Genomic DNA, 133243 nt, shown 5'->3' on the forward strand with positions numbered 1-133243 from the left:
CCGAGATATTTAATGAAAATGGGGTCTTGGTCAAATGAGTTAACCTAACACTACAATAATCGTGTTATCAGCCCCAATAGAGTCCTTTCAAATGTCGGTTTTGGCCATGGTGTAAATAGGTTTTAAAGAGAGGACGGTTATTTTTTTGTTGTTATTTCGTCGTTAAAGAATTTTCATTTTTTCGTAAAAATAGATACAAAATATATCTGTTATATTCTAGAATCTGGTTTTGAGATGCTTCCTTCTTGGCAATGCACCATACAAATCCGTACCAACCATCAGCAATGCATCATCTGGTTGCTGGCTTAGTTAGTTAGGGCATTTTTTTTAGAGGCAATTGGTTTGATGTGATGTGTTATACTGTGGATGTAGTTCTCAAGCCCTTATTTGTCGCCGGACTGAACGTGGCAGTCATTTGAAGGGTAAAAAATAATAGTACTGCTAAGGGTAATTCTTGCTAAAAAAGTACGAAATGTGTACGGAAACCAAAACACCGACTTAGCTACGCGAAATATAAAAGAAAGGGCATATATCCACCTAGTTGTATAAAAATTCTTAAATATGAAAACGGGTGATCTTCGCCATATAACTTCTACTTAACTAAAATAATTACGATATAATTAAAACAAATAACATATTTTTTTACAATGATGCAAAGAACGGCCATGGACAACAGAGTACTTATAACCCAAAATAAATAACATTTATCTTTGGTGCTTAATTCGAAGTCGCCTGTTACTTGTTATTGAAGCTTAAGTCTTAGTTTAGGGTATGTAAATGGCATCAAAACAGAAAAGAAACACAAAGTTTTCATCCGCTAGTGATATCTTCTGTGTGTCATTTTTGATGATGTAATGTTTTTGCCGGGCTTTGTATGTATGCATGGTACCATTTTTGAACAATATGAGCTTTGTTTTTATAAGAAACTACGGAAGCCGATAGGTACAAAAAATCTTTTTCGAAATTGTGTGAAAATGTTTTTCGAAATAGAAAAAATGTTATTTGAAATGGTGAAAATGTTATTCGAAATGGTGAAAATGTTTGCCGAGAGATGGTGAAAATGATTCTCTAAATAGAACTGGGACGAGTAAGGTCTGGTGCTGAGTATAATGGCGGTACCCTCAAGTTCCCTTTTTTAGCGGGAAAAGTAAAGTAAAGAGAATGAAATGGACAGTCCAGGGAATAGTCCGTGGACATTCATCATGTTTTGCTCTGAGTGTGGATTGCAGTTGACTGAAAAATTTTGTGGTCTTACTTCAACTACTTGATTGATTTTCTGGGAATGTCGCCACCTGAGAACTTCCACTCAGCCAAGCATTTGTATACCGTCATGTTATCACATGCGGAAAGATAAAGATGAACTTCTCTTTGTGTTACTTCTTTTTTAGAGTTAAATAATTGCATATTCGCCCATGTTGAATCCCTATTGACACTTTCTCCAGTAATAACTACTAGGAAGGTTAAAGGAGCGAGAAATCGTTTTTCCGTTAAAGTCTGTTTTCCAATAGGTAGCGAAGCGGTTGTTTATTTTGAAATTCTGTATTCTGATTCATTGCGGCGCAAAAGTAAAAACTTGTTCCAACAATAGTTCGCCTTGGTGGGGCTGTTTGCACTGGGTAAAAAGGGGCAAGTCTAACTCTGTAATTTTGCTAAAATAGCTAATTTCTTATTAATTCAGCTACCAAATACCAATTTGGTTATATTTTCTGGAGATTAAAAGAGATGAGATCTTGAACCTCGTTACCAAGCCTTTTTACGCCTTGCGGTCAGCCTTCCGCTGTGTTCTTGTGGTCGATACAAAATATAAAATACCCTGGAAATGAGGTTAGGGTCATGTATTTTGAGAATTATTTTCTCATTTTTCGGGAAACATTTTTACCATTTCGAAAAAGATTTTCACCATTTCGAAAAAGATTTTCACCATTTTAAAAAAGATTTTCACCATTTTGAAAAAGATTTTCACCATTTTGAAAGAAATTTTCATTTATTGCACCTATCGGCTTCCGTAAGAAACAGTAAAATATCACATAAAGTTATCTACTCTTCAACCTTTTTTTAGAAGCAGCCGCGTTACTAAGGGCTGAAAAAACCTGAAAAATCTGAAAATGCATTCAAATTTTAATTTCTTTTGCCACACTTTTCTTTAAACGTGAAGGGTTTTTTTCACATTGAAATAACGAAAAATCTTTAGCCCTTAGAGAACGTATACTTTTGTCATGCGGTCGACTGTAACTGCCAGGTTAACAGTTTCAATGGCCGCCTGTAGCTGTTATTTGGGCAATGAAGTTTAGAGATTTATGTTTTTAAATTGAACCTACTATAAACTGTCGTAGAACGGCTTTAGCGATCCCCTCTGAAACAACCGGGGTAAAATCAAAATCAGTTACGTCAAAAAGATAGAAATATATAGCTAAATTATGTACAACATATTGATGAGTAATGTCCACAAAATCTTTAACAATAAGCCTTGCAAATTAGTTTTATAACGAAACACGACAATGTCGTGATTCGCTTCCGGCTTCGTATCGGAGTTTTGTTGTGACGTTTAAAAAAAAAAAAGAAAAAAAATCCCTCACGTTTATATAATACGTTGTAAACATTATCAAGTTCTTCGTATATAACAAAGAAAGGTAGATCATGCGCATGCGCACATGCGTTTCCAAAATTATACGCTTTCATGTGACAAAAGTATCCAAGAATGATCGTTTGACAATTAAGAGGATGTTGTTGCTTCGAAAGATCATCTTTGAAAGATATATTTAATCCATCCGACATTTTCTGATTCCAGTGTATACCCTAAAAAAGATGCAGAAGCTGTTGTACAGCCATTGTATAATCATTACACATTTCTGTTAGGCAACTCTTAGCCTGGCAGCCTAGAAAATTATCTTAAATGTTTAAGCACACCTAATAATTTTTTTAGTAGCGCGTTTTCTATTATGTTACATATTACGCACAAAAAAAACATATAAATATAAAACTTTCTTCAAACATCTATTTGTCTCTGATTGATCAATACCGCGATAAAATGCCGAACACAATATTTAACACTCCGCCATCAAATATTTACGGGGCTAAATATTTAAATATTTAGAAACTTCCAAAAAAATAGTAAAATAAAAAATATACACAATGTTTAAGTAGCAAACGTCTTACGTAGTTCTCCTAATCCAGCGGCTTTCCTTCTAAGATGCGAGTTTGTCTTCTCGAGGTTGTCATTTATTGTCACATTTTAACGTACTCGATTGGAAACGATTTTGGACTTGTCTTCTTAAAATCGGGTTCGTACCACGGCTTCTCTTACTGGATTATCACGTCCCCTATAGAGAGCTCGGTTAAAACCCCCATTCTTTCCAAAATCATCTTGGCAACTTTTCTCCATGGTTAGGAACGACATTATTAAGGTGTACGGTCTGCTGAGAAGAGTTTTTTGAAAATGATCCATGACTTTTTTGTTAATTTACTACATATTCTTTCAGCCGTAGCTTTCAAAAGTACTCGATCAAAGTGTTAACTTTAGTACTGTATAATGTGATATCAAAAGATTCGTGCGACAACTGAGTGGCGTTGTTGGACATACGGTCTACTAAATAATAAATTAGTTGGCGTTCATGTGGTTGAGATAAACGTAAGTTAAAGATTGATTACTTAAAATCATTTCCGATTCAAACAATATGGTTTGCTGTTCTTCGTAAGACAATTTAGCGTTTTCTAAATCCTATTTAGTAACAAGTGCTAAAAATGAGGCGTTCAAAAAAAACCCGTGCATTAAATACCACTGTACTTGCAAGTTTGAGAAAAACAAAATCGGCACCATTGAACTTGGTATTGGGTCAAGTAGTACTGCTCTACTGGCTGCACATGGGTATAACGTAACCCAGAATTTATGCATAACCTTACGGTTGTCTTTAATGAAAACTTTACAAATAAAAACTGGACCAAAATTGTCTACGCTTATCGCGTAAAACAGGCGACTGCCATTAAACCGTATTTTAGTTAAGGGCGGTGATTGATTTGGATACTTACAGCTCTTTCCTTTATAGTATCGACAAACGATACCTTTGTGTAGCAAAGATCGAATAAAACTCCTTTCACTTCTTACACAAAATCTTTGCCTAAATTCCGTTAGAGTCTGTTCTGAGAGGCATGCTTCAAGCGCTTGTGTACATCGATGACAATCAGAGATGTAAGCGGATGCGATTGGCCAAGAAGAATCGGTTTCTTTGTTTCAGTCGGTAAGGTTGGGCCTGTCCACCAAAATTTGGTATGTCGTAAATTGAGTTTCGTTATTCCCATTCTGGTAATTAAATCAGCTGGATTTAGATTTGTTTCCATGTAATACCAACAATTTAGAATCTAATTTCTCTTACCCAGTTTTCAATCAAACAATGACATTCCTTATCTCTTTACCTATGAAAGTGGAATCATCGAATCACTCCGCAACATAACCCTATCAAAATGTACTACACCTTTTAAAGCAGATTGAACTGTTTTACAAATAAATACTGTGGAATTTCCACCTATCTGGCTTGATGTGGACCATGAAAAATAATTGTTAAAGGACTGTATTAGACACTAAGTAAAAAAAGAAAAATGTGCCGTAAATATATATAAAATCACGTGACTTTAAGAGTCCGCGATAAAATGCCAAACATAATTTTTTAGTTTATTATCATTCAACGAAAATTTTAAGTACTATCAAAAATTTGAATATGGAAAAATGTCTCCACTTCAACATGGATTGAGCCAGTCCAAACTGGAACATCATTGATATGGTAAACGAGCATCAAGCTGCAAACGAGTTTGTTAAAACTATGAGCATTGGATCATGTTCCTTGCATATTCTTCATGATATTTCCCAAATTAGTGTCATCAAATTTGGCTGGAACACAAGTTCTTAAGGGGTTTTATAAAATATTTGATGAATCACCCGCTTATCGTGATTTATAACCATGTGAAGGGTCGTCAAGAAAGTTCTCAAAAAAGTTTTGGACAATACTTTGGATTGAAGACAAAACATTTGCAGAACGAGTTTTGGAACTATGGCCCTCTGTAGTGTCTACTGTAGAAGCAGATTTATACTACGTTATCGTTAGGTTGATGATACTATCAATCTTAGAAATGTGATAAACAAAGAATTTCTAACAAATCCAAGTAATCACTTTGGAGAACGTAAAAAAAGGACAGAGAGGATAAAAAAATTAGCTGACAATCCCTATTCCTTGAAGTTCATTTATTTGTTGCTAATAATACGGAGTTCCATTATAAACAAGTTTTGCTGAACCAGGAAAAAACTGTCAACTTAAATTATAAAACTTATTACATGAACTCGTTTTTACATGTATTTGTTGGAACCAAAAAAATTATTCATATTTATGAAAAGTGATGAAATTGATTTTTATTGAAACTCATGGAAAGAACTTTACTAAGCGATGATTCGTATCAATAGGCTCACGTCAGATGAAAATATGGAAGGCGTCTGCAGCAGTTTATGCCAATGCTGGTAGCTCTCCTATTACAAATGAAATCACACAAATTTTTCTTTGTGAGGAGGCCATTGCGTTAGCCAAGAAAGATGTACGAGATCACGCCATTAAGGTTGTATCTTTTGCGAAGTCGCCTAGAGATAAAGAGGAGGAGTACAGTGAAACCTCAAAAGTGATGATGCAGTTAGGTTTTGAAACGATGGATTATTCGAAGACACAAGAAAACTTGCTTTCTGTTGCAAGATATTGACATGTGGAAGATTATTTTACCCATGAAATTTTATTCTTTAATTGTTTACCGACCTTTTATGCCGCTTTTTTACCAATAACAACTTCGTACTATTTCTTACAAGCTCGCGATAGGATCTGAACAATGTTCCATGTCTTTCATACATAACACAATTATTAAACGCTGTACGATAGTTTGTCTGTCCGTATTTTTCTTCTTTCTTTAATAATAGCTAGCTGATCTTCACAAAACCTTTGGTTGAATTCTCTTCCTTATGTCTTTCTTGCCATTTATATAAACAAATTCTTTACTACAAAACGCAATAAGAATGACTGTCTTCGACACTGTCCTAAAAAGTAATGTCTGAAAACTAGACACAACCCCTTTTATAGTAGTCTGTCTCCGGAAACATAAAAATAGCCATTTTGTTCCTGTTTACAAAAAGAAAGAAATTTTACGTCATAAAAGTAATCCGTATTATTGTAAAGAAATAGTTATTTCTGTACAGTAAGCTATCGTCTTTTAATTAATCAACTTCTTGTGTTTGTTTTAAAGATGGACAGACAAAATTTTGAGAAAAAGTAAGTTGGTATTTCTATTTCTAACCCTAATGTAGTTTTCAAACTCGAGAATAAGGGTTTGTTTCCAAACATTTCTTTTTTATAAAGTTTGAAACATCGTGTATCTTTGTTGCTTAAGGGGAATTCTTACTTCAGAATTTTTGTCACGTTGTTTGGCATAAAAGTTATTCCTTTCGAGAGTTTTCTTTTGCTTTTTCAAATTTGATATATTTGCGCTTTTCCTTATATCAAAAAGCCAGAAACAGTATCAGGACTTTGTAATTTATCGATTACCTGTCCGAATACCTGTATATAGTGAGACGTAGCATTTTAACCTATGGTTCATTATCTTTGCGATCATTCATTGTAAGCTAAACAAACATATTATTAAGGACTAGACAGGCCGGAGATCATCTCAACTCAGGATGTTTTTGTAATACATGCTCTTCTCCGCAAGTGTTTTCATGGTTATGTCATTGCATTCTTTTTTTCCAAAAACGTGTCCGCTTTTGGAGCAATAACAAACGAAATATGGTGTTGCTTGTGGCGGCCATTAACCACATCTGAGATAAGCAAGAAGGTTATTTGAACTAATAAATAAAGAATAACTTAGTTCCAGAATTGTTGGCATTTGTTCTATGAAGGGAGCGCTTATTAGAAAAGGGCACTTATATAAAAGTTTAGCAAATTTTAGTTCGTGACAAAGAAACAGCGTTCATACGGTCAATAGCAAAGTTTTTTCCTACCAAAGAAACATTACATTATCACATCTAGTAGAACTTCATGAAAATCACCTTCGCCGATAATACCGGATGGGTTTTCGGACTATCTGTTGGCTGTTTTAGATGTTCCAGACCTGGGGTAAGTGTCGCGACGTTTAATGATGATATGGTCAAAGGAAGCAAGGGTATATATCCAAAATAAATTTAGCTATTTCATATAATTTTAAAAAGGGCGCTTATTAGACAAAGGGCGCTTATTAGAGAAATATAGTAGTTAAAACTAAAGCACGAAGGTTGGGTAACACATTTAAATAAGCCGAATTGAAACGTATAACAAAACATTTGGTTTTTCTAGTTCGAAGAAATGGTCTACAAGAATCGTAATTTTTGAATTGATTTTCCTTTTTTTTTAGAAAATCCCCATTTTAAGCCTTGAATAAATCTTAAAATTAAATATTTGTTAAAAATCCCTATACTACTTTAATTAGTAAAACTTTTAATATGATGAAAGTTATTTTTTGGGAGATTAAAAAAAAAATCGCCTATAACATTTGAGGCGGTACGTGAGACTATCATAAGCGTAAAAAAGCCCTGTGAACGAGGTTGCTCTATCTTCCTCAACTTCGCTATTGCAAACGTAGATTTGCGGACATAAATTACTTGATGGAACATATTAGAAAAGAAAATTTATGAATTTTCAGAAAAGTCAGTATGCTGTTTGTTTCTTTTTTTTCGAAAACCTATTTTATTCGTGGAGCGTCTTCAACCTTGTGTCTCAATCATTTTCTATGTTTTTATTTTCTACATTTTGTTCCATTTATCCTTTTTTTATTCAAATTTCCAAACAAGTCACTTTTGTAAATAAAAAATTTTATTTGACATGTTTTATCCTGTATAAATTCTGATAAATAAATAAATTAATTAATTCATGACTGAATAAATCAAGAAACGACTAATTAATATCTAACCAATCTTTGACACTTCTTCAAACACACGAGCTTTTACAGTAATATTACTTTAACGTCTACAAATTATTCGTCGAAACATTATTATTCTTATTAAAAAAAATTCTTACAAAATAAAGTGTGTTTACCAACAAATGGAATGTACGGTTACCTCGTCTTCACGTTATTTAAAACCATACAATAACAAAATTTCCAATATTTCTAAAACGATACAAAAGACAACACACGAAAGACCTTTGTGGCACACCCTCCTTATCAACAATGTGTACAAAATAAATAAATGATTTCAGTTTCAACAAAAATCGAGACTAAAGATCTCGCCTACTCGAAAAGTGGTTTTTTAAACCTGTGTAGTAGCGAACGTTATTTCTTCGCCTCGTTGGCAGGAAAACTTACTTTTCTGTAGAGGCTTTAAAACTCACCACTCAAAATTAAAAAAATACTTCACTCGAGGTTTTCTCTCATAATTTCAAAATCTCTTCAACATTTGCGTTTTGTTGTAAATTTAGTTCACATAAGGGAGCCTCTTAGCTTAAGTTTTTGTCATATTAGCAGCAAATGAATTTCTTGAATCAAAATTCACATTTTATATCAACCAATAATCAAAACACTGTCGCAGTGTTTTTTTTCATCATATTACTTTCCATGTTAGATAAAGCTCTGGAATTTTTTTTACTTCTAAAATTAAATATTGAACTCTGGGTGTCCATATTTTTTCAATTTTTTTACCTTTATTTTTAAAGTAACGCCTTTATGAAAGGCGGAAAATGTCTGAATAAATTACGATAACAATGTTCAAATTGTAACATTTCGTGTCAACGTAAATGTTCAATTATGACAATATCCCTGTCGCTAGCAAACATGTTCTTTTAGATTTAAAAGAAAAACAAACACCTCAATAATGATAACAATTGTGGTAAGAAAAAAGTAATTGTCAATATTTTTTATTTGAAATTAAGCAGTAGTTTCTACTGTACTGTATGTGCATGCTACCCAAAATCCACTTTATCTCGTTACTATTTACAAATACCTCGAAACGATTTAGGCAGAACTTTATTTTTAAGTAAAAAAAATTGCCTGAGTCTGAAAACCATCCTTCCAGTTAAAAATTAAAAAAAAATTCTAAAAAAAATAATTTAGGCTATAAAATTTACCAAAAATAAATCTATTTAGGCTTTATTTGCCTCAGATTTTTGTCTGTCCATCTTTAAAACAAGCACAAGAAGTTGATTAATTAAAAGGTGAAAGCTTACTGTACAGAAATAACTATTTCTTTACAATAATATGGATTACTTTATGACGTGAAATTTCTTTCTTTGTTTAAACAGGAAGAAAATTATTGTTTTTATCTTTTCGGCTTAAAAGACATCTGCCAAGTACATGTTTTAGCGCATGCTCCGTGAAGACGTGCTATAAAAGAGTTGGCTTGAGATTTTTAAGGCCTTGGTTTGTTGGGACAGTGTCGAAGACAGTCATTGTTATGTTGAATTTTTTTTTTAACCGAAGGGATTTTTCTACGTATTTGATAAAAATAAATAGAGACATTCAACACAAAGAGAAAGAGATGTCCAAAGCAAAGGTTTTATGAAGATCAGCTAACTCCAAGAAAGAAGAAACTACAGACGGACGAACTACCATACAACATTTAATAGTCTATTCTATGTGATGTGTAAAAAAGATTTGGAACGTATTGCATGGATCTTATGGCAAGCTTTTAAATTCAATAAGTTCAAGAAATATAGAAGCGAAGTACACGCTTTATCATCAAAATAGATCGAATCGCGCTTTGTTTTCAATTAATATCAGGGGCGTTTACTACAGAGGCGTTTATTTTAGGGGCGTCACTGATTGTATAACTAAATTCGGATGCAAAGTGATAATTTTCTCTTTCGAAATTCATATTTTTTATACTTTCATGAATAGAATTTTTTGCAGGAGGAGCCTTTAATGGAGGAAACAAAAAATCTAATGCGAACAAATGCATCCGTATTTGATATTTAAAAGTAACCTTGTTGTCAGTGCTTGTTAAGGAAGAGGGGAGGGAAGTCCTGGGGACGAGGTTAATTTAAAAGTAGTGATATGAGACCAAAAGTTATAAAATGCACGCTTTTTTATGAGAGTAATAAAAATCGGAGTAGGCTGAATTATTCCTAAATTTTTTCAATTTCTTGTCTGAAATTATTTTTAGCACCTTTTAATAAATGGATATACTTATATATACTTATATATTTATATATATTTATATATATTTATATATATTTACATATATTTATATATATATTTATATATATTTATATATATTTATATATATTTAAATATATTTATATCTATTTATATATATTTATATATATTTATATATATTTATATATATTTATATATATTTATATATATTTATATATATTTATATATATTTATATATATTTATATATATTTATATATATTTATATATATTTATATATATTTATATATATTTATATATATTTATATATATTTATATATATTTATATATATTTATATATATTTATATATATTTATATATATTTATATATATTTATATATATTTATATATATTTATATATATTTATATATATTTATATATATTTATATATATTTATATATATTTATATATATTTATATATATTTATATATATTTATATATATTTATATATATTTATATATATTTATATATATTTATATATATTTATATATATTTATATATATTTATATATATTTATATATATTTATATATATTTATATATATTTAGGAAGTGATTAAAAGCTTGTTATTAAAGAAAGCGACACGTTTGATGTTGATGTTTTATTAGCTTGTCTGAGGATTATTCCCAAGATATATTTTTGATTTTTTAGTAAATCCAGGTCTCTTTATTTTTAAAAATCATATTTTTATATAAAATAGCGTGCACATGCATCGATGAACGCCACTTTGTTAGTAATGTTTGCACAAGCATAATAAACGGGATTTTAGAACGAACATCAAGATGGCGGAATGTTACAATGAACAAAAAATCAATGAGATCTAAGTCAGGTTTAGAGCCTGATTTAGATCTTGCTAAATTTTTAAAAAAGTGGGGACAGAAAACGTTTTAGCAGGACAAAAATATCTTAATTTTTTCTTGAAAGAACTTTCAATAACGGCATGATCCAAAATATGAACGTCGTACAAGCGCTTTTTAATAGGTAGAAAAAATCATAGAACGACCTCACTTCAATGCATTGAAGATTGTTCTTGTAACATTATCATTAATCGAGACAAGATGTTTTGATTAAAGTTTACTGTATTCTATCTAGATTCGGTGAGACTTCAATGGGATAAAAATTCGTAAGTGGAGAAACCTGAAAGTGAATTTTGTACGCACAAGTGATGATAATCCAAAAGAACTTAAGCTCGCGAATATCGCGAAATAATAAGTGATACGTAATAAAAGGGCTAAATTCGCGAAATCGAGAAATTTAATTCTCGCGAAAATTTATTTCCTTGAGGTAGAGTTTCAGGATTTACTTATTCTTTGCGGCGAATATTTTAGGGGTGTATTGAGCAAATTTCAGAAAAAGCTTAGCCTTTTTTACAGACCTCTTTAGTATACTTCACGCTTTCCTGTAATTCTTTATTACGCATGCGCAACATTCAGTTTCGCGCAGAATTTTTTACGTGACTAAGAAAATTTGACAAATCCGCCTTTTTGCTCCACATGCGCATTATTTAGAAGTTAATTTTTAAATCTCAGCGTTAAATGACCCAGACTGAAAAATTGAATTGAAAATAACACCGTGATAAGACAAAAAAGCAGTGATTTTTTAGATGAATCATGTTCTTCAAGAGCGTCAATATTTACTACACAACCTATATATAAATGATGACGAATAATAAGCTTCGATAGTAAAAGGATTAAATATCTCACTGTACATCGAACTGACTTAGACCGGTTTATTTTGTAGGACTGTTTACATGTTTTTTTAATACTACAGTCGGAGTGAAACTCGCTTCGAATAGCATGTTCGCTTAGATCAAATTAACCAAAATGTATTGTCAAACTTGTTCAAGATTATCATGTAAGCATTTCAGTTTGTCAAAAACACAATAAACGGCTCTTTACGGGCCTCCACCGAAGTAAACAGTCCCACTTATCACTGTGATGTGGATTTTACTAATGACTGAATTTCATTTCTACCTCGTGTAAGCGTTGCACAACCTCGATCCCAGGCCTTGCTTAGAAGACCACAAATAAGTCCTTGTAGTTAAACATAATACAAGTTGTGAGTTGTAAAGAAACAGTGTAAATTTAGAGAAGTGTAAATTTAGAGAAGTCGCGAGTTAAGGTGTGTGCAAATGCGTCAGACTTTTCATCAAACTCCATCAAACTAGCGAGTTTGATAAAAATTTTGATGCATTTGAGTTGAACCATCAAACACGATTTTTTCGAAAAAAATGAGAAAAGAAGAAAAAAATTGAGTTTGATGAAGTTTGATCGCGATCAAACTTTTCATCAAAACAAAATGGGTTCATCAAACCGAGTTTTGCTGTTTGATGGCTGTTTGACGCATGTGAGTCGAATTTCATCAAAAAGTCATTTTTAATAACCGCCTTTTTTAGTTCCTTTACAATGTTATTAAAGTATCCCTATTCATCTCTTCGTTTTATCCAGCTGCGTGTTTTTCCTCGATGTGGCTCTTTTCATCATCAGAATCCATAAGCTCACTCAATACCAGAAGTTTCGCCATATCAGCCGCCATTTTGAAATTTTGTAGATGAATAGGCCTTCAATCATTTCGAATGTTTCGATAAAACGTATTTGACGAGTTGACGCAAATGGAAAATTCGATTTCATCAAACATTCGCAGCAGTTTTATAAAATTTTCATCAAACAATTTGATTAGCTGTTTGATAAACAGTTTGACGCATTTGCGCCCGTCTTTACCGTGTTTTAAATAATTCGTCGAAAATCGTGCTTATCTTTGCTGTTTACTTGATCTATAATTTCCACTCAACCTTATTTGGTTATAAGTTGTTGCTTATTAAAAAAGGGCGCGTAAAAAAAATATCCCAGTGAAAACTTTATACACAAATTTATTACGCGAAGTTCTCACTACTTTTTTTATAAAAACAAATAACAGAAAGAATAACAGAAAGATAAAGAATAAAGAATAAATAAAAGAATAAAAAAGGAATTAATAGATTGTAAAACTTTTATAACAGGAGATAAAAAAAAATAAAGAAAAACCTGATAACAATTGACTGTCTCAAAAAAGCACTCCTTTTATCTATAATATAGACTGGTTTTATATTTTATCAACCCTGAAAATACAGATCGGAAGTGCCTTGTGTAGTTATTGTTTGTGTAGAAGGAAAAACACTGTCTGAAAATATCTGCTATACAGATGCAGACGTGCTATAAAAGGGGTGGCTTGAAATTTCCAGACTTTAGTTTTTTGGAAGAGTGCTGAGGACAGTCATTGTTATTGCATTTTTGAAGTGGAAATTTTTACATTCAACACGATCAGGAAGAGAAGACCAACAGAAGTTTGGTGAAGACCAGATATCAGATATGAAGGAAGAAAACTAACTGGACAGGCAAACTACTGTCAGCATTTAATAATTAATGTGAACTATGTTCTGGGTAGATATGTCATGGAACATTGCTTGGATTATATGGCAAATTTATAAAAAAAAATGTCGGCACGCGAAAGGAATATAGACATTTGTTTACCGACTGAATTTTACCCACAATTTTACTGATTAATTTTCGCTGTTTTTATAAAATATATAATACATACAATTAAGTTTTCAAAATTCCTTTTTATGGCATAATATCAAAATATCCAATCTTTTTATCTTCTTATTTTTGGAGACATTTTGATTCTTAATGTTTTTATTATTCAGCTTTATATTTATTTAAAAAATCGGTAAAAAAAAGATCAGAAATAAAATGGATGAAAAAGGCGTTAAAAATTTTGGACGGAACACTATGTTAGTCACTGACCCAAAACTTGGTGACCTTTTACCCACCTTTTTATCAAAAAAGGGAATGCAAGTGGTTATAAAGCTGTTGAAGAAGCGGTTAATAAACAAAAAAGAAGTTTGCCAATGTTTGCTTTATCGAAATGAATTTAATTCACATGTTGATGCATCACTGAAGTGTTTAATTAACGGATCATCTTATATTGGTGCCCGCTTTAGAGAAGGATTTCTGCTTTAGAAAATGTCTGCTTCAGAGGTACTTGCAAGAGTCTACGAAAAAGAATCATAACCTTAAACATGATCACGTGTATTTATATATATTCGAGACTGCTGTTGTTCAGAGAAAATGGGTAATATAATATTAGTTTCTCCTACAATATTTCTCGTGACGTTATTCAACTTTGAAAGCATATTTTTCTACAACGAATTCCGGTTTTGACATAATCACTTCATTAAAGTCATAACATTGGTTTTAAAAAATCGGCTATAAAAAGACAATAAAAAATCGTGTTGACAAAACTCAGACAAACAGTCAGTCAAGGTTAAAAAGAAAATTTCAAAACGAGAAAGAAGCAATCTGTTTTATAGTCAAAACTTCAACAACACAGACATGGTGTGTCAAATAAAGCAAATTTTTCTTGCTTCTATCATTCTACTTACGTTGCAATGCGGAGAGAGCAGACCAAAAAAGCCGTCTACATTAAATTTGTGTGCCAGCCACTCGGATCGAAGATGGTATGTTTGGGATTGTCCTAAACAATCAGGTATATTTTTATTGCAGTGGCGCTCACCCCTAATGCGGTCACTTGCAGGAAAAACATTTTGTCCGCTTAGATATGTATCCGCTTTGAAAACTGTCCGATTTAAATAGAAACTGATATAGGGGTTAACGAAGGAGGGGAAGGAAAATCGATTATTTTTTGAAGGGTAAAAAAGAGACATCGACTGAAATTCTAAAGAAACACACAGCTGTTGTAACAATGTCTGTTTTTTTCAGCGTTATGGAGATTAATTTTACGCGAGACCGACGTCGCTTACGCGATACGTTGTCACTGTAATAAGTGTCAGTTTTATAAGAAATTATCCCTTCGAAGCGGGTTAAAGAAATTGGCCAGAAAAATTCAAACTATTCGTCTTATAGAGGTGTTCGCTCTAGAGGACATTCACCTAATCCGTATAACGGGCGGCCGTAGCGATTTCAACTTCTGAGAAAATGATATCGTTGGATTTTTTTTATAATTTTTATTGAAGGGACTACCAAACTTTACTCTTCGTCATCTTTTTTTATGTGATGATCTTTACAACGCTTATTTCAATTACGAACTAAGGAGAATACCAAACATCTCTCTTTTTATTTTATAAAGAGAGGGATGTTTGTTTCGAAGGCTTAATCATAGCACTGCGATATGTTTTTTTTGAATTTATGGTACCTCAAGGGAATTAATTTTAGGAAAAAAGTCATTTTTTCGTGAGAATTTTACATATCTCGGGAAAAAAGTAATTTAATCAATTTTCGTTAGTTCTGTAAAAAAAAGTTGGGCGACAGTTTTTTCTCTCGATTTACTAACATTTTTTCACGAAAACTGATTTTCGAAAAAAATTCGCGAAATTTATTTTCCCAAGTTTTGAAAAAATCGGACAGTTCTGTTGTTGCAACAAAAAATATCACGTTCGCTGAAAAGAAAAGTGTTGGAATTAAAATAACATCCTGTTTCTTTTTTTAGCCAGGCAAAAAACATTGGTGGAAAAGCTGAGAGGTCGATTAACAAAGAGATCCATCAACCTAAAACGACAAAAAACAAAAACAGAGCTTTGGAGAGCATGGTATTGTCGAAACATGAGGAGTTTCAACTTTGACCAATCCGAAAAACACCTTATAAATTTATTGCGTTTGTGTGGAAACTAACCATCTATATTTAGTGTTATTTTTACTTAATTTATTTAATAAACTGTATATATATATATAAAAAAGATGTTTTTGTAAATATGTGGATATATAAAATATATAACATATCAAAAGAAACATATTTTTGCTATCTACGATTTAAAGCTTGAATCGATACCTTAACCTAACTCAAATCGAAGATGTTTTTTCCACATATCAAAAAACTATATGGACCCTAGTTTTTATATTGTAAAAAGATGTAGTAATGATTAGTTGAAGTGTGATTTCTTTATCAAACAAGAATAACCCAAAGAAAATAAGCGTGCACCTTTTTTAAATGTCAGATTGCTATAGAAAATTCACACAAATTAGTAGCTTATGATGACGGACTGCTGAATGATGTATTGAATACCAAAGTCCGGTTTTAGCTGTCTTTTAGAACGCCTAATCAGACATTCTGGCTGAGAAGTATTATGTCAGGCTGATGACTTGCACTGCCCCTAGAAGGCCTAATTATTTTGGTAAGGGAAGCCACCATTCTGCTGTTTTAAGCGGACATGTGTCTTTCCGGATGTGAAGAAAAAAAATTGCAGTAAGAACAGATTAAAAATAAATTTGTTTTTTGTTTACATGAAACATTATGGTTTATATAAATAGCATCATGGTTTATATAAATGGCATCATGGGATATATAAAAAGCATCATGGGATATATAAATAGCATATTGGCATATAAAAATGTCTGAAAATTATGTCTAGGAATGTCTTTCTCACATAATAATTATTTTCAACATTTTAGTTATTTTCATCACTAAACGAACTCCCAGAAATAGGAGATAATTATTTATAGCATTTCTATGCTTAAGACTATAGAATTTAAAATTTCCCAGGGGCAATCAAAGTCAAGAATTACCCAAGGTTTATATTATACGAATATTTTGATATATATTTTTATGCTCGTGATTAGGAAAAATGTCTGCCATGTAGCATATAATAGTCGATGTCCTGACACTTTTCTTTGATATCGATATCTGTGAATATTCATGTCAAAAGAGAAATGTTAGGTCTATCCAGAAAGAAGAGATTTCGACCTGTTGAACTAAACTTTCTATTTTTTGTCATTTATCAGCTGACGTGATTAAAAATATTCATGTCTTTATATCTGCTGATCAACCTCCGCCTGTTGTCTCTTTTTTATATCAAATGTCAGAAAAAATAAAAGATGCCCTGGAGACGAGGCTGCAAGCCGATATGGTGCTTTATGTTATGGATTTTCTTAATGAATCTTTTTTCTATTGAGTCAAAAACATGGAGAACAAGGTTGAAGTTGCTTTTTCTCAACTATGTATTTTTTTATCTACAAGAGTTCAAGAAGTTCATCAAAGAGATGATATCTGAAAGAAATGATTTCTAACGATCGTACGTGTGTTAAAAATCAAGATTCCATATGTTATCGACACTGTCAGTAATTATTCTAAAGGCGGGGTTATAAGCAATCTCCTTATAGAAGGAGTTCTGGGGACGAGGTTGGGTTTATTAGAAGGACGCTTAATAAGTTGACAACTCGTTGACACAATTTTTTTATTGATTTTAGGAATGTTTTGTTATTTAGCAGTTCTTTATCCATATGTTTTCTGTCCGACACGACATGACAAATTAATTTCGAAACACACCTCACGGTTAATCCTGAACTTCATAGGTTTGTTACAACAGGAAGTATAAGGTTGACCATATATATGTATAAATAATTTTGAGAAGCAAGGCTGGTAATTTCACCACCCATTCAGCCCCTATTTATTTATTTTGATAACTTATGTTCTATATGATGTAAAAGGCAAAAAAAATAAAATATTTTCTTATAACGAGAAGATGTGGAAAGATTTATTTCTGTTGTTATTTTAAAAAAAGGAATTTTGATAAATTTTGACCTGGATAAAAAATTTAGGATTTTGTGAAGAAAAAAACAATGTTTTCTTATTATATTAATCCTTAAAAATATATATATTTTATGATCTATTTATATTAGTATTTTGCCCTTTTTTACTGCGTCATGTTTCATATCATTCGTCAAGACAATAAAATAGTGAAAACAAAAATATATGTTGATAATTCGATGCAAATTATATCCTGTCCGGATTTTTTTTTCTCTTCCTAAATTTTCTAATAGGAATGGTAACCAAGGCCCAACCAGGACCGTCTTTTAATGTAACATGTTATACCAACTTTTAGCCAACTGTAAAGGGCTAATGCGAGCTTTTCGTTTTGCAATTAGTGTATACACTCAAAGTTGAACCTATGGCGGGGTTTTGAGCTATGAGGACAAAAACAATGTCTTAAATCACGTACTTTACAAATATTTAATATCCATAATTTCTTCTATATAAACCATAACAAACAATCGCTTCACAATTTACGACAAAAACGGAAGACTGGACCTTAGTCTGTTTTTTTCCATAAAGCACGACCAGATATGTTTTGAAACTCGGGAAATTTAATTGGCCGAGAAAAAAATACTAAGCAATATGATTGGTTAGTTATTCTTGTTATTTTGCACACGAAGATGTCGTTGCATCCTCTGTCATGCATGTAACTTAAAATTTTTAAAAAAAATTCTGGTAAAAGAAACTTTTTTGGCCTAGCTAGCCTAGCTAAATTCTGCACAGAAGCACACAAAATTATCGCATATAAAGGTAGTCGAGGCAATAACAATGACTTTATAATCTTTTCGGAGGTATTAGTTACCATTTTAAGTCTATTTAGTATAGCATTTTAAACAAATACAATCCCTCGTATTGTCTTGATTCCTAATAAAACTAAACGTTTGATTTAACAGTTATAAATTATATGACCCTAGCTTACAACCTCGTTCCCAGGGCATTTTGCTTTGTTGATAAAGTTGATAGCGGCGTTATTTGTTTGTTGGCCACTCCGTAACAACGGCTTAGGGGCCATAAGACCCTGGGTTACCTGGCTTGGTTTGTATCTATAATGTATAATGATGTATCTATTTTTGAAAAAATACTGTTAAAAGTAAAATCAACGATGGAGATCTTAACTAAGCTGTTTCTTAGAGAACCTTCAATGACATATTCATCTCCTAATTCACATATTGACATATTTATCTCCTTATTCACGCCAGCGCGTACATCAGAAATCTAAAATAGAAGCTCCGCGGACGAGACTGATGAAAATAAATAGTTGGGAATAAACCAATCCTGCAGACGTTTTGCACGTGATCTCAATGACGTCAATAGATTACAAAATCATTCCAGTATGAGAAAGATAGTTGACGCCACGACAATTAGTAATAACGGATTTATTTACTATCGTGAAGTTACACCACCAGATGATTTGTATCAAGAAATTCTGCAACTGTGTACATATGGTCCTTAAATTCTACTTAATATGTGCATTACTTAGTAAAACTTTCAAAGGTTAACTAAGAATAAAACGCTCGTCCGATAATTGTGTTGGTTACGATTTTTTTCACAAGGCCAAATCTTGTCATACAGGATACAAGCTAAAGGATAGAGCCGACGAAATCCTGTACATGCCTTTCTTGTTTTCCCTTCCTTTTTTCAGGTTAGCTTTGAAAATGCTAGTTTTTTGCACTGAGGAGTAAAACTTTAGAATTTAAATAGCGTCTTAGCCAATTTGAAAGTCAAAATGTTGCTGCCATGCAAGAGAAAGGCATGCGATCGAACAAAGCAATTTTGATTATCCAAATGGGCTAAGGCCTACCCTACTATAATAAAATGTAATTTGACAGAGATCTCTATCGCAGAGGCCTAAAAATTAATATTAAGTCGCCGCCGCCATTCAGAATTGTCCACTCAAGGGAAAGAAACTTTTTTCCCTCCGTGCGGATTACAGTGATTAGTATAGGATAATTCAAAAGAGTTGTAAAGAACACCCTCCTTGTAACTGACGATGACGTTGTTTGACTTTACATTTTTAACAAAATACATGACCTGTAAATATCACTACTATTAATAATAAAAGGGGCTTGATGATAGACGATTTGTGTCTTCTATTAGCTCCAGCCAATGAGTTTCTAACTTTTAGTAGCATTTTACTTTTATTCTTATTTTAACGGCGAAATATATCTTATCTTATCAACCCGTCTGCTGTTCCAAAACGGGTGGGTTAACTCAGGTTTAAGAGAATTCACTCAATTTAGTTTCGGGTGGCCCTAGTTAACGTGACTCAAGCGGGAAATAAAGTCAGTTATTTTAAGCCGTTTCCAAAATCTTAGATCACTAATAAGAAAACTTTATTTCGTCGAGGGGAATCTTCTTAGGAAAAAAAACAGATTTTCGGGCAATTTTTATTCTCTATTTAGGCGAACTATGTAAAAACCGGAAATTATGTTAAATAACTTTCATTTGGCTGTCAGAAACTATTTAGCGGAATGGAACAATTCGCTCTAGAACGTAAGTAATTGAATTTTAAGCAGATAGTGGTATACAAATTTCAAGCTTTCGATGACGTCAGAGAAAAAGTGCTGATATAAGCAAAAAATTATTGCTGACAATTTTTTTCTTTCATGACGTACTTAAATGTGCCAAGTTTTATTCAATTTGGACAATATGTTCAAAAATACCCTGGACGGATACGGTTAGGCAAAACAACAGAAAAGAACATTTAAATTTTCTCCACGATAAAATTTTTTTAAGGAAATGTATTTACCCGTTGTCCCGTCTGTTTCAAAACGGATAGATTTACTCAGCTTTTGCAATTTTGTCCCTAGTTACTAACGCAGGAGATGACGTCAGTGCGTTTCGAAGTTATTTAAGGCGATTTTCCACTAGGCGGTCTAAAACGCGCTGAGCGTAGGCGGCTATTGTTTTAAAACAATAGCCGCTTATAAATCCGCTTCGAATGTTTTTTTTTTTCCACTTGTAAACTTTTAAACGAGAAAACTATTGTTGTTGCTGAATGAAAAAAAAGAAAACAAAACAAAAAGTATGCAAAACGGTTTTAGATAAGACGGCTGTATCAAGAAGGAAAAATAAAAGGAGAATTCAATCTTCTCGTTCAAGATATGAAATTGTATGACAGTCAACTTTTTTTTCACCCACTAAACTTGAAACTCTTTTATCTTGGGTTGCTCCCTTAATCACGAAAAGCGAAACAAAGATGAGAGAGCCGATAAGTGCAAATGAAAGGCCTTGTACAATGATATATCTAATCGCAGGTGATGTTTTTGATGGCTCTCGCAAAAAGTTGTTTATATTACGTGGCCTTGGAGCAGTTTAATTGGATAGCGCTTTGAAAACGCGCGTAAAAGTCGAAGTAGAGTCGACTTTTGAAACCGCGCTGAGCGGACCGCTTTTGGCGGGTTTGGGACTGAAAAAACAATAGCCACCACGCTCATCGCGTTCTGGAACGCCTAGTGGAAATTCGGCTTTAGACCTGTTCTAAACTTAAAAGCACACTGCAATAAGTTCACTAACATTGACGTCAACCTAATTTATTGACGTTGTGTCGTAATGTCAAAATAAGGAATATTTGTTTCCGCAAAAAGAAAGGTCAGTCGTGAACTGCAAAAATTTCGCTACAAAATGTTTTAATTAAAATTTGTTAAGAATTTTGCTTCTATAATACAAAATTTCTAAAACTAGTCGGAACTACAGGAAAAATTTGTTAAACAACATGTTCTAGTGATTTTTATGAACACTGAATTCGCTCAAGCTGAAAACTGTAATTTCTACAATTCGATGGGTCTTTAGAAATTTTTGATTTGCTATCGCTGGACGTCATGCTCAAAGGGTATACCGTATCCACAACGTACAACAACTACAAAATGACAACTAAGCGTTTAAAACGAACTACAGAAAAATCCTGACTGTTGCCACAAAAAGACAGCTGGAGAAAAAGAACAACCATTAATAAAAACAAAATATAATTATTGCCACAACACGATGAACAAGATGAAAAAAACGTTGTGACTATTGTAGTGACCGAATAAATAAACGAGCCTCGATTTGTACGCTATACCAACACAGAAACGATATGTATATATATATACAAAAGAAGCGTTGTTGCATTATGTACAAGTTCAAATTAAAATCACGAAAATTCCAATAGTCGCTTTTCGCTTGTGTTGCAATAGCAGGAAAATTTACAGTCAGGACTTGTTTCTCGTATTATGAGTACTTACTCAGCATGACAACTGCATCTAAAAAGAAACATTTTTATGCTTAATGCTTTTCATTGTTTAAAGAACAACAAAATGTTAAGAAAATATGATATACAAAAACCTACCCTGTTACCTGCCACCTGTTTGTTCTTGGTACACTTCTATGCAATCACCTTCTTCCATTTCAAGCTGAAATTTTAAAAAAATATAGAAAAATAATTACTTACCTTTCCTGCCTGAACATTTTTTAAATATTTGTTCTTCTAAGAATATTTGTCACAACAGATCATAATGATAAAAAGATGCTGCCTGTGTGTGGTCAAGTTATATAGCGAAATTTGTCCAAATTCATTTTTATCGGTATTGGTTCTTCAGCAGACAAGCTAAAAAATATACCTGTTTAGGTGACATATCATCTGCTATTCTTTGGCCATCAAATAAAAAACGAAGAGAATTTAAAGCTACTCCCTAAAAAAACAAACAAAAAATTAATAACTTGATACTGGTCCCTTAGTTACCCATACTGTTAAACCAGAACTTACTTGTCGATCAGCATAAGCTTGTTTTAATTTTTTTAATTGTGTTGTTTTCTTTATTTTGAAATGAACCTCAGAGTTATCCTGTAGAAAAAACCACAATAAACATAAGAACAATGCTACCATTTTGTATACCAGAAAATGCCAGCTTCAACTTTTCCAGTAAACTTCATTATATTGGTTGTAATGTGAGAAAGTATGACAAGCAGATATTGAAAGCCATTCACCAGGCATGTTCAAAATAAGGATTGAACAGGAATGGATGCAACCACAAGGTGCTCACAGAGTTAAAAATGAAATTTTAAGAGATTTTAAGAGATTATGGAAAGTTGAACAGCGACTAATAATGACAATGGTAATGATGGATCTATATATCATTATTTATATTCAGTTATTATTACAGATTTTATCTTTTACATATATCTTTTTCTAAAAAAGATATACAAAGAGGTTCAAATAACGTTTTCAAACCTGAGAATTGCAAGATCGGTACTTTAAAAATACAGGCGATTAAACTTTCGTACGAAACATACTGCAGAATAATAATCATTTTTGTTGCTCTATTTTAAAAAATTAAATAACGAAAGCCTATTCAAAGTCAATCTGTATATCCCAACTAATCTACCAACTTCTGACCCAGATAAAGAATTACGTAGACTGAGTAAACATCAACACGACCCCTTCATAGTTGGTAACCATGAATTACGGTTAATAACTATAGTCATGTGATCCTTCAGTGGTGCACCAATGAGATGTTAATAGTATTTTATTTTTTTGAAGGGATTCCACAATTCCCAGGCTCAGTGCCAAACCATTAGTAATAGATGGATGAAATGTCTTTAACTTAAACTTAGGTATATAATTTTCAGTTTGTAAGCCCCTCCTCTGCCAGCCCCGCCCCCAAAAAGAACAACAAACAAATAAAATTAGACATACCCCACCAATAACTTTCAAGTTGATGTGATTTTCTTCGGTTTTAGTTTCCTAAAACATTAAATGTAATATGGGCAAAATAATACTAGAAAAGTACTTATTCTATTTAAATAGCCTAAAGAAAAATTATTTCTTGATATTAAACCCGAAAATCAGGATTCACATTGACATATTTTTAATGTAGAAAGCACAGATTGCACAGGGACAGCAGACATAACTTTGTGAAATTATTGAAATTCATCTGCACTTGGTGTTGGTCATTAATTTTTGTTGAGTTAGAGTAGCTAAAATGATAGAAAATATTACACACTAGTCGCCAGCCTGCCAAAAATCCAGTTCGTAATAATATATTGCATTTACTTTTTGTTGCTTAGAGATTTCGTGCTACACAGGCTACTTCCTAAGGATATATTGGAGATGATATGCTTAGGGGTGCCTTCCATACCCACATTTGCAAAAATGACATCGTTTAGGTTAACTCCTTCCCCAAAGTCAATGTTGCTCATTTTAAGGTCATAAATCACTATGTAGTATTTAGATTTCCATCACAATTCCTCTTTATCACGCTCACTATTCATTGCTCTGAAGAGGACCCACTGCCTTGGAACTAATAGAGCATAAGCATGGGGTAGACTTTGGTTGGACAGGGTTTGTCAGTATTAATGTCCTCTACTACTCACGATAACGCACCCAGTCATAAATTCTATGTAACATATCATTTCGCTTTGGTTATAACGTCAACACATTAAACATTCATCCCCCAAACAACTACACAATATGTCAGGTTTGAAGTTACAAAACAAATATTTCATAAAAAAATTTAGCCTCTAGTGATGAAGAGTTGACGCATGAACAGCATGTTTTGCCTCAAATTATAATGGCTAAAAAATACAAACTTTTAATTGGTTTTAAAGTATCACGTGATATTTGCTGATATAATGCATAGCAACACGAGTATGGATGTCAGCCCTAAGGGGGATTTCATTGGAGTGAATGGTAAAAGGCAAATTCGCTGGCGAATTAAACGGAAATGTCTTTTTTACTTTAACTTGAAACAAATAACATGTGGCGAATAAACAGAGTAATTGAATTCTTTCCAGTTTATTCCCCAGAATTAGCACTGATATTGCGTTCTAATTGGTTAAAGTAATAAGGGAATGTTTCTACTTTTTGACGAAGCGAATTTTTTAAGAAAAATGAAAACAAATTAAACTGTGTATGCTCAGATACATTTTGCAGTCCTATTAACTTCAAGATAACCACCTTCAGTAAGAATTTGTTTTTAATATTTTCTTTATTTTTTAAGAAGGTGCTGATAAGCCGCAAACGCCTGCATATATAAGGGTGAGTTCGACTTTTCAAATTAAATTGACGGTTGTCTGCCGAAACCGCCCGCACTTTCCTGAACACACCCGGAACATTCCCGAAATGCAACACCTTGTAACATAAACATAGCAACGACAGTTGAAAGAACGCGCTTAAAGAGAAAGGAGGTAATAAAGTTTATATATAAGTTATTTATTAAGTAAATCTTATCAAAAACCATAAAAAACAGTTCTTTCAAGAACTTAGCTACCATATAGTTAGTTCATTTTAATTTTTATACTTTTAAATAATTCTTTGAGAGTCATTTATGGTGAATTTTTTTTTTCGGGATTATGCGGGTTTTTTCGGGCAAATACCTGAATTTTTTTTAAAACGCTGAACTCGCCCGAAAACACCCGCACTTTTTACGGCGTATGCGGCTTATCGGCACCCTCATCATTTTTTAGCTAGCAGATTTTGCGTAAAAATATATCTAGCCAGAGTAATTTTTTTTAATACACTTAATTTCACCCCTTGCTTTTTTTCTGAAATATTTGCAAAACATGAAAAAAAGTTTTTCTAGTAGATTGGAAAAATAGCTGGCTAGCTACATGTAAGACAGACATATCTTTTAGACAAATTACTTTTTACGTGAACGTGTTGGCCGTTATTATAAAGAAACTCAAAATGTGGAACATTATAGAGAAAACCCAAAATGCTGTACAGTCTAAAATACGTATGTATCGTATCTAACTAACGTAGGCATTTATTTTTGCCTGCGAGAGGTTTCACAAAGTTTATCTATGCCTAGAGTAGTTCCTTTTTGCGTCATGTGCGTCTTGAATGACTTTAAATTCGTAAAAACATCATTTGGACATTATATAAAAAGATAACAAAGAAACATACCGCAGCGTCACCCATTATTTAAATTTTTATTCTTGTGGAACCAGCGTGAAACCTTCGTGTCTTCTGAGGAAATTTTAGTGAGCAAAGCTTGCAAAGGGGCACCTTCAAAAAACTTCGAAGCATGGTTAGAATACAGTCTTGATGTTCTAGTTCGAATAAAGGATCGAACGCTGTTAAACAAAAGAACCTTTAATATGCAAATAAATAAAGATCATTTTTCGCTACTTTGTACCGTTGTGAGAAAATACGTCATCAAAAGTACATTTTGGGGAACAAGCTTATTTGTATTTCTCTACATAGTAAAATAACCTTTAGGGCAGGTAATTCTACTTTTGTATAATATTTGAGACATTATAAATCTTCATATTAAAATTGAATATTTGTTGTAATTACCCTCTCTGACTTTGAGATATAAAGTCAGAAGTTTAGGACGGATGATAAATTAACCCCCCGAATGCGCGGAATTTTTAAATAGTGCGGTTTTTATTTCAGGGATCTAGGTACTAGCTTTCTTTTTTAAGTAGACAAATTCAACAGAAAGAGATAAACAATATGTACCATTAAAGTATGAAGTAAATACAGAATTTATTGATCTGTAAGTTTAAAAATAGGAATTAATTTTTTTTCTCCATTGCCTGATGCAAGAATCTGTACATTGAAACCAGAATTAGAACATAACAATATAAAAAATTAAACAAGTGTTCAGTCAGTGTGAAAGTTAATTTGGTTCATCCGAAAGCGAAAGAATATCAAGGCAAAACAATCGAGACACGTATTAAAAGAAGAAGAAAACAAGAAGGAGGCGAAGGAAGACACAAAAAGGACTTCTATGGTCGTCGAAGAGTGCTAGTAATTACGTTTTCGTTTACGATATCTTGATGATACTCCTTCCTTACCATGGACTTTATCTGTGATGATCAAACAACACTTCTCTTCAGTATTTTGATACTTCTCTTCGTACACTCTTAACACTGCTGGCACTGCCACTTTTAGCTAACTCCTTAGTAGTAGGAGCATTCAACAAAATATTTTCTTCTTTTTTATTGACATTGGCCGATTCATACTTGACCCCTCCCTTCCCCCCTCTGTCATTGACCACTATAGCTACAAAATTCACCACTCCAAAATAAATACCATTCACGCCACTGCACTGTAAGGCATTTATACTCCCTTTCAATAATGTACTCTTCTTCTGTGGATCCTTATTAGATAAAACACAATATTTCCCAATCCAAAACCTAGCCGGCGAAATTGTACCACTGTTGACAAAATTGTACCATTTATTTTTAATTTAATTTATTGACAAAGCCTAATAGGAACGTTCACAGAGCAAGCTCTATGAGCAGTGATCCTACTTTGCCACTATCAAGGATATTAAATCATTCTTAAGCATTAACAAGTTACCCTAGGTAATAGCAACTTAATTTTTGCTAACTGTTATTAATGCCGTTAAACTCAGTTTGTATCTGCTTAACAAAATTTCAACAAGCGTAAAAAGAGAAATTTTAAAAATTCTGCATGATGAAAAAAAATGTATGTTATGAAATTTCGAAAACCAAGAAAGTTTTCGTGAACTAACTTCAAAAAACAATATGCGTAGTGCATTTTATTTGATATGAAAAACAAACATGTGGGTGTTAGAACATGTTTTCTTTTTGATAACTTGATTTAATTTAATCCAAGAACTAAGGATTTTATTCTCTATTAATAACAGTCACTTTACTTCCCATGTGTATTTTACAAATGGTAGATTATTGTGATAGTAGGTGAATTAGTGTAACAGGTTGGCTTGGAATAACAAGTAGTCACTAAGTTTAAGTAATGACTTGACTTACAACTTTTTGATGTCTGGGCTAAAATTCCTGGTCGTGAGCATTGGTGGAATTTATACCACCCTTGTTTTCCATACCGAAAAACAGCAACCCTGTTAAAGATATATATATATATATAGGTGAATATTTATCATAGCACATCCATATTTCATTCTCAACGGAGAATGCTTCAACCCGATCAGACCTCTGATCATGACGGGCAAGTATAATGCATGTAAGTCATATTGAAGAAGAACTACTTTGTTCATCACTAACATACTGCCAAGCAGTGAGCGGGATTCAATCGGCGGTCCCCAGAACTGGGAGCTGCAGACGAATCCACTACGTGCGGCAATATCTTAGTGATGAACTCAGATAGTTCAATATGACTTACACGCATTATATATCTTCTTCAATATGCCTGTTAAAGATATTTTGTTGCTTCACTTTTTAGATTTTTTTTTGTAATTTTTTTTTTGTGGGAACGCTCGCACAAATCAAATTATTGAATCTTGGGGCAGGCGATTTATCATATGGGTACGTTTTTCTTGATAGGCCCTATAATTTATTTTAAATAATTTATGGTTACTTTGCCTTGCTAAAAATGCTAAATGGTGATAGCTGTTTTCATTATAAGATTTAAAATCACATCTAAAAAAACTAGGACAGCCTTGTTTCTATCAGAAAATACAAATCGGTGCCCTTTCATCCTGCAAAATATTTTATTTTCTGTGTGGGTGCCTGTTCCACTGGTGTAACCTGCCCATTTGGCTGGGCAAGAATTTCTCTGGTGTAGGTAACTGGTGTTAAATGCAAACTATACAGCAGAACTATCCAGGACTAACATGCAGGTGGAAATCGCGTAAACTTCGAAAAGAAGCAACTTTTGATGCCTCCAGTCCATTAAAGAGAAGTGTAAACTTGTTAATTGTCGTAGCAAATTTTTAAACTTGATTGGTATACGTTTCTTTACATTATTTTGCAATATTTTTATATGGTTTTTTACATCATAAGTCAGATTTTTTTGTTGGACATTCCAAAGTGCATCTAGCTAGATGTTAGTAGAGCTAATAATGAAGTAAGAGACAATTAAAGAAAAATAAAAAGATATACATTGTGGCAAATTTAGCTAAATGTAATTTCAGGTTGCTATAATTCTTGCTTAGCTAATTTTTAACTTTATCTTTCGAACTACTGTCCACAAAATTTCTTACATTTTGTTAGCACAAAGTTGTAAAATTTTGACATTATAAGGCCTAAAATTTTCGTTAAGTTTTATTTACATCTTTCATACTGAACGGGCTAAGTAATTTATTTGTTTTTGTTGGTTTTATAGATTTTAGTGATTTTAGTTTTCAATTAAAATTGACTTTAGTTTTCTTTGCCTAACATGTCGATTAAAAAGTTTGATATGATTTTAAAATATCCTGATTGGTTTAAATTTTCATGAAATCAAATTGATTATTTTCAAAAACAATGCAGTAGCAAAATTAACTTTGACTAATTTGATAAACAATGCTTGTTATTTTTCATTCTTGGATTTTGCATTTCTGTACAGAAAATGCTGCAAATGCTTCCTGGTTACATTCAGAAGTGTGTTCTTATTTTTTAACTGCAATGACAAAGCTTGAGTACAGTGGTATCAATATGCATCTGCTATACCCCATCGCTGAAGAAACTTATTCCGTCCAAGATTTTATGTAATATTTAAGATATAACTGTAATACTTAATTTGAATAAAATACAAGAAAATTTGATGTTTGTAATTCGTGTTCAAAGTTGTGCAAAAAAAGTAAAGTTGCCTAGTTGTTTGTGATCGCCCTGACAAGCAATTAAGCCCCTTCAAAGCTATTTTACTCCAGTCAAAAAAGTCCTAAATCTGCCCCTAATGAATGCAGGCTCACATAAGCACTGCCACAATATTATTCAATTATTTAATGCACAAGCTTGCTTTTTACCACAAAAGAAAGCTGACAATGGTAGTGGTTAAATTAATTATATGACCCCAATATTAAGACTTGGTTAGAATTAAATTTAATGCATGTAATGTTGTGTTTATATACAAATATTTGATCTCTCTAGTAAGAAAATCATTGATGGTTATTAATGCTACTGTACAAACCTTAGAAATGCTAGTTCTTTTTACCTGATTTAGTCATTCCACAGGTGTTTTGATTTTCCTTTGAAGTGTGTATATTGTCCTTGTGGTCATCAGATTAGTCTCTGGGCAAACATACATTTAAACCAGACTCAAGAAAATTTATTTTTGAATCTGCTGTATGAACCCTTTAATTTTCTAATATAATTTACTTAACTGTTCTTAAAGAAGTGATGTATGATCAATTTAAATCCATAAAATTTCTTTATCCATTTCAATTTAAATTAATGAAGTGTATATGGTCCAGTTTGAATTGATAAAAACTTTGATAAATGTTAGGGGTAATGTATGAGCATTCATAAAAGCTCTTTTTGTATAATATCACAAGAAAATGAGTCCAACTTATAGAAAGATTAAAGTTAAAAGTTTGACAATATTTTCTTATTACACAATCTTTTTTATCATTTAATTGCCAATTTAAATTGACTGTATATCACCCTCTCCCAAGTTCTCTCCTGAATACACATTCAAATTTAATAATAGGGACCTATCAAAAATTATGAATACTTTAGAAAAGCAAGGTTTGACTGCTACCTATCCTGTTGCACAGTCAAGTTTGTCGTACCCAAAATCCCTGTCAGACAAGGAAAAAATCAGGCTGAAAGAGGACAAAGTTTTGGTTTCACCATTTAAACAAAACAAGTTGGAACTGGAAGCACAAAAGAATTGGGATTTATTTTACAAAAGGAATTCAACAAAATTCTTTAAAGACAGACATTGGACCCATCGCGAATTTCCCGAATTAACAAGTGAAGTACTCAACTTTTAGTATAATTTTTCTACTTGTACATGCTTATCAACACAGTTTTCATTATGTAAGGACTAGAACTGAAAAAAAGAAGTTTCATTAAAGATTTTTTTTCAATAACCCTGTGATAGTATTGTTACTTATTCTACATTCTTATTTTGTGCGTTATGCTTACCTATGTAGTGTTTTGTTTTCATTGTAGAACTTGTCGACACAAGGATACAAGATTCTGGAAGTTGGATGCGGTTGTGGAAATACCATTTTTCCTGTGATTGAAGAAAACAAGCATGTATTTGTTTATGCTTGTGATTTTTCACCAAGGGCTGTTAATTTTGTCAAGGTGAGGACTTTAACCTAGTTAAGATATTTTTTCTTAATAGCCTCGTTTACTTTAACAGGTTTAAATTTCTCCTGTACTAATTTTGGCAAATCTAAAAACCTTGCCTTTTATAAGCATTTATTTTCGTGACCTTGGTCCAACTTTTTGAAGGTATGATTTTGAAAATAGGTAAGTGAATGAAAAAATAGAAATAGCCAATTAATTTGATAAAAAAGCTTTCCTTCTTTTTAATTTCGAGTATCTTGAAAGACTTACAATTTAATATGTGCTAAGTTTTTAAAGTTTTATTTCTTTCTATCTGCTTACTCTTAAGGCATAAATCCTAACGATTAAAGAAAAAACAGAAAATTAAATTAATCACCCCTTTCTAAAATCTACTTTTTTGTGTTCAGGAGAACCCTTTGTTTGATGAAGACAGATGTTCAGTGTTTCAATGTGACTTGACAAAAGATGATCTGCGTGAAAACATTGCTGAAGACTCCATAGATCTTGTCACTGTGATATTTGTGTTGTCAGCAATTTTACCTAGCAATATGCAGCAAGTCGTACAAAATATAGCAAGAGTAAGAAAAATAAATTATCTTGTGTTATTGCATTTTTTTATTGGCTCTGCAAATATTGTTATATGTTTTGCACGTTATGTTTTATTTTAGATCGTTAAACCAGGTGGTGTGATATTATTCAGAGATTATGGGTTGTATGACCATGCCATGTTAAGGTTTAAACCCGGCCACAAACTTGATGAAAACCTTTATGTAAGACAAGATGGTACTAGGGCGTATTATTTCTCGTTAGGTAAAATTTTAAAATTTTTTATTTTTATTTTCTTGGCGATTTATTAAACCTTTGCGGAAACATACAAGATAGTTGGTTCAGTTTCTATCTATTTCGTCCCATTTTATATAAAAAAATTTAATTTCTACGTCTAATACGTTTTTAACGATTTACAAATTTTAAGTTGGAAGAAATTAAAAGTCAGGGAAAATTCTCTAAGAAATCTGGACCTTTGGTCTTTAGTTTCTAGTGTGTAAGAACCATACACCATCTTTTAAGATCTTTTTTAAAATTTAATTTTTCTGAGCCTTTATTTTGTATTGTCTTGTTTTTCCATTCGTATTTTTTAAGGAGAGATATTACAAACTTTTGCATGAGAATATGTTTTATAAAAATGTAAATCTAAAAATTTAGCGGCTACAAAACTATTCGGGAAATTTCAATGGCTAACAACGCAATTTTATTGAATAATATATTTCGAGTTTTTGTAACTCATCATCAGATTCATTCTCTTAAACTCAGGGACCTAGAAATTGTGTGAGATTTTTTTTAACGGGATCCACGGGCCACCGACTATTCTAAATTTTGCATTAAAATCATACAAGTTTATTGTTTATAGAGCCAGTCTAAGCAACAATGATAACTAAAACCTTTTAAAAGGTATTAATTACCTTCTAAAAACTAGTAACATAGCATTTTTTAACAAACACAGCTCCTTGTGTTGTCATTGTTACTTCGTCAAAACAAATTTTCGATTTACTGATATTATATACTGATATGATAATATTAATCTTACAGACTAGCTCATTTTAGCGCCAAAAAGAATATTAAAAGAAAATGTTTATATTTTTAGAGAATAGCAATAAAAAAGTAGCAAATTCATCATTAAATTAATTGTTCATAAACAGGTTGTCTTTACAGTTCCGATTTCTTTCGAGTGATCTATTTATTACACACCGTCATTCAGAATGTGCAAATACGAGAATAACGTCCATGGCGGAGAGCTTACTCGAACCATTGTGTAGCCCCTGTAACAACATTCGTAATTTCGAATTCACAAGAATATAAGACTCTTTTGAGGCAAGAGAATCAATTCTTAAAGTGGGGGAGAAACAGCATTGGAAATATTTCCCAGATAGTCGATTGACGTATTTGATAGTGTTGTCGTTGAGCTTAAGGAATATTTGAAAAATCGTTTCAAGCTAAAAACAATCTTAATTCACTACAATATTAGGATTAGACCAGACAAACATAATTTACTAGTGATTTAGTAATCTCGAGTTCTAAATCCCTAAAGTCCTAATTCACGGTTACAGTCAAGTTTTCAAGAAAGTATAGTTCCGTTCTAACAGATTGAATCTTCAGTTGGTATATATTTAACTTACGTTAAAACTTGTCTTTTAATTGATCTACAAAAGAGTATTTTCATAAAAAATAACACCAAATGGTGTAGCACATTTGTGTTAAGCGAGAAGTTGAATACAGAGAGTGTTTGTGTTACATGGAGAAGAGTTTATATGGACAGAAAACGTGTCTGTAAATCGTTGACCCTAGTTCATCAGATATATTTGTCATGGTGAACTCATGCAAGAGAATTTTTTTTTCTTTATTTGTGATCGTGTTATTAGTTTATACACACGATCTGGAAATTGGACTTTTTTTTTAGAATATGCAGAAGATCTGTTTTCGTCCGTGGGATTTAAAGTCATCGAAAATACGTACATTCATAAGAGAACTGTCAATAAAAAGGAGGAAGTGGATGTTCCCAGGATATTTATACAAGGGAAGTACAAAAAAGCAGATCTCACTGAGTAAGTGAGTTCAAAACAGACAACATGGGCAAGTGAGACAAAAGCAGGCATCATGAGCAAATAAGATAAAAACAGACTACAAGTGAGATTAAAACATACGACGTGAGTGATTAAGATAAAAAAAAAAAAAAACATAAGCAAGTGAGATAAGAATTGACTGCTTGAGCAAGTGAGATAAAAATTGACAGCTTGAGCAAGTGAGATAATAACAGACAATTATTTCGTATTTCCCAAAAGATATTTTTAGAACTCGGTTTGTTTTCATTTGTCTTTTAATCCGAACACATGTTTCTATTTGTCTGATTCTAAAGCTTTATTATGTGACAAGCTTTTTGATAACACCCATGAGAATTTAACTCTGTCGTGTCGAAAAAATTTGGCACGCGATGTTGTTGAACATGAAAATGATGAACACACGCTTTTTCTCTGTCGATTGTTATATTGGTCTATTGTTTCAAATAATTCGTGGCGCGTGGCCTTGTGGATATAGAGTTCGCTTCGCAATCACAGGGTCTGTGGTTCAATCCACAGCGCGGGCGTGTTTAGCAAGTTCCTTTACCACAGCTACGGGTCAACCCATGTCATGTGAGGGAAATTGGGTAGGTATTACCGGTGTATACTTAATGTATACATTCCGAACACAGGACCCACATTGGTAACAGTGTTTCCTACACTGAAGTGGTTATATCCTGTGTAAATATTCGAAATAATAATAAGAAGAAAATAAAACGATGATGACCCTACTTAGAATCATAATATTTTTGGGAAAAAATCCTGTATTTTGTTTTCAATGGAAACTTGCTCAAATTGTACAAAATTGGTTGTGTAAAATTTATTCTTTGAATACTGGTTCAAAGCTTGTCGCAAATTCCGCAAAAAAGATAAGTATAGCTAGCAAACTTAACTCAACATCTTGTTTGAAAAATTTTGAATAGGAAGTCCAAAATTATTTAAGGCTCCCCATACATTCTAATTGACTCTACATACCAGCAGAACAAACCAATCCCCTCTAACAAGTAATGCCTGTGTTCGTTCCTACAGTTTTTTTCTCTCGGAATGGTGCAATATTTTAGAGCTCCCATATAAAGAACTAATAAATAATACGGAATGCCTATAACAACTGTTAGGTAATTTGCAATTATATAAAGACTAAGCAAAAAATGACTTGGCTGTTTTTTGCAGGAAATGTTCTAAACATGACAGTGTATGCGTAGTATTACAACAACAGTCCTGTGTTGGGATTTGATGTTCCGTGTTGGGTTTTTTGCAATTCATTCTAGCAGTTACGCATAAGTTACTCAACCATTCAAAAAGCGCGTAAATTTAAATTGGTAAATTACGCGTGGCATGTTTTCGAAAGTGTTCGGCATAGTAGTGCGCAAGTATTCAATAGTGTTCGGCATAGTAGTGCGCAATTATGTTCGAGACAAAACATTTCATGGCAACGAAATGTTTCGAAAACGAGTGGTAGTAAGTAGATTTTTTCTTCATTTAAACCTTGAAAACAGATTAGCCTAAAATGTTATTATTTTGTTCGGATTTTTATCTTTGCGTATCGTAAAATCTGGTGTTTCACGGATGTTGATTTTCCCAAAAAAAGAAAATTAAATATTTACGTCCAAGCTTTCGCTATTTTGATCAACAGTTAAAAAATATTTATGGGCAACTTTCTACACGAGTAACAGACCACCGTAGTCAAAAATCATTTTAGAAAAAATAGTCGCTTAAAAATCTATGAACTTTGTTTTTAGTAGCCTTTTGCTTTTTTACCATTCTCGACCCGAAGCTCTTTGAGGTAAGCCTCGAAAGTATGTTTTATCTCAAAGAGCTCTGGGGACGAAAATGCTTTTTTATCTATCAAAATGCGCGCGAATGTAAAAAAAATTGACCAACTTTTGTGAACATTGATAAGTGCCTAACTAAAAATATTTACGTACGTCAATTTCTTGACTTCGTTAAAAAAAATCGAAACAGCAAAGAAAAGGCCACTTAATAATCTAAACCAAGGAGGTTTAAACCTCCTTGAATAAACTAACTAAAGTTACGTAATATTAAGATATTTTATATTTAGAAATCGTTATGGAAACCTTTTTTTCTGCTTGTGCTGGTTGTATTGGTGTATGACTATCAGAAAATATTTACGTATCTTCAGATCTTCGCTAAACAAAGTTCCCTGTCGGTAAACGAAGTACACTTAAAAGGTAAAACCCGTTGTATGTGAATAAAAGTAGGAGGAATCACAACAAATTGCAAAGTGCACGCTGACACCACTTTCCAACCCACATGTTTTTATGGAACCAAAACTTTAAGGAACACAAGGTTGATTATATTATGAAAATAAAATAGAGAAAATTATAATTGACAGAACTTTTGGTCAGGAATTTCGAGTGATTAAACAGGGGTCTTTCCTTAGGCTAAAAAACTTCAAGCACAACTCGCGTGTACGACACCACTCGCCTCTTCTACACCACCCGCTTTAAAGTGGACCCTGTCACAAACATCACCACTCACCTTCAAAACTACTTTTTTTACATTTAGTGTACACCCTTCGATTTGTGAATCATCCATTTTAAATTTCACTTCTTTTTTATTAAGAGATCGAGACAAAAGCAAAGTCGCTCCATGGCTTATATTTTTTGTACTTTGCTTTAGTTTCCAAAAGAATTTCCACCGTATTCTTAACACAAACACAAGCAGATGAAAATAAATATAATTCTGAAGATGCTTGCGCAACATTTTCCATAAACAATACATCGAAACGTTTCGATTATTCGTCTCAAAAGTGTAAACCAATAACCGCAAGCCATCAAGATTGTGAGACAGCTTTTCGGAAGTATGGGAGGCCGCCTAAGGATCGTACATGTCCAAAGGTGGAGAACCAACTAACACAAGTAGAGTTATGCGCTTTTACTGAGGAGTCTATTCGAACTTCGAATGTCACTAATGTCAAACTACAATGTAATTTTGCGCTGTGTCAGCACTCTCCGATCAGGATTGGTGTCTTGCAACCAAGATATGGACTACTCGTCAGAAGCGATCTCTGGTATATTGCGAAAAATCAAGTAGATATTGATATTATCGTTCGGAGAATAATTAACGAAAACACTGAGTATAAGCATGATTTTTTCATTGTCGCTTGTGGAGAGAGTAAGGACTTTATTAAACAGGCTATAATGCTTCCACCATTTGTAAAAATCGTGAAGACAGCGTTGGAGAGAGACGCTAAACCAAACATTAATATACTCGTTCTAGACTCGGTATCACGACCACACTTCTACCGACAACTTTCAGAGACTGTTTCCACGTTAAAGAGTATCGATAAAACGGAGACGACAGTTCTCGATTTCGAGTTATTTCACAGTCTCGCGCCGCGTACTTTCCCGAATATGCGAGCTTTGTTTAGTGGCATAGTAGATGTAGACTCCGACGATGAAGTACATACGTACGGACTTGATTCGCTGTTTGGTCGTTATAGCAACCTCGGTTACCAAACAACCCTTCAAGAGGACAGCTGTTGGTATGACTCTTGGGGTGCCTTGATCACGGATAATAAGCACAATCTTAAGCTTCTATCGAATGTCAATGACTATGAGGAAAGGTGGCAAGAAATTCAAAGAAAACTACGTCGCCTTCCAATTGATAGTTATGGCTTGACTCACTTTTCATGTGAAGTGTTTACACAATACGGGAAAACAAATCAGTTTAACGACCCACCTAAAGTCTGTTTCAATGGACATCACTTACCATCCTACTTTCTCAACTACACATATACTTTACTGCAAACAGTGGAAAAAACCAAGTCAGCGTACCCTGCCTTCATATACACACACATGAATACCGGTCACGAAATGACCGGTAAACGAATCGCCTATGCTGATCATTTGATTTCAGAATTTATTAAAAAATCATCCGGTTTGAAAAATACTTTAACGATCATTTTATCAGATCACGGACCAAAAACAAGCAAATTTTCCCAAGAATTTTTAGCAGGTCGATCTGAAATAAGTCATGCCATGTTTTTCATGATACTTCCAAAAAAAATTAGACATATTTTGGGACAGCAGAAGGTTGAAAGTCTGCATATCAATCAAAACAGATTGGTCACGCACACAGATCTTTTTCACACGTTAATGTCCCTGCATGGTAATCAACCGTCAGGTTTACTTAGTCCCATCTCAAAGGAAAGAAATTGCGAGGATATTCCCATCTATTCTTTTATGATGTGCTTGTGTGAAGGCTACACAGAGATGTTAGCAGAATTTCACCCGGAAGTCCATTGGTTAGCAGAATTTGCGATTGGTTATTTGAATAACCAAATCACAAGAGCTGGTGTAGAGAGTTCAACGGACAGCGTTGCTTATGGCAACTGCGAACGGCTGATAGGTAAAAGGTTTGATAAAATTAGGAAAAAAGTTACTGAGGATGGAAAAGTTGTTTATACATTTGATGCTATTGTTGATAAATACAGAGATGAAGAAATTTTCGAGGTTGTGGTGACACTGACTAATAAATCCAGCTATCCTTCAGCAAAAATAACACGATGGCGGCGTGTGACCATCTTTCAACATTTTAGCAAGTGTACAGATCCGTACGTTGACGTCCAGTTATGCATATGTAGAAAAGAATCAATGACCGAGGCAAATCCTGGAAGGGACTTATCGAGACTGCTAGCCTTACAATCCTTTCAAATCGAAACAAAAGTAAAGTTCATAGATTCAAAATGTCTCGCTTTGCTTGTAAGGTGGCGAAAGGAAGTTTTTAAATCTTATGAGCTAGCAAACCTTTGCTACGATCGCATTTACAACGTAACATTTGACCTGAAGCCCGATATTGTCGTCAACTTCAAGACATCGTACAAACTTCCTCAAAATATAACAACTTATCCATGGTTTGTTTATTTCGTAACTTCTATCCAACTATCAGACTCTTTTAAGGGGTCAATCTTAACAGAAAAAATTTCTTTTCAAGTGATTTACGAGAGTAAAACATGATTAGTTGAAAAAGGGCTATCGATAAATTCGATAACAGCACATGATTTATCACACACGATAAGCACACGACCCATCATTTCAGGGTGACCACTAATAAAATGAGAACAAAAGTAAGGATATTAAGGAGAATTAAGGAGACAAATTGACATTTTTTAAGGATATTTTGCTGCGAACAAGAATAAAAAAAAAAAAGGATAATTAAGGAGGAAACCAATTTTAGTTTTCTATTTTTTTGTGTTACATACTATGTTCTATGATGAGAAAATTATACATATTATACAAATATAAATATGAATTATGCTCTGAAAGAGGGACAATATAGAATTTCAGGTAACAGAGAGATGTCTTATTTTGTTGGTGATGAACAATCCATGAACACATTTCCAAAAAACTTACAATCAGAAAAATTAAGAAATAAGGAGAAATTAAGAAGAATAGCTGAAATTTCCATTTTTTAAGTATATTTAAACACTTTTAAGGAGATTTTCTTTTTCTAAGGTTATTTAAGGAATTTAAGGAGTGGTCACCCTACATTTATGTAGCGTACAACTTACGCACGCCATACAATATACACGTTACGCACACCATACATCATACACGTATGCACTATACACGGTAAGCACACGATACATCGTACACGATATACATTATACACAATTTATTTTTACTTGTAAATATTTAACTTGTTTTTATTTGTTTACTTTATCTTTGATCGCATACCAAAACTTGGTCTCTTCTTTTTTGCATCCTAAAAAATTTTACAAGTTTAAATTCAAATGTCAGTTAGAATAAGAAAAAGATATTTGTGAATCTGCCTTCAATTCTCTCCATTTTGTTAGCAAAGGTCTCCAATTAAACTCGAAGTATACTCAAGATGTTTTGAAAAAAAAGAGCAAATAAATTTATGCACAAGCAAGAATGTTGTAAGTTGCTTTGAGGGAATTGTAGAGATTTGGAAAATGCGAAAAATGCAGTGTTTAAAAAATTGTGCTACAACTTTATTCTCTAAACAACTAAATATTGTACAAAACTTTCGAGAAAACATTTCGTCAAAAATTAAAAACATCTAAAAATAAGTCTATCTAGAATATACGGAGGTAAATTTTTGCGTAATTTAGACGTGTTTTACGGAAGAAACTTTCACGGTTAAATTACCGCGAAAGCAATTAGCAATTATATGTTTAAGAGATAATAAGGATTAAAAAAGAAAAAGATTAGAAAAAGAAAGGTATCCACTGTGAGTGAACACCTTTACATAGTTGTAATGATGTGATTTAACTCCAGGTGAAAAACGACGGCTACAGATACTGGTATTCGCCATGTACCTGCTTTACTAGTTGTATAGAAACCGTCCTTTGTGCTTACATTTTTCCTTTTTTGAGTTTTAAAACAAGGAAATATATTCTGAAAATAAATTAACAAAAATTAAGAAGTGAAAAATTAATAATAACAATTTAACATATTTTGCAAATTTACTGTTAGTTCTAAACAAATAAGTGGTGGACACTCGTTAAACTTTGGCGAGGGTGTGATAGATGCCTAGATGGAGCGTCTGGAATTAGCAGTGGTATTCCTGTCAATGAAGGAGTTCATAAAATATTTATCATCTAAGCGGGAGAGCGTATTCGAAAAGCGTTTTTTTTCTTTCAAGTAAACACATCGAAGAAAGCGCAACTCTGGACAAATTTGTACGAAAAATCACAAAAGTTCAAAATTTCATCCGTTAATACAACATTGTAAACTAATTGTGTTACTCGTTTTTTTCCTAAGAAACAGCCATAACAAATGTGAGAATTTTCAGAAATCACTTTGTCATTTAACAACAGCAGCATTAACTTGTTGCTTCACCTCAATTTGTATAAAACAAAAAACAAAAACATGACCGTTTCTTGTGACGGTTGGATAACTGTCCTGTTAGTTCGGCAGCTCACTCGCTTTTAATCTTCCATCTTTGAAAAACCCTGGACTCTTTAAAGTTCGCATACAGTGCATTTCGGACAGATTTTGTGAATTTGTTTACCAAGCAAAACGACGTGGAAGCTTCGAAAAGCAAGTTGTAGAATAAAACTAACTCGAAATTTCCAAGCCAATCTAAACGTCCAAACTCGCCCATCAAATTAAAGCTCGTGACACCTAAAAAAACAAACTTTTACATTGCGATCTCGGGTAATTTAAAAAAATTTATAATTCTTAGTGAAGACAATAGGTAGAGGGTTAAAAAATATCCATTTTATGCCAGAAAAATACTTAAATCAAAGTAAATTTTACGAAAATAAACTCTCTAAAAGTGTCCAATTAGTGACGTTTCATGTGGGAGATTGGTGTGTCTGCTACATACCTAATGTTCGAGCGAGTACAGGAAGTGCTGAACTGAGAATCAGGAGTATAACACAATTTGCAATCAACTGAAAGAAAAACAAAAACATTCAAAACACGGTATACGTTATGAAAGATTTCGAGGAAAAATAATAATAAAAATGCGTCATCACAATATCAAACATCAAGTGTTACCCTGTCCTGATTACAGATGTGTTGTACTATCTTTGACCTCTTTTCTACAGCTACCATAAATATTCTATTATGTTACCATGGCGCATTTTCATGAAATAATTTTTGCATTGAAATGTGTACTTTAAAGATAAACTGTCGCAATTTTTTTTTGCGAAAAGTGTGTCCCGCGAAAAATTTAATTTATATAAATGGCGAAGTATATTCTCGCGAAGTAGTTGTTTTTTACTTCATTTGCATTTGTACTTATTTTCTTGTGTGAAATAATACATAATACATTTTATCGTCATAGCAATGAATATGCGAATGTCAATTCTTGCGAAAATTGCACAATCGCCTACCTTTAAAGTACTGAATAATAGCTTTGCAAAATCCAGAAAAATCTCAAAAATTAGACTGCAAACAAAGAATCTACGTTACAAAGTATCATAACCTATTCGGCGTGTATGTGAAACCGAGGTGGGATGAAAAGAAACACCCAAATCGAAAGAACGCTTTCACTGAAACAGTAATTCTTAAAACGTAGAATTGAAATGAAAATTCAATTCGCCGATTTAAACATGCCAATTCTTAAAAATTCATCAATGCAATGTCTCAGGAAGCCCATTGAGGAAAAGAGTGTTCCAACAAAATATATACGCAGAAAATAATGGTATTACAAAACATAGAAATCTCCTGCGGTGAAGACTTGGATAATTTAAAGTTCTCCCTACCTTCGTCATACTGGTATTATGCTTTTTCGGTTTTAAATGAATAAACAATGGGGAACTGTAAAAACCAACTATGGATGCACTCATTATATAACTAAATTGCGTCAAAGAAAATGCAATATTCATATCTCAAATCACTAATGTATAATATATGATCAAACATATCAGCGAAAAAAACAGAAGTTATCTAGGGAAATAAAAAATTTGCGTCAACTTAGCGAAATTAGTGATCAAGCCAGATGAAAGTTTAATAAACTGTCGCCTTTCATTTATCTTAAATGAACATCTGCATTGTGTGGTCATATCTGTACATGTCGTTTGGACGTCACAAAGACGTTTTTTCCTGTTGATAAAAAAGTTTTTTTTCTCACAAATATAGTCCAAAGTGTTACAAACACCACACTTCTCTATTGCAATGAATTTATCTGACGCATGTTTACAACCCAAAGTTATCTCTGTTACGCATGCGTTATTTTGAACATTAAATGTGTAAAAAAATGTCCTAGTGTTGCTTGCTTATTAAACTATAGTCTGCTGCAGTCTTGTTGGTTAAATTAGAAACCCCAGTCAGTATTACGAACAAAATTTAAAAACACAAATGCAAACAACTCGAGAATGCAGAGATCACGATTCAGCTAGGTAACAATCCTTAATGAGATATACTTGGAAAAGATACAAAATTAAAAAAATCTGTATAAAAATTCCAAACCATCCAAGTTTTGATATTGACATTTTACCCAAAGACGGATACTAAAAACAACAAACAGCATGAATAAGCAGACAGAAAGAAGTAAGAGAGAATTTGCAGAAACAAATTAACGTACACAAACGTTTCTTACCTTATGCATGATGGGTAGCGCGTCAGAACCAAACAGCAGTTTAAAACAATTCATTGCGACCATCAGCAGACAGATAGCCTTGTGGGCAATGAAAAAACACACATAAAAACAAGCTCGTTTAACAAAGTAAATATTACTGATCTACACTAGATCTTTGAAATACACAAGTCAATTCAAAAACATGTTTCTTATTAACTTGCCACTTTGTTCATTTTTGTTACTAAGAGTTATTTAACTTTAAACAAATGGAATCGTGGAAAAATTCATGAAAAAACAATAAGGATACAGAACGTTTAAACACTAAAAGCTTTTACAATGTAGCGACCTGAGCAAACTTTTCTATAGCCAACATTTTGTTTCCAAGTTGAGATCGTTCAACCAATCACTGCTTTTCTACGTGTTTACATATATGCACACTTTTATGTAAGCAACATCAAATAGCAACGAGGTTCAAAAAAAGAAAAAACGGGACTAAAATAAAATTTGATTTTGATAGGTGCACTAGCTTAACTGATAAAGTACACACGGGAACTTAATCTTCCAAAGATGTCAACATGCAACAAGTAAGCAACGAATAGCTTGCAAAAAATAAAACTTACTCACATCATTTTTTTTTCTAGTTTCAGTATTTTTTAACATTACGTATTTTCAAATGTACGCCTCAACCAAAGGCTATATTTTAAAAAAACACGAACGTAGGGAACCTGTAACACATTTTTATGTATTAAATGTACAAAAAGTTAACAAAAGACAAAAAATTCACAGTAACTTACAGTAACTGCTAAAAGTCCGATTAAGCAAAGTGGATATAATAAATTCTTTTCAAAGCCTGAAGCATCTCTTTCTCGCTCTGTTAAGTAAAGCAATAGTCTATTAAAAAACGCTTAACATGTTTAAAGAAAATTTGTCTTGGAACATACCTAATTTTATCTTATCTTTTTTAATATTTTCTATTTTCTCTTCTACAGTTACTTGAGTGTAAGGCTTTTCATAATACATTACTCCATTATTATGGTTCTGCTCTATAATAAACAAAATTAAAAAATTAAAAACAAATAAACAAATGAACAAATAATGAACAAATGAACAAATAATGAACAAACAAAGGAGAAATGGAAGGATAGACGGACATGAACAAGCAGACGCACATAGGGGTGAAATACAAATGAACGAACTAATGAACGTGTGAATTTACGAAAAAAACGCACGAACAAAAATTGGCGAATGTATAAAAAGAGTAAATAAAAACTTATGCACGATTACCTCTCAATTTCCTGCGAAGATTGTCCTCTTCTAATCTTAAGGTTTCGATCTGATCATCGATATCCACAAAAAACTAAAGCGAATTCAATAGAGGTAAGATTATAACCAATAAAAGAAGTGAATTTAAATATAAACTATGTCAAGAAAATTTGAAAATTTAGTAATTTTGTCTGCTAAAAATTTTGTAAGATATGGTGTAAAATCTTACCTTTGGTCTTACAACATAATTTCCAAGAAGGTCAAATAGTCTGGTAAAACCAAGAGGCGTGGAAACTAATATAATAATATACAAACATAAACAGCAAGTTTAAAAACAACAAGGGAATCATGGTACAAATAAAGTATTTTATAGTACTGTCTAATTACGTGAAAATCTTCGTCAATGTTGACATAAGAAACGTAAACAACTCACTCAGCAATAAAAGTGCACCAAACAACGATATACAGGAATATATGAAAGGTAATGGTGGCATCCAACTCTCTAAATAGTAAAATAAAACAACATTTTACACAAGTGTAATTCAGGTTTGTAAGTTAAATGCAGATGTATTTCTTGATTATCATCGGTAATTTTTTTCCAACTTGTTTTTTATTTATGCTAGATGTAACTTGAATTTTCACTCATTTTCTCTTTGAATTTAACTGTTTTTGGTGTATAGGAGCGTACAATAGTAAAACAAAATATAAATGACGTGAAGCACTGGTTCACCGACGATAAGTTTCTGTCGAACACCAATGTTGTAAAGCTATGATGGTTAAAGTACACACATTTATACCCCTACCGGTAAATCGAGATAGCTGGATTGGAAAAATTACACTGGGTTGCAAAAAAAATTTCTGCAGTCAGAATACTGACCGCAGTTCTTGATTGGTTACTTCTATTGTCCTTAACATACGTGATCATTATCAGGAAATAATACCCGTATATGCGTGTCTGTCCGTCCGTCCGTCAGTCTGTCACGCAAAATGGTAGCTTAGCTAGGTAGCGACACGCACGCAATGCGGTATAAAAAGGAAATCCTTCCTTTTCAGCTCCAATGTTCTCACTCACCGGAACAAAGTTAAATAATTCTTGTACTTTTTAGTAGGGTAAGATGAGACCACGCTGACTTTGTTCTCGTTGGTTGATTTTAATTCGGGGTTTACTCTGAAAAATTATTTTGTGTTAATTGGTAGATTTGAATTTTAGGGATTTGCTCTGACACATTTGTTTGCGTCTAAGCTTTCGTATGAGAGAAACTTACTTTGATGTAATCCAAGAAAGCTTGAACTAGACTGCTACAATTATTACACTCACCTGAAACATTTGCTATCCAGCTTAGTTCTTTGTTTGCAACGAAAGCAGAAAATACCCAAACAAGAGTTGATACCAAAACAAGTAGCAGCAGTAAAACAACAAACGTCTCATAAATTCTAGCCTTTATACCCTGTATGTTTTAAAAAATATTTTACGTAATTAAAAAGAAATACACCATGTTCCAGTGTAATATATAAAACAACATTGCTTTATTGATTTACAAAACTTGACATCTTGTCAAGAACTTTTTAAATATTCCTCCCTATGGAGCCATATATTTTGCAATCATGAAATACGTAAAATGTTTTTATTCAGCATTTAAATCTGCCATCTCCAGTAATCAGCAACACAGTGTGTTAGTACAGGAATATGTGGAAATATGCTGTAACGATTTACAAGAGATGGTAAAATATATAATAGAAAGCACTATAGAGTTTGCAACATTAGCGTAAAAATTACATGCGCGTTTTAATGATTTTTTTCACTAAAAATATATAAACTGTTGTTTATCATACTTTTGTTGAGCCAGAGAATCCTTCAGATTCAGTGAAGAAGTATGCAAATGGCATTGCCACAAACATTGCCATATAAGTTCCAAGAAATATTTGATTCCATAAACCTGAAATTAATAAAACATTTTACTTTCTCCCTCAAAAATTCTAAACTAATTCTGAATAATTACTTTATTAAAACACCTTTGAAGTCCACCGAAAATTTAAAACATTGTACATCTGTAGGGATGTTTTTTTGCGTTTTTCATTTTATTTTACCTTGAGCAACACAGAAACGTACCGTGTATGAGGGAGTCATTCAACCACTTGACATAATAACTGTCTGGATATGAGATCAGTATCTCGTTACTGAATATGGAGAAGGGTAGTAACAAAACTGCACCAATGGAAACTGTCATTGTAAAACAACACAGCCATATGCTAAAGAAATGTTTTAGTGAAACATAATTTAGAATGATTTTTTATATTACAATAAGAACAACTTTAAATTAAAAAATCATTAGCAACTTACGCTACCCTGTATACAAGATCATCTTCATAATCTGAAAAAGGAATAAAAAATAGCGAATATCTTCTATTTAAAGTATATTTTAATATAAATTGGATTAATAACATTTTTAGTCAAAACCAAGTCCTTATCTTCTTTTGTTTTTTCCTTCAAATCTTGCAAAAAAGTGTTACTTTTACATACCAGATTCTTCCAAAGATTTCTTTTTGTAACGACTGATGATAACATACGATGAGAAGTAAAGAATTATGAATGTTAGGAGTGAAATCTAAACAAAGAAAAAACTGTATTTGTATATTTTTAAAGACAGTATTAGTTGTAAAAAAGAATTGGCAAAATACTTAGGGTATTAACAAACTATGCATAATGACAACAGCAGAAAATTAATTAAAGCCATTTTAGGAATATTAACAAAAGTATGTTTGGCATGGATATATTTTTTTCAAATTTCAATAACACAATAAATTTTTAAAAGTTTAAAACTTTCTCGCAACCCGGAAGATTGCAACAATAATTCAAGAGTATAAACAAAAACATTTTGTTAATCAACAGAAAATTTTACTAACATGTAAAAAAACAGCATTTGAAAACAGAAGCAATTACAAAAATATTTGTGTGTATTACTTACTACGTATTGTCGCACAGATTCGTAAAATAACTTCTCATCAACAAACTCACTTGAGGTGGATAAATTAAAGTCAAACATTCTAAAAATATATATATACTTATGAAAAAATATGGAAAAGTGTTACATTATGATGTCCTCATACTTGTAGCATTATACCACAACCTTATACTTCCCCCCTTAAGTTATACCTTTTTAAAGCCCTGGCAATGTCTTTTTTTAGAGGTTTTTTCAGCGAAACAAAACATTTTTAGCAAACATTAAAAAAACACCAATACCGTATTCTCCTGTATATAACCCACACATCGTATAACCCGCAGCTTAGCTTTTTTAGGGAGTTATAAACTAGATGCTATCAGATAGCCCGCACCTTCATATAACCTGCATAAAATTTCAACCGATGTGTTTTACTTACCTGCACCTTTGCATAACCCACATCATGTTAAGAAAAAAATTCAGCGTATTTGTATTTACCCTAATCATTTTATAAACATGTGCGTGTGTTCTGTTTTTTTCATGCTGGAGACAAGTGGGGACGTTTAAACTCGTGAACCCCAAACACGAGAACTGAGTGTCTGAACTAGCGAATCTCTTAGTCTTAACTTCCTTGTCTCTGATTGCCGAAATAATGATGAATTAATATTAATTTGACAAGTCGATCTTCTGCTAATGCCGACAGTACTAAATCAGACAATACTGTTTTCTTTTTATTTGTAGACGATGTACGGAATGTTCTTTTCTAATGTTTGTAGAATTTTGTTATCTATTTATATCTCAGCAATCACAGTGTGCATAATAAAATGAATGGCAGCAATAAGGAGGAGATAGTTGCGTGTGTCTTATTAATTGTATTTTATATTTATTTTTGATATTTGAGTTGCTCGAAGGTAGTGAAGATAAAAAAAGAAATTACTATCTATACTTTAATTTTACCATTTTTCAAAATTTTTACCAGGAATTAATAATTAAGTCCTGGGGACTAGGTTGTGAAATACATGTCAATGATCTCCAGAATTGTGTTTCAGAGAGAGCTCGTAATATTAGCAATGGCAAGCAATAGAAAGAAAATAGAAAGCAATTTCACTGTGTAAAAAAATTAAATCATGTAGTTGAAGTAAGATTACGTAGGTATAGGATCGCGCATGCAGTTATATTAATGTACGCATTTTATCTCGTTGGTACTATTTTCTTCATTGAATGTATAAACTTCAAATTTCGCAATAAATGACAGAAAATATAAAACTTATCACATAACCTGCACCAAAATATAACCCGCACCAACTGTGGAACTCGTAGAAATCAACTTATAACTCGCGGGTTATATACCCAAAAATATGGTAATAGAATTAAAAAACAAGGTATTTGAAAGAGGGTTTGATACAGGATCAGCCTTCCATTGTGTATTCTTTTCCAGTAAATCATTTTTCACTGACTTTAAGCACCTCCAGTGCTGGACGTAGGTTCGAACGTCACCTAAGTCAAATTTTTTTTCTTTTTTAAGATTTTATTGGAAAGTCGCAAATATTATTTATTCCGAGGATTAAAAATCTGTTTTCTGAAACATAAAGCAAAAAACGAGAAGAAGATAAGAAAAAATTTATTGTCACTATTCGGCCTCTGTAGTAGTAATTAAAAGTCATATTAGCAAATTTACGTTTTGGCACTAAAAGTGTGTGTATTGGTTGGTTGTTTTTTTCCTAGACCTTGGGCTGAAAGAGGGAATAAAGTCACGTTTAAGAGTAGTACTAGCCCAGCTAACTAAGCTTTCTTCTTCGAGTTGATAAAATGAGTTTCTCTCAAATAAAAGCTTAGACACAAACGAATGACTCAGTGGAGTTTAAATTGAACAATGTGACTAATCGCTTCGGAGGCCATTTTAATTTATCTGTGAGTTGTTTACCAAGCTTGGCCAAATCTATCTCTGGTAAAAACTTTGTAGAATACTTGTTAGGGAGAATGAAACCACACGTGGGATATTCGGGATGAAAAGGGATATTCGGGATGAAAAGGGCTTTTCCCGATAATAATCATGGAGCAGAGAACAATAGAATTAGCCAATCAAAAAGCGCGGCCAGATTTTGGCCGCAGAAAAATCGTTTGAGACCCAGCGTAATTTTTCCCACCTTAACTACTCCGATTTCCCGGTGGTAAGAAAAGTTACGCTAGGTCTCCTGGATGGAGTAGTATATGCTAATCAAAGGAATCTTATAGCCTATCTCTGTGATCAAACCCAACTAAACTACACCTAACTTTTTCGAACGCAAAAAAAAAGTTCTGAAAAGTAAAAAGGAAAAATTATCAAAACGGTACCCTATAAAGTTAATACAGAGTGGTAGTTAGAACGCTAAAACAGCTTCTTCACAGGGAAATCCCAAATAACATGACCAGCTGTTGAAGTGAATTTTCCCAGCTAAAAATAGCTGTAGCTGTCTAAACAACACCACCCTGTTATTAAAGTATTGTGGCAAAAAATTATTCTGAAGGTTAAAAAATATACAAAAAAAGGTTCAGAAGGATAATATCTTTCGAAAACACACAAAAAAACCATAAAACATAGGCGTAAAACTTTTTTAAACAACAATAGTTTTTAGCACAATTTTTATAATCTTTTAGGGACTTGAAAATATATACTTTTTCAATAACAATAGTTAATAACAAGATGTTACACTTTATTACTTTGCACTAATACCTAAGGAGATTTTATCTTTAATAAAGTTTAACAGTGAAACTTGCAGTGATAGATAGATAGATAGATGTGCATATTTTACATGGCTAGCCTCACAAATATTGAGGGATATACCCTGTCTATTATTTCCAGGAGGGGCCATGGCGTAGGTGGAGAGTCCTAGAGTATTTAATGCTCATTTTGAGCTACGCAGACCCAATTAGAGCCCGCGTTCTACTAGACAACTCCGGCAACATCCAACGACCCACACAGTGTGCCATCTTCCCAATTTCCCTCACATGGCTTGGGTTAACCCGGGGCTATGGTAACATTCACTCGCCCACGTTGAATCACCGTCAAGAGGAATCGAACCCCGGTCTCCCGCACAGAGTACGAGAGCTATAACCACTAATCTACGGCGCCACAGTCATGAGAAAATAATTACTCTTTGCTTTGTCATGAAGCTTTTGTTAAATCACTCACAACAATAGCTCTTCCAAAGATCATTAAAGCAATTACGAAAAACAAAAGATAAAAGAGCTTTCAACTTATAAGTTTAGTGTATTCTGACAATAGGTTATATATACAACCTCTGCGGTCAGCTCTAAATAATTAAGGTATGTCTGTATAGCAAATATTTAAAAAAAAATGCATATTTAAGCATGATGGAATTGAAATGTCTCTTGAACATTGAGTGTTTACACGCTTTTGTGCTGTTGATTTGAGAAGTAGAATACCATTGCTTGCTTTATCATCATACTGATTGTTATAGATTTTATACATTTCAGTCGTGTGGCTTTGTAACTTCTATAAATTGAGATGGCGATTCAAGTGACTGTACTCTGTCCTTATAACAAAGGTTTATTATACCAGGGGGAGTTCTGTAGTTCTCCTTTGGACATTTTTAATAACAGCTAATTTTTTTTTCAACCATGGGTAAGACGGTGCTGATAAGCCGTAAACGTGACTTTTCAAATAAAATCGGTGGTTGCCCCCCGAAACCGCCCGCACTTTCCCGAACTCGCCCGGAACATTCCCGAAATGCAATTCCTTGTAACAAACCATGTGGACGATGGTTGGGAAGAAGGCGCTTGAAGAGAAAGAAGTTAATAAAGTTTATATATCAGTTATTTATGAAGTAAACTTTTTCAAAAACCGTCAAAAACAGTTCTTCTAAGAACTTCGCTACCACAATTTTAATTTTTATAGTTTTTTTGAATCATATATTAGTGTCTGCTTTTTTTTGTTTTTTTTTCGGGCATTGTTTGGGCTTATCCGGGTTTTTTCGGGCCAATACCTGATTTTTTTAGGGCGTATGCGGCTTATCGGCACCCTCGTATTCTACATGTGGTCTTACACCAATGATTCAAATAAAAAGTTTAAAATTATCACGGTTTAAATGATCAAACGTTCTCCTTATGAAACCCATGATTTGAGTTGCCTTTGATGCTTTCTCTGCCATATGGGTACTGAAGGTCAAGTTATCATCAATAAGCACTCCAAGATCTTCTTCTAATTTGGAGGACTTCAATGGTAGGTTCATTCATATATGTTCTGCTTGGAGAAGGTCTATGTTACTGCCAATGTTCATTGATACACATTTATCAGGATGAAACTTTAAAAGTCACATGACTATTGGTGCAGATTATTGATATCATTTTGAAGCAGTTCTTAGTACAGATCAATGAAATTCCTCTGAATAATTTGTTATTGTAAGCAAACTAGATACAATTCTGAATGACTTATGATGTCAACTTATTTATTTATGCAAATCACAAATAGAACCGACCAAGGACAGGACCCTGAGAAATACCACTCAAAACACGAGACAATTCTGACTGTACACTATTTACCTTAATATAGATTGTGGACGATCAGTTAAAAAAGGTTTTCTCAATCCAATTAATGATGACTTGCAGGAAGAGGTTATAGCGCGTACGTGAAAGTTATAAATAGCTAGCTAACAATAAAAATTTTAGCTACAAACACAAAAAAAACAAAAATAGATAAAAAAAATTACAGACAAAGTCTTACCTATTGTTGAACGTTACTCAATCGCAACAGCTTGGCTGCCATTTTAGTTGTTTATGTTTTAAGAGATATTGCCGGTTACCGGTACATAATCGGTTGTTGATAGCTCAGGGGTCGAAAGACTGATGAGCTAAAAATGGCTGACCATATATAAAGGCTCGTCAATGGAAAAGTGGAATTATAGGCCCGTTAGTTTGCTGCCGGCCTTGTCAAAGGTGTTTGAGCAACTTATCGCAAAACAACTTAACACCTTTATGGAGCCTCGCCTCTCTAATTTCCTCTGTGGATTTAGAAAGGGATACAGTCCCCAACACAGGGCGGGAGTCAAACCACAAGCTGTTGTAAAGCTGATCAGTCAAAACATTTATCATCTTCTGGGAAAGTTGCTTGGACAGCTCTGGTGAAGTTGGTACTGTTCTTATGGATCTCTCAAAAGCCTTTGATTGTCTTTCTCGTGACGTATTGATTGCCAAAATTGAAGCGTATGATTTATCTTTTCCCATTTACAAAATAGGAAACAAAGAGTGAAAACGGGGAATCTTTCTAGTGATTGGCTTAAAGTTCTTTCAGGAGTTCCTCAAGGTTCTGTACTAGGCCCTATTTTGTTTAATATTTTCATCAACGACATATGTTTTATCGTCTCTCACTCTTCACTTTGTAATTTGATGACAACACCCTACATGTTTGTGATATAACTATAGATAATGTTATTAGAAAGCTAAATCTTGATGTAAAGAGTATTATTGAATGGTTTGGTCAGAACGGAATGATTGCAAATCCTAAAAAATTTCAAATGATCATTCCACGACACCAACCTGAAAGTATATCTCTTTCTGTAGGAATGGTTGATATTTTGAATTCTGATAGCGTCAAACTTTTAGGGATTTATATTGACTCAAAGTTATGTTTTAACTTACATGTGAAAGAAGTGTGCAAAAACGTTTCGCAAAAAACGAAAGCTCTTGCACGTATACGTAATTTTCTAAATCCGCTGCAAGTCACTCGTTTATTTTACGCATATACTTTGTCACAATTAAACATTGCCCTCTTGTGTGGATGTTTTGTAATAAAAGGTCTCATCAACTCCTTACAAGTACTCACCGTCGGGCTTTATCAGTGAGATACATTGACTTCTCTTTTACAGACTCAGACTATTTGGCTCGATTGAATCAGGACTCACTTCACCAGAAAAACCTCCACTGTTTAGTTATAGAAGTGTACAAAATTTTACGCCACATTGGGCCTAGCTTAATGTGGTCTACTTTTGATAGGGTGTTCCACCCTTACGAGCTCGTAAGAGGTGTCAGTGTTAGAATCCCAAGGGTCTGCAACAATTATGGTTTAAATTCTTTCTACGTCAGAGCGGCGCAAGCACGGAACCACTTGTCAGTGTCCATAAAAAATGCGCCCTCTTTGAATGAATTTAAAACATTGTAAAACATATACTGTCAGTGCTCTATTTGTCGGTAACGACGTATGTGTATGGAAATGTTTTTAACATTGTATTTAGTTTTTACGTTTTATTAGTTGGTGTAGATTAGTTATTTTGACTACACATGTAAACCAACTCTAAATAAAGAAATAATAATAATAATAATAATAATAGATTGAACAATTATAGATTTTCTGAAGAACCAATTTTTTTAGTCTAAATTTTAGGAAATTTAAGCAGATTTTAGTCATCCTGTTAAAAAATTTTCTGTACCCTTACCCCAAATTAAGGGAAATGGAATTAATGTCAAAAGACAGTAGTCGTTGATTAATAATTACCATACTTAATATAAAGAATATACAAAGGTCTTTAAAATATAAATTAACTTAAGCAGTTTGATAGGAGAGATCTATGGAAGCTGGAACATAGTTCTCTCCACCATCTGTCGTTGTCACAATCATCGGAATAACAGTTGGCTGCTGATTCATGGAAGTATCTGCAAGTTCGTATTCCATAAACGAGTGTTGAACTGATGGACGAATATATTTTGTCGGCTGCGAACGCGATTTTCTGGCCTTTTTTTCTACAAAAATGAAGGGTAGAAATTGTAACAGAAAAAAGCTTACTAAAAGGGTCGATCGTTAAAAAAATTGGATGGCTTCCTGCTTTTTATCGATCGACTCGACCATTATAATTCAAGTATAAAACCGCTTTAAATTATCATGTGTATTACTTGTTATGATTAGTTCTAAAAAATGCAAAAGAATACCTTAATCAGAACTATTTTGATGGGAAAAAATGGATAAATTTTATTTAAAAAACCCACTAAATTACATCCACACCCTGTAGTTACTAACGCATGAAAAAAGACATCTTGAGTAAACCCTCCAGCTTTAAAGAACAGCTTTAAATGACATGTATCTATATTGTAGAACATTTACAAAACGAAATAGTATAGTATAGTGTATTCTCACAATAATTTCAGGTTACTACAACCTCTAGGGTCAGCTCATAATAAATAGATAAATAGTATTAACATAAAAAATAATTTTTTAATACTTTTTTAAATGTGATTGGTAAAATATTTAACTTTGCTTTAAATAGACTTTAATCTTACTTTTAGGTACTGGTTCAGGAAACAATGGCAGTCCAACAGCTATCATAACAGCCATTATATGCGAACATCGTTGACTGAATGAGCAGGAACAAGACTCTCGAGGAAATAAACGAACAGCTTGTAAACTTCCTGATGGTGATTTTACCATGAAAGCCTGTAGAGAAGATTTTAACCAATACACGCGCAGTACATGAATCTGAATGAAGTACTTTAATAGCAGAAGAAAATATATCTCATGGGTATTAACTTTTGTGCATATTTGCTTGTAAAAAGCTGCATAGGTATTTGTTTTAAAAAATGACGTAAAAATTGTTAAATATTTTCTAAAGAGAAGTCATTACTCCCCTATTCAAACAAGTATCCTTGTAATGAATATTTGTTATGATTTTTCGCGACAGTTTTCGCCAATGGTACTTTGGATAATAATACATGGGTACACAATTTCGCGAATTTGAAAAACCTGCTGAAAGCGTGAAAATTTACTATTAAATTACTTCAATCATATTAATTTAGACCTCAAGTTTTTGGCAGTACCTTTCCTGCAACGAACCTGAAGTTTAAATTCATGAAAAAAAATGCCTAAAAATTACAAAAAATGGCAAAATAAAAAAATCAGTTTCTAAAAACTTTTGTTAATTATCTATCATGTCATAACTATACTTACTATAATACCAGGATTATTAGCAAGATTGCATAAAATATCTTCATACCTGAAGCTGATGACTGTGAACAATGTTGTCCATTTCAACAATTCTTTGAGCTTGGATTACACTTCCAACTTCTCCTTCTTCCTGCATCTCTTCAAAAACTAACGAAATGCCACGTACCTTTAGAATGTTTACGATCTCTTGTGGCTCATACAGTTTAGTTGGCAATGTTAACTCATCAGCTTCGCGTTTAAGAAAGTTTAACTCAGGACTGAGTTTATATTTTCCAACACCGCAGAAACCTTTCATTACATTGGTTGACAAGAAGAGCTGCAGGTGATATAAAGATGGCAAAAGAATATCTAATGTGACAACTTTAAGCTCTTGTAAATGACGCACTACAACTTGTAGATCAAGATTTCTGGCACCAATAACACCCATCTGTGGATGATACAATTTATACCTTTCAAGTAGCCACCTTCCTAATCTTTTACGAATAATTTCTAATAAGTATTCATTGAAATAAGTAACAAAATTTTCATCCCATTGATTTTTAAACTTTTCCAAATTTTGTTGAAATTCGTCATACGAGGGGCTGTTTAAGAGAATCCGAAGATCTTCAGCACGGTCTGTAATAGCTTTTACACTTTGGTTGCTTTTTCGAAGCCATGATCTGGCAGTCATTAGAACCAGCTCCCAGTCATAAACTTGCATAAAGTTAGGAAATACTAAATTTAGAGGTGTTGCAAAGTTATGTTCTTGGCTTGTAACTACAGCAGTTTCTAGTTGGTCAAGTAAGGGTATGTTTTCAGACACAGTACGTAACAATTTCTCATATAATGGGTATTCACCAGTCGATTCTGTGATCAAAAATTGTAGAGGTATCACAGGCCTATCAGAAAATGCAGCATGTACGAAATTAAAAGTTGTGACATAAAATTTACCAACTTTAAATGTTTCATGAAAAGAAAAAACTAAAGGTCCAGCATTGAGTTTTAACAGGTTTTCTACCTCCAAAGCTAAATCATTCAGTCCTACTATCATTGCAAAATCAGGAAATGTCCGTACATAATGAAAAAAACCTGGCAATTCTGTGCCAAGACTGTAAAGAGTAGCCATATCTTCTGTAGAAGGGCGTTGCTTTTCAGTTGCTTTCCGCAAATTCCTACGAATATTCCGCACTTGAATTTTGTTGCGTGGAGTAAGTACTGGATTACCAAGTGTGTCCAATGTTTGAGATTCAAGAGTTGTTTCCTGAAGTACTCTATTCGGTGTTCCATATGGTGATTCTACTTTAAACGAAATATTTTTCCTAACAGAAGGCGCGGTTGCAAAGTATGGGTCACTTGATCTTTTTGTATTTCCATGTGGGTGGTCAATCATAATAGACTCGTCACCAATGTAATGGCATAGCACCGGCCGGGGAAAACGCTGATCTCCAATCAAAGTATAAACATGGCGCTGGAACTTATTGGTTTTACCTTCTGGATTTTTTCCAATGAAAAACAGCTTTTTGACCAAAGGGTCACGCTTTGGGATTTCTTTTGAACCATAATTCACCCAACGATACTGATCACATTTCCAGTTATCTAAACAAATATGAAAAATTGCATGCAACGTTAACTGCCTGTTGGTCTGTTGAAATAACCTGAGTATTTCTAAATCATTTTAGGTCATACAGCCAACGTGATTATATATCTTCCCTTTTGGGATGCCCATATAGAGTGTACACAAAAACAACACTGCAATAAGCATTTTATAGATTCTTCTCCTATTTCAAAACCTGTCTGCCGCAAATTTTATGTTCTGAATGTACAAAAATTTTTTAGCCGAAATAGCAAATGATTCCCACAAATTTTCCAATAAAACCTACATAGCAAAGGAATAAAAGTGTATAAGGGTCCATAAATGTGCAATTGTGCAGAACTTAATTTTTAGTTCAAAATCACAAAAACTTCTTATAAACTTATAAAACAAAGCAAGATACAAAAAGAAGAAGAATAACTATGCAAATAAAAAATATAAAATAAGATTAGAATTTAAGGGGAATGTCCAATAATTACCATAGATACTAAAACAAGGAACCAGAATAACCAGCAGTAACTAGAAGCAGCATTTTAAAGTGACCACCAGTATTATGAAGTAACCAACAGAGAACCAGCTGTTTTTTTAAGTTACTATTAGAGAACCAGCAGTTAGTATCAATATACTCCAGAAAGGAAGCAATGGTGGCCCCAAGGTTTAGATACTTTATGCTCTTGCTAACTAGCTACTTTTAAGGTTTTTTTTACAAGGTCCAATAAAATGCATCACGCGAAGAATAATTTCTGCGAATATGAATAAAATATGAAACAATAATTAATCAACTTAAGTTATTTATTTTGCTTAAAACAAAAATGGAAACAAAAATAGTGTTTTCAGGATTAAAGGTCATTATTGTAACATTTTTCAAGGAAAATTTGAAAGCATAAATTTTTAACTTAAACAAAGATAAAATGTATATATAGATTTGAACAGATATTACCAAAATAGAAGAATGTTAAATTAAAAGAAAAAGTATATATATTTCTGCCAACTTGACTTAAAATTGACTTGAATACACAGTGGTTGTAGTTATAAGCATTTATTCAAACTTGATTTGAAAAGACAACATAATTATAAAAGAAGCAAAGTCACAAAAGTATAAAAACTCTTATCGAATAGAACTAAATGTTTTACATGCGAGTTCGTATAAGTTATTCGATGTTGCAGCCTTTCGTTTTAGGCTTGTGTATCTCTGAAGGTTTGAGATGATTCTGTGTTCCTTTCATACATTTATTGAATTAAAAGTATTAGTCAAATTCTTTAAGACACATGATAATATAATGAAATACACGTTTCCAAAGGATTTTTTTGACTGTTTTTGTCCGTATATTTGTTATATTTGGTTTACAATTCAGACATAATATTTATTTAGGATATTGAGTTTGTTTTTGTTAATTCTTGCAAGTGGTTTTAAAATACTATACAGTCAGTATATATATGTTTTTTCAAAAAATCTTCAATCTTTTAATCAAGTGTTTATAAAGCTCAAGTTACACCAGACAAACATTTCAGAAAAAATGGGTCATGAACTGCTGTGTACATTATAAAATGTCGCACATTCGAATCAGTAGTTGCGTTAATTTCGTTTTTATCTATTTAACTGGTCGTTATATTGTGGTTACTTAAAAAAACTGCTGGTTCTCTGTTGGTTACCTTAAAATACTGGTGGCTCTCTGGTGGTTACTTAAAAATACTGCTGGTTTCTACTTTTAACAACAACGAATAAGTACGTAAGCCTGGGGTATAGCTAGTACTCAATTTTGCTAAAAAAAATTAATAAAAAATTTTTTAATAATTATTTAACGTTTTAGCTTTCCTTTTCTCCATATTTTCTGTAATGTAGATCGTACTTTATTGTCACAAACAAATGTATACAAAAACTTACAAGAAAACGTTCCTATACAAACATATAAATCACTGCATTTTGTTATAAAAGATAGAGCAATTTAAACCACTGTTTTCAATAGGATTAAAAGAGTATAAAAGTGGTTGGTGTGAAATAAAGAATGTCCATTCATTTAAAAACATATACAAAATTATTTTTGATTTGTTTAAACAAATTTGCAGTTTCCTCCATTAGTGGGTGCTTGGTTAGCCAACTAGTTACCTAGCTAACTACCTAAAGAAAAGCAAGCTGAGCTACAAAGAGCAAAAAACTGCAAATGGCATGTGGCATTCTGTTTTGTTTACAAAGAGTTTGTGGCACAACAAAATGCACAAAACAATGACCCTAATTACATGCATTTGTAGATGAGGCTTGTCGTAACACATGGGAATGGGCCTTCCACGCCACTGATAAGCAAATGCTCACACAAATGTTCGCATAAAAAGTCTTGACTTTGTATTTTTGCGTGTTGAAATAACCATGACCCACCTTGTTCTTCCGGACAAGCTGGTACAAATAAATAAGCTTCTCCAGCTTTAGGTTTCATCGGTGGTGAATGAACATATTCGTACTGTTCTACATTTTCTAGTAGCTTGATTACGTCGCCAATATCTAACTGTCTCTCGGATGTCATACAAGGCATCTTAGACAAAATATTTGAGATAAAACTAAAACCTCAGTAGCAAAGAAATGGCAGACCGGTCTGTTCCGTCTTCTCGAAGAAAAGGTAATGGCGGCAAGTAAAATACTGACTTTACTGGCCACGGCCCGACAAGGTCCTGGGACTTGGTAAAGAAAAACAACCTCTGCTTTGTACTTTTTTTCCAGGATTCCCCTGTGTCTTAAAAATGTCACTGGCCTTGTGGGGCTCGATATGTTACTCACATTACTAAGGGTGCATATTTAACAGCAGGCACTTGTTATTCGAGAACTGAAGTTACTGGCAACTATATGGAAGTTTAGAAACAACCTGGCACCCAGGACTTGTTTTTATATCGCGTCATTTTGCAGTTAAAAATAAAAGAGCAACAGGCCCTATCCTCGTCCATTTGTATCGCCGTCCCAATGTCAGAAAAGATACGAAACTTCCTGGAGGAAACGAGGTTGCAGGCCTTGGAAACGAAGGAACCTCGTCGCCCGACAAGGCTTCTTTTTACTTTTTTCTTTTTGGTGTCGACACACTGGAGACGTGACGAGACTAATGTTTGTACGAATATGATCTTCTGGATAACTTTGTTTAATAGAGCCACTAATAAAATCAACGTCATGATCAACTTGACGGCTGCCCTAGTGACAAACGTTCTTGAAACATTGAGGACGACCATAAACTTTCGCAGGATGCCTAATTTTTAAAAAAATAGCAAAAGTGACAGTTTCATCACTAAAAATAGGTGGAGCTGCATTTAAAATATGACGAAGTTAAGCACCAGCCTTTTCCTCGTGGCTTTTTGGGGGTTTAATCCCTGGGGACGAAGTTGCTTACGCTAATATTAAAGAAAAATCTATAAAAAAATTAAAAAATCATATTAACACATAATTTCACAATGCTTTGAGTTCACGCACGAAAAACCTGCAAAAAAAGTTTTTTAACTGAGGAATAAGCAAACGGAAAATTTAGCCTGGTGTGATATAACAACTCCGTTTTAATTATAACTTTTTGCGTTCTTTAATTCCTCAATTTTTTAATAAAAATCTGCTCATTCCCTAATTTTGCACAAATGTCAAGGTTTTTTACGAAAACTTAAATTCCACAACTTTTTCTGCCGCAAAAAGTTTATTCCTTTAAATCGAAAAAGAGGGAGCTTAGGTTTAGTACCGAGAAAAAAAGCGGTATTTTTGAGTAAAAAGGTTTTTGGATTGAAAGATCAGGCAACCGTTTCTTTGCCTGCGTTTCACAGGTTTGACAGGATCACAAGTGGACAACACGAGTTGGATCACAAGAATCCACATAATACAAATAAAACAATCGTCTCCTTTCTCCTGCAATGTTGTATTTATCTTCTTTAAATCTCGCATCTGCAAAGTTCGTCATTTTCCCCTTGGCGTCACCACGAAACCGATCTTTTATAAACAACTGTGTTTCAACGCTAAGTTGCGACAAAACATTGTCCTCCAAATTTTGTTTCGTCTTTCGAGCACTCCACTCATCACGCATACGCAGTGCATTTTCGTCCTCTCGTACTTTTGTTTCAATAACCAGATGACGAAACGGTCGAAACGATGTCAGACAAGTCAAATGACGTTCCTCATTCTTCCCACGACGAAAGTCCATGTTTAGATCTAATTTCAAAATGACCTTGTATTGCACATATCGAGCTCAGCTTTCTCCGATGGCAACGAGAAAAATGTCTTTTAAACACTTTTTATAGAGAAAATATATATACAATTATAAAAAAAACATCTGCACAACAGAAGTTTCTCCCCCTCATTAACATTTAATGAAAACTTGTTAAAAAAATAACGCTGGTGTATTTATCAAAAAAAATTTTTTTGACTAAATAGTGTTATTGGCTTATAGTTAATAGTTACATTAACTTTGTTGAATACGTTACAGGAGAAAACGGAAAACCACTTTTCAGGCATTAAATTTAATTCCTTAAATGTTACAAATAAATAAAAAAAATTCAACCAAGTGTCCTTCATTAAAATATAGCTGCGTAAAGAATTGAAACTGAAATTACATAGAGAAGTCATCACAATACCACAGCGGTAACTCTTCTACTAATATTAAAATTGTTGTTATTATTCCAGAGGCTAAGCTCTTTGTATCATGGCAACACGTTGATATAGTTGTTTCACAAAAAAGCATCAGCATTCATTCGCGGATCTTTTTGATTTCGATAGCGTACAGTCAGATAAACAGCAAGCAACTAAAATGATAACATCGACCATTTCAGCTGAGTCAACAATAAATCAATCCTTATTTTGTTCTCAATGGTATGAGCGGGAGAAATCGAATTAGGGTGCTTTTAAAATAATACCGAATTTAAAAAAAGGTGAGGGGTCATAATTTACGAGTCAGGTAGAAAAAAGATGGATTTATTATATGGGGAGGAAAGGTGTGGAGGTGGAATGAAATTGCAACTTCATATTCAGCAACAAAAAAAAGCACATAGGAGGTTAAAAATAAGCAACTTACCAACGCAAATGAAAAGAAGAGTCCAACACCTCCAGCAATAGACAATCCTTTGTCCAAAGGTCCACCAATTTGATCATAGCATCGCACCTTAGCGTACTTAAAAAATAATACCAAATTTTATTATCCTATTGGCAATCGACGAGTTTGAATAACAAATCTTCATACAGAAAAATAACAAGGTATTTTTTGCTCGGCGAAACTTTGGCGGGTTCAGAAATTTTTGAAACTAAATTTTTGAAACCTAAATTAAAGATTTTTTTTGACCACATCTCTGTCCAACCAACAGGATTTCTCACTGTTATTTGAAATAGTAACTCTGAGAGAATTTGTGATATTTCAGGAGTTTGTAAAGTTTTCGTAGCATATTTCGATGTCAATAACAAGGAGAAATAAAAATTAATTTATTCGTATATTTATAGCTATTTAAGGAAAACAAGAAGCCCTGGGGGCTCTAAGAATTTCCGCTCGCTACCAAAATATTTGATGACAACCTGCTAAATTGTTGTGTTATCATGCCAAACATTCTAAGAGGTTTGGTGCATGAAGTTCTGAAGATAAAGCACACAAGTGACATATCTTACAACAAACGCAAACAAAACGAAACGTGTCATAATAAACTCACATTTTAAAAAAAATTGCTAACAAAAAATACAGTCTATCATTTATGGTTGAAAGTCTTGCGATTGAAACGTTTATGGTCTTAAACGGCATTTAGTTGACAAAAAATCAAAATTTTGATGTGACCATTATTTTCAGCATACTTTTTTTATTAACTGTGCCAATTTTTGTCGAAAATGAAGTGGTTTTAATATTTGGACCAATTTTGGCCTAAAATGACATTTAAGGTGGCAAAAAAACAAAATTTTGATGTCACCATCATGTTCAGCATACTTTTTTTGTTAACTTTGCCAATTTTTGTTAAAAATGAAGTAGTTTTAATTTTTGGACAAATTTTGGCCTGAAATGACATTCAGGTGACAAAAAATCACATTTTTCTATCATCATCATTTTCAGCATACTTTATTTGTTAACTATGCCAAATTTGGTCGAAAATGAAGTGGTTTTAATTTTTGGACCAATTTTGGCCTAAAATGACATTTAAGGTGGCAAAAAAACAAAATTTTGATGTCACCATCATGTTCAGCATACGTTAACTGTGTCAAACTTTGTTGAAAATAAAGTAGTTTTAATTATTGGACCAATTTTGGCCTAAAATAACATTAAGGTGAAAAAATCGAAATTATGATGTCACCATTATGTTCAGCATACTTTTTTTGTTAACTGTGCCAAATTTTGTCAAAAACAAATACCAATTTTGGCCTGAAACGTCATTTAGATAACTTCCCAGTACTTAGGGAGCTTGGGTACAAAGTTTAAATCTGTGACGTTGCAATTGACCATTTGGGACAGGGTTAGTTAGTCAGTTATCTATCCTCCTCTCAGAGGAACGTGAAATCCCAGGGTCGATTTTTTCTCAAAAAATGCTCCGTAAGAAAAAAAACGACGGTTTTAAAGAATTTCCTACGCCTTCGGGCGCGGAAATTCAAAAACTACAAATCACAACCGCAACTCTTTAGTAGATGTATTTTATACTTTCCCATGAAGATGCATGTAAATGACAAACACTTCAGATGGAAACACTATACACAGGTTACTTCAATTTTACCAGATGTTAATTCAATTTAAACCTGTACCTATCCCTATGACTTTGAAACATAATTAGAATTTCTTCGCACAGAAAATAAAGAGAAAAAATAAAATAAAAAAAAATTGATTTTTATTCTTTTGTAAAATAGATTTTGGCGAATGTTTCCTTTAAATTTTAGAATCTTTTCAGCCAAAAAAGACATGTATTCTAGAAAAATCTTACTTTATTGTCAGCCTCACATGTAGTGTTTCTAATTTCATTATCTAAACCACAACAATGAAGTTTCTTTTCTAGCTGTTTAAGCTGAACTGGGTCACTCTGCTTTAGGGCTAACCATCCCTTTCGAATCAAGTCTTGTTGTTGGTCTTTTGTTATAGCCAAGGCTGCGACAGAGAAAGCCAACAACAGAATAAACAAGATACTCATAATAATCATATACTACAAAACTGAATTAAGGAAAAAGCTTCAAATTAAAGGTTAGAAGAATACTGATTGCTTTAAAAGTAACAAAACAAAAGTATATTCACCTAAACCATGCACAAAATTCTTAACAGTAAAAGATTCTAAAGACGCATCAAAAAACACAAAATTATTGTTACTGCTAAGCTGGTATTAGATTGGCTATTTAAAGACATGTTAGCGCAAAATATCAAAGAAACTATATGCAGAAATGGTTTCATTAACCACGTTAACACACTTCAGTTCTATTCATTACCAGTTTATGTTTAATAAACCACTTAGCTGTGTTGGCTGCAGATCAAATTTTGACCAAAAAAAATCCAAGCATTCCCATTTAGTCATGGAAGCGCATTTCAAATAGCCAATTTCGTCAAATTTAAAAGTATTACTACTGAACCCTTACTGAAGCACACATATACAAGTAAACCTCTAGATACAATCAGGACGAATGTTGAATAGACATCACAGTGACAATAAATTGCAAACACAAAGAATTACTGCAAAACATTATAACTGGAAATATTCGCATTTCAAGTTTTTTGCTAGCAAATGATGTATATCTTAAAGTTTTTAAGGTGAAGTATAAAGTAGGAGTGTAAAAAATACTTTGGAAGTCACTTGTGCATGTAGTAAAAAAACTTAGAACATTATTAAAATGCTGACAATCAGAAGAAGTATAAAAGACAACATTTTCAATTGGTCCTAACAGAGATATATACCCTTACAGAGATACCTATCCATATATACCTTTACTAATACACTAGAATTGGCAAGGAGGTTAACAATTTTTTGGAATGGAAATCACGCTAAACATCAAAATCTATTATTGCAAAAAACTTGAAAAGATACAAAGAACAAAATGATTTGGTTGTGGCGTATAGCTCCAATCAATCCAAGTATAGCAATCAGTAGAAGAAACACACCACAAGCAATCAATCCACCAAGAGCTGGTATGGAAACAATTACTGCTTCTTTTTTTGCGGCTGCAGTTATCCCAATCAAGATCAAACCAATAAACTAAAAAAATAATATATACATTAAAACTGTCAAATGGGTCTTCTAAATGTAGCCAAGTGAAAATCACCCTGTTGTGAGATTCAATTTGCTAAAATAAAAAGTTTTCAAAGTATGCTGAAATAAAATTAGGAGTGGATGCTTTTCTGTTATGTACATATTACCTGTAGTGACAAAATATATGTTAGCATGCAAATATTTGCTATTCTTATGCTAGCAAGAGATTTCACATTGGTCTTTTTGTCTCCACTGTAAAAGTTTTTAGGAAATTAAAGTGAGTAAAAAATCATTAAATAAAATTTCATGCAGTTTTACTTCAGGTAGTAAATGGCCCCAGAATCACTGAGTTAATATTGCAAAATAATTTCAATAACAAAATTTTACCTTGATTTGTACAATATAAGTGAGTATGATATAAGAATAGTTATGTTATGTTAAAACAACACACATTGTCACTGTTACATTTGTCATTTTTATGAATCTTCTTTTCCTCTACCCATTTTTTTTGCCCTTTTAATTCTCTCCTCTAGACACTCAACATTTTCCACAGTAAGTCTGACCTGCCCTCAATATTTTTAAAATTCTTGTGTATGTCAATTTTTGAGTTTAGGATATCTTTGAATAGGCCTATCAGAAAGGAGTGAGTGATCGCGCTTGCACACACAGACATTCCAAATTCTAAGAAATGAGATACCGAACTTAGTGCTCTAAATTTGTTTTTCTAATAATTTGAAACTACAAAGAGCTTGATGATATGTTAGACTAGCAGGGTTAGCTAGCGTTAATAGAGGCTAAGGAGCTTACTTTTTCCCAATGGTAGATTTTGAAAAAGCTACAATGTTCTTGAAGAGCATGTATAAATTAAAAATGTTGATAAATGCCAGGAAACACCAAAACTACACTATTTACTCTTTTGGGCTAGATACTTTTCAGGACTTCTATTTTGAAAAATTTTAGTTTCACGAAAATCTTTGCATAACACATTGTTATATATTTATTCTTTTTTCGTAAACGTTAGCAATTCACGTAAAGTTAAAAATGGTAGCATACAAGTAAAAAATGCAAAGTCTTTGTTGGATGTTTTATGAACTGAGAACATGGAAATTAAAAATTTTACCTACAGTTGCCACCATGGGCTGTCCTCCGGGATACTCATCATCGAAATTCCAGGCCTAACATCGAAATTTCAGGCCTAACAGCCTCAAGTGGGAATATCTAACTAGAACACTGACATTGTTTTCTTTATCCGGGTCAAGAGTCAGAAAATTAGCTAGAATGTGCAGGCTGCCTTTAAATAGGCTTTCGTTGCTTAGTTTTTTCACAACAGAACCAAAATGATTATTAACCCCAGGGCGCAATATCATCATGTTTGTTAAAAAAGTTTGATTGTCAGGATTTTAAAAGTGAAAATTTTACGATTGTCAGGCTTAAAAAAGTTTTTGAAGAAAAATAAAAAATAAGACAATAAGTATAAAAAAGAGTTGTGTATCATTTTTAGTTGCATTTTAACTTACCGTAATTTAATTTATACATACAAATGTTGTTATATACAAAGTCTAATTAGTGACTCCACATACAACTTGTTTGTATACGCACTAAAATTCCTGGTTTGGAACATTCCTGTACCCAGACTATAAGAGCAGTCAGTGTGGTGTACATGAGCAAATTAACTTTTTAACTGTAAATGGATTTGTTTTTCAATTTCTATATGTTTTTTTGTGTAAACAAATTATCACTTAAGGTATGGATTTACATGCTGATGCCAATATGCCTGTTTTAGTGTTTTAACTTTTGTCTGGGAGTGAGTCCATTGACTACCCCCCCCCCCCCCCCAATTTTAGAAGTCTTGAAAATCTGACATACATACCTATCAATAGTTGGGCCTCCCATACCTACTGTATCAATAGTTTTTCCAACTTATCACACTTTTTTGGGAGTCGTTTGTTAATAGTTAGGCTTGTCCCATCTTATCACATGATTTCTAAAATCCTGAGAGTCCTTGGTCGATGGTTGGGCCTGTCCTATCTGATGACACAGTTTCTGAAAGCCTGAGAGTACTTTGTGAATAGTTAGACCTGCCTCCTTTTGAGAAAATTACATACATTTGTCAAAGGTAGGGCCTTACTGTAAACGCATTGACTCTTACAGGCCTTCGTCTAAAGACAGTTAGTCTTGGGTCTGTTGGGCTGGCATCCGTAGTCAGGTAAACAGCGTTATGATCTCAATTTTTAAAGTAGCATTTCGATTTGTCAGGATAACCTCCTTAATATTCATCAAATTTCTTCTTATACCAGGTAATAATACCTAAATGCTATTTAAATGTGATTGATTGAGATGTAAGGCATGTGTAAAAAAGTTTTTTACTGAAAATTTTTATAACATTTTTAAAAAGTTGCTTATATAATTTTTTGGAAGGTGATTAGTCAGTTTCTTATCCTAAGTCCTTTTAAAAAAATGTGTAATCCAACATATTAGATCAAAAGATTAGCTGGCAAGAAGACCACTAGCTAAATATAAAATTCTTTAAAATAAATTTTCTAACTTACAATAAATATAGAGTTTATAGCTGCCAACATGTTTCGGGAACATGTGTAAGCAAAGGATTTTACTTTCTTTTTACTTCCAGCAAATCTGGAAGCGTCGATCCTAGGCATATTGGTATTCTGTTTTGATAAAATTTTAATCTTGTTCGGTACAACTTTTTTCTTCCGCCATTTGCCGCATAAGCAATGTTATCGGTGCCGGTTTAATGCGTATATGACATTACGTAATGTTTAAATCAAACGCCCATTCATTTGGGCCACATGAGCGAGACGAGAATGTCGCGCGCACGTTTACTCCCAGAAGAAAAGGGCCAGGGTGACGAGGAAAGTATAACCCACCTTCACCTCCCGCATAATTGCTAAAATGTCAAATTATTTTAAAAAAGGTTCACACAAGAGAAATTAAAATACGGAGTTTCATACCGCGAAGGTATTATAAGACTCCGGGGCATGGAGCGAAGTGGCTCGTAGGAACAAATTTTCAGACCTCTCGCAAAGTAGTTATTTGCTATATTGAAGAAGAACTACTTTGTTCATCACTAACACACTGCCAAGCAGTGAGCGGGATTTGATCCGCGGTCCCCAGAACTGGGAGCCGCAGACGAACCCACTACACTACGTGCGGCAATATGTTAGTGATGAACTCAGATAGTTTATCCGGATGGTGTGTATACATATAGGTGAATATTTATCATAGCACATCCGTATTTCATTCTCAACAGAGAATGCTTCACCCCGATTAGACCTCTGATCATGACGGGCAAGTATAATGCGTGTAAGTCATATTGAAGAAGAACTACTTTGTTCATCACTAACACACTGCCAAGTAGTGAGCGGGATTCGATCCGCGGTCCCCAGAACTGGGAGCCGCAGACGAACCCACTACACTACGTGCGGCAATATACTCGCCCATCATGATCAGAGGTCTGATCGGGGTGAAGTATTCTCTGTTGAGAATGAAATACGGATGTGCTATGATAAATATTCACCTATATGTAGTTATTTGCTGCTTAACACTTATACATATTGTTTTTGTAATAATGGGAAAAAAAGATTTTGGAATGTGACCTGTCCACAGGAGGTACAATCACGAGATTAACCTTCGTGTTAATCGATTTAAATTATACCCCCCATTACTGGCCCTGGTGACTGAAAGAGGAATGGTATCCAAAATTCACAGCATTTATATTTAGATAACAGTTCTAGAACAAGAGAAGGTAGTTTGGGTCATGTTTGTTAGAGCTCTTGTTAAAAGATCATATGGTGAATTAACAAGACCAAAGGTTATGTAGTAATAATAATATTTTAATCAAAGTCTACTGTGAATGTCCTGTTGGTGTAAGTGGCTTATGTTGCCATACATTGGCCTTGCTTTTTATTTGAAAAACTTTCATGAAACAAAGAAAATGTTTTAGCACCATTTGGCACTGAGCAAATGCAGAAATAGCATTGCAGAACAACAAAGTCCTCTATACCTATGCTGTCGTTACGAAAAATCGACATGGGCGGACTTAGACTTCGGCCAGTTCAGCACTTGCAGGAAAAATTGAGCAGCGCATTATTTCTATTAACCGCACGAAATTCGTTCTGCGTCCCGGGCACCCTAAACTTATCTGAAGGTGGCTTTCCAACAAATAACTTATATCGCAGAAGATTGTCTTTTCTAAAGTTACTTGATGAGGATATCATAGTACGCGACAGTATGACAAAATTAAGTCTAAAATTTAGTTGATTGGTTGCCATGGTTACCCGTTGCTAGGTAAAATAGGAGCAAAATATTACATTTTGCTGCTTGATACTAAACCAAATAACTGAATAACATGCGCTTTTTGAACGCATTTTTGGCCGCGTATTTTTCTCAAGTGTCGCGTGTAGTGATTGAGTGAAACGCATTTTCGTGAGGCTTACTCGTCTCCCAGACAACTTATGTGGTATTTCTTGGACAAATTTCGCGCAATACTTGCCACGGTGTTCTAAGATGAATTTGCTGTCAGAAAACAGGTAAAAGACAATTCATGAAATTCAGACATTATTTGGTGGTAAACCACCTTAAGATTGCGAGAAAAATGGAGATTTTTCGAGATCTACGCGAAACAAAAACGCGTTAGACTAGGCACGCGGAAAATATGGACTATTGCCCAGCTTGGTTAAATTTTTGCAGAATTATCGATACTTAATGCATATGCCCAGACCCTTACAACCAACAGCTAGGCTTAGTAGCGATACAAGACACAATGGAGTATTGAAAGTACTGCTGCTTGTTATCGATCGTGTTACGTTTTCTGGCGACAGGCGAATCTTTTTAATCAGTTATCAGGTAGTAAAAGTTTGAATGTTGTTTTTGTTGTTTCAAATTTTGCACACCTGACATATTATTACGACACTCGACTTATATTGACAATTGGTTTATGCTTTTATATTATCGTTTCAGACGATCGACCTTTTTTCGCCGCAAATTCGCCTGACTTATTGTTTTATACAATTAGAGTGTTCATTTGCCTGTATATGTTGACTTAATGTTTGCATCAAACAATTTATTCAACCTTGTTCCCAGGGCATTTTCACCTTTCAAACTTGTCCCCGGTGCTTCTTCTTCTCTTGTTGACACAAGCGCTGGCACTAGCCACATACCAGAAAAGAGTAGTAACTTTTATTGCAAGAATATTCTGAGTGGCTTTCCAAAGTTAACTTGCTATTTTACCACCCATTCCAAATATTAAAACACCTTTGATTTTTAAAAAGTTTAGAAAATGACCTCTCCTTTTATTAAACACCCAACCCACGTCAACTTTAAAGAAATCACTACCCTCTTTTTACAATACCTGTGACTGCAGTAACGGATTTTTTTCTGAGGGTTGTGTGCGATGTTTCGATGTTTGGAGTTTCTGCAATCGTTCCTGTAAAGCATTTATTACACTCTCATCAAATTCCACTAATAAAAAATAGACTTGTCCTCCTCATTAGCTACGCTTTCGATGTATGTAATCTTTGGTTTGCTACGTAGCAATACTTCCAAGATTGGCTCAAATTGATTTAAAAACCTGCTCTGAAGTGTTGGGGTAAAGTGAAATTAACCTCAAAGTGTTTCAAGAGGCTGAGTCTGAAGAAAAAATACAAACTAGTTCCTTGGACATTTTGCTTTTTTGATTAATTTGATAGCGTAACAACGGCTCAGGGGGCACAAGGCCTTGGGGACTAATCCCCTCTTTAAGTTTGAAATAAATTAATAAGCTAATAATAGAATAGAGGAAATACAAATAATTGAAGTCTTGATGGTGTCCACTCTATAGAGGTTTCACTGTATTTTAAACTTTCAGGAAATAATAGTTTAAAATAGTTGTAAGAGTACATTAAATTTTCACCGAACAATTAAATTAGTCTGTACATGCGGTACATTTTCAAATGACAGTTTTCAAAGATAGACTGTCAGACAAGCATTTGGAGTTTCTGAAATAATTTTGACACTGAGATGTCCTTAATGAATCGCTTTAACAGGCTGCTTGCAATCCAACGGCGCCTATTCTGAAATAACTTTTTCAAACGTTACTCATTTATAAAGAAAAGAAATCATTCCAGATTTTCCAAAGTTTTATAGCAAGGCCTTGGTAATCGAAGAAAAAAAAATGGCGGGATTAAGTGAGGACATGTTTGACGATTATAATGATATATTTTTGTTATTCGATAAGGACAGAAAAGGTCATGTCCATACAAGAACCATCAAAGATATGTTAAGATATGCTGGTTATAATCCGACAGACAAACAACTGGAAGAGTTGACTATAGTCGTGGATAAAAACAAAAACGGAAGAATTGAATTTGATGAATTTATTGATTTAACAGAGCGACTAAACACGCAAGAAAAAGCGACAAAAGAAGGTGAGTTTTGATACATCATCTTGCTTAGCAACTTTGAACCGAAAGTGTTTAGCATTTGTGCGTACATACACAGCGGCAAAAATAAGAGTTCTTGGGTGCGAAGTTGTAGGAAAAGAAAATGAACTACGCAGTTTAAACGTGACTCTCTTTATCGAGAATGGTGGAGGAATTGGAAGGAAAAGGGGCTTTAACAATTCATAGTTTAATTTTTGTCAAACATTAATTTTGTTTAGTCTTTTTAATAGATATAGGTGAAATTATTACATTCCGACGTTTTCAAAAAAGGGAGGGTTAAAACGAGGTCGCATAAAATAAAAGGACAATAAACCAAGATAGATTTGGTCCATAGCCCTTTCTTGCACAAGCAAAAAACAATACAATTTTGAAAATCTTAAAACCGACATAAAAATTCATTAAGCATGTCATCTTACATTTTAAATTTTTTTGTGTCAGACGAAAAAGGAATAAAAAGAATAAAAATCGTGTTGGATAAAGGTTTTTCTCGATCAAAGTTCACTTCCGACATTCTATGGTTCATTTAACTAAATTTTAATGTTTGATGCATTTAAATACAATTTTTATTCAACAATTGTTTCTTAACATTACAGACAACTTTTATAAAGTTATGGGGCAAAATAAGAAATACAACCCTAAATCCGTCATATTCATTTTGAACTTTTCTCTGAATCTAAATACAGGCAGATCTTTACCCTTACTTACTTATGGTGTTGAAGTATATTCTGTCGCTTGTCCTTTAACCTCGTCCACACGATTTTCCGACGATGAGAGATTGTCAAAAAGAGAATATCAGAATCCATCTAACATTCGAAAATTGGACCAAAATTTGATCCAATACGTGGTTTACATGCTGGAAGAAAGTGGTTGCCAGAAGTAAAATTTCTAGTTTAAATTTTGGGAACAAGAATAAAATGGTTGGGAACAATCCAAATCTTAGAGAAGTCAGAGTCAACTCGACCTGAATTTGTATGCTTTTTAAATTCAGTAGCTTGAATGAAGGATTTTCTTTTCTTTTTTGGCGAATCAAGGGTTCGCCGATTCACATTTTATTTACATAAATATTACCATTAATTCTTACGTACGAGAATAGCGGAAATACTATTACACGTTGACAATATTGATCATATTGATCATTTATACATCCCTTTTTGCATTACGTTATATCGACAATTCAGAAAATTTCATTATTTTAATAAATTATACATAAAAAGAATTCATGCAAGCAATTCAAATGTGATTTATGAATTCAATTTTTTTATTTTCCTCCTTATTTGAAATCAACTGAAAAGTTTACAAAAACGTTCAAAAACAGAAAAACAGATTCACTTGCATTGGACTGGTCCTAACTAAATCGTTATAAACATGGTCTTTCTAACAGATGACATGTTGCAAACATACAAAGATGCATTTTGCATGTTTGAAAATCATCTCGGTGTCATCAAATGTGAACTTTTGAGAGATGTCTTAAAAACCTTGGGTTTCAACCCTACTGATGTGGAGTTAGAAAATATGACCATTATGGCAGATGCAGATGGGAACAACGAGCTAGATTTTGAAGAGTTTGTTGATTTAACGCGTAGATTGCAGAGTGACGAAAAAGAAACGAAAGCAGGTACTAGAGTTAGGTACAGAAAAGTTACTTAGAGTTTCACTGGTACACACCATTCCATGACGCCCATATATTTTGAATTCATGAATTATTTAACAGATCTGTGTATTATTTTAAATTCTACATTCTAGCTCGCGATTCGTTCAACGCGTTCGATTTTATGGGAGAAGGTTACATCGCAGCCAATGATATTAAAGAAGCTTTACTCTACATCATGGAAAAAGCTCCGGAAGTCGACAAACAAAACATTATCAAACACTTCAAGTAAGTAAATTTAAGATCATAGTTTGAAACAAAAAGAGAACAAACGTGGCTGAGCGCAGCAAAAATTTTTAACATATTCTACCTATTAGTATAGAATGGTCTAAGCTTAATTTTTTCATTCAGCAAGTCTCTTGTCTGTTAACCACAGAAGTCGATTCATAGTCAGTAGCCAGCTTTAATTAGGCTGACTATCTGCAAAGTAACAGAGAAGTCAATAAACATTACAGTATAACGGCAAACTTAAAAAATAATAATAATACAAAACCACGCTGACATAAAAGTTGCTACATGTTTTATACATTTCGTTTAGATTGGATAAGAACCGAAGAATAACATTTGCAGAATTTAAAGATATGATCACTTTGAAGAGATAAACGTGATGTTCTTTTTATAACAAGATTATCTTTAGAAACAATTTGTAAAACAAAAACACATCCAGCTTCTGAGATTTTACGAATTTTAATATCTTGAATTGAATTCAGCTCATGAAAATAAGTCGTGCCACAACACAAAACGATTTGTGTTTGTTGTTTATTAACGTAGTTTTAGCATGTATCTTTAATTTATCATGTTCTTTCAGATTATGGCTTTTATGCGCTACACTTAGATTTCAGTTTAAACAAAGAATTCTACGAAATAACAGCTACGAGATTTATCTTTACTTGTTTTTAATTCGCACGTTTTTATTTTAAAACGCGATACTGACTTTCAAACTGATCGCGCCAAACTGTCAATTAAACTAAAAATAGGAATTTAATATAGAATACAATACCAAACGATATTAATGAACTCTTTATAAAAAAATCAAAATATAAGTAACAATATACATTCAAAGCATTCGTCTGTAAATATCATGGAGGGGGTTGAAGTAAAAGTTTCTGTCAATTCTGACTATCTTCCTGTTTATTCCATGGTTTTACAACAACACCAGTAGAAAATTTTTTGAGTATTTCTAGAACGTTCGGCCACGTAAAGCTGAGTTCGTTCTTTATCAGTTCATATGCGGTAATACTTTTATATGACGTACTGAAGTCGCTTGGTAGCGCTTTTTTATCCTTCGAGTCGTAAACAAATTCCACTGTCTTTATACCTACAACAAAAATTAGGGCATGGCAAAAATATTTCCCGTTACTGTCTCAAAAAAAGACACAGACTATGAAATCTGATATTGTCAACCGAGTCAACAAAACTGGTTTGCTTTATCAAAAGCATAATCCTGTTGCTTGACGTAGCGCAGTTTTAAACAAAAAAACTTGGAAGACTTCAATACATCACGCAGACTCATAGTGATTTTTACGCAATACCAAAATTGTGTCATTTTGATGGGCGGTAATTTACAATGAATAATAAATGAAGGATACAATTTAAATGAACCTGATTATAACAATTTGAAAAACGAACCAGCTTCCCCAGACCCAAATCCCTATCCGTTATAAAACGGGACAAAGAATACCTGTCTGGAAGAGGTCCTTATCCAAGTTCAGCATGAAAATATCGTACACCGGAAATTTGGTAATGATAAATACAGCTGCGTACATTCCATCTTGGATAATCAAGACGAGTAATCGAGCCGTTGCAAACACAACATAATATAGAAGAGTGGTTGGTAAGAGGAACAGGAGAATGGTGAAAAGTATAGTACCCAGTATCAACTGATCAGCATCGTAGGTTATCGAGTCAACTCTTAATCGAAGCACGTTCCATTTCTTACCTAGAATATAAAGCTAAAATATAGACCTATTCATCTTTAAAATTATTTTATTTTTATGAAAAATTTGTGGTTCTCTAAATTGCTTCCAAAAACAATACCAAGAACGACTACGTCATAAAGGAGGCTAGCCTCACTTCGGAGTAACAGAGTGATAACAAAGGGAAGCGATTCTTTGACATTATTTCCAAACATCCGATAGTTAATTTGCAAACACGTCACAAAACACGTGGTGTTTTTCACAATTACTCTGGTGTATGTGACATCTACGACAAAAACTGAAAAAATTTCCGTACAAATATTTGCTGGCAATTTTGTCTAATAAGTAAACCTCTAATTGGATGTAATTATTTAAAACCGAAAAATAAGATTTAAATACAAATTTAAAACGAGAATACCTAGCCAAAGTATAGAAAATAAACTTTATGTCCACAAATTTACCAATCAAGTATTTCTGCATGGTAATTGCATGTAAAGCTTGCATCAAAACGAATTTTTTAAGGACTTCGTTATTTCATCATTAAGGAAGCAATCAAGCACTGATTAAGAGTAAAATAATTTTCGCAGGATTTAAAAGAGAAGCTTCTTATATTATTATCAGACAAAGTACTGAGCTCGAAGGAGAAAGAACTCGACATCATGAAGATATATCTTGCCATAGGATTGATCCTTATAGCTTTCACATCTGCAGCTGAACTGAAGAGAAGTGTAAAGGTACTTAATTTTAAGATTAGAACATAGTGGATAATTTTTCTTGAAAACTAGCTTATGCTGACTCAACAGTCTTCATGTACGGAAGAGTCTAGTTTTAATTTTTGGCAAGTCGGCTCAGAGCGCTCACAGATGGTTTATTATGCGTTAGTTGGTCAAACCCAATTTTTTTCTCATTTACACGATTGTCACTCATACCATTGTTGTTGAGTTGGTCATTATCGTATAAATTAATCTCGAAGGTTCACAGAAAGCAATTTTTTTTTTGTTTTATGACAAAGTATTGATTTTTCATCACAAAAATTAATTTTGTCAACAAAAACAAAAGCATTAAAGGTTGGTAGTTTTAAAATCACTTCTTTATACGCTAAACACAAGGAAAGAAATAAGTCAGTGGCTATGGGCAATGTTCAAAAGCAACTTTCATTTACAGCATAAACAGTGTTATTTTCTATTTTCAGGGTGGGTACCGTTTCAAAAACTTCTGGAAACACAATCCGTTCGATTTGCGTAAGCCTAGGCTGTTTGAATGCACACCATTCAGCATGTGTGAACCCGTGTCCGGCAGTGGTAATTACGTGCGGGACGGAACAAAATTTGCGTGTTGCAAATTGTGTGAGAAGAAATATCAAAAATGCTGCGCGATAAAAAAGAAGCAGGAAAAGAGAAACCATCGCGCTTATAGATGTCGACAAGAAAGTTTCAGCTGTCTCTGTAACTGTCAATGCACCCTGAAAGGATGAAGGTGAAGAACGAAAATATTAGAACTTGACAAAACGAAGAGAAAAAGTCATTCGTTTTATTGTGTAAAAATACGCGTGTCACACTTGTAGATTTTATTGTTAATATGAGATTCCAGATTCTAGATTCTACTTTCTTTCCTCTCTCTTTGCTAAGTTTATTAAAGAGTTTTCATACTTAGTTCTACAAAATGTATGCTTGTATTGTTCTTTTATAAGAAACCAGTCTAGAATAAACCTTAGGCTCAGATTATAAGTACCTCCTACAACTAACTCGTGAAACAATGAAAAAAATCAAAAAAATAAATTGATAATTGATGGCTCTTGCTGATTAGCATTTTTTGAAACAGGAATTAGGTCTTCACAAATTTTGAAAACAACTCTAAAATTAAGAACCATCCAGGCTTCAGCCTATGTTAACCACACAGTATGCTTCTTATAAAAATATGTGAATGTTTACGAGGAAGCAAATGGGAAAAATAGTCTACTAAGCTCACGAAGAAGTTAAAATGGCATTATTAGATTCAACCTGCTACAAGGTTCATTTTATTCTCAAATTTAAAAAACAGTCCAAAACTTCGCTTTGCTAAAAAATTTACACATTCGAGGGGACGCATTTGGCGAGTTAAATTTCATTTTCGCTTTGTAATAAAAGCTTAAACGCCTCTTCGCAGCATGGAATATTAGCAAATACATGCACATTATTACATGTTTGTGTTCATTAAACGAGTAATTAAAACTTGATATATGTCAACGATGTCCATTAAGTGATGACCTCATCCACAGTTTGAAATAGTTCGCATAATCTTACTGAAAATTAATCATCATCTAAAAGCAAATAAAGGATCACATGACAGCAAGGATAGTGTTGTCACTAATGAGCCGCTCACTTGTCGATCATTGACATGCTGTTATAAACATTCTAAGATAAATTTAAAAAAGGTAATACTCAGATTCACATGTTGCAAAGTTAGTATGCTGGTTAAGAATGGTTGTACTCGACTCGAAGTAAACAAAATAGTCTGTGTTTATATCGCAGTCAAGCGAAGTTGATTGTTGTTTTGATTAGACGAAAAAAAAGTGCAAGTTATATAATTTTAATTTGAAACTTTAAGGGTGGAAATCTCCTAGTTACATCGTAGACCTTGAACCCGCTAATGGAAATATCAATAAACCATGAATTAAAAAAATTGCTTTTTTATCTGACTTCGAAGTCAAAAAGGCGTATTACACCAAATGCAATGAAATGCACAACAAAATCTTTTCGTGTCCGTGACTTTGACTGATTGACATTCAAAGTAATCACTCCAACCTAAACTAGATCACCCTCCATTTATTAAGAGGCTAGCATCAAAACAAACTTACCCATAAACAATCGAGCTAACGATAACAAAGCTTGTAATTGAAGATGGTAGACCTTTGCAGCGTAGACGTAAAAGCAATAAATATGAAATGTAAGCAGGTTGATCGAGTCATTTACAAGCGAGAGTAAGCAAGACAAACCACAACAGCTTGAATAGATGACAATCGTGACAATAACGTTGAGAACTTCTTCTATGTACACAAGATAACTCATCCAAATGTAGACATGATATAAAAAGAAATGTCCCATGCAATACGAAAGTTCGTGGTTTAACTTTAAACCAGCTGGTACACCCATCAACCACTGAAGAATGTCTTCCATATAATTTTTAACCATGGTGCGTATGACCAGTATAAAGTTTGTTACATGTTCGATCGAGGTTGTGTGGGTGAACGTGATACAGAATGTCACACCGAGTAGGACATCAAACGCAATATTGTAAATTTTTTTCTTTCGCTCGACTGTGTTATTCCGTAGTGGATTGATTTGATTCACAATGTGTTCAAGGCCATAGCAGCTGTTACAAATTTTTAAAAGGAATTCAAAAAGTTTCATTTTTAGATCATGTAAATACAACCTAAAAGAAAATAGTAAACATTACAATGGAGATATATAAAGCGCAAAAAGACTGGCATTGGAAAGTATTTATCTGAGAGAGTTTTGACCGTCGACATTCGCAAAAAACATCGCAAAGTCATTTAACAAGTTTTAGAGCGTGTAACCATTCTTTAAAAAACTAAGTGGAAGCAAGAAGGTGGAAGAGAACATCATTATTGTTGTGTTTTGTTTCGTTTTAAAGAAGCATAGAACGATGACCAGTTTTGAAATGAAATTATATACACAATACACCTTTCCCGAGACCATGAGTCATACTTTTTTTAAACTCGTAAAATATGAATACCATATTTGAATTCAGCATAGTTTCTTTAATTTATGTGTAAAAGTTTAACTTAATACGCCAACATACGTGCTATTTTGAGGAGATATATATCACAGTTAAAGTCTTCTTAATGCTCAGGTTACCATGTCCCGCCTCGTTTTCAAAAAGAGGTTGGACATGCCACAAATCTTTAAATTAGAATAGCAGGTTGTTTACTTGCTGCATTGTTTCGAATTTTCTTTGTTAATGACATTTTTGATAAGGAATTCAAATCTGTTGTCCGTTTTTCATAAAACTCAACAGAAAAAGTTGCGGCACATCAAAAGAATAAGTCTCGGGAAAGGTGCATTATTTCAGCTTTTTAAGTCTAAAAAATAACGCCTTTGGAAGGAATAGTTATTTATTTCTGAGGCAGCTAAGAATAGTCAAACGAAAATACATTTTAAAGACAATCAGGACAAATATTGTAGTTGTTTCAAACTTTGTTGATTGACTTTCAGTTCTTTTAAATCTTCGGAATCTGGTTCTTTAGTAAGTTCAACCACGACAATTGATTTATTTACTGTAGCAATTGCTTCTGGAAGCAAGTTATGAATTGAGTTTAAATCTTTTGCGTCGACATGTTGTTGAATTAACGCCATGTAAACATCAGATAACTTAAGCAGCTCGTTCGCTACTTCGATACTGTCTTTACCGTATCTAGATTCAGTGATGGTCACACTCCGCTTCAAGTATATCAATGATTCTGCATAATTTTGTAGCATCGTGTAACATTTCGCAATCACATCAAAAGTTTTAGCTAAGGATGAATGATATTTAAAGTAAATTTCTTCTTGTATTTTTAAAGATTTCAGAAGCAATTTAATTGCTTTAGAAATAGAAGTATCCTGATTTTGTTGCAAAACGTCTAAGCCAGACTCTAGCAATCTTTTTGCTTCAACAGCTTTTTTACGGCACTGTTCATAGTATCCAGAGATCTGGGTCCCACAATGAGAGCACATATCTCCATCTTGGATCGATAATTTTTGGTCACACACACCGCACCGAAAACAGTCCATTTCTTCCATAGCAACAGCTCCTAACAAACAATGTGGACATTTGCAAGTGAAAAAGTATTGCTGCTTTAACGTTTGCTGTCGGTCTGCAAAGTTCATTCGTCTATAATGAGGACCATAGCAGTTATAAATTTGATCTCCAGCTTTCACATTTTTCGCTAATTTCACAATTAACCTATCCTTATAAAAGCTGTTTACAATGCTTGGTTCGCATGAATGGTTTAGCAAGCTTGTCGTGGGATAAATGGCTGTTGCAATGCGAACTTGATCTTGTTCCAGCAAGTTTGAACTAGCTGACGCCATTTTAGAATGTAGCGATGTAATCGCATGCGCATTACAAACAAGCTGTTGTATGTGACGAATAATCAATCCACCGACGTGATATTTCACATCACTCGATACCTCCTCCTGAAAAAAGACGCTCTCCTCTAAGACTTTATATATTAGGACACCAGCTAAAGTGTATTGAAATCGATCTTCAACTTGGATATTTTGGCTGTGTGGTAGCAAGTTATACACACTCTCATAGGACGCATTATAGATGCCATCTTGATTGCATCCCGGAATTACGTCGGTTTCCTTCTTCACATCAATGAAACGAAGCAAGGTGGACATTTTTGTGACTAAAATTATCCTCATTGCTAGATGTGCAATACCAATCTTCTCCATTAAACTTAACTTTCCACATTCGAACCAGTGATATAAATTCCAAGATTCTTCTTGACATTTCGGAGAACAATAACAAACTTTGGTGCATACATGGCATGGAAACAAGATGGTAACTTCACAGAAACAATGCTGACAGCGTGAGCTATACCACGGTGGCAACAAAACAGCCGCGTATGGGTTTTCCGAAATGATTATACTACCCTTCTCAAGATTATCACGCGCGATGAGATGACGCCCTTCTTCAGTGTTGTTACATAGTGTGAGTAATTTACTAGCGTTAGGTATCGTGTCATTATATCCACCAACTGGAGCAAACTGACTATTTTCGCCACCTTGTTGTTTTTCCCCAAAGACACCATTTTCAACTTTTTTGTTTTCATTAAGGGATTCAATCAGTTTCGTCACTTTACTTTGTTCTTCCAGGTATTCATCCTTATCTTTCAGCAACTTCACAACTTTTCGAAAACAATCAATCGCTGAAGAAACGTCCAGTAGCTTCGTAAACACTTCACCTTTCCTCTTATATAATTTCCATTGCTTACTTAAAGGAAAATCATTCATGCATGCCGCTTCAATATCACGAATGCATTCGTTCCAACAAGACTTGCTAAATAAAACAGCTGATCGGTTACCGTATAATACGCCAAGCTCTGACTTAGTAGCATGCAATAATCCCTTATTATAACAGTCTAGTGCCCGGTCCTCCTTCTTGCGAACGTAGTAACTGTTGCCTTCTGTTTTGAATTTCAACGCGACTTTTGTATTTTTCAACTGTGAGCCATCTGGAAGAGCATTTCTAGCAAGCCAATCACACAATTTGGTACTGATAAGCTTATGATTTAGACAAAACTTTAATCGATCTTCATCATTCAGTAACAATTTAAAGTTCTGAACAACACCATCTAGCAAGGACACTTTGGTTAATTTATCAAGAAAATTTTGCCAATCCAATGACTCCATGTTTACTTACACCTATGAAGTAGGAATATTTAAAAATTTGTTATGCAAAAAAATATCTAGAAGGATTGACAAGTATGTAGGGGTATAAAATAATTTTAACAGAAATAAAAAATCGTGACCAATTCTTGTTATGGTTATAAAAACCAAAAAATACTACAACACAAGCAATTTGTAACAACTCCGTGTAAACAAAAATTAAAAAAAACTAAAATTTAAATATAATTTCCTGTTAGTGGATAACTTAAACAGTCACAAAACATAGATGCTGCACACATCGAGTTATAGCCTATTCTTATACAACATGTACTACAGAGATTATTTTTAGAATAAAAATAGTTCGTCTAATATATTTTATTGTATCATTTTCATGGTATAAAATTTCTTACCTGACAGATATAATTTAAAAAAGTTAAAAAATTCATTTTCTAATCACAGTTAAGCCTGTACATAGTGGACATATTTGGATGAAACTACGTTTGTTAAAAAGCATGGTTGTATCAACTGAGGGTATGTTATATACAGATGTTTAGATATACCATATCCGTTATGAGTAGATTTAACTGCATATGTTCGAAAATACTCCACGCCAATATTACGTATGCTGTCCATTACAATTCTAAATATTGCTATAGTCTTTGCCCAGGTGCTGTGCTTTTCCACTATTAATATATATTTTCAGCACTCATTTACTCTAATTCGAGTTCTAAGTTTTCGAGTTCTTCTTCAAAGTCTTTTCTCTTTGTGATCTTCTCGAGTTGTTCTTTTTCTAAAATTTCACCTTTCGATTTTCTCTCAATTAGTTGATCTATTTGTTTAAGCTTTTTCTTTACACCTTTTATTTTCTTCAAAACATCACTATTATCTGACTGTCCTGTGTCATCAGTTGTCATCTTCAATTTTGCTACATCCTCTGAAAGCTTTTTTGGTGCTTCATCGTCAACTATTGTTGCAGACGCCTCTTCTGCTTCGACTTTTTCTTTTCGTTTTTGTTTCTTCTTCTCATTTTTCTTTTGATTTTTAGTCATCGGTTTTGATTGGTCAGCAGGTGGAACATAACCAGGAGGAAATTTTGGCATTTCATTCAAAAATTTCTTTCCCCTGCTTTCATATTTTTCAACTTCATCAGGGGGTACGTAGCCAGCTTTTACTTTGCGTTCCTTTCTCCAAGTTCCATCTGGTCGGCGACTAGCAGGGATTATCTCCTCACCCCCTGAAGCCATTAGCTTCGAAATGAAAATCTAATTCTCTAAATTAAAAGACAGGGAAACATTAACGAAATGTTCAAATCGCATAAAATCAGGATGTCCGCTAAATCTTTCAATCTTACCCTCTTATATTCCTCACCATTTTGACATTTTTTGACTTAGTATTCATTTGGATCTTCCTTATTTTTTCAGCTACTTTGAAAAGGAATACTTTTTAAGAAATAAAACTTTTTTTTTGTAATTAAAGTAAATGCTAAATTTTTAAGTAGATCTCAAATTCAACCCTCGCCGATATTATACAAAATAAAAAGTTCTGACTGACCATTTGAGTTAAGACGCTTTCCTGAAATTCTGACATAGTTTTAAATTCCTGACACAGTGAACACCCTGAAAAGAGGGAAGATAATTACCAAAACAATCATAGATCACTCAAAATAGTTCATAACCTCGCGTTTCAGAACACAAGATTTGATACATCATGAAGAACAAGTAAAGAGCTGGTGCTGTGACGGTGAGTAAATGAAAGTAACAACTTAATAGTTCCATACTTTAAAAATTTCATAAAATATCCTACATAAAATTTTCCCATAATTTATACAACTAAAATGTACCATATTTCTTTTATTAACCGCCCACTCTCACGTCCACTTCCACGTCCAAGATTACTTTTGAGGAGTGATTTTAAATTTTAACTCGCAAGCCGATTGCCCCTCTAATACAAGAATTGGACTCAACTTAGATAAGATTATTTGAAGGTTGGGGTATTATTGGCAGGAATTATTTTTAAGATGGGAGGTTATTGGAAGGAAGGTGAGGTCTTATTGTTGGAAGGTTCTGAAAGAAAGAGAAGAAAAAACTCCTACGGTAAGTACGATACATGCTGAATAAAACTTACATAATTGCTGACAAGAGGTATCGCCATGTAAACGAAACACTAAATCTCCATTTTAGCATTAAAATTAAAAGCTGCTTATTTAAAGTTTGTTTAATTTCATATGTGAAAATTCTTTTCAAAGACAAAACACAATTTACAATTTCCTAGATTAAATATAATATTCACTATAAAAGACCTACACAAACTAAAAAAATATACAAATAAAAGATTATCTACAACAACAAAATATTTAGCGATCTTCTTTTTGTCGACTTAAATCGAAGATACTGGTATCCTGAATACTGAAAGAAAATTAGAAATAAATTAGATGGAAAAAAATATATATATTTTTATCATTAACATGATTACTAACAAATACTTAAGACGGTATTTACTTTTTCTCTAAAGTAAATATTGCACTCAATTTAGATAAATCCCCATGGGGGATTATTCGACAGGGGCTTTAATTGATAGAAAATCTTTTTAGGGTGGAAACTTTTTAGGGAAAAAGGGAAATTTTTGGAAGAAGGCTTAATAGAATATTTACAGTATATTTATTGTAACTTTTATATTTCGACAAAAGCAGTACCGTATTATTTATATACCTGAAATTTATGATTGATTCGACGATCCATTCTGGATGAATAACAGGTAATGGGTACTGCTGAAGAAGTTCTAAAGCGTAACCGATAAAACATTTGTTAATAGTGAAAAAAAACATTTTCATTTGTCTGTTTTATTTAATCATTGAACCTTAACATAGCAGGTAATGGGTACTGGTGAAGAAGTTCTAAAACGTAACTAATAAAAACATAGCTTTAAACGTAACCAATAAAAACATAGCTACCAAAACGGTAGCTTAGCTGCGCAAGTAGCGAGAAGCATGCAATACGGTATACAAAGGACGGGCGAACCCGTGGATTTTTCCACGGGCTAACGACTAGTTTTCATTTGAATGTTAATGTCCAGAGTTTTAAGGTAATATCATTCTTTCAACATAACAGTTTGGTTAGTGACTATTAGGGAGAATTTTTTTTCAGTCATTGGTGCTTTTTGACGTAGAGAACAGGTAAAAAAATGGAGGTGAACATAAACTTCCGTTCTTGTCTTTGCCTCTGCAAAAACATGCCTAACAAGAATAGAGAAATTAAAGATGATTTTAAAGAATCGTTTTTTTAAAATAATTATTTTTCAAGATAAGAAGATACCTAAATGGCTATTTTACGCTCTGAACAAAATAAATTTATATATATGTATATCCTTACCTACGTGTGGTGAAATGGTGAAAAAAACTACTGATTGTTATGTGTTTAAATTATTTTTGATGTTTGTTTCAAATACCTTCCCCTTTAAATGATAAACTTGCCTCTGTCTCTTGATGTCAGTTGATTCAAACCATCAGTTATCATCATCGTCTAAAAAAAATAATTCATATCAGTGATACTTGAAAAATTTAAGCGTAGGCGTATCGTCTGCAAAGTGGCTGCCGAGCCGACTTCGTGCTGATTTTCGTAAATTCGCGCAAAAAGTGTGTTAGTGCGCAAAGTTTACTACAAAAAAATTCAGTTTTTTTACCAGAAACGAAACTATAAGGCATTTCAAGCTTTCGATTTTCTGTGTTTTTTTCTTCATGTTTTCAAACAACAACGGTTTCAAAGAGGATAGATTTACAGTTTACATAAAAGACACATCAATAATTTGTCCGAACCCTGAATTTGACTACCTTTTTCTATGTATATATGGGGCAAGGTAGTGGGGAATCATTACGCGCAAAATATGCTAATTATTACGAAAAAAAGAAAGGCGCCAAACACGACTTCCAGCAAACTCCTTAAATTAATAGTCTGTTTCAGAAAAACTTCGTGTTAAGGATACAAGAAATAGCGATGCATAGAATATAAACGACAGCGGTCTAATAACTGTAATAACTTTTTTGATGGACACCAATTACACATTGAAGCAAGGTAAGCTGCGTATGTGTATTAACCTACCTGGATTTGACTTGATGAGCACTTCAATTCATTTAAAGAGTATACAATTTCTGCTCCAGATTTTCGAAGAAGTGATAAAAGTTGATCTGTAACAAAAATATAATACAATCTTAACGGGCTTTAGAATAATGAAAAGGGATAGAAGAAGATCCTGGTTTTTTTAAAGAATATTCTGTTATTAACTTAAAGAGCCGAATTTAAATTTTATCGCAAACCTGAAGTTTTGATCAAGAAGAAGTGGCTACTCTTTTAACCAGCCACTAGTTTTTCCTTCGATCATATTTTGTACGACTTATAAGAAATACTATACCTCTTCCAATTTGACTTTGTTCAAATTTACCCACAAGACACATTCGATAACCATCAAATAAACAGTAATTCTGGAAAAAGGAAATTAAGAAATCGACGAAAACTATTGTAAACAATGATGAAATTTATATTTGTTTGTGTATATCCACAGTTTTTAGCCAGATTATAGAACATTGCATTTTTATTTTTAGAGGCAAATCTTATCTTCATTTTCCAGAGTTTTCTTAAATATCATTTAACTTCAACATTTCATTTCATTTTTTTCTAGTAAAAAGATTTGTTCTAATAAATCGAATGTTGAAACTTGTTATCGGTGGACAATTGCCCAGAGCGCCTCATTTTAATGATCTAAAGACAAGTCTCCCTCATTTCGCATTTTGCTTGAATTTTGCTAATAGAATTTGAAGTTTTATTTTTGCGAAAGGAGAGATCTGAAATGCGCAACCTTATCATAATTGATACATGTTTTTTTTTTGAAAGCAACAATCTTTGAGAAATGCCAGGCTCAAATTTGAAAAAAATAAATATTAAATAAAAAAGAACACAATTTTTCATAATTTTTCGTGAATTCATTTTTTCAAACTGTGGGAACCCATCAACTTTGCATGAATTAAATTTTTTAATTTCGCAAAATTGCAAATTTCTACCACATACATTTATGCTAACGTATAACCCAGATTTTTTAAAATACGATTTGGAGAAGTTGATCTGATTTTATCTGGTGTCCCAACTTTTAAACTGGATGCTACGCCCCAACCCCCAAAAACATCATAAACATGTATTATTAGTGGACAATTGTGTCTGGTAGCGTACAAAATAAACATGTTATACCTTGCTTCGAGCTCGCCTGTATAATTTCGGAATATCTTGATGATCAGCGGCGGGGTCACCTTTTACTTCATACTTCTCCTGTGAAACAAAAAAAAAAATGTCAATAAACTTAGAATACAAATAGAATAATCTGCCATTGCTCTTATTTCAGCTCTAATTATTTTAAATGATACCTCTTTCACAAACAAATCATTTTGAAATGAATCCATTATCCCTAAAAAAAGGATTTCTCTAACATAATAAACAAAATAACTTTACATGCATTAAAAACAACTACACCAACAAAAACAACAATCCCAACAGAAACAATAACACCATTTTATCACAACAACAACAACAAAAAGTAACCACTAAATAAACAATAACACAACGTCACTATTACCATCACCACAACTAACACCGCCTCCACCACTACCGCCGCCATCATCACCATCACCAACTACCACCACAAACGACCTATGAGAAATCCCCAACTAGAACCACAACCACCAGAACCACCACTATAACCACCAACCACCAACCACCAACCACCACCACCACCATCACCACCACCAATCACCACAACCACTACCATCACCATCACCACCATCACCACCACCAATCACCACAACCACTACCATCACCATCACCACCATTACCACCACCAATCACCACAACCATCACCACCAAAAATAACAATAAAAACAACATCAAAAACCACAACATCAAGAAGAGCAACAAGCTAAGTTTTACTTACATTTAAAATCTACAATCCATAAGCCAGCCACTAAGCTCATAAGATATTTGTATGTATACGACATTTTGGCTACTGCATTGTTTTCGTCTAAACCAAGAAACAAAATCCTAGTTACGAGGGTAAAATTCAAATGAACAATATTTATTGCGATCTATTTGATTAACATGCTTTGATTAACATGCTTTTTGATTGGAGCTGTTAACATAATGTTGTAGTGTTAAATTTGCAAGACACAAAAATATTGTTAATTCATGTTATCCAATGATAAGATTCTCCATGGGGAAATTACTGTCTGAGCAGATTATTAAAAATATACTATTGTAAATAATTAATATAAGCAGAGAACAGCAATGTAAACAACATAATAGTACCTGCCACAACAACAAGATGAGTTACACTTTCTGAATATGTTTGAACGATTTTAGCTCCAAGTTTTTGACAAACTTTTGTACACGCATTCTAAAAAAACATAATTCTTTGCAATAGTTAAAGTTTTATTATAAATAAGTACAAATAAAATACGAAAATTTTCGTAAAACTTTTTTAAATAAGATTCGTTAATAAGATACTTTTTTCGGTTCAGCAATGGATATTTTTTAACTTTGATGGAGTGTTTCTGAAAATTTATAGAGCTCACTCCTATCTCATACCTAAAAAGGCTTTTTGGCAACAGCCGTGCTAATTTATAAATATACTTTTTTATTTTTTCATTATTTCGCGTGTTATCACTTAAAAGCACTGATCATCTAAGCCCGATCTTATAAAGACTTGTACTCAACAAAGAAAATTTTGAGAAGAACATATTTATCTACACGCAGCCAACAAAAAAATAATAATTGACTGTTCAATAGCTAACATCCAGCCACCCACAATGAACCAGCAACACACAGCATAAAAGAGCTCAAAGTGTAAAGAGTACTAAAAAAGGTTTTTGAATTGAAAAGAATTTAAAAAACTTACCACCTGTTTCTTAGACAACCGTGACGTCATAATAACAGGTTTCTGATGTTTCACGCTTTCTTTCTCATCAACCATATTTGTTGTTGTTGTGTGTGGGGACTGCTTCTTGATTGGATTTGTAGAATATTTATTTTCTGTAGCAAATATATTTTTTCTATTTCTTTCACCGTACATTCTTACTTCATCAGGGAGAGACATTTTTTTTGGTGTACCACATGTGACTTTAGGCGTCGCATCCACACAGGAGATATTAGAAGTTTTATCTTGTGAGGACTTCCGTTTAACATTCACTGGCTTTTTAAAATCATTCTTCCTCATATCCTTAAGAATTGTTGATTGTGATATTGGAACCGGTAAAAGATTTGATGGTGTTGTTGGAGAAAGTTCTTTATTAAACATTCTTGAAGAAATGATTGTAGAAGGCTCATCAGTTTTATCCTCAGTTGACGATTTCCAATCAGAGAACTTTTTTTCTTTTGGAAGTCTTAAAATATCTGTGTTAGTTATGGGTGATAGTAAACGTTGCTTCAAAAGTTTTAAATTGGTATCTGAAATACTTTTCTTGTTTTCCTTTGAAGGTTTCTGACTCGTGTTCTCTAAATATAAAAATCCAGCCCAGAATAAATTATTGACAAAATGACTTTGTAAGCAAGACAAAAAGTATTGTCTTACTTGCCTTTTCATAACTTATCAGATTGGCAAATTTGCATAAGAAATAACGCAACAAAAAATCCTAACAATTTACACCCAAAAAATAATAAACTAAATGAAATAATTATGTGCTTAATATTATAAGAATAATATCTTACATACCTTTTAAGACATCATTTGTTTTCTCGAGATCTTCATGTTGTTCCAGATGCTCGCTGGCAAATAAGAAGTTCTTATCTTCACCAACCGATGCTTTGTTTTTTTTTCCATCAAGCATTTCTTTTACTTCAAAAGCTGTTCTCTCTAAAATGTCGTCATCACTGCTCTCAGCCTCATCGTTTTGCTTTATTTCATCAATGTATTTTTTTAAGTGCTCAGCAATTCTGTCCCTTTCCAAACGACGACGTTCACGTTTTGCAGCTTTCTGATTCAATAAAATTTTATTATTACTATCACCACTTTCCATCTTCTTTGCTGTACTGATACACAGTGGTAGAACTTTCTCATCATGATCATCATCATTATCATCGTTATCTGTATCACACAAGGTAACAGACTGTAACTGATCTACCTCCTGTGGTTGACGACCATCCTCACTACTCCTTTTTAGTTTCTTACTCTTCTCGTGTTTCAAATTGCTTACTGGATTCTCCTCACAACCACTACTAGTTTCTTCATCACTTACAATTTTCGCCTCCTTCTTTCTTTTCTTTCTTTTCAGTGTTAAATTTTCATCTTCACTGTCACTACTATGCATATGTATCTTCTCCTTAACTGCACCAGTGTTAACTTGCGATTTAACTCCGTCGTCACTCCTTGTTCTCTCGCCTTTTTTACTGTTTGTACATTCGACTACTATCAAATCAGGCTCTGAAACATCAAAATCAACACTGTTCTGACTTAATTGTTTTTCACGTTTAAGTTGGTTAATGTTCTCACGAAACTTCTTGCCAAGGTTAAAATCTTTTTTATTCTCGGAAAATAAATCAAGATCGAGTCGTTCTTCCTCTTTTTGACATACACTATTTTCATTTTTTTCATTGCCGTCTACAATACAACTAGCATTCGTGCAACTGCCAACTAGACTTTCACTCAGGTTTTCTTCATTTTCACTTTTATCTCCACCTGAAACATATTTTTTTTCATTTGTATACACATCAATTTCATCTCCTATGTCACACATGAATGCATCAGTGACATCAGCAGTTAAATTAGCTTTTTTTGATATTAAAGTCTCAACCTGGTTATTACACATATTAGATTTTGCAAGATCCATTTTTTCAGCTTCATCATAAAGCAATTGATCACTACCACCTGTATATTGTATCTCTACATGCGGCTCTACATCTTGAATTACACTTTTGCTATCCATTAGTTTATGATTTTCAGCGATATCAGAAGTGTTTACTTTTAGTTCTTGTGTAGGATCTTTGTTGCGCATCAATGCAACATTTTCATCAGCCTTAGTGGTGTCACGAATATGAGAAAGTGTCTGCTGCTTTTTGTCCACTACGTCTTGACAATGTAAAGAATTATCCATACTCTTTCTGAATGATGTTGGTACTTTCGTTCCAGGTGGTGTGGGTGGAATTAATTCTTCACTGTTGCCTTTTGATGACAACAAAAACTGCTTCCCTGATAACAACATATTTTGGTCCACACAGTCTTTTGAGTTCTTTAAGTGTTTATTACTCTCTATGTTTTTATTCTCTTCTTCAAAATCATTTTGTTTATTTGATTGAACAATTTGTTTTTCTTGATTATCTTCACTAACTAAAACTTCGTTTTTGATTATCGTACCAGTCAATACCTTTGAGTTACTTTCTTTTTGAGGCAATCTCTCTGCGATCAATTTCTTCTGCATTCCTGTGTATAAATCACAACTTAATTTTTCAACAGTCATTTTATATTTTATTGATACAACAGCCTCTGTTGCAGATATTCTTTCAGCAGACATGATTTTAACTGGCTTCATTACACCATTTTTCACAGGAAGAGGAACTTTTGAAAAGGATACGTTACCAAACATGGAGTGGTCTTTGTTAGGACTTTCAATATTATTGATAAATGACTTGATGTCAACAGTCTCATTTATGGTATTACCTAATGATAATTTCCATGGTGTCAATGGCTGACTCTCTTTCCTTCTGCAAGTACTAACTACGGATTTCTTACTACCAGGAAAGAAAATGCTACCAGGGGATTCGTTAACAGAAATTTGCGAGAGTTGTATATGACACGATTTGTTTACGTTTGGCGGTGTACTTACAATTTCATTATTATTTAAATGTTCATTCACTTTGGTATTTTCATCAGTTTCATCTTTTCTAACATAAATGTCAGAATGGTGAACAATTTCAGGATTTATTTTATTTGGTGAATTTTTCTGAGCACAATGTATTGGTAGATCATTTATTTTGTCCCATTTGTCGATTTCCATGGCATTTTTGCTCTGTGGTAATGAGACTATATCTGTCAACAACGGGTTGTCTTCATTTACAGTCTCTTTTACCTCAGGTTCTTCTATTATAGTGGTATCTTCTATACCATCATTTAATATAGATTCACTTTCCTGGTTTTGAGTAACATTTGTTGTTTCAATGCTTTCACATTTTTCCTGACAAAAAATATCAGGTAAAACTGGAGTGACAGTTGCATCGGTAGAGACAGATTGTGGAACTGTTTGATCAGTAGAATCTACTGCCACAGATTTTGTGATCAAGTCAGAGCTGCACATGTCAGTTAGGACTTTCTTTGCTGTTGTAACATCTTCAATAGATGCAGAAACATTTATCGAGCTTCTTAAATCATCCAGACTGTGGTTCTTATGTTTTGCTTTAGTCTGTTTTCCATTTTTAGTTTTATGAAAATTTTTCTCACTGTTTTCAAATTCAATCTCAGGAGAAATGTCCAATATGTCCTCTTTGAACTGTTTAGCTTGCTTTTTAGACAACTTTTTACGTTTCTTTGGCTGCACAGCATCATTAGTTAAAACAGTAGAACTTGATAATTCAAAAGATTTCCGTTTTCCTGACAAATTTTGAGGATTGGATAACTCAGGAGATTTTGAATTTTTATGTCCCTTTTTAATTCGATCAAGCAAACTATATTCCTCAATGTTTTTTTTGTTCAGCATTTCCTCATGATTTGACAGCTTTCTAAATTAAAATACAGTTTACTTGTACTTAAAAAACCAACATTTTGTAATATTGAAATATACACCAGCGTTCCAATTAACGAATCGCGAATTGCAATTTCGTTTTTTCTTTTCTTTTTTTTGCATATCATATTTACCTACTAAACATGAAATTCACAGATCACAACTTAATACTTAAAAAACATATCACATCGCAAGTCTTCATTAAGGAATGATAACAAACAAAGTTTTGCATCATATAAATGTGATCTATACAACGCTGTATTTTGTTCTAAAACCATCAAAACGTGATTGTGTTTGTTCAAGGTAAACTTTGTAAACATTTTTTTTTTTCGCAGATCAATTTTAATATTTAAGTCGAACTCTGTGCACCAGGAATATAGGAAAGTTATCTGGAGTGTTTCCAGGTACTGTTTGGCACATTTTATTTACAAAGTTTAAAAACACTTGTTTATATTTGAATTACTTTACAAAAACTCCAAAACATGATCAGCAAATGTATAAGCTAGTCACATAACATTTTTGTTGCAAGAACCCGCATTTTCTCTCATGAAAAGATAATAGATTAGTCAGACAAAGAGTCTTCTGAGAATTGTGTCAAAAACATTATTTTTCCTTGTTTTGATTTATTAAAAATTTGTTCAGCTCAAATTTATAAGACTGTTGATTGTTTAAAAGATTTTTTTCCATGGTGCAATGTTAAAATATTAGCGGCAACATTTCAGACTCGAAAATTAACACCTCTATAGGTTGGTAAAACCTTAAAACATTTTGAAAGATTGTGTATGATTTCCACAAAGAACTAGATCAATTGGTACGGAAATAGCATCTCTAATTTTTTATGTAACCTATATATTGTTGTTGGATTATAAAATGGTTTTTTGTTAACTTACTGTGTTTGTCATCAACAATTGATAATAAATAAATAAATAAATATGGAAATAAAATAGTAATCAACATACAAATTTATATGTTAAATTATTATTGCATTTTTGTGTTCATTTAAGAAGTGGAGAGCAATAGCTCTTGCTCACGTAAAGGCTCCCCCAATTCTGAATAATGAGAAAGTAGCTGAGCCATTAATTGCTCCCCCAATTCCAAAAAACGTTTTTCTGGCTGAGCAATATCAATTCATCTCATATGGAAATCAATGTTCTCTTTCTTATTATTTACAGTAAAAAAAAACAAAATATATTAGCAAGATAAAATAAAATAAATAAAAAATACTTTGTGATAAAATATGCGTTTATAATCATATTCTATTTATTCAGATTGCTTGCCCAGTTTAAACTATTGTAACCTTGGGGGAGTGATTTATTGTTCTGGTGTTATTTTCTTATTGATAGGCCTGGGCTATAATTCTATTAAAGCTGCCTTCTCCTAGTCAGAAGTGATCTAATGCTGTTAGTTTTGCTTGTACCAATTATAATAAACCGTGGTGGTCTGATTTCACCTCTTACGATTTGAAATAAATAATTTCTTTAATTTTTATATATGCAGATCTTAGTAATGGTGTTGTTTTGCTCAAATTATTATTGTATAAGACTAAAAAACATGCTTAGATTATGTAACAAAAAATACCAGATGGTTATGCATAAGGTCTTTTTAAACTTTCAAATCTTCGCATGTCCATTTTTTGCTAGGATAAAAATTAGAGGTAAATTGTGTCCACTAGGGAAATTCTGTGCACTACAATGATCGTAACTTTTTTTCTCTGATAACATACCTATTTACTAGAATAATTCCTTTTTGATCGTCTTTAACATCTTTGTACACTGTGGTGCTCTCCTCAAAAGGTTTATTATTCACAGCATCAATAGACTCCAGATTGGCAATAATATTATTGTCTGATTTTCTAAATGGTTAAAAAATAAGTAAACAATTTTGAGCATAGATAAGGCCACCCTATTCAGAGTTACTCCATTTGTTGACTTAGCAGAGTCTTGTCAATTGAAGTAAAAGGTAGGTTATATGAGACCTGTGTAAGAAGTGTTTTTATGTTGTACGGTAGTGAGACATGGGTGGTGAAGCAGGAAGATGAGAGATGTGCATATTTTACATAGCTAGCCTCACAAATATCGAGGGATATACCCTGTCTATATTTCCAGGATGGGCTATGGCTTAGATGGAGAGTCGTAGAGTATTTAATGCTCTTTTTGAGCTACGTAGACCCAATTAGGGTCAGCGCTCTAATAGACAACTCCCGGCAACATCCAACGGCCCACATAATGCGCCATCTTGCCAATTTCCCTCACATGGCTTGGGTTAACCCAGGGCTATGGTAACATTCACTCGCCCATGTTGAATCGCCGTCAAGAGGAATCAAACCCCGGTCTCCCGCACAGAGTACGAGAGCTATAACCACTAATCTACGGCGCCACTTGATCGTTTAAAAAGGAATGATATGAGAATAGTTAGGTGGATGTGGAGCGCCAGTCTCATCATTCTCGGCTTAACGTCCGTTTTCCATGCTAGCATGGGTTGGACGGGGTATATATTAATGACCCTCTTCCAATCTAATCTAGACTGTGTTAGATCTTAACTCACCTTCCTCTGTATCAAGTCTGTCCTTATAACCTCCTGCCAAGTCTTTCTTGGTCTGCCTCTGGGCTTTGCCCCAGGAACTATTAAGTCTCTACACTTTCTTACCCAATTATCCCCCCTCCATTCTTTCCAAGTGCCCCAGCCAATTCAATCTTCATATCTGGATAACATCTTTAATTCTACGGATACTTAGCCGGCTTCTTAGCTCCTGTGAACTCTTTCTGTCCTCAGACTGGCGTTACACATCCACCTAACCATTCTCATATCATTCCTTTCTAAACAGTCAAGATCTTCCTGCTTCACTGCCCATGTCTCACTACCGTACAACATAACACTTCTTACACAGGCCTCATACAACCTACCTTAAACTCAATTGACAAGACTCCTAGTCAACAAAGGAAGTAACTCTGAACTTTTTTCAAGCAGAACCTATCCTCTTCCAAATATTCCAACACCCCCTTTACTGTTCAACATATTACCTAAGTAACGGAAGTTCTCAACTATCTCTAACGAGCCACTGTTATACATCATTAAAGCTGGAAATACTTCATTCTCTATTATCTAACCTTGGCAACATTTGCATACAAACTGAATGTCAGCTCTTAACCTTTCTTCCACTTCTCAAACTTTTCAACTAATTCTTCCATCGACTCTGCTATGAGAACCAAATCATCTGCATACAATAACTCCCATGGACAACCTGTCCTGAACTCCATCGACAGCGCTTCTAAGACTAGAACAAACAACAAAGGACTAAGTACAGAACCCTGATGTACACCAACATTTACACTAAATTCATCACTAAGTGAATCGTTAATCCTGACACGACTTCTAGCATTGCTGTACATAGACTCTACAATCGTAACTAGCCACTCATCCACACCTAATTTTCTCATAGCCCACCAAATAACTTTCCCTGGCACTCTATCAAAAGCTTTCTCTAAATCTACAAAGGCAAAATAGAGATTCTTTCTCTTTCCTAAAAACTTTTCCTGAAGCTGTCTGAGTAAAAATATTGCATCTGTAGTATCTGAAAAATAGAAAAAGTTCAGATGAGCTAAGAACCAGGCCAGGTATGCGTATCATTAAAGATGTTATCCAGATAAAAAGATTGAGTTGGTTGGGACACTTGGAAAGAATGGAGGAGGATCATTGGGTGAAAGACTTGGCAGGAGGTAATAAGGAAAGAGGAACTTGAGTTTAGATCTAACACAGTCTAGATCAGATTGGAAGAGGATCATTACCATACCCCGTCCAACCCATGCTAGCATGGAAAACGGACGTCAAGCCAAGAAATGATGACGATGATGAGTTCTGACTTGCAGTTTAGCTTAGTTAAGGCTGGTCAGAGAACTGAGAACGGATAAATTTTTTAGCCACAGCCTAACAAATGAATCTCTGTTTACTTTTAATAAATAAAGTGACTTGATGTGATGTGGATGATGTAAACAAGTGAAAACTCTTAATAAACTACGCTAGGAACTGTAAGTTTAAAAAATTGAAAGTTATAGAGAAAAAATAAAAATAAAAAACCTATACCTGGACAATTTGTTATTGTCTGTTTTAGGCGCGCCTTCATCTAAATAAATTTAGGTTGCAAATTAAAATATAACTGGAGAATTTGAAGAAAAGTCAAAAGAAGAATTTAAAAAATTTACCATCATCAGAAATCAAATCAAATATGGAATGTGATTTGCTGTTGTTATTGGAGACAAATGATAAACTAAAAGAAGTTACAAATAAATAAAACTGCTGCACAAAAGGATAAAAAAACTAACAAACAAACAAACATATTATTTAAATATTTATTATTACTATACCTGCTTTTTACTTTCTTGTTTCTCTGAAAAAAAACACAGGCAAGATAAAAATAAGGGGAATAATAAAAAGGATATTAAAATTAGTTTAAATATATACTTACAACTTTGTTTCTGTATATCGTCTTTTTATGACGCTGTGATAAAATTGGTGTGGCACCTAAAAATACTATTTTAACACAAACATGAAATTGCTAAAACAATTGCGCTCCAAGACACTTTGAATGGAAAGGTTTTGAATAGAAATGTAGCCATCACAAACCATACCACAAATGAAGCTTGTTTTTCAATTGGAAGATTTTCAATTGGAAGATAATGACAAAACACCCACAACATTTGTTATATATTTGACAAATAATAAACAATGGTGTTGTTGCAGTTAAATAGTCATATTTTGCATTGCAAAATTAGTTTGGTAATTTGATTTTTTTGTTAGACAACACAGGTTAGATGTCTATGTATTCTACTGTTGCATATTTTGCATGTTTTTTGCACTGCACATAAACCAATTTTCATTTCAAAACTAGCAAAAAACAATTGTAAAAAGCCTAAACTATGGAAGAAGGACTTACATGTTTCGGTTAGAACTGAATGTACATTTTTTATATAAAAATTTACATTACATAGCTATTGTTTCCTCTTTGGACAGGCCTGTGTGGAAAATTGCACGCTTTCTAATTCATGTTGGCATTCAGCAATTGCAGTGGCAAATGGTGATGCAGAAAAAAAATTTCTCGATTCACGTTGGCAATTTCTTTTTAATTCTCTCTTTGCACTTAATTGTTATTTGTGTATTGGTCACAAAACAGGCAAATGATATATTTCACGTTGGCAATGTTCTGCTGTCAAGAAATAAACTAAATTAGAAAGGCTGAAGTTGACAAATAACGTGGATTACAGTGACTGACTATAGAAATGTTCATGGAAATACCCATAATTACCTATTCTTTCACAATCATCATCAGCAGCATTGCAGACATCTCTGACACAGGTTACTATCTCTGCTATTTGAGGATTAGAATTTATGCTTCTAAAAAAATAAATTTTTAATTTGTAGTAGACAGCACCAAAAAATTATTTTAAATACAACTAATTAAGTTTTACCTTTTTGTAATTTTATTCTTGCAAAGAGGACAAGTAACCGGCCTCTTCTTGTCGCTTTTCACCAGCAGTTCTTTTATACATTGACTAACAAAGAGGATTGTTATCGCTTTTAAAATTTAATAAATTAATAGGAATAAATACTAACAAGAAGAATTATCCAAAAATTGTCCAAAAAGGATCGCCTGCAATAAAAGAATCCAATGTTTCTGATCTAATTCAATTTTAAATGAAAATCATTGAACTGCCATTGAACCTACTTTTTATGCAGCTTAAAGTATCATAAAACATGTTTTAATGATTAATGTGGAAAGCACATAAAAAACACAAAATCTGGTCCCAATACAAGGTAATGCTTCAACCTTTACCGGTTGCCTACTCTGTGGAAGGTGAAAACCCAATCTTTTCCCATCTTACCTTCTCTGTGGTTGATGGAAATAAACTTATTGTTGATCAGAAATTCACTCTTCTAAAAATTTTCCCAGTTGGATAAAGAACTGAATAATTTATGCTGTTGGAAAAAATATTGAGGTGTTTAAATAGTTACTTCATGAGATTTTTAATTGGTGAGATGTCATAAGGTAAATAGGAATAAGATTTTCACTTTTTAAAAATTAACAAAATTTAATTGAAACAAACTTTAAGTCACAATTATAAACAAATCTAGACAGTTTTTGTATGTATGAAAAATCAGCAATTGGCAAAGAATTTGGCAGTTTATGAAATAAAGTTAGGCAGTGTTTGAACTGATTGTTAAATTAGCAAAAAAATTAAATTCTCTTTACTATCATTTTTGTTCTTTCATTCTTGTTGTTTTCTATCGTACTGTCCTAAAGTAAGGGTAACTCTTTATTAAATTATTTTTTCTTTAAAATTTTATAAATTATAGAGCATAAATTATAAAAATGGTGGTTTATAATTTCCGTGCACTTATATTTCAAAAAAATTATTTTTCTTGATTCTTTTCCCACCCTCATTAAAAATTGCATCAGTCATATTTCAAAATTTATGTAAGAGAAAACATGGGATGCAATTTGAGCAAGTTACAGCCAATATGGGAGCAAGAGGTAATTTTTTTAATGTATATACAGTACAAATTACAAATTTAGTCATTCAGAGAATGTTCTTTATTGATAATTAAAAGAAGAAGGAATTTTTAGTTAAACTGTAAGAGACATTACTCTTCATTTATAAAGAGTATAAAGAATAGCCATCAATGATGTAATTATAAAAGCCACATGAAAACACATTAGCATTGCATTTCCAAAAAATTTAAAAAAATTCCAATATGTTGAGAAGCATATAACTTTTTTGTTTGTTTGCTTATGCTTATTTTTGGACAATATTTATTCTAGCACTTTTCTCTTTTATTTGCCTGGAATACCTTCAACATATTATATAATCAACCCTATGATAACCTAATGCAGCATATCTGATGCCAAAACACCTATTATTTTCACACACAACATCAACAGTATCAAAAAAGTACATCACAAAATTTTATTGCTCATGCTTAGCAGAAATAATTTTTCAGACACCAACTACTGCAGGAAAGATGGGTTTTTAAAATCCAAACTCAATTAACAATTGTTTTCCTATTTATTTTTAAAAGCTTCATCAGAATTAGCAGAATAGAAATAGGCTGATTATTGTCTGTTATATTGCAATTTTTATAGAGCAGCAACAACCTTATTAAGTCAATGACAGGTTAAAGTTTTTTATTACTATTCTTTTGTACTATATACTTGTTTTTTGAAGTGGTGTTATTTGAATAATAAGGAAGTAGGTTCACTTTTTGCCTTTTTTGGATTTTCCACTCTAATCAATAAAAATGGCACAGATGCCCAAATCTAATACCCCAGTCGTTTTCATGGTTTACATTGTTTACATATTACCATAGTGTTATTCATGTTTACTATGGTGGGGTAACGACAGAGCCTGTATTTTTATTTAAGCCAAAGCTGCAGAAAAGTTATTGTGTTAAAAAAAGCTTTACTTGAATACTGTGGTTTTTAAACGCTACACTGGATTTGTGACTCCCCATACATATAAGCTCCCCATACATATAAGCACTATACTAAAAGGTCCACAAGGGTATGCAGGTAAACTGTTACCTGCATGAGAGCACTCAACCCAAAGGCAAATCCATTCCTACCTGCAAAATTGATGATTGCACTTAGTTGATATTGGTTGAGATAACAAATCCAAGCTAAAGTTAATAAACAAAATTCAATTTTACATGCATAATATGCAAATTTGTTATGAACGAAAAATATTTTGAAAAATTAAAAGTTACCATATTGTGCATTGAAAGCTCTTTTGTAGACTTTGTAATAATTTTCTAACTTCTGTAACAGTGTTGTCAGGTGCATCCATTTTTTGTGTAAATCTTCTTTTAACCCCAAAGTAGATCAGTCTACCCGTTTACTTCTAATGTAGACTTTTTTTCTCATCTGTAATTTCTTTAAATTTAATATTATTCTAAAGAATTTAAATAAACAATTTTTCACAGCTTAATTTCCTTATGACAGAACATTTGTAAAAAGTGTGAAAAGTTGCCTTACTCACACAGTCTGGTAGGAAATGTGTTTTTAAAGAGGGGCTTTCTTAGGGATGGAAGTTTTGCCCAAGCTTGTGCATCAATTGCATGAATATGTCGTAACCCACAATTTTTTAAAGAGTTCAATAATCACTGAAATAAACTTGTGGTTGACTTCTATAAAACATGCTAAAATGTTTTATAGAAGGACCTTTAGTAAGGCTTTGACCATGGGCATTATGAATATTTTCGTATTTTCTTAAAAAATAATTAGTCTTATGGCATGAAAATTTAGTATGCTATTGCCAGTAACCCTACTTAAAACGTATGTGAAAAATTTGTAATCTTTTTTTCAAAATATTTCACAAAAAAATTATTTAGTTAGCTGAAACTGTGAACTCGTGTATTTTGCCAGCAGAAGTGCAGTTTCCTAAGCTAGGTTTTGGCTGGGAAAAAATTGCAAGATTAAGTAATCATCCGCCAAATTGCCCCCGAAATGCAATGCACGCCAGCTCATTGTTCTCATTTAAATTTTGTCAAGAAGGAAGGAAGGTGCTATTTTATCGTTGTACTCTCAGTTTATTTTTATTACAGCTATTTATCAAATAAATGATATAAAAACAGTTTTTTTTCAGAATTCTTAAACTGCCACTGCTCGACATTAAAAAAATGAAAACAAATTTTGTTTTGGGTTGATTCGGGTTTCTCTGGGAAAATTTTAAGTTTTTTTTAATTCGCCAGAAGTCGTCCGACAGCCTCTCATGTTTTTTGCAACGTTTTCAGCGAATCGGCACCCTCGTCCTCTTAGTTTTGAAATGGAATTTATTTCTGAGTGGCGAAATTGTATCGTGGCAAAATTGTAAATACAACTGTATGCTAAAAAATTTTGAGCACATTTTAAAGAAAATCCATTAACAGCACTATAAAAAATGTAGCTAGCTATATAGTAGCTAGCTACCTATGTTAGCTATAACTGTTAAAAACAATGTAACTTCACAACAAGTTAACTATTCTCGTCATCACATTACAGTTTCCTGTGAGCACACATATGAACAATAGAACAATAATATATTAAATATTTAAATTATTTCTGTGAATACATGGTGCAGATATACTAAACATTTTAACACTAAAACAAATAAACCAACTAGCCAGCCAGCTAGCTAGCTCTATACTGAAATAGAATGAAATGAGGGGCAATTAAAGCTTGAAATAAGTAAAACTCCAGGACACCAACTAAAAGATAATAGAAATATGAATTAACATTTTATATAATAGGTTGCATATAGCTCTTTTTACCTCTAGCTAAAAAGGTTTATATACATCCAGTTTTAGTTTATCTTTCCCGCTCAAGCGTCAGACGTATTTTATATTTTTATGATATATTCGCGCCTAATAAAATAGGATATATTTGGATTTGGCACCCCATGCTTACTTACCGAAGCGCGAGCCAACATGCCTGTTCTGCCCAGATAATAAAAGCCGACCCGATTAAGTACGGCAGCTTGCCCCGGTTAAGAACAGGGCAGAAAATACATAATCAGGGCAACATAATCAGGACAGGACAGCTTATCACTCAAAAAATATTATTTGGCACTTATAAAAGGAACGTAAGGCAGGCCAGTTTATATACTACAGTCTAATATTATTCGAGACTTATAGAACGAACGTAATCGGAGCCGACCAGCTTATAAAGGATATTTTTAAATTATTTCTCACTTATTATAGAAGCCATATAATCGGGGAAGGCCGATAGAACAAATATAATCGGGGCCGACCGCTTTTATATCATTCGTCATTACTTCTGACAAGCAAATAGCCCTGGTGGCAAAGTTGTTGTTGTTCTCAAATGAAACGAAATTTCGTGGCAAGTACAAAATTTTGGGATTCGCAAGTTTAATAAATTTTCACCAAACTTAATTCTCGCAAAAAGAATAATTTAGGTAGTTTTTCCAGAGAAGGAAATCACAAGCCTGTGGCCAGCCATTATATCAGCGTTCATAATCCGGTCACCACGAAATAACCAGTGCAAAAGAACAACATAATCGGGCAACGACTTCATTTAGCACCGGGCTAAGTGGTCCCGACACACGACGTACAACATAACTAACAACCTTCATACTTTATCGACATAAAAAGCCGACAGACGTTCAGTCATACTTCTCCAACCAAATGGACCCGACAAATGAAACCGCATTATCCGACATCCTCTCTATATAACAAATACATATTTTTTCTGTCGATGGTCATACCAACGTAATATCGCATAATACTGCATAATACTGCATAATACCTTCATAATTCATAAAAAATACATAAATTTTCTGTCGATGGCCATACCAACGTAATATCGCATAATACTGCATAATACTGCATAATACCTTCATAATTCAAAAAAAGTACTTAAATTTTCTGTCGATGGCCATAACAACGTAATATCGCATAATACTGCATAATACCTTCATAATTCATAAAAAACACATAAATTTTCTGTCGATGGCCATACCAACGTAATATCGCATAATACTGCATAATACTGCATAATACCTTTATAATTCAAAAAAAGTACATAAATTTTCTGTCGATGGCCATAACAACGTAATATCGCATAATACTGCATAATGCCTTCATAATACTCTCTGTCGTTACATAAAAAATACAAAAATTTTCTGTCGATGGCCATACCAACGTAATATCGCATAATACTGCATAATGCCTTCATAATACTCTCTATCGTTCCATAAAAAATACATATTTTTTCTGTCAATAATCCATAACCAACGTAATATCGCATAATACTGCATAATACTGCATAATACCTTTATAATTCAAAAAAAGTACATAAATTTTCTGTCGATGGCCATAACAACGTAATATCGCATAATACTGCATAATACTGCATAATACCTTTATAATTCAAAAAAAGTACATAAATTTTCTGTCGATGGCCATAACAACGTAATATCGCATAATACTGCATAATACCTTCATAATTCATAAAAAACACATAAATTTTCTGTCGATGGCCATACCAACGTAATATCGCATAATACTGCATAATACCTTCATAATACTCTCTGTCGTTACATAAAAAATACAAAAATTTTCTGTCGATGGCCATACCAACGTAATATCGCATAATACTGCATAATGCCTTCATAATACTCTCTATCGTTCCATAAAAAATACATATTTTTTCTGTCAATAATCCATAACCAACGTAATATCGCATAATACTGCATAATACTGCATAATACCTTTATAATTCAAAAAAAGTACTTAAATTTTCTGTCGATGGCCATAACAACGTAATATCGCATAATACTGCATAATACCTTCATAATTCATAAAAAACACATAAATTTTCTGTCGATGGCCATACCAACGTAATATCGCATAATACTGCATAATACTGCATAATACCTTCATAATTCATAAAAAACACATAAATTTTCTGTCGATGGCCATACCAACGTAATATCGCATAATACTGCATAATACTGCATAATACCTTTATAATTCAAAAAAAGTACTTAAATTTTCTGTCGATGGCCATACCAACGTAATATCGCATAATACTGCATAATACTGCATAATACTGCATAATACCTTCATAATTCATAAAAAACACATAAATTTTCTGTCGATGGCCATACCAACGTAATATCGCATAATACTGCATAATACTGCATAATACCTTTATAATTCAAAAAAAGTACTTAAATTTTCTGTCGATGGCCATAACAACGTAATATCGCATAATACTGCATAATACCTTCATAATTCATAAAAAACACATAAATTTTCTGTCGATGGCCATACCAAATCCATAACCAACGTAATATCGCATAATACTGCATAATACTGCATAATACCTTTATAATTCAAAAAAAGTACATAAATTTTCTGTCGATGGCCATAACAACGTAATATCGCATAATACTGCATAATACTGCATAATACCTTTATAATTCAAAAAAAGTACATAAATTTTCTGTCGATGGCCATAACAACGTAATATCGCATAATACTGCATAATACCTTCATAATTCATAAAAAACACATAAATTTTCTGTCGATGGCCATACCAACGTAATATCGCATAATACTGCATAATACCTTCATAATACTCTCTGTCGTTACATAAAAAATACAAAAATTTTCTGTCGATGGCCATACCAACGTAATATCGCATAATACTGCATAATGCCTTCATAATACTCTCTATCGTTCCATAAAAAATACATATTTTTTCTGTCAATAATCCATAACCAACGTAATATCGCATAATACTGCATAATACTGCATAATACCTTTATAATTCAAAAAAAGTACTTAAATTTTCTGTCGATGGCCATAACAACGTAATATCGCATAATACTGCATAATACCTTCATAATTCATAAAAAACACATAAATTTTCTGTCGATGGCCATACCAACGTAATATCGCATAATACTGCATAATACTGCATAATACCTTCATAATTCATAAAAAACACATAAATTTTCTGTCGATGGCCATACCAACGTAATATCGCATAATACTGCATAATACTGCATAATACCTTTATAATTCAAAAAAAGTACTTAAATTTTCTGTCGATGGCCATACCAACGTAATATCGCATAATACTGCATAATACTGCATAATACTGCATAATACCTTCATAATTCATAAAAAACACATAAATTTTCTGTCGATGGCCATACCAACGTAATATCGCATAATACTGCATAATACTGCATAATACCTTTATAATTCAAAAAAAGTACTTAAATTTTCTGTCGATGGCCATAACAACGTAATATCGCATAATACTGCATAATACCTTCATAATTCATAAAAAACACATAAATTTTCTGTCGATGGCCATACCAACGTAATATCGCATAATACTGCATAATACCTTCATAATTCATAAAAAACACATAAATTTTCTGTCGATGGCCATACCAACGTAATATCGCATAATACTGCATAATACTGCATAATACCTTTATAATTCAAAAAAAGTACTTAAATTTTCTGTCGATGGCCATACCAACGTAATATCGCATAATACTGCATAATACTGCATAATACCTTCATAATTCATAAAAAACACATAAATTTTCTGTCGATGGCCATACCAACGTAATATCGCATAATACTGCATAATACTGCATAATACCTTTATAATTCAAAAAAAGTACTTAAATTTTCTGTCGATGGCCATAACAACGTAATATCGCATAATACTGCATAATACCTTCATAATTCATAAAAAACACATAAATTTTCTGTCGATGGCCATACCAACGTAATATCGCATAATACTGCATAATACTGCATAATACCTTTATAATTCAAAAAAAGTACTTAAATTTTCTGTCGATGGCCATAACAACGTAATATCGCATAATACTGCATAATACCTTCATAATTCATAAAAAACACATAAATTTTCTGTCGATGGCCATACCAACGTAATATCGCATAATACTGCATAATACTGCATAATACCTTCATAATTCATAAAAAACACATAAATTTTCTGTCGATGGCCATACCAACGTAATATCGCATAATACTGCATAATACTGCATAATACCTTTATAATTCAAAAAAAGTACTTAAATTTTCTGTCGATGGCCATACCAACGTAATATCGCATAATACTGCATAATACTGCATAATACTGCATAATACCTTCATAATTCATAAAAAACACATAAATTTTCTGTCGATGGCCATACCAACGTAATATCGCATAATACTGCATAATACTGCATAATACCTTTATAATTCAAAAAAAGTACTTAAATTTTCTGTCGATGGCCATAACAACGTAATATCGCATAATACTGCATAATACCTTCATAATTCATAAAAAACACATAAATTTTCTGTCGATGGCCATACCAACGTAATATCGCATAATACTGCATAATACCTTCATAATACTCTCTGTCGTTACATAAAAAATACAAAAATTTTCTGTCGATGGCCATACCAACGTAATATCGCATAATACTGCATAATACTGCATAATACCTTCATAATTCATAAAAAATACATAAATTTTCTGTCGATGGCCATACCAACGTAATATCGCATAATACTGCATAATACCTTCATAATACTCTCTGTCGTTCCATAAAAAATACATATTTTTTCTGTCGATGGCCATACCAACGTAATATCGCATAATACTGCATAATACTGCATAATACCTTCATAATTCATAAAAAATACATAAATTTTCTGTCGATGGCCATACCAAAGTAATATCGCATAATACTGCATAATACCTTCATAATACTCTCTATCGTTCCATAAAAAATACAAATTTTTTTTGTCGATGGCCATACCAACGTAATATCACAGAATACAGCATAATACCTTCATAATACTCTCAATCGTTCCATAATAATATTATATTTTTCTGTCAATAATCCATAACCAACGTAATATCGCATAATATTGCATATTACCGGTATAATACTCTCTATCGCTACATAACAAATGCATTTTTTTGTAGATAGGCTATAACCAACGTAATATGCCACATTATTCCGCAGTAGAAACAAGTGTTCTCCCTGGAAATGACGTATCAAAATTTCTAAAGTAGACCAATTAATGCAAAGTGATCACATATTGAAAAAAACAACAATTGAGGTTGAGTATACATCCATTTACCAATAGAAATGATATTATGGCAAAATACTCTTCTGCGAAATGATACATCAAAAGTCCTACATTAAAAGTCCTCAAGCACGCCAATCAAGAGAAGACTTTATACTTTAAACTAAACAAACACTGATGTTGAATACACGTCAATACACAAAGAGACACTATATTTTGGACAAGTACTTTGCCGCGATATAAAAAAATGAAAGTTCTAAAGCAGACTAATCAATGTGTAGACTTTACACTGTAATTGAACAAATATTGAGGTTGGATACACATCCATCCACCAATAGAAGTCATATTTGACTAAATACCCTCCAAGAAAATGACACATCAAAAGTCCCAAAGCAGACCAATCGAAGGAAAAACTATTCACTATAAACCAAACCAACACTGATGTTGGATAACAATCCATTCACAAATAGACACTATACTTTGGACGAATACGCTTTCGCGAAAAGATGAAGCACGCCAATCAAGAGAAGACTTTACGCCTTAAATTAAACATTCAGTGAGGTTGGGTGCACATCTATGCACCAATAGAAACAATATTCTGGACAAATACCCCCTCGCAAATGACACAGTAAAAGTCTTAAGCCGTTAGATTTGAGGAAAGATGTATAGTATGCACTAAAAAGGCGGTTTTGTTCTATATACACATGCAATAGAGACGACAGTGACAGCTTGGATAAGACTATTTAAAAAATGACCTAATAGATCTATTCAAATAAAGCCTCCCTAAACCAGTAAGTAAATGGGATATTCCACAATACATGGCTAAAAAACAACCTGGATGAAAGTAAAGGTCGAAATCCTAGCAGAAAAATTAAAAGAAGTCTGTAAATGTGAGACACATCCATACGTCATTTAAGGTAACACTTTTAGAAGTTGAGGTATGTGCAAAATAAGATCTGAGATATTTTAAAAGACCAATCAAAGAGAAAATTTTATACTTTACCCTGCACAAACACTTATGCTGGAAATACATCCATACACAAATAGAAACAATTTTATGGAGAAATACCCTCCCTGGAAATGACGCATCAACAGTCCTAAAGCAGACCAATCAATGCGAAAGCTTTACAATATAAACCAATCTGAGGGAACACGTTGCACTATAGAGGTATTGAGGTAGGATACAAATACATCCACTAATAGAACAGATATTTTGACAAAATACCAAAACTGCATTCTGGACAAATATTCTCTCGCGAAAAAACATATTAAAAGTCTTAAGGCAGACCAATCTGACGACAGACGTTACAGTATACACTGAACAAGCAGTAGTGCTTTATACCCATTGATTCATCTATAGAAACAATCTCTTGGACAATTACTCTTCTCTGAATAGCATGTTAGATGTCCTAAAGCAGACCAATCAAAGAAAGTGGTTGCAACCTTAACGGTTATTTTTATAGTATAAGACCACTGAGGTTGAATACATATCTATACACCAATAGAAAGATATATTCCCATAATAGATGCTAAACAGCAGTTAGTATTCTGTACCCATCGATACAACACCAAAAACAATATTATAGACAAATGCCATCTCGTGAAATGACATATTAAAAGTCTCAAAGCATGTCGATCTTAGGGAAGTCGTCAAACAATACATTGAACAGACAGCAGTGTGCTATACCCACTCATACTTCATTAGAAGCGATTCTATGTTCATTCGAACTGACATTATTAGATGTCCTAAAACATGACAATCCGAGGGAAGACGATATACTATACATTAAACAAGTGGTATTATTCTATACTTATCCATACACCAAGAGATACGATGTTCTGGACAAATACCTTCCTGCGTAATGACACATCAAAGGTCCGAAACCAGACCAATACACTACACAATATAGAATCTTAGATCCTTTAAAAGGGCAAATAAATTCAAAGGAAAACCATCTTCTGGTCAGTAATAAAGCAGAAATGCTGGACCCATTCATAAGTCAATGAAAAGGAAATTTTGCGAGAATTTTTAGCTCCATTGAAATATTAGATGCCCTAGCAGAACAAGACAAATAAAATATATGTACGATACAGTAGACAAGCAGAGGTGGAATATACCCTTGCATACATCACTAGAAAGATACTTTTAAGAAATATCGCGCGCGAAGAAGATAACGTTCTAGCAGACCATTTGAAGTAAATCTTTACTTTTGCAAAAAGGCAAATCGGATACCCATTCATAGCTACATCACTAAAGAGATATTCTGCGAAAGTAACCAAACGCGGAAAAAAGTATTAAATGCTCAAGCACAATAATTTAGTGCCCTAACATCATAACTTCCCTTGTGTTAGGTTATAAATTATAAAACTTGGTATGGATGATATTTGTCACATGACAATTAAAAATCATGATTCAAATGCTGACTTTGTCAGAATTTCTTTGCGGACGTCAGCATTATTTCTCTTGCATTTGTGTAGCTTATGATAGATTTTTATTATTTTTTTTGTAAATATTGACAAAAATAATGTTAATTTTAATAATTATATAAACATTTTAGCTATTTTGGCTTACTTTAAGACCCTTCGTTTGAGGCGCCAACGCAGCAAATTTTATTCACATTTGAAAAGGGCAGTTTATTACTTTTTTTCTATTTCATGATAGATTGATGTTTACTTTTTCCATTTACAGTAACATAAATTTGTAAGGTTTAAACTTGACATATAGTTAGTTATAGTTACTTATAATAACTAAAAGAATATTTTTTACTTCAAAGAACTTTTTCCTACTTCAAAGAGAACTTTTTTACTTCAAAGGGGAAAATTTGTTATTGTTGCTTATTGAACATGTGTGATGATACTTCAGAGGGTTGATTGTAACAATAGTCAACGTAATTGGATCAATTATATGCAATTACGTCGTGTATAAAATGTAAAAACATATTTCACCCATATAATCGGAGTAATTATATGATCGTAAAAAGGTTAAATATATATGCACACCACCTGGCGAAATTGTCAAAAAGAGAATAAGAGCCCTGGGGGGTTGGATATCATATCTGAGAGCGCTAGGCCAACCAGAATGCCTAAAATCCCGTATTCCCCGCTTTGCAAAATCTAGACGATTAAAATAGAAGCGTCCGGTCACGTGGTCGATATAAGCCAATAAAAACGTCAGTCAAAGATTTTCACGATCCCGAACCTGCCCGAAATGCACGGAAAACTCTAATAACAAGTGCCAGGTTGGAGGGCCTATTTTGCTCGGCGACTAACTTAAGAAATTCGAGTAGCTGACATATGGAGGTCATTCTTGTCTCGATGATTCATGAGACGCGCGAAAACTGCGCACACGAGATTCGGTTTCTCTTGGTTTGCGTTATAATTTTTAATCTATGATCTATTATCATGGAAAAAGACCAAGCAAAGATTGATTCAGCCGATTTTAAAAATAGGTGAATTCACTGTTTTTTTTATTTTATTTTTATCTCTGTTTATCGTGAAAAATAGTCATTTTTGATATACTCGTGTTGTAGAATATGATGGAGAATGACTATTTTCAAGTGACGAAGAAGATGATTCGTTCTTTAAATCTGATGCGATGTAAAGAAATATATTTTTTATTTTTGTGTTTATACATTATTAAAATTCTTCTACAGTAGCTATAATAGCGCGCATTTTATTTATTTATTATAGAGATGAAATTTTAAAAATACAAAAAAATCATGCGCAATCTCGTAAAAGAAAACTTGGTAAATCTATACAATAAATTAATTATTCATGATGTTTTAATTGCAATAATCCTTTTGTTAAAATAATAGTGGAGCAAAAACATAAAAGTAAATCTGACATGGAAGTGGAAAAAACCCAGAGATTGTAGAAAAAGCGCAAAGAAAAAATATTATTTTGCTAACAACTTTTACTTGTTTGCATTAGCTACGATTTGGTCACAAACTTAGAACAAGGTTTTCTTAATGACGTTTTAACATCATTTCATTGTCTTTACAAAAACGTGTATGTTATACCGTCGTAGACATTTCTTCTAATCAATGAAACTATACTGCTTTAGAAAGTTAGACAGAATGTGTCGACTCCTTACGAGAAGCTCAAGAAATAATTCAGCAACATGAAATAGAAACCGGAACATCGTATTCTAACTACTTTAAGGATGAACAAGAAGCCCTGGGGGCTCTAAGAATTTCCGCTCGCTACCAAAATATTTGATGAAAACCAGCTAATTCGTTGTGTTATTGTGCTAAACATTTGAGGAGGTTTGGTGCATGAACCTCTGAAGATAAAGCACACAAGTGACATTATATCTTACAACAAACGCAAACAAAACGAAACGTGTCATAATAAACTCACATTTTAAAATAAATTGCTAACAAAAAATACAGCCTAACATTCATGGTAAGTCTTGCGATTGAAACGTTTATGGTCTTAAACGGCATTTAGTTGACAAAAAATCAAAATTTTGCTGTGACCATCATTTTCAGCATACTTTTTTTATTAACTGTGCAAATTTTTGTCGAAAATAAAGCAGTTTTAATTTTTGGTTAAATTTTGGCCTAAAATGACATTTAGGTGACAAAAATCAAACTTTTGCACCATCATCATTTTCAGCATACTTTATTTGTTAACTGTGCCAGATTTAGCCGAAAATAAAACGGTTTTAATTTTTGGATCAATTTTGGCCTAAAATGGCATTTAGGTGACAAAAATCAAAATTTCGATGTCACCATTATGTTCACCATACTTTTTTTGTTAACTTTGCCAATTTTTGTTGAAAATGAAGTAGTTTTAATTTTTGGACCAATTTTGTCCTAAAATGACATTTAAGGTGGCAAAAAATCAAAATTATTATGTCACCATTATGTTCAGCATACTTTTTTGTTAACTGTGCCAAATTTTGTTGAAAACAAATACTAATTTTGTCCTTAAACATCATTTAGATGAGTTCCCAGTAGTTGGGGAGCTTGGGTGCGAAGTTTACATCTGTGACGGAGAACATGTAATCCCAGGGTCGATTTTTTCTCAAAAAATGCTCCAAAAGAAAAAAACGACGGTTTTAAAGAATTTCCTACGCCTTCGGGCGCGGAAATTCAATAACATAACATGAATACTGAACAGACAAACCGAAATAATATCTTCAATAATACTTTAAGGATGTAGCTTTCGGTGCAGACAGTAAGTTTTGACTAAATATTTAATAGAATATAGCTACATAAAATGTGATTTAAATTAAATTTTAATTTAAGCGTGGAAATAAGTTATCCAAATAAATTTTTGAATTAAAAGGAAAATGCATTTTGTTTGAAGACAAAAAATCTTCCATTTCTCAAATAATGTTCGACGGGATACCGTTTATAGTTGTTGGAACAAAAAGCCTATGGTACTGATAGGAACGCTTCTCACAAGAAAGAAAGAAAAGAAAATAAGCTAGAGCGAAAATTATCCTTCGAGATATTGTTTCCTTTCCAGATTACAAGGTGAAATAATATTTTTCCATTCAAGATTACCCGTAAATGCTATAGGATAACACCGTCCTAATATTATTTTATTGTTTATTTAGATAGACAAGTTAACTGAATGGAAGAAAAACTGCGCCAAAAAGTTGAAAAATGAATGGGCAGCTAATAAATCCCAAGTGAAGACCAACAGAGAAATTTGGATAAAAATATTAGATTGCCACGCAGACCATTTGTAAGGGGAGGTATTGTCAATATAATATAATGTAACGTATAAATACACTAAGGACGCTGTTGCAATTATATTAAACTTGAAATCGTTTCAGCGCGGTGGTATCAGTCAACAAATCGATTCAAGAATAATAACGAAAATTCACGAACTCGATGGTCAAGGAATAAGGCAAGTAAAAGAGATGGAAAGACACATAAAGATATATGTTCAAAACAAGTTGTTTTGTGATAAAATGGTTCCTTCACCAACAAACAGAACATTTTTTCCTACACGACGTGACATCACAAACCACATGTACATAAGCACAACAAAGTTACGTTTATCATAGATCGATCAAAATTTCTTATTGTAGAGGAGTTCATCGACAATGTGATAGATTGTAATACTGTAACTCCGCCTCAATCTCCACCTGTCATTAATTTGACCTCACCCCAGAAAACAGGAAAAACTGACGTTGTCCCGGGCCAGTTACTGAGTGAAAAAGAATTGTTGACGTTGCGTGAAATGGACAAAATTATCAACAACCATATGCTAACCGTGTGTTGTGGTATTTTTGGAAATGAAAGGATGGCGCAGTGTGACAAGTGCAAAAAATGGTTTCACGGAATGTGTGAAAACATACCAAACAGCGTTTTTAAGAAGTCCAACCAACAAGAATTGGTATTGCAAAATGTGTAAAAGTGTTTGTTGTAAATTTATCTTATCTCATAAGAAAAAAAAACAAAAACGAACGAAAGTGTTTTATTCCATTCCGCGTGGGTATTCAAGCCGTAGTACGGGCATAGTTTGTTTAGATATTCGGAACAACTCGCGAAAACTCGTCCAAAATATTGTTTTTTATGAACCTCCGACCCGGCACTTGTTATTAGAGTTTTCCGAAATGCACTTTGTTGTATTATGCGGCCAGAAGGAAAAGAAAGGAACAGTCGAACAAGAAATAAATTATATAATATCAAAGAAGCATAAAAAAACAGTTCTTTTAAGAACTATTAAGAAGAATATAAAGTAAGTTTATAAACTATTTTTCTATCTGTAAGTCCCCTTCCATTTTTCGAGTTATAATAGCTAAGTAAGGAACTAAGAAATAAGGTTTATAATGCAAGTTTCACAAGTCGTAAATGTCAGATATAAAAACTAGCTAGTACGTAGGATAAAAAGCCTCTAATATATAATATAAAGTAACACACTATTCCTAAGTTATTTGTACAATGTGCTGTATAAGGGTTTTTTGTAAATATTATAAGCACAAGCACACAGAGGAATTTCATTGTTTACATTTTCAGCAGTATGCTCTTTTGACTTGGGTTATAAAATATGGGGGCTCTAGTCTATGTGAAGCAGTGTGATTATCAGTCCATTTTGTCACACAAAGGCATCAATTCAGACTTAATAAAAGTTTAAACCTCATTTTTTTATGGGAAGAAATCCACAGGAAAAACCTCTCTTCACCAAATCCTAGCATCTTTCTTCCTTCAACGCAAATGCCAGAGGCAAAAAGCTTACTGCTGAAAAGTAAACAAATGATGACAAAATCCATCTATTTACTAATACATTTACTAACATGCAGTTTTATAGGCATGGGCTTTACCAAATAAGGACGGGTGAGAAAAAATACAAATAAAAATTATATACAACTAAAAATCATTTTATTGGTTTTGGTAAAGTCACATAGCAGGACCATGAAATATAAAGGTAAAAAAGGGTTTAAATGACTAAACTAAATAATGTATATAACCTGGAGAGAAAAATAGTTCATACCCATGATGGACTAATTACCCATAATTTCAACTACTGCTCACAGAGATGTGCCATCCAAGGTCTTTGTAATTTGCAATGACAATGGCAAAAAAAATACTGTCATGTCTTTTCTATGTTTTTTCAATGAATGAGTGAACGACAAAAATTACTACTTAATTATTATCTTTTTTGACGCAGGGATGTGAGGTGATTCAAAATCGTTTTTTATTATCCACTATATATAATTATATTAAGTTAATTTAAAACCAAGAGCTGTCTAAAATATTAAAGTCGAAACAGTTGTTTTCTAAATTCTTTTGTTTAATCACAATAGCACAATGACTCCTATTTTTTTCTCCTGTTTTTACTAGTGGCTTCAGGCAATTGCTTTTAATTAATTCTGATCACTACTGACTTTTAAACTGAGTTCTTTTTTTTGTTTTTATTATTGAGACTTCAATACTAATGAATAATACTGATATTTATTCCTTGCAATTTTTACACAAAATTGTACTGATTATGCATATATTTTGCATGCTTCCCAAACAAATATTTTTCAGGCTTCCCATGTCTTTTTTCAACTTCGTCCCAAAGATTTTTTACCTCTATGATGAATGTCTCAGTGGCCAAGAGATCCTAAAACAATTTTTCTCAACCCTTTTTCAATTGTAAGACGTGTTAATTTTTCTGTAAAAACTTATCTGTTAAAAAAAGGACAAACATACATTACTGTTGGATGACTCAACTTAATTAGTTGTTCTACGGCAAAGTTGATAGTAGCTTACGGTCCTTCGGCAAATCATTGTAAATTAACATTCAACTAACAAAAAATAACATTGATTATGTTCTATACTCATTATATTTTCACAAAATGGGAAGGGGAAATTTTTTTTTTTCCTTTTTGTTTTTTATTATTTTTTTGTTTTCATTGGTCGGTCAGGCCCATAGAACAATTAAGTAAGTTGCAGTTGCCTTACCACAGAATTAACAGTATAATTGTAGTGTTGTCTATACTGTTTCTTGTTCTATTTAAAACAGGAAAGTAATTACGTGGTAAATCATATCATTTTACTAAGACCTAAAAAATCTTTCAAGGAAATTTATTATGGAAGCCTTACACTGCCTTTTTTATATTTGTGCTTTGATTGTCTGTCTCCTCATATTCACATTTGTCAAGGTACTTTTACAAGTGCACATTTTAGAGATGTAGGTTGGGAATTATAAGTTTATACAAAACAGCGTGTTTTCAAAACATATACCATTGGTAATTTTATGGCTTGGTGAATTTACAAATAAGAAGTCCCTATAACTTTGTGTGACTGCATGAGCTGAAAGAACCCAAAGACATGTAACAAGAATTCAATTGATTTTCCAGAGTATAGCTAAGTTACCTCCTAAAGCAATGCACAAACAAACTTTTGGCGGAAAATCAATTACCTTTTTTTACGTTTGTCACCACAAACGTGGATAAATTATATCACTGCAGAAAACACTAAAATATATTTAATAAAATGGCACTTTTCCTACCTTAAACTTTAATGTGCATTTACCAACTTTTTGCAGGCCTATCAATAATTCGCATAATTCTGAAATGAGAAACTAGCTGAGCCATTAATTGCTCCCCCAATTCCAAAAAAATTTTCTGGCTGAACAATATCAATTCATCTTACATGGAAATCAATGTTCCCTTTTTTATTATTTACAGAAAAAAAGAACCAAAATATATAAAAAAAGATAAAATAAAATAAATAAAAAAGACTGTGACCTTGAGGGAGCTATTTATTGCTCTGCTGTTATTTTCTTATTGATAGGCCTGTTTTTGTGTATTACTTTTATAGCTTTTATTTTATATAAATATAATATTTTTCTCTGATAAAAAGGGGGTAGCTAAAACATGTTTTTGTGTTTTGTTAAGGTGGCAATAACCCTTTTTTAGCTGTCCACATTTATTTATTTACTAAGTGTATTATTTATGCCTGTTTACATTTCCTAAAAATATAGGCCTCAATACATAATAAAATGATTTTAACTTGAAACCAAAATTGATGAGTCACCAGAAATTTCTATGTAAAAAATCCTTGTTTTTCAACGAGAATTTGTATTTTTTGTGACCTGGGAGCTTTTTCCTGCATTTTTATTTTTCATGTTGGAGACAAGTGGGGGACTACTAAACTTTTGAACCCCAAACACGAGAACTTAGTGTTTCAGCTAGGGACTCTCTCAGTATTAACTTTCTTGTCTCCGATAGCCGAAAAAATGTTGCAAAAATGAAATAAGTTTATTTTTATAGCATAACATGCTGTAAGAAAATATACAAAATGTAATTTTTATTTCAGAGGTTCTTAACCAGTTTTTCTGAACATAAAACGTAAGAAGTTAAATACAGTATACTGATTAAAGTTGTTTTCAAAAAAAATATGTTTGTTTCAAGCGAGTCATTTAGTAGTAAAATGTTGTTTCTTATTTTCTTTGTTTCGATGTGATGAAAACAAAGTTTAATGCAACTTTACTTAGGTTAATAATACTAATTGAACTATTTGCCATTATTGAAACTAAAAACTCTAAAAAAACATTTTGACTTTTAAATTTTGTCTGAATAAAATTTTTAAAGTAAAACAAAAATACTATCAAAAGTTAAAGCTTGTGCAGTGTAGCATAATGAAGATCGCCTAAATTCCTACATAATGCACTGTTTTTGTTATTAACGTTTCTTTTTAATAATTACTCATTCCTTTCTGTATAATTTGCAAGCACGCAGACTAAAGGGCCTGATACACTTGTATGATATCACTGAAATATATAATTTCTTATAATATAGCTTTAATATGTAGTTTTAATATGTATAATGTCAACACCTGGTATGTGTGTCATAACCTCATAATTTGCAGCATAGCTATAATATTTAAATAAAATCAAACCAATTTGATTTTAATAATATTGTTGGTAATATGGTTTTGAATGCCTTTTTGTTTGTGTGATGATATATCTATTATCTGCTAGCGTTGTTGTGGCAACGATGGTATGAAAGTATCACAATACAAGAAATTATAAGTATATTGTAGAAAAATTATAAATTTATTGTAAAATATATTTAATGATATTATACAGGTGTATCCTGGCCTTAGATTAAATTAATTATTATAAGTTTTAATTTAAAGAGGAATTGTTAAGGTATTTTGGTGAAAGATAATAGTAATATAGCTATAAAATCGTGACAAGTGTGTTATAACAGAAATATATAAATATATATAGTGTGAAAACAATTTTATGTAACTAATTATGTACAAAAGAAATTCTGACTGCCACCTTAAGTTCAAAAGTTTCATCAGCTAAATCCATATCTGAGTAACTTAAGTGACCTTGCCCCCGCGGATTGTTAGTTTTCTAAGAACCCCTAAGAACAAGGCTGGCAATACTTATTTGAGCATCATATCCCACCTAGGTTGATAGAGTATAGATAAGTAATTTTTAACAACCTGTTTGTTAAAAGGAGTTTTTAATTGTTAGTAAAAGTCATTAATTTGAGCGTTTTATGTAACAGATATGATAACGAAAATTATTGTTTTTGTTTTACATCCGCACAATTTAGGAGGAAACTAAAAACACTATTCAAAATATTTATTCTTTTGGAAAATTAAATTAGTAGGCTCAGAACAATCATTTCTTCTTGTTGTACTTTATCTTTCCGATATCGTCTGGTTTCGTCTCGCAATATTGTTTAAATTCAAGCTAAATTAACAAAAATTGTCTTAAGTAAGCAAATTAAAAAAAAAATAAATCTTCCAAGATCAGTTTAATTTCGATAAAGGAAAGACTCAATTCGTGTCAATTCCTTATATTGAGAGACATGATGATCCATAAGTCCAACTTGAAAAGCTAAAATGAACTAAATTGAAAATAGTTTATTTATTAATTCTATTTCATCTGGGTTTTATAAAAGCAACCTGTACGAGGTAGAAGTGATTTTTTTTAATTTTTAATTTATTTTTTTACTTGCTTAGCCAGTTGTAATGGCTGTTAGAACTTGGATCTTCTTGCTGAAATGAATGGTTTATTTTACTAAAAAACCTTGGATTAATCAGGGATCAAAATAAGAAATTTGAAAGGCAGGTGTGTAATCGACAGTATAAGGGAGCTTAACATGTTATCCATACAATTCAGTTCACTGGTGTGATTAATAACACATGGTGAGGAAAAAAAATTGTGCCCTGCGAACAGGATAAACAAACTAATAAACTAATACAAATAAAAGTTATATCCTGAAAGTAATAATTTGCGTGATTGAAACAAAATATTAACAGTAAATTTCGAAAAATGGTGGAGATTGATCGAGTATGGAACAAACTCGCACTCCAAAGAAAGTATTTGTTGGGTGTGCTTCACTTCATTTTATTCCCAGAAACTTGAAAATTATAACTTAGAAAGAATAACAATTACTGACTGATCACCAGGGTAAGAATGAGAAAAGATGGTCAGTCATAACTCAAGTTTTGGTTGGTCATGACCGATGACTGGTAGTTATTTCGATTCCTGTTCATTGGCATAAAATTTCTGTTTGTCATTTTGTTTTTTATTTAAATAAGAGCTGTTAAATTGACTTATCTTCCTTGTTTTAAATATATAGTTTTCCCTGGTAAATTAAAAAATTATGAAAAGTTATTTTTATGTTGAACATTAAACTTTGGAAATGTTTAGTAGGTGTATAGCTGCCTTCTCTAAAAATATTAATGGTTCTTAAAGTTGTTTTTATTATCTTTAAAATTAACTTGACACTGTGCAACAGTAAACATCGGTAATGGAAACATGATCTCTTGGGATACTCCAAAAAAAATTAAAACAAAGCTATTTTATTAGTTGTAGAGCAATCTATATCCAAAAACTTTTTAGCTGAGAAGAGAAATTTTTTCATAACATGTAAAAACCTAATTCTAAAGTTCATTTACATTCAAAAGAGTTATTGTGGAGTATTAAACATATGGACCCTTGTCCCCAGGTTTTTTTGTCTTTTTGATATGAGAGAAGACAACGAAAAATACCTTGGTATGATTTAGTGATTTTTCGCCAATATATCGCCAGATTATGCGAACACGTTAATTTATGCGACTAACAAAAGCAGAACTCTAATTTATGTTCCAGAAAATATGCAAGAAAAATTATCTTGGTAACTGTAATAAGCGTCTTTCAATTTTTAAAAAATATGTTCCTTTTTTTAGCAGGTTACATAATACTTTAATATAGTTTAGCTAGCTAGTACCTAGCTAGGTAAACTCTATTAAAAAAAAACTCTGAAAACTTATGAAAATTGTAAGGTTTCAAATCAAATTTATGAAAAGATTTTTTATTTTTGTGGTGTTTTGAACCATGAAAAAAACAAAGAATTAAAGAGAAGGATATATATGTAGACAGCTTCAGATATCATAAAAGCTTCCCTTAGACATTCTGTTACGTAAAACAGCAGAACCATTACAGGATATTTTATAGAATTATTTTTGCAAGAACTAATTATACAAAACATTTTTAATTTCAATAAGTCCTAATAAATAAGCTTATGCCACATCGTGCAGAAAGTCTGTAAGATTGGTAGCTCGCCTTCTAAAAGTTTTGTTTACTTACTGTTTGCATTGTTCGTTGATAAGATGTCTTGTTATAATGACGAACATTACATAACCTTTACAAAGCTACAGCCATATATAATATATTTTATCGCTTTTTTTACATTCTTTTCGTCAAAAATTCAGTAAAAAATCTTTCTTACTTTTTATATAAAAACTTTGATTGCACGACATTTTTTTAAGTCATTTTTTGTTTGAATTCTTTCTTTTTTAAAGACGGGATTCTATGAAAACTAACTTTTTTACATTTCTCCGATCGATTGGTTAAATACATACAAAAACAAACAATTTAAATGTAAACTATAAGTTTATATTTAATATATATATATACTCTCCAACTTTCTGCACAATGTGTCGTCATTATTTATAATCAGGTCCAGTCTTAATGAAATCGCGCATGTCTGTTTTTTTATGAGAAAAAAAATAAATATGCGAAGGCTAGTACAACAATTTTAAATAAGGAAACAAGTTAAGTAAGCTGTTTTTTATTTCTTATGCTTTTTCGAGTACGTATAAAAGGAAAAAGAAAAAAGTGATTTTCACTGGAGTTCCCCTTTAACAAAATTGAGGAGCTTTGATAGTGGTGATTCAAAATAAACAATATAAAAACTATAAAAAAATAACCAAATGTTAAAATTTTTTTCAGATGATTTGAGAAGAAAAATCAGGACATTTAAGGAAAATTTAGGTGACCTTTTGAAATCAGCATCTTTTTAAGTTGTGAGTGGGTTGATTTTACCTGCCTCTGCATAAATACGGTTAAGGTATATATTATTGAAATTCATAGATTTCCCCTTTTCTTCTTTTTCTTGAAGGAATTCATTAATTTAAGTAAGTATTTGGTAAATTTTTGAAAAAGGGTCCCCATAAGTATATATATTTGTAAGATTTATTTTTGTGGCGCCATAGATTAGTGGTTATAGCTCTCGTACTCTGTGCGAGAGACCGGGGTTCGATTCCTCTTGACGGCGATTCAACATGGGCGAGTGAATGTTACCATAGCCCTGGGTTAACCCAAGCCATGTGAGGGAAATTGGGAAGATGGCACACTGTGTGGGTCTGCGTAGCTCAAAATGAGGCCAAATATATTATTGCATTGAAACACCATGCCTAAAACAAATCACGACTGGTTTACTTATATAATATATTATATAATACCGAATAACATGAAAACGAGATTACTTATAAGCGAATTTTAAGTTTGCAGCGAAGTAGTGCAAACATGGTTTGTTTACTTGCCATATTTGCCAAGTTAATTTGTCATACAGATTGTTATAACCATTTGGTGATAATATGGGATAATAGTATGCATCACTGGGCCATTCTAATGCTTTTGTGTATTATTCTTGGTGTTAAATGAGCTAGGTGTTAGCTAGATTTGAATATAATGATATGGGTAGCTAGCTAGTTGGCTTGTTGACTTGTTCCAAACAAACGTAAAATTTGAAGCTGTTTACAAAAATTGGTGATGTTGCTGGTATATATCCTGTGTCTCCAGTGTACCTTTTTTTTAAACAACATCTGTGAAAAAAACATTAGCCAGGATTACATAACTCACATTTTACACATTTGTGATTTCAGAATTAGTATACTAATTTAATTTGGTGGGGAATGTTGGACTTTAAACTTTCCTTGGAATGTTCTTGCTTATTTGTGTCACATTTTAGGCCTCTATCATAGATTATATTTGGTAAAAAAAATTGTTAAAAATTCCAAAATATAAGGTTGACAAAAGGGATGATATCCTAATTCTTAAATTTTGTATTCAGAGAGTTACCATCTTGGTATTTTTCAGGCAAATGAAATCGTCCAGTGATTTCACTCAGTCAAAAACATTTTTCCTTAAGAGGATCACTTCACGAAACAATTTAAAAATTGTTGCTTGAAAAAAAATAACTCTATGGTTACTGACGTACTGAGTAAAAAAAAAATTTCTCTAAAATTTTGTCCACGGAATGCTTGTCATATCGAACTTTAACAAATGAAAACAATGTGAGTTTTTTTTGTGGGGTCAAAAACAAAAAAGAATGCCATGGAGATTATTTTCTGTAAATAAACAATTTGAACAATTCTGCAAGATTAATTTTCAAGATTTCATGAAAGAAACCAAAATATATTAGGACCTGGCTTTTACGAACATTGAGACTGAGATTTTGCCAAAAATTAAGCACGTTCGCAGCTGAAATCCAGACTTTAAAAAGAGTTTACTTTTTTATATATATACACAGATTTATGATAATCTCTATACTCTATCAATTCATATTACTTATAAACTGTAAGTTTAAGGTTAAGGCATGAATATACAAAAAAGATGTGATATTTTAAAATGCTTTTAATTCACCAAAACTTTATTTTGATATATTAATGTATATATTTTTAGAAAGCCTATATGATTACCTATATTTATTTATTAAGAAAAAATAAAATTTGAAGGTTTAATAGACACAAAAAAATTACCCCTCTCCTACAAATGCAATCTCTTTTACAAAACTACTAATTTCTGAAGTTTGCTGTTTGCTTTTTTGTGATCACAAGACATTGATCTAAAAATGCTTTTTTAATTTTTTCTTATTGTTTTTTACTTTTGGAGTTATTTAGTATTAAAATTTTTTCCACAATTTTTAACCTCCAATTGTCAGAATACTCATCATAACTTGCGTTCTACTCATTCTCTCAAGAAGAAGAAAAAAGCTTTTTTAGATCAAACATTCCTCTCCACGCTAAGCGTGCTTTCCATCCCACATCCTTTATAGTTTTGTAAAAGAGATTTAAAATGTAAGTGATACTCTCTTAAAAATTTAACACTGTGAAAGAGCTTTTAAGTTTCTTACAGAAATTTTATACTTCTGCATAATAATTGATCACTATGGTAACGACTATTTGTATGGGCTTTTTTGACCCTTGTAAGTATGGGGGGGGCATAAAGTGCCTGCGGGCTGTAACTTTTGTTCAGTTTGGTTTTAAGTGACAAAACTTGGCACAAAGAAGCATCAATATGTTGTGACTTAATTAGTGACAAAATATTTAAGTTGATATGTCATCACAGGAAGTAATGACATCATAATGAGACAATGGTTGAAGAAAATATGTCTTTCTTGGAAATTCTTGTTTTTTATTTTTTTTAAAAACTATTTACAGTACTAGTCATTAAGAAAGTAATATAAGAATGTAAGATATTATCAGCAACATTAACAGGTGGTATAAAGACAAAGGCTTTCTCTAAGGAGAAAATGGAAATCGATCAGAATTCAAATCATCAAGAATTTTTTTTAAAAAATTATATTTGTGAACCTTAGTTTTAGTAACTCATGGAATAAAACTTAAACAATAAAAATAGAGAAATAGGAAATTAGTAGCGTGTAGTAGAGCGTAGTAGAATGTATTTCTCTGTAGTAAAGCGTATTTTTCTGTAGTAGAGTGTAGTAGCCTGTAGTAGAGCGTATTTCTCTGTAGTAAAGAGGCGTTCATAATGGTCTCGCACTATATACAAACGAAAAATTATCGTGACATCTTCGCACAAAGAGATTCTTATCAGTACATCACTTGTAGTTGGTAGATAAGCAAGGGATGATGGCCGATACGCCGGTGGTCATCATAATATCAGAGACAAAGAAACAAATTTAGCAGACACGCCTAAATATTCATTTTCAATTTCACATCCTGTGTTTTACTGCGCTTACCCAACGAGACATGATCCGTTTGTGTGAGCCTTAGAGAATACATTACAAGCAATGTATGTCCTAAATACCATGAGTGTTCACTATTATGCTTTGTATTCATACATCAATCGTCAATTCCTCACAAGTTACTTTGGGGATATTAATTTTGCTCTTGATTGTTGAATGTCTAGTTGCGGTTTTATGAAAGAATAGTCGAAATTTCTATCTTTGAGCTGGAACGTGAACAACCAGTGTGTAATGTCATCCATACTTCATAATTTTCAAGTGCAGAAATTGTTACTTTAAAATTGCTCTACCATGTTTAGTATTTGCGAAAACACTACAAAAGTCTTCATGGAAAAAATAAATGAAGCCTTTTCAATGTAGTTTATATGTTCAAACGCGATTCATGATAGCCGTTCACTGGGTGAAGCAAAACTAATTTGGATATGTTTACATCCTACAAAGAGCTTTTTCTCAGTAAATCAAGTGTAGTTGGCAGATAAACAAGGCATAAACGTTGATTTGCCAGTGTTCATCATAATATCACATACAAAGAAGCAAATTTAGGAGACCCGCCTAAATATTCCTTTTCAATTTCACATCTTGTGTTCTTCTGCGCTCACCCAACGAGTTCGAAATACCCTCAATGCTCAATGAACAAATACAACTGGTAAACGAGACGGAAGACAACCCATTTATCCCAGATGCCGAGGAAATGATTGATGCGGCTCCCTTAGAGACGATCGTAGACAAGGACGAAGAAGGCAATAGTGATATTGAGATCGATTAGTGTTTGTTTTTATTATACTTTAGAAATATATGTTGTGTTTATTAAAATTGTTGTTTTTATTTTTAGCACACTAAGACTTTTGTATAATTTTATAAGTCCCCTCCCATTTAACCCCCCGCCACGCCCCTCCCGAATAAGCCCTGTCCCCCAAAACCCATTTTGACAAATAAGCCCCCAGGGGCCTAATCGATCATTAATGGTAGACGTAATAGATCTTTCACGGTTGCGCAAAGCATTCTGGGTAATCACTATGACAAAATACAACACCGCTGCTAGCAGAGATGCGAAGTTTATGTGGTGGCGTGGTTTTCCTGTTTATACAAGTTAATTTTTAATCAATTCTTATATATTTTACACAAAAAAATTAATTAAAAAAGCTAAAAAGTTAAATCAAGTGAGCTTGATGGCTTCGGTTGAAGATATTAAATGTTTGCAGAATTTTTTAGAACTTTCTATGGCTGAACTTCAATTTTTCCTTTCCCAGCGTGGGCTTCCAACATCTGGATCACATGGAACGTTGGCTGTAAGAGCTCTGATTGCTCATGAGCAAAAAGTAGAAGTAAAAGCCACTGCTGAACATACAATTTGCTTCTGCGTAACATGCGAAAAGACATTTGATTCAGACGAAGAGCTGACTTGGAATGTTTGGAAGGGTAAGTCGGTTTAAAATAACTGAAACAAATACCCTTTTTGGTTGGTTCGTTTTTAACGTAATTTCGAACGTTTTCTTCTCCCTTTAAAATTTGAACTGTACATTCTAATTTAAGTAGTTGTGGATTAAAATTTGCCATACACTCAATTATAGTGCCGTATTTTTCCTGCGCGCGCAGAAATTGAGGTAACTTTTCTGATTAGTTTGTTTACATTTTTACCTCCATTTCTGCGTGCGCATCGGGCATTACATAATCACTTAGATGCGTGCGCAAGTAAATATCAGGACTGTGATTCCATGTATTGGTATTCCATCTAATCATGTGCAAAATTTGATTGTTGTTTTAAAGATGAGAATAGATTTCAGCTATAAAATGGCTACTGACCGGTTTTGATTCTGCCCTGTAAAATACAAAGCCATTTGTCAGGGGCACAGACCTCACAAGCTTGGTCTGTACTTTTGAGCCAGGCTTTGTATTTCACAGTACGTTATCAAAACCGGTCAGTATTTGTTTATTAATGATTAGGCAGACGTCACAAATATTTGGTGTTAGAGTCACCCGACTGACCCTAATTTTTGATCGAAATTTTTGATATACTGAGTCGGAAAAACTAAAATGACAAAAAATATTATACGCTTGTTGTCTCTCCACAGCGATTGCAGCGATTGTTGTGCTTCGCTTTAAAATGTGAAAAGTGTTCACGCGGAAACTGCCGGAGATGCCAAAGTTATCATTAAATATCGGCGATTTAATGGCGCGCGTTAATGGCTGGATGGTTGGATAAAATTTTTTGAAATTTTGAGTTATCATTCGCCGATCTACCGACCGACTCTATTTTTGGTGCTCAAATGACTCTAACACCCGATATTTGTGACGTCCGCCTTATGTAATTTGGATGCCAGCTATCGTTCAAAGTGTTTCCACTCTTTGAAGGCTTGAAATGCATAAAGAACTGTCAATTCTGAATTCCAGCTTGTATTGAGGCTTTCGGTGGTAAAGTAGCTGTATATTTATTTTTACTATAAAGCCAATGTTTAGCTAGCTACTAATAAAAAGCCTGTAATTAGTAAGTTAAAAAGAACACCCACTGTGCTGAATGATAAAAGATAAATGGGCTGTGGTATTTCTTTTGAATAAACTTCACTTCTTTTATTCTGAACTTCTGGTAACCAATTAAACCGGGGCTATGGTAACATTCAGATTCACTCACCCATGTTGAATCTCCATCAAGAGGAATCGAGCCCCGGTCAGAGTACGAGAGCTATAACCACTAATCTACGGCCCCACAAGTAACCTCGAGATTTCCTCCTTTACACAAACCAGGGTTTCAAATAACCTGGAAAATACTTAAACTTGAAGTATAGACCTATATTTTGAAATTTTAACCCCCCCTGACGGTTTTTTTTTAATAACTCCTGATTGCTTTGTTATATGGCTATGATACTTACTGAGTTTTAACATTTATCTATTAGACACCTGCATGCTAATTTTTTAGGTCCCATACCTTTCAGAGGCTTTGATATTGGCCATTACTCGAAACTACTCCTAAAAATCTCTATGAAATCCTTATAATGGGGAAAATATAATAACTCCTGTTAGGATTATCCTTAGAACTTGAAACTTGCAACACAACTTTGTTTTATCAAGAAGAATCATTTGGAATAATTTGAACACGTGACTAATTCGATTTCCCGATTTTGTCGGATTTTACCCGAAAATCGGAAAAAACGGATTTTCTGGAAATTTTTGGCAATTTTTTATCCGATCCATGTAAAAACCGGAAGATATGTTAAATAACTTTTATTTAGCTTTCAGAAACTTCAAACAGAATGTAAAAATTCGCTCTAGAACAAAAGTAATTATATTTCAAGCAGATAGTGGCATTTTTAAATCGGAATCCGCCCCCCCCAGTCATAGTTTGTGCGAAAAACCCCGGACCGAATAGGGTTAAAACAGATGATCATTCCAATTTATTTTTAAAAAAATTATAATTTGTTAGGATTTGTGCGTTTAATGTTTACAAAATCAAGATTTTTAATTTTAAAAATGTTACCACAAGATTTTTAGTTCCGTAAATTCTCAGTGATCTGCTGTTATAGGACCAAAAAATAACTTTTTGAGGAAAATGATGATAATAGGTATAATTTACATATAAAAATTGATTCTTTCCAGTATACAATTTCTGGCAACAATAACTTGCGCTGTTGATTGTCATAATACTTATTACTGCCATTCATTGGAAAGCCATGCTATTAATAGTACACATTAACTGTGGAAATTTCCTATTAAAAAGTTTAAATTGGTGTTTTTTTTTTCAATTATCTGCTGAATAATAATTTTATAAAAAGATTAAAAAATAATTTTTTGAGGAAAACGTTAGTTTTTAAAATCTGATGTGGTGGAAAAGTAGGCCAGGGTTGATTTTTTATATAAAGAGAATATTTTTTTAAATATAATTTCCACCAACATGAAATGCAGCTAATTCCATACTGAATACATGTTCTGAAAGAGCTGGCACATTTATATTTATTTTTGAAAAAAAGAGACAGTGTACGTCATCTATTCAAAGATATCTGAGTTAAGCATATAATTATATTTCTGTAGCCTGAGCTAGATTGAATTTTGTTAATTATTTTGAGTAAGCTTATTTTTTAAAGAAAGACAAATAGTGCTGTGTGTTCACTTAGTAGTAGGAATACTTTTTGCCACTTGAAATACAATTGATATGAAGATATTTTTTGTCTTGTATGAAAGAAATTTGGACAATACTTTAAGGCAAAAACTTCTATTGTTCTTTGCTCACGTGATCATTATTGGGAAATCTTTTCTTCTTTAATGTTAGATGTGGCCATGCTGGCTTTATGCATATTGGTTGATTTTAATTCGGGTTGCACTGAAAAATTATTATATAAAAAACTCAATTTTAATATCTCAAAGAAAACTTAGTTAAAGGAGCACTCCAGTGAAAAAAAAATATTTAAAAAAAAATGTTATATAAAACATAGAATCGGATAATTCTCTTCATGAGAAAGACTTTACAAAGCTACAGCCACACGACTTCGAACCTCTTCTGTCTCACAAGGGAGAAATTAATAATGATGCAAAGTGATGAGGTGTCTTTTACTGGCTCAAGCAACGTTCTTAGCAAAATATTTATTTTTTTTAAGAAATAAATATACTTAATCGCTTTTTTTAACATTCTTTTCGTCAAAAAACTTTATCATTTGCTTCATTAAAAAATCTTTTATACTTTACAAGCCAATTTATTTTTTTTTACAGTTCAGCAATATTTTTCCTCTGCACGCGCTTTTTTGCGCACAAATGTAAACAAATTTTATGTAACGTTAAAATTTTCTCCGTGATGGAGTACCATTGAAATGCGTGATATAAAATCAATATGTTCGGGCTAGATAAGTTGGTAAAACGGGGTATTATTATTGTATAAATAAAAATCAATCTTATGATTATGGTAAGTCATAAATGTGTTGCAGAAGCTACTGACTTACAAGTGGTTGTTTTGACAAAGCTGTTTTAGAAACTGCATTATCAGCATTACATGCAGCCATTATAAAGTTACAAAGATTGAAGAAAATGGGTACATTTACCTCCTGAAAATACTTGGCATGTCCTTCCATCAAAAAAGCTTCTTTTTTGAAAAACAAAGAATAGAAACTTGAGCGCTACGAAAGATACATGTGTAACTAGAAAGCTTTTTTGTCGGTGTTTGTATTGGAAATTCGTATAATGTTCTCTTATTTAATATAAAAATGTACAAAACGTTATTTGGTTGAGTTCTGTGGATATAAGTACAAATATTGAGATAAGAAGAAATGAGAAACTTTAATCGCGTTCACTAGCTAAAATGGCATTTTTACAAAGTAGCAGAGTATCTTAATATGGAAGTTTATTTCCTGCAGATATCTTTTAAAAGAACTATCTGTGAAGTGCGCCAACCAAATATAAAAACTTTGATCGCTTGGTAGATCACCTGCACAACGTATTTTGTTTAGCCGTTTTTGAGTTCTATTTTTTTCACAGACGGGATTCTGTGAAAACTTATTTCTTTACACTTCTCTGATCGATCGGTACATAGAAACACAGAGCAACTAACCATTTTTTAAAGATTTAAACGTAAATTACATACAAAAAGCGATTTAATGTAAGCTGTATTTATAGGTCTTAACATGCGCTCGCTTAAACTTTCTGCACGATGTGATGTCATTATTTATAATCGGGTCCGGTCCGTAATGAAATCGCGCCTGTCTGTTTTTTATGAGAAAAAAATTGAATATGCGAAGGCTTGTACAACAATTTTAAATAAGAAAAACAAGTAAAGTAAGTTTTTTTTTGATTTCTTATGCTTTTCTGAGTACGTATAAAACAAACAAAAAAAAGAAAAGTGATTTTTACTGGAGTTCCCCTTTAACTAGGCTAGACATGTCTGAAATCTGTACAATACTTGTTAAACTGAGACAGTGTAGAGATACTGCTAACTTGGTACCATAATTATTCAAATAAGTAGTCAAATTTTTATTCAGTATATTGACTTTCAGGAGGGATGTTATATGTACAGGTAATATTGCCAGTTGAAATACCCCTAAGTTGAAGTATATCCCTCTTTTCAGTCAGCTAATTTCGTACCTCAAGGCTTTATTGCGACTTATGCTGAAAAATTGAATAAGCAATTTCTGAAACTTTTACATCCTGTTTTAATTTATAACAGTCGTGGAGTGGTGGAATTAGTTTTACAGTGTAATGATTTTAAAAACTAGATAAATTTCTGTTGTTTTAATTTAATGATGATGCGCAATGTTTTTTGTTCACAACTCTTCTCGGGATTTTTCTGTTCTAATTTATACTTTGCTTTTTATGTTAATCAATTTGGTGGTAATTTTTGCTGTTTTTTTTGTTTGTTTTTTTGTATTTCTAATGCAGGTAAAACCAAAAAAAACTTTGATGAAAATGATTCTTGGAAGAGTGGGACAAGGAAGTTTTCTGGTAACAAAATTAGTTTTGTGTAAATACTGATACTATGTGTGACCTTTTGTATTTCTGTGTTATGTTATTTAAAAAATATTTCCATTGTTGTAAAACCATGAAAGTTATTGGTTCGAATCCAATCCATCTTTAAAAGGTGGTAGTTCAAATGGAAGAACAACATGGTGTGTAATTAGTTTCATACTGCAACAAACAATAATGCAAATCAATTCAAAAAATTTTACAAACAAATGTTTCAAAAAAAGAGGTAACTATAAGAAAAGAAATGAAAGAAGGAAATTTTTTAATTTACTCGGGATATACGTTCAGTTATTCAGGTTTTGCTGAGCTATAACTACAATCATGTTCATAAATTATTGGAAAAACGGCTTTTGAGGCTTTTTTCAGAGTTTCCCCCCTCTCCCCCAACAGTCAGTGTTGATTTTGTGTTGATTTGTGCCCCAAAATACTGCCGGCGACTCTGGAAAAGACCTCCAACCAACACTGAAGAGTGGGGGGAGGGGGAAAGTGGTTTTTCCAAAACTATTATGAACATGATTGTAGTTGCCATGTGAAAATCAAATCCAATAAGTAAAATTTAGTTAAAAAAATAATTTTTTGAGGAAACTAATTTATCACACCGCAGTTTGTAACATGTAATTGGTAATAATGTAATAATGTAATTGGTTCAAGAAGCTTGAAAGGTGGATATATTTTGGATAAGGTAGAAGATTGGATTAATGAATTAAAGATGCTGAGTAAAATTGCTAAAACAGAGTCGCAAGGGACATAAAGTTGTTTTATCAGTGGCTGGCTACAAGCATAAATTAACATACTGTATGCGAACATACCACACATATATAATTATTGGAAGAAGTACTCGTAGTTATTAATTCGAATTAATACCAGCACTGACGGGAGGTATTAAAGTAAACAATAACGAGAGACAACTGCTGTCACTCCCGGTTAAACTTGGTCGTCTTACGAATATTCTAAAACTTATCACAAATAACTGAATATCTTGGTAAACAAATAAAAAAACAGACTCGACAATATGAAGAAGATCCAGAACTGAAACAAAAGAAAAAACAATCAAACAAAATAAATTGCTAAGATTAGTGTCATTCTTGATCATGTCAGAAGTGAAATGTGTAAGCAGGAAATCAGACTGAACGATATCAACCAGGAAGCAGTGTATCTAGTTGACTGACTACCTTCAAGGAACGAGAGATACACAATTAACAAGCTATGCTTCTGGGCTCAGATTCGAATTTCAAGTTCACAATTGATCATGCTTTGTCATGCAAATAATGTGGCTTCCTTTCGCTTAGACAATGAAATCCGTAATGTCACTGGGATGTAACTAAAAGAGGTTTGTCATGATGTACGCATTGAACCGTGTCTACAACAGTTACCTGGTGAGCCATTGAGCCAGTGGACAGCGAATGTTTCTCAGGAATCGAGAGTTATGTATGCACAAGAGGCTTTTGGAACACTGGTCAAATGGCATTTTTAGATGCGAAGGTGTGCTACCAAAAGCATATGATGTAAATAAAAAGGAAAAAAAGAAAAATTACAATAAACTTATTTTGCAAGTAGAGCATGAAACTTTAACGCCACTAGCGATATCCGTGTGTGGCGGAATGGGTCGCGTGTGTCAAAAGTTCTATACTCGGCTTTCCGAAATGATTTCTGAAAAGCGTAAACAACATTTTTTAAAACTTTCGGCATGGATATGACGTAACATTTGTTTTGCGCTTATCAAGTCTATATGCATATGTGTTCGAGGAAGTCGATCAGTCTTTTCATCTAACCTTGTCGCATCTCTGTCAGTGGATCCTAAAGTAGTTCTGCTACCTTTATATATCATACTTATGTCGACATCAACTGAATAGCATTTTTCTTTTAATAAAGCGGCGATATTTCGGTATAGAAAAATTATAACAAATTATTTTATTGAAATGTATGTACAGTTGACTCTCTCTAATCCGAATCTCAAGGGGGATAATTCTCTTTCAGATTACAGAGAGTCGGATAGTAGAAAGTAGATTATGAGAGTTTCTTAAGGAAAATCGACGCTGATTTTTAATTTGTTTGGATTATAGTTAAAGATTTGGATAATAGAGATTCGGATTGGAGAGAGTCAACTGTATATACGTTTTAATTAAATATAATGTTCAAAAAAGGACCATAATTTTTTTGTAACATACTGTGTGCTTCTATGCTACCTTCGTGTAGTATGGATGGAGCATGATGACGGGTCTATTCAGAGCAATACGCTAACTATCTTGTGAAATGCCTTAGTCTATTAGAATTACTAAAACCTTTTAGAAATAACTCAACAAATTTTACTGTTTTGCAAAAAAAAAAAATGCTAGAGTACTATTTCTTTTTAGGAGTCAAAATATACCCAATATTAGCTAAATCAAATTCTATTCATACTATTATTACCTAATAGCTATTTTCAACCGGTTATTATGAGAAAGTCGTAGCGTTCAATGGCTAGAGAGCCTTAAGAACGGGCCTAGGACAGCAGAATATAACTTAACTTCGTAGCAACCATAACAGTCATAACTCAATTTTATTTAGCTAGTTACACTATATTAATAACTATGTCCCTCCAATAGTTTTTCTAACAGCTACGAACAAAAAAAGTCCATATACATTTTTATCATTTTTGTCATAAGGTTTTAGTTTTAAAAATATTGAAAGTTCAAAATCACATTACACTGCTTCCTATGAACAGCAAAAAAAACATATGATACACACAAGTATTTTTCTAAAATATCGTTTTTATTTGTGTATGGATAGTTATTCAACTCTACTGCTTGTTTCAATATCTCTCTTTTGATAGATGTATGGATAGGTGTCCCACATTTCTTCATTTTTACTGCGTCGAATAAAGTATTCCGTGAATTGAGCTGTTAGAACATCTAAGGTTGGCGTGCTAAATATTTTAATTCGCGCGAAGGGTAAGATCAAAAAATGCGTTTTTCAAATGATGCATGTATATTGATAAAATCTCTATTTTTATAAGGTATGGATGGATCTCTCATTTGATTGGTTGTTTACTGAGTAGAACTAATTTTGTATACACAGGTCTGCTAGGACATGCTGTATGTTTTTCCGCCTGAAGGTATTTTGCAAAATATCCTATTAATATTGTATGGTGGTATGGATCGGTCCCCCTTGTTCCTGCTTCTTACTGAGTGGAATAAAGTCTTCCCGTGAATTTACATGCTAGGACATCTGATATTATCGCGCGTGATTGTTATCGGAGTGGAATGAAGTGTTTTTAGACATATATGGTAGGGTCTTTTTCTTGATTGCTTCTTTGTGGTGTAGAATAAAGTTTCGCTTTTGATTCGCTTACTAGCTAAATCTCCTTTTTAGTAGTGCATGGATGGATATCTAACATTATATTCAGCGTGAAAGGCAACTTCCAAAATTCTCATTTCAAATGATGTATGGATAGGTCTAACACTCCCGTGCCTGTTTTCTGAGTGGAATAAAGTCTTTTCTCGAATTGGCCGACCAAGAGATTTAATACTTCACCTTTCGCGATAGCGTTTTTATCAGATATCTTTTAAGTTGTATGTCAGGATCTTTTGCTCCCTTGCCTGTTTACAAAGTAGAAGAAAGGCTTTTTTATTCGCTTGCTAGAACATTGAACATTTCATTTGGTACGAGCTTCTTCCTACAAGGTTCGAGAGAGCTTTAACAAAATCTTTGATGTATGCACATGCAATGATATACGCACGCGCGTGCTACTCGCCCTTTCGATTTGTGAGTAGAAAAAAGTGATCGTTGGACCGTTTTTTATTCTGTTCTTTTTTTTATATTGCGTAAGATTATTCCCCAAAATACTTTTTTAATGATGAATTGATAGGTTTCGCTACTTGTCTAATTGTTTTTTAATCAGAATAAGATTTGCCTTGTTTAGCTTCACAAAACATTCAATATCGTATATATTGCGGGAATGGTTTCCTAAATTTTGTTTTCAGTATTGTATGTGTAGGTGTGGATGTGCCAGGCTAATTGCCTAAATATTTACCCTAATAGGACATCTTTCCCAATTACTTAATTCAATTCGCTTGCTTGTGTACTGACTAGAATAAAGTTTCCCCTTGCTTTTTTGTTTCCGAACAAACTCGTTAAAATTTAGAACACTTGTACACATTTCATGTGATAAAAAAAGACCTTAAATGTTAATCGAGAT

General features: G+C 32.8%; 13 protein-coding genes and 1 long non-coding RNA gene across 15 annotated transcripts; 5 read left to right on the forward strand and 9 right to left on the reverse strand.

Annotated features, from left to right (window-relative positions):
- Positions 1-5362: 5362 nt before the first annotated feature.
- Positions 5363-8348, reverse strand: LOC130621764 (uncharacterized). The gene is made up of 3 exons (XR_008980921.1): positions 8091-8348; positions 5790-6064; positions 5363-5620 (listed from the first exon to the last, which is right to left on the reverse strand). It is a non-coding gene; the product is annotated as an uncharacterized LOC130621764 (long non-coding RNA).
- A 4638-nt stretch (positions 8349-12986) lies between these two features.
- On the forward strand, positions 12987-15942 carry LOC130621762 (uncharacterized). Its single transcript, XM_057437105.1, has 2 exons — positions 12987-14703; positions 15664-15942. The coding sequence occupies exons 1-2, from the start codon at positions 14550-14552 to the stop codon at positions 15843-15845; spliced, it is 336 nt and encodes a 111-aa protein (XP_057293088.1). The 5' UTR covers positions 12987-14549; the 3' UTR covers positions 15846-15942.
- Positions 15943-21711: 5769 nt separating this feature from the next.
- LOC130621763 (small ubiquitin-related modifier 1-like) lies at positions 21712-25801 on the reverse strand. Its single transcript, XM_057437106.1, has 6 exons — positions 25646-25801; positions 23438-23485; positions 22508-22585; positions 22362-22433; positions 22091-22154; positions 21712-22004 (listed from the first exon to the last, which is right to left on the reverse strand). The coding sequence occupies exons 1-5, from the start codon at positions 25658-25660 to the stop codon at positions 22095-22097; spliced, it is 273 nt and encodes a 90-aa protein (XP_057293089.1). The 5' UTR covers positions 25661-25801; the 3' UTR covers positions 21712-22004; positions 22091-22094.
- Positions 25802-28765: 2964 nt separating this feature from the next.
- Positions 28766-33536, forward strand: LOC130621755 (tRNA N(3)-methylcytidine methyltransferase METTL6-like). Its single transcript, XM_057437097.1, has 5 exons — positions 28766-30368; positions 30565-30702; positions 31095-31265; positions 31356-31497; positions 33143-33536. The coding sequence occupies exons 1-5, from the start codon at positions 30114-30116 to the stop codon at positions 33289-33291; spliced, it is 855 nt and encodes a 284-aa protein (XP_057293080.1). The 5' UTR covers positions 28766-30113; the 3' UTR covers positions 33292-33536.
- Positions 33537-34634: 1098 nt separating this feature from the next.
- On the forward strand, positions 34635-38989 carry LOC130621235 (uncharacterized). The gene is made up of 3 exons (XM_057436546.1): positions 34635-34757; positions 35359-35488; positions 35940-38989. The coding sequence occupies exons 1-3, from the start codon at positions 34635-34637 to the stop codon at positions 38276-38278; spliced, it is 2592 nt and encodes an 863-aa protein (XP_057292529.1). The 3' UTR covers positions 38279-38989.
- Positions 38990-40137: 1148 nt separating this feature from the next.
- LOC130621743 (limb region 1 protein homolog) lies at positions 40138-51481 on the reverse strand. Its single transcript, XM_057437086.1, has 17 exons — positions 51240-51481; positions 46544-46622; positions 46099-46183; positions 45919-45949; positions 45688-45827; positions 45411-45514; positions 44896-45025; positions 44011-44079; positions 43807-43871; positions 43599-43671; positions 43256-43357; positions 43109-43185; positions 42336-42413; positions 42173-42246; positions 41500-41590; positions 40617-40683; positions 40138-40411 (listed from the first exon to the last, which is right to left on the reverse strand). The coding sequence occupies exons 2-17, from the start codon at positions 46619-46621 to the stop codon at positions 40206-40208; spliced, it is 1470 nt and encodes a 489-aa protein (XP_057293069.1). The 5' UTR covers position 46622; positions 51240-51481; the 3' UTR covers positions 40138-40205.
- Positions 51482-52991: 1510 nt separating this feature from the next.
- On the reverse strand, positions 52992-58648 carry LOC130621740 (uncharacterized). The gene is made up of 4 exons (XM_057437083.1): positions 58391-58648; positions 54496-56021; positions 53786-53939; positions 52992-53251 (listed from the first exon to the last, which is right to left on the reverse strand). Exons 1-4 carry the CDS (start codon positions 58542-58544, stop codon positions 53055-53057), a joined length of 2031 nt encoding a protein of 676 aa, XP_057293066.1. The 5' UTR covers positions 58545-58648; the 3' UTR covers positions 52992-53054.
- Positions 58649-60473: 1825 nt separating this feature from the next.
- LOC130621759 (tetraspanin-31-like) lies at positions 60474-66904 on the reverse strand. The gene is made up of 5 exons (XM_057437103.1): positions 66708-66904; positions 63997-64164; positions 62911-63126; positions 61041-61136; positions 60474-60771 (listed from the first exon to the last, which is right to left on the reverse strand). Exons 1-5 carry the CDS (start codon positions 66813-66815, stop codon positions 60697-60699), a joined length of 663 nt encoding a protein of 220 aa, XP_057293086.1. The 5' UTR covers positions 66816-66904; the 3' UTR covers positions 60474-60696.
- A 4939-nt stretch (positions 66905-71843) lies between these two features.
- Positions 71844-73105, forward strand: LOC130622736 (calmodulin-1-like). Its single transcript, XM_057438233.1, has 3 exons — positions 71844-72210; positions 72339-72471; positions 72782-73105. The coding sequence occupies exons 1-3, from the start codon at positions 71961-71963 to the stop codon at positions 72843-72845; spliced, it is 447 nt and encodes a 148-aa protein (XP_057294216.1). The 5' UTR covers positions 71844-71960; the 3' UTR covers positions 72846-73105.
- A 108-nt stretch (positions 73106-73213) lies between these two features.
- LOC130622733 (phosphatidylinositol N-acetylglucosaminyltransferase subunit Q-like) lies at positions 73214-77596 on the reverse strand. The gene is made up of 3 exons (XM_057438231.1): positions 76996-77596; positions 73925-74182; positions 73214-73561 (listed from the first exon to the last, which is right to left on the reverse strand). Exons 1-3 carry the CDS (start codon positions 77546-77548, stop codon positions 73353-73355), a joined length of 1020 nt encoding a protein of 339 aa, XP_057294214.1. The 5' UTR covers positions 77549-77596; the 3' UTR covers positions 73214-73352.
- Positions 74300-75757, forward strand: LOC130622737 (uncharacterized). Its single transcript, XM_057438234.1, has 2 exons — positions 74300-74893; positions 75352-75757. The coding sequence occupies exons 1-2, from the start codon at positions 74819-74821 to the stop codon at positions 75631-75633; spliced, it is 357 nt and encodes a 118-aa protein (XP_057294217.1). The 5' UTR covers positions 74300-74818; the 3' UTR covers positions 75634-75757.
- Positions 77597-78255: 659 nt separating the features above from the next.
- On the reverse strand, positions 78256-80565 carry LOC130622732 (SET and MYND domain-containing protein 4-like). The gene has a single exon (XM_057438230.1). The coding sequence runs from the start codon at positions 80555-80557 to the stop codon at positions 78326-78328; it is 2232 nt and encodes a 743-aa protein (XP_057294213.1). The 5' UTR covers positions 80558-80565; the 3' UTR covers positions 78256-78325.
- A 107-nt stretch (positions 80566-80672) lies between these two features.
- LOC130622735 (partner of Y14 and mago-like) lies at positions 80673-81988 on the reverse strand. Its single transcript, XM_057438232.1, has one exon. The coding sequence runs from the start codon at positions 81775-81777 to the stop codon at positions 81244-81246; it is 534 nt and encodes a 177-aa protein (XP_057294215.1). The 5' UTR covers positions 81778-81988; the 3' UTR covers positions 80673-81243.
- Positions 81989-82268: 280 nt separating this feature from the next.
- Positions 82269-99213, reverse strand: LOC130622731 (breast cancer type 1 susceptibility protein homolog). Of its 2 annotated transcripts, none has more exons than XM_057438229.1 (20): positions 99030-99213; positions 98889-98942; positions 96737-96820; positions 96574-96662; positions 95737-95792; positions 95636-95658; positions 95474-95538; positions 95355-95394; positions 92998-93126; positions 88277-91272; positions 87464-88059; positions 86875-86962; positions 86504-86590; positions 85941-85981; positions 85768-85845; positions 84938-85007; positions 84628-84713; positions 84003-84051; positions 83242-83311; positions 82269-82938 (listed from the first exon to the last, which is right to left on the reverse strand). In XM_057438229.1, exons 1-20 carry the CDS (start codon positions 99107-99109, stop codon positions 82887-82889), a joined length of 4833 nt encoding a protein of 1610 aa, XP_057294212.1. In that variant the 5' UTR covers positions 99110-99213; the 3' UTR covers positions 82269-82886. The 2 variants fall into 2 exon arrangements, with proteins under 2 accessions (XP_057294212.1, XP_057294211.1); XM_057438228.1 differs by having other exon boundaries at positions 95737-95801.
- Between the last annotated feature and the right edge of the window lie 34030 nt (positions 99214-133243).

This window comes from Hydractinia symbiolongicarpus, chromosome 12, assembly GCF_029227915.1.
Source record: "Hydractinia symbiolongicarpus strain clone_291-10 chromosome 12, HSymV2.1, whole genome shotgun sequence".
Taxonomy (NCBI): Eukaryota; Metazoa; Cnidaria; class Hydrozoa; order Anthoathecata; family Hydractiniidae; genus Hydractinia; species Hydractinia symbiolongicarpus.

Coding starts and splice junctions, on each gene's coding strand:
- LOC130621762 (XM_057437105.1), top strand. CDS start 14,550: ATGGTGTGTCAAATAAAGCAAATTTTTCTTGCTTCTATCATTCTACTT. Junction 14,704..15,663: donor GGATTGTCCTAAACAATCAG/GTATATTTTTAT, acceptor TTCTTTTTTTAG/CCAGGCAAAAAACATTGGTG.
- LOC130621763 (XM_057437106.1), bottom strand. Junction 22,586..23,437: donor ACTTGAAAGTTATTGGTGGG/GTATGTCTAATT, acceptor TTTTTTCTACAG/GATAACTCTGAGGTTCATTT. Junction 22,155..22,361: donor ATGATATGTCACCTAAACAG/GTATATTTTTTA, acceptor TTAAAATTTCAG/CTTGAAATGGAAGAAGGTGA.
- LOC130621755 (XM_057437097.1), top strand. CDS start 30,114: ATGAATACTTTAGAAAAGCAAGGTTTGACTGCTACCTATCCTGTTGCA. Junction 30,369..30,564: donor TTCCCGAATTAACAAGTGAA/GTACTCAACTTT, acceptor TTTTCATTGTAG/AACTTGTCGACACAAGGATA. Junction 30,703..31,094: donor GGGCTGTTAATTTTGTCAAG/GTGAGGACTTTA, acceptor TTTTGTGTTCAG/GAGAACCCTTTGTTTGATGA.
- LOC130621235 (XM_057436546.1), top strand. CDS start 34,635: ATGTTTTCGAAAGTGTTCGGCATAGTAGTGCGCAAGTATTCAATAGTG. Junction 34,758..35,358: donor TGTTTCGAAAACGAGTGGTA/GTAAGTAGATTT, acceptor TTTTATATTTAG/AAATCGTTATGGAAACCTTT. Junction 35,489..35,939: donor AAACGAAGTACACTTAAAAG/GTAAAACCCGTT, acceptor ACTTTGCTTTAG/TTTCCAAAAGAATTTCCACC.
- LOC130621743 (XM_057437086.1), bottom strand. CDS start 46,621: ATGTTTGACTTTAATTTATCCACCTCAAGTGAGTTTGTTGATGAGAAG. Junction 43,186..43,255: donor AAAAGATAAGATAAAATTAG/GTATGTTCCAAG, acceptor TTTACTTAACAG/AGCGAGAAAGAGATGCTTCA. Junction 42,247..42,335: donor CGCTACCCATCATGCATAAG/GTAAGAAACGTT, acceptor TGTTGTTTTTAG/TATCCGTCTTTGGGTAAAAT.
- LOC130621740 (XM_057437083.1), bottom strand. CDS start 58,544: ATGCCTTGTATGACATCCGAGAGACAGTTAGATATTGGCGACGTAATC. Junction 53,940..54,495: donor TTCACAGTCATCAGCTTCAG/GTATGAAGATAT, acceptor TCTTCTCTACAG/GCTTTCATGGTAAAATCACC. Junction 53,252..53,785: donor TCCTGAACCAGTACCTAAAA/GTAAGATTAAAG, acceptor TCATTTTTGTAG/AAAAAAAGGCCAGAAAATCG.
- LOC130621759 (XM_057437103.1), bottom strand. CDS start 66,815: ATGCCTAGGATCGACGCTTCCAGATTTGCTGGAAGTAAAAAGAAAGTA. Junction 64,165..66,707: donor CTATAAACTCTATATTTATT/GTAAGTTAGAAA, acceptor TTATTTTTTTAG/TTTATTGGTTTGATCTTGAT. Junction 63,127..63,996: donor ACCAAATCATTTTGTTCTTT/GTATCTTTTCAA, acceptor TCAGTTTTGTAG/TATATGATTATTATGAGTAT.
- LOC130622736 (XM_057438233.1), top strand. CDS start 71,961: ATGGTCTTTCTAACAGATGACATGTTGCAAACATACAAAGATGCATTT. Junction 72,211..72,338: donor CGAAAAAGAAACGAAAGCAG/GTACTAGAGTTA, acceptor TCTACATTCTAG/CTCGCGATTCGTTCAACGCG. Junction 72,472..72,781: donor AACATTATCAAACACTTCAA/GTAAGTAAATTT, acceptor CATTTCGTTTAG/ATTGGATAAGAACCGAAGAA.
- LOC130622737 (XM_057438234.1), top strand. CDS start 74,819: ATGAAGATATATCTTGCCATAGGATTGATCCTTATAGCTTTCACATCT. Junction 74,894..75,351: donor AACTGAAGAGAAGTGTAAAG/GTACTTAATTTT, acceptor TTCTATTTTCAG/GGTGGGTACCGTTTCAAAAA.
- LOC130622733 (XM_057438231.1), bottom strand. CDS start 77,548: ATGAAACTTTTTGAATTCCTTTTAAAAATTTGTAACAGCTGCTATGGC. Junction 74,183..76,995: donor GTTAGCTCGATTGTTTATGG/GTAAGTTTGTTT, acceptor TTTATATTCTAG/GTAAGAAATGGAACGTGCTT. Junction 73,562..73,924: donor TAAGGACCTCTTCCAGACAG/GTATTCTTTGTC, acceptor TTTTTGTTGTAG/GTATAAAGACAGTGGAATTT.
- LOC130622732 (XM_057438230.1), bottom strand. CDS start 80,557: ATGGAGTCATTGGATTGGCAAAATTTTCTTGATAAATTAACCAAAGTG.
- LOC130622735 (XM_057438232.1), bottom strand. CDS start 81,777: ATGGCTTCAGGGGGTGAGGAGATAATCCCTGCTAGTCGCCGACCAGAT.
- LOC130622731 (XM_057438228.1), bottom strand. CDS start 99,109: ATGGATGCACCTGACAACACTGTTACAGAAGTTAGAAAATTATTACAA. Junction 95,802..96,573: donor TGATGATTGTGAAAGAATAG/GTAATTATGGGT, acceptor GTGTTAAAATAG/TATTTTTAGGTGCCACACCA. Junction 95,539..95,635: donor AACAAGAAAGTAAAAAGCAG/GTATAGTAATAA, acceptor AACTTCTTTTAG/TTTATCATTTGTCTCCAATA.